This window comes from Oncorhynchus gorbuscha, linkage group LG17 (assembly GCF_021184085.1).
Source record: "Oncorhynchus gorbuscha isolate QuinsamMale2020 ecotype Even-year linkage group LG17, OgorEven_v1.0, whole genome shotgun sequence".
Lineage (NCBI taxonomy): Eukaryota > Metazoa > Chordata > Actinopteri > Salmoniformes > Salmonidae > Oncorhynchus > Oncorhynchus gorbuscha.
Window position 1 is genome coordinate 44,359,352 of NC_060189.1, and position 144,179 is coordinate 44,503,530.

The following is a 144,179-nucleotide window of genomic DNA, read 5'->3' on the forward strand; positions in this document are numbered from 1 at the left end:
TTACAAAGTGAAGTGTAAACGGTGCGTCATAGTTGTCACATAGAGAAGACCGCATTTTTGTGTGCGCATGTTTTCTGTTGTGCGTGTGTCTATGTGTTTGTTTGCTGAGAGTGATTTGTCGTATTTGACATGTGTCTAAAGGGACTCTTCAATTTTAACGAGACCAATGCATTGCTTCTCCCTGCTTCCCCGTATTCCAAGGTGTGCGTAGGCAGTAGACAGAATTAATGCTACAAACACCACTCTTGTGTATTCTGTATTCTGTGTACCTTTTGAGTCAAGCCCTTAGCCCCTATGTCGTCCACCTGATATTCCACCACGGGGAATGAGGACTTCCGGGGTTATGGACTCAACATGTGTGCTGCTATTAGATTAAAACACTTTTTAGATTTCCCAAGACATCATTATGTTCTGTGAGGTACAAGCCAGGATTCCTCTCTCTCTTTCTCTCTCTCTCTCGTTCTCTCGTTCCTCCTGTCTCTCTCGTTCTCTCCCTCCCTCTCTCTCTCTCTCTCTCTCTCTCTCGTTCTCTGATTCCTCCTGTCTCTATATTAAGAATTGTACCAAACAGGACATCCATCCAGCGGTGTTTATGATGTTTCAGGTCTGTTTTTAAAGGAGACAATGAGATGTGGCCTTTTTTTCTTTATCTCATACCATCTACCACCCCTACCCTCCCTACATCATCCCTACCCCCTGTCAGAAGCAGGAGTATATAAGCAGGCAAACTCTGACTCCCTTTATTGTGGGCTGTACATACCCCTGGGCACACACACTCACACTTGAGAGTACTTAACCTCTCCACCATACACACACACACGCACACAGTAAGAGCGGTTGACCTGTGGTACATTACCTGAGTCTCAGCTGGAGCCCAGGGGACAGGAGACTCAGGTCAGCACTGGAGTAGCTTCCAAACATTCTTCACCACGCTGTATGACAGAAGAGCTAACCAGCCTGAAGTTAGAAAAAAAAGCTGAAGACTTAGGTTCCCGACCACAACGTACTGGCGACAAGGCGCTGCTCATCAACAAAAGTAAGTGCAATGTTTTGGAAAATCTTGGGACATTGCTTGACTTGAATGAATTCACGAAATATGTCAATTTCAGAATTTGTAAAAGCTCAGCAACTTATGATATATATTTTCTTACAGTAAGGTGAGTTCTAGACCTTTCTGAGACTATGCAACATTACCAGTTATTGTTTATGGCCATCTCATGAAAAATGATTACGTTCGGGTATGTTAATTTAGGCGGAAATCTACATTTTGCCCTATCATTCAAGTTAATGTTAGTTATTTTGTGCTTTTATTTTATTTAAAAAAAATGTGTATATTTATAGTATTCTATGATGAATTTAATCTGCTCTCTGGTGTCTTTAGGATTTGCTTACGTTTTAAGACGGAAGGAAAGCAACAAAGAAAAGTCACACAAAAAGAACAGCAGAAGAAATAGAGTAGGCCAAGTAGAAATACTACTGGCAGCAATGTACCACTTATTTCTTAGCATAGAACATCAAATCGAATCGAATTGTATTGGTCACGTACACATGCTCAGCAGATGTTATTGCAAGTGTAGCGAGATGCTTGTGCTTCTAGTTCCGACAGTGTGGCAATATCTAACAAGTGATCTAACAATTCCACAACAACTACCCCACAAATCTATGTAAAGGGATGGAATAAGAATGTGTACATAAAAATATATGGATGGGCAATGATCCGACCGGCATAGACGAAATGCAATAGATGGTATAAAACACAGTACATCTGAGATGAGTAGGTAACTCATGTATTTATTCCCAGTTCGTGTGGATTTCTGAATTGTGTGACGTGAGTGCTGGCTCCTTATGCTGCACCAGTACGTTTAATGAGGGTTCTCTAGAATTCTGAGAGAATTCCATTGTTTTATAAATCAGGGAGAATATCTAGTGTACTGATAGTGTGTGTGTGTTATGTTTTTTTTTCTTTCCCTTGACTGCTAGACAGTTGACATTTTGAGAAGGTACTGAGTATGTAGCTTGTAAAGTAGGAGCTTAAGCTTATTTTCTTTCACTGAATATAAATGTGAAAGAGTTTATTTCAAAGAGTGAGTGACTATGAATGTACTGTTTTGGTAAAATGATAAAACACTAATATGTGCTATTCTGATTGGTGGGTTGTGTTGCCGGTTAGGCCAGTCGTGTGGGTTTAAGGATGGCCGGTGTGGCTCCTCCCCCTGCCTCACGCCCTGCCCTCCTGCTGTTCACCCTTATGGCCATGACCCTGGTGACCTCCAGCTACCCTCAGCCACGCCTCCGACCCATACACAGGTATGACCTGACATACTGGGTATAATGACGAGACGCTTGTGCCTTCTATCCTCTGTCCTCTCCATGTCTCCTTTTCCAAATGTCCAGAGGGAAGCGTGGAGAGGATTTGAGGACAGAACTCGTTTCATTCTGACATTTTGAAAAGGAGGCGAGGTGAGGACCGTGGAAACGGGACCAATTTTGACATTCGCCTGGGCAGCTTTTTCCCCCATCTCCTCAGATGTGTGCCTTCCTTTTCATCTGAATCTATCCTTTTACTGTTGTATTTTGAGACTGAGACACAATGTACGGAGATCAATCTTTCTATGGTAGTGAGCACTCTTATTCTTATATGGTAGTTCTATCCATAGACGTGTTTGCATTGTTCCTAATGAGATCTATTGTTCTATCATCCTGCTCTACTCTTTGCTTCCAGAGGTTCCTCTCCAAGTGATCCAGGAGACTCCAACAAGAGGGAGGAGTGGGAGGTGCTCTACCCTTCCATCTCGCTCCGTGATTGGAGCATGCAGATGATGTCAGCCCCGTTCTTTGGTGAGGCCAAGAGCAAAGCAGAGCTCCTGGGGGAGCAGTGGCTCCCAGTGGTGAGCCAGTGGCAGATGGACGAGGATATGGCCAAGGGCTGGCTGGGCGACTGGGCTCCGCAGGGCTCCAACAATGAGGAGAAGAGGAACATCGTGGTGGCGGATGATGCAGCGTTCAGAGAGAAGAGTAAGATGCTCACAGCTATGGAGAGACAGAAGTGGCTTAACTCCTACATGCAGAAACTGTTGGTCGTCAATTCCCAGTAATAAGATGACTGCTAAGCCTACGTATAAATGACGTAACCTGATTTGATTTTTTTTGTTAATAACGTGCCCTGATTTAAAAAAAAGAATAACGTACTAATTACAATTACTCAGAATGTAAAAGTCAATAAAGATTTTTATCAGACCTTATGTGTGACGTTTGATGAAGAATGAACTCTGAATATGGAGCACAATTTGACACAGGATTTACATGCCTATGTTTATACGATTGTTTTGATCCAGTTGAATGATTGATTGACGTAGTAAATACATTGAGACACTTCCACTAAGATGGCGCTGTTGGGAGGTGCTGTTGTACAGCTGAGGGTCTACCATAGGACTCTTTATACATTGTTAATATTAATGAGTGTGAAATAAAGCAAATAAGTCATCATGTCTTGTGTTAATATGGTTGTTGTTCCTCTATGTTCAAGTGTTCCAGTTTATTTTTGTCAAACAGTCATTTTCTAGTTTTTAGCTTACGCCACAAACCGATGCCCTCTGGTGGAAGGTAGTGTGTACAGCAGAGGTAGGGTAAATTGAAAAACAATTGTCATCTCTGTTTACTTCTTGAATGGATTCAACCTGAGGTGGGTTGCAGGGTGTTTCATTTGAAGGTACTTTCCGATTGAGCTGACATCTGCAGCGTGTATCGTGAACGGGGTCTCCACTCATGCGGGGATATATTGCCCTTTAAAAAGCGCATTGCCCGACAGCGCTCGACAAAGCGCCTCAAATTGAATCTCGGCCTGAATCGAAATGGATTTCACCCCCAAACCTGATAAACAGTATAGTGATGGCATCATTCACACCGGCGGAGAGAAAGAGACAGACTTCAAAGGAGAGGTAGTCAAATCTGCAGGGTGATAAAGGAAGGTGGTGGTGTGTATGTGTACATGTGTACGTGTGTGCGTGTGTGTGTGTGTCTTCGGGGGCACAGACCCTTAGCCAAGACCTTGGACTGCAGATGATGATCAATTCCCCCAACACCCTGAGTTATGATGTGTTTAAAATTGAATATTTGAATAAACTTATGGCTGAGAAAATAAATGGGGCCACAGCTAAATACACCAGCCTGACCCCATTACTTACGGCGAGTGGGCCATTAATTTGATGATGTGACAGACCTGTGATTTATTAGTTAATCTTTTCGCTCTTTTGTCTCTCTCGCTCTCTCTCTCTCTCTGTCTGTCTTTCTCTCTCTCTCTCCCTCTGTCTATCTGTCTGTCTGTGTCTTTCTCTCTGTCTCTCTCTCTCTTTCTCTCTCTCTCTCTATATATATATCTGTCCCGTGGCCGGGCTTTGTCTCTCTCCTTTCTATCTGTGTTATACTTTATGGCTGACTCTCTCTCATCCTCTCTCTCAGCTGGCCTCTTTCTCTTTCTCTCACTCCCCCTGCTTTCTCTCAGCTAGTCTCTCTCTTTCTTCCTCTCTCACTCTCTTTCTCTACCTTTCTCTCTCTCACCCCATAATGTTTATAATCATGTTTTACATGTGCTCCTGACAATAGAGGCAGACGTGTGGCTTAGGTAAGCTATAATGAGAAGAGAGATATCATTCAACGATGATGAGCCATGTATGTCAATGTGTGTACATGTGTATGTGGGTTTGTTTGTACACTATATATTCAAAAGTATGTGGACACCCTTCCAATTTTGTGGATTTGGCTATTTCAGCCACATATGTTGCTGACAGGTGTATAAAATAGAGCGCACCGCCATGCAATCTCCATAAACAAACATTGGCAGTAGAATGGCCTAACTAAAGAGCTCAGTTACTTCAACGTGGCACTGTCATAGCATGCCACCTTTCCAACAAGTCAGTTCGTCAATTTCTGCCCTGCTAGAGCTTCTCAGATCAACTGTAAGTGCTGTTATTGTGAGTGGAAAAGTCTAGGAGCAACAACAGCTCAGCCACGAAGTAGTAGGCCTATGGCCAAGCAGCCACACACAAGCCTAAGATCACAATGTGCAATGCCAAGCATTGGCTGGAGTGGCGTAAAACTCGCCGCCATTGGACTCTGGAGCGTGGAAACGCATTCTCTGGAGTGATGAATCACACTTCACCATCTAGCAGTCCGACGGTCTAATCTGGATTTGGCGGATGCCAGGAGAACACTACCTGCCCCAATGCATAGTGCCAACTGTAAAGTTTGGTGGAGGAGGAAAAATGGTCTTCTGGTCATGTAGTGTATGTGTATCTGAGTGTGTGCATGTGTGTACGTTTATGTGTGTGCAGGGCTTTTACTCTAAAACGTTACACTCGGACCTCCTGTATTGCCTCCTCATTGTCCAGGGGGAAGTGGCCGCAAGTGACCCAGAGACCCGGCCTGTGCTCTGCTCTGATGTGATGGATGAGCAGACACAGGCTCACAGAGACTATTATTTATCACCGGATCCAGCGGCGCTACCTGGCAGACCCACCCAATCAGCAGACGCTAAATTGCTTTCTGCATCCCACTGATGCTGCTTCTCTATCGTTTCTTCTATGTCCTCTCTTGTTGCAGTCATCTGTTCTCTCTCTACTGTATAGCGAGCGCTGGTTGTCCATTTCATACTCCTGGGCCACAGCAGCCAAAGAGTAATTTACTGTACTTAGTATTAAGAGTTGAGAATCTTATTGGGCATGGTACTGTATAACCTGGGTCCTATAGCCTACACATATGATGTAGTGAAAAGTATGGGAGTCAGTGGGTAAATGCATGTGTCTATACTATAGACGTTAATACCACAGGCAGGGGCAGAGTGAGATTAGTGGTCCCCGTAAAATTCAAATTTAGAGCTCGTCAGTCATGCAGACTGGTAATATTGCGTGTTGCTATGTTGTCATCCATCACAGATAGCAGATGCACAGTAATACCCGGGCCAAGCCACTGGAAATATTCTGTTTTCCTTGATCAGAATGACAAGTAAACACTGCGTGCGCTGTATCTCTCGGCTAAACACATATTTGGTATTGTGAGCGTGTTGTTTGTGAGCTCGGCCTTTCATGTTTCATGCAACAGATGATGCATGTTTCCTGTGGAAGAGAGAGCATATGAATAGTATAGGATATCTTTTCTCATGGTAGTCTTTTAGGTATGGTTTATATGATGTGTGTATTACACACAAACAAAACACGCAGCATGCACGCCAACACACACACACACACACCCACCCACACACAGTACACACAAGTATACCGCTGAATAGGCACACAGACTCAGACACATTGAGAAACTATAGGTCCTGTGAACCTTCTTTATTCTTCCCATCGACAGATATTGCTGAGCTCAATGAAGCAGACAGGTCTGTAAATCACCTGTTATTACAGCCTCTGAGTCACAAGGAGTTAATATAGTCAGGGCCCATATTCACAAAGTATCTCAGAGTCGGAGTTCTGAACTAGGATCAGGTTCCGCCTCTTATTAATGATGGTTTATAAGGCAAACCCTTCTCCTAGATCAGCACTCCTCCTCTGAGACGCTTGACACATACAGGCCCTGGTGTCTGACACTAACGTCTTGTGACTCCAAGGCTGTCCTAATATGGACACTGTGCATATGGTCTGGTCTCATACTCATACTCCCCCCACACACACACACACACACACACACACACACACACACACACACACACACACACACACACACACACACACACACACACACACACACACACACACACACACACACACACACACACACACACACACACACACACACACACACACACAAACGCACACACACACTGCCCATCTCCCCAACCATTTTCCTCCCACTCTCACCTTCCCTCCATCTCTCTCTTGCTTCCTCCTCCAACCCCACATACCTTCCCTCCATCTCTCTCTTGCTTCCTCCTCCAACCCCACATACCTTCCCTCCATCTCTCTCTTCCTCCTCCAACCCCACATACCTTCCCTCCATCTCTCTCTTCCTCCTCCAACCCCGCATACCTTCCCTCTGCCTCTTTGTTTCCCCTCTACCCATTCTTGCTCTGCAATTCTCTCGCAGAGGACAGGAATCCTCAAATGAATACCACTTCAATGACAGTGGCTATATATATATATATATATATATATATATATATATATATATAGATATCTTTAAAATGACAACGAGAATTACAGCGGTACACCATCACGTAAAAACATTGCCTTGGAAATACAAAAACTCCAAAGAGTCAAAAAAAGACAGCGTTTACAGCAGACCTTCAAATACTACTTGAATTTAAAAATACACTTTTAGTTTTTTTGCTCTAGTCTCCCTGGAGTGCCAGGCGGGTGTGGTTTTCACTCTTGCTACTATTCCATCCGTTCCATTGTGTCAGGCAAGCTCAATCAAGTCCAGATAAAGTAGTTGACATGGTTTCAAATAGTATTTGAACCCAGGTATGGTTAACAGGTAGACTATGAGCTCATATCTGCTGAGCTGGGTTGGGTTTTTGTCTCTTGTCTATGTGTCCGTCTGTCTGTTAGTCCACCATAGAGAAGTATAGAAACACACATCATAGAATAGAAAAACACATCAGTCTTCATCAGAATGATCTCATCAGTTCATCTGGGAGGCTGGCTGGCAAGGCGCTGGGCCGTTTTCCTGAGCTGGAGTGGTCTCAGTGAAACGTGTCGTTTCTTTCTGCCACTCCGTAGGACCGGAACAGTCTTGGTTGAGGTCATACTGAGCTCTGAGATAGTCCAGTCCAGTCTAGCTGAGCTCTGAGAAGTCTAGTCCAGTCTAGCTGAGCTCTGAGAAGTCTAGTCCAGTCTAGCTGAGCTCTGAGAAGTCTAGTCCAGTCTAGCTGAGCTCAGGGTCAGACACTTACCGCCCTTTTCACACTACTGAGCCAAGCTAAGCCAAGCTGTACTGCGATGGTAGTTGCTGAACCCGTGCTGGTAAGCACAATGTAAAAGGTAAATATCAGAGCCGTCACAACATGGATCCGGTCGACATTATAGTGTGAAAAGCATCTAACTATCCATGGGCGAGGGTCATGTGTCTATGACCTCGGTCGGTGATGGTTCGTCAGAGAGGCTAGTGGTGGCATTGGGCAGGGTCTGGTTGTGCCCGTGGCTATGACCCACAGAGTTCCCTTGATGCAGCTCCAGGGCTATACCTGCCATGCTAGGGTCCTGTGGAGGGAACTCCTTCACCTGCCTCTTATATTCCAGGAACGTACAGGCTTTTGTAGCTATAGCCACCACATTCTTCCCTATAAAGATGGTAGACACCCTACTATCCTGGAACAGCACCATGTTAACCCCGCGGATCAAGATGGTGACTATGTTTATAGTAACTAGACTAAGAACAGGGTACAGCATCATCTTCTGGGGCGAGACGTGCTCCCCCTGGACACTGATCTCAGAGAGGGAGACGCAGGGCAGGGTTAGGAGCAGGATGTAGCAGTAGAAAAACATCAGTCCCTCGGCCCAGATGGGCAGGCCGGTCCGTTGGGGCTCCCACAGGTTGGCCTGGATGTCCAGAACATCCAGCAGGTCCAGGGCCACCCAGAACAGCTTCCCCCGCATGTCCTCCTTTTTCCTGAAGGTCCTCACGTATTCCATGCTGTCCAGAGCCACCAGGACCAAGTATAGCCCCGGGACGCACACGGAGAGGAGTAAGGTTAGAGCCTTCCGGGCCACCGTCTCCAGGCTTTTCCTGTCCGCCTTGTAGTTCTATAAGATATAAGATATACTTTATTGTCACACATTGAAACGTGTATTTTTCAAATATCTCTGTGGAGTATCCCCCCCTGACAAGACTCACATACACCAGGGTTAGCCACAGTGCAGCGTCTCTGGAGCAGCTTAGGGGTTAAATATCCTGCTCAAGGGAGCAATGGAAGGAGATGGTACTGTATATGGGATACTGATGCCAGCAACCCTCTGGTTACCGGCCCGCTCCCCACCAGATTTTCCATAGTCGGTGCTAGGATTCAAACCGGCAACCCTCTGGTTTCTGGCCTACCAGTCTAACGTCTAGGTTACCTACCTGGAAGACGAAGTAGAGCTTGATCTCCAGGACGAAGATGTAGAGGAACCAGAGTATCATGGCGTAGCCGCGTTTGGCGGTCTTCACCTCAGCCCCGACCCACACTGCCACGTAGCGCAGCACGATGAGGAAACAGATGTCTCCCACCAGCACGATGATGCACACTCCGATCTACAAATACATACAATACATTATTTACGCAACGTGCATTCAAAGTTGTAACACAGTTGTTACAGTTAAACAATACATTAAAGGAAATAAAATTGAGAGACAAGGAAAGAGATGTCAAACCACAAAGGATGTACAAAACAGTAAAATCACTCAGTAAAAAACAATGCTTTTTTAAGTGTAATTCAAAGCTACAGTCTGTGATTGGTGCATCTACTGTTGGACTTATTAGTGGGCATTCCCCTGCTCAGACACTGCATGCATCATCCCAACCTAGTCAAACACAAATTTTACTGAAACCCGTGCCATGGTTTGTTAATTTACGTTAGGTTACATTACACTGGCCTACCAATGTAATAGCAGTCTCACAATATAATACGAATTGTAGGACGTATAGTATCCTACGTCTTGAACGTTTTAGTATGATATATTACGTTTGACTGCTTTAGTATGATATATTACGTTTGACTGCTTTAGTATGATATATTACGTTTGACTGCTTTAGTATGATATATTACGTTTGACTGCTTTAGTATGATATATTACGTTTGACTGCTTTAGTATGATATATTACGTTTGACTGCTTTAGTATGATATATTACGTTTGACTGTTTTGGTATGATATATTACGTTTGACTGCTTTGGTATGATATATTACGTTTGACTGCTTTAGTATGATATATTACGTTTGACTGCTTTAGTATGATATATTACGTTTGACTGTTTTGGTATGATATATTACGTTTGACTGCTTTGGTATGATATATTACGTTTGACTGCTTTAGTATGATATATTACGTTTGACTGCTTTAGTATGATATATTACGTTTGACTGCTTTAGTATGATATTATATATTACGTTTGACTGCTTTAGTATGATATATTACATTTGACTGCTTTAGTATGATATATTACGTTTGACTGCTTTAGTATGATATATTACATTTGACTGCTTTAGTATGATATATTACGTTTGACTGCTTTGGTATGATATATTACGTTTGACTGCTTTAGTATGATATATTACGTTTGACTGCTTTAGTATAATATATTACGTTTGACTGCTTTAGTATGATATATTACGTTTGACTGCTTTAGTATGATATATTACGTTTGACTGCTTTAGTATGATATATTACGTTTGACTGCTTTAGTATGATATATTACGTTTGACTGCTTTGGTATGATATATTACGTTTGACTGCTTTAGTATGATATATTACGTTTGACTGCTTTAGTATGATATATTACGTTTGACTGCTTTGGTATGATATGCTACGTTCAACTCCTTTAGAATGATATGCCATGTTCGACTGCTTTAGTATGATATGCTACGTTCGACTGTCACACCCTGATCCATTGGTCTTTGTGCTTGTCTCTACCCCCTACATGTGTTTCTCATCTTCCTCGTCATCCCCTGTGTATTTATACCTGTTTTATCTGTTTGTCTGTTGCCGGCTCGTCTTGTTTTTCAAGTCAACCAGCGTGTTTTTCCGTGCTCTTGCTTTTTCCATATCTCGGTTTTTCTAGTCCTCCCGGTTCTGACCTTTGCCTGCCCTGACACTGAGCCTGCCTGCCTGACCATTCAGCCTGCCCTGACACTGAGCCTGCCTGCCTGACCATTCAGCCTGCCTTGAACTCAAGCCTGCCTGCCACTTTGTACCTTCTGGACTCTGACCTGGTTTATGATATTTTGCCTGTCCACGACCTGTCTCTTGCCTGCCCCTTGTTTATAATACATTTTAGAGACTCAAACCATCTGCCTCCCATGTCTGCATCTGGGCCTCGACCCTGTATCGTTATCGACTGTTTAGTATGATACGCATCCGCTACAAGACCATGGTGCTTGCCTACGGAGCTGTGAGGGGAACGGCACCTCAGTACCTCCAGGCTCTGATCAGGCCCTACACCCAAATAAGGGCACTGCGTTCATCCACCTCTGGCCTGCTCGCCTCCCTACCACTGAGGAAGTACAGTTCCCGCTCAGCCCAGTCAAAACTGTTCGCTGCTCTGGCTCCCCAATGGTGGAACAAACTCCCTCACGACGCCAGGACAGCGGAGTCAATCACCACCTTCCGGAGACACCTGAAACCCCACCTCTTTAAGGAATACCTAGGATAGGATAAAGTAATCCTTCTCACCCCCCTTAAAATATTTAGATGCACTATTGTAAAGTGGCTGTTCCACTGGATGTCATAAGGTGAATGCACCAATTTGTAAGTCGCTCTGGATAAGAGCGTCTGCTAAATGACTTAAATGTAAATGTAAATATGCTACATTCAACTGCTTTAGTATGACATATTACGTTCGACTCTTTTATTTAGTATGATATATTATGTTTGACTGCTTAGTATGATTTATTACGATTGACTGCTTTAGTATGATATGCTATGTTAGGTTATGGGTTAAGGTTAGGGTTAGAGTTAGGCGAAGCGTTAGCTAACATGCAAGTAGTTGCAAAGTAGCTAAAAAGTAGTAAGTAATTGCAAAGTTGCTAATGTTGTCTGTGATGAGATTCAAACATGCAACCTTTGCGTCGCTAGACTTTCGCATTATACATCTACCCAACCACCCCGATCAACCACCCTCCTTTCGTTTTTTGCCTTAAGTAACCTACTGTCATACTAAACGTAACCTATGATCTTAATTTGAGTGTTCAGGATTTACATAAGCAAATGTAATGCAACCCAACGTAAAGTAACATGTCATACTAAATGGAGTGGCACGGATTTAGTAAATATAACATGTTTTGCTCTGAGACCAGGCTGATCAACCAAACATATTATATTTACTAAATCCGTGCCACTCCATTTAGTATGATATGTTACTTTACGTGCTACGTCATCGACTGACAGATTGTTATAACATATGATGTGTTTAGCTTATAAGTAAAATACTGGACCTATCCAGGCGTTGTAAGATCTGGCAAGCGTCAGAAAAGCCTGGGGAGAGGAACGTGCCCAGTAGTTGTGTTCCCCTGCTCAGGCGAAGCGACGCAATAACCAATGGGCTAATTCCTGCCAGTTCACACTGGGTTCATAGCCGAAAGAAGTGTCCCAGCTGTTCCAAAAAATCATGCAGCAATTCTGCTCAAAGAACAACAAAATGGTTGGAGGGAAAGAGGTGCCTAGCGAGGTTGTCCTAATTAATGCCATCTATATGGGAGGTGTGAATTGTAGACAATTATCACGCGCTCAGATAGAAGCCATTAGCCATAGCTATTAGCACAAAGTTGATACATGTGCACTCACGTATATACTTATGTGGGTGAGTCAACTTATTTGATTGACATTATTTCAAATGATTTAATATTACTAATAAAGTCTGCTCCATTTGAAGTAGAAATCGAAAATAAACTTTATTACATGAAACAAAAAATGGAATCATTTTGAGGCTACAGGAAATAGGTTGACTTCTATGTTAAACAACTGCAGTCATGGCTGCTTTGGTTGTCAACAGCCGTGTAGCTATTGTAGTACTTTGACTGTAGAAAAACAGGAATCTCGAAAGTTGTCCCAGGTGAGGCAAGCATGCGAGGGAGGGGCAACTTCGACTGTGCAATAAAGCGTCTGAGCAGGGGCACGGACCCAACAGATTTAAAAAGGATACAAACTAAATGGCCTCTTACCTTCCTGGGCCCCTGGTTCTGCTCTACCAGATAGGCATCCATGAAGGCCATGCTGGTCATGATCACCATGGTGGTCAGGCACACGTGGCGTTTGTCTGGCTGCGGCAACACCATGGTGGGCAATGTAAGTTCTGCTGAACTGAACTTCCTGTTGTAGTCCTACAAAAAAAGTGATGTTCTACTGCATTTGTTGTCCTATTGCATCAGGTTCAATGGACCTGTTGTAGTCCTATTACACTTTTTTTGTAATCCTATTACGCTTGTAGTCCAACTGCACTTGTAGTCCTAATTTACAGTTTTCTTATTGAGTTATTTTAGGGGAAAATGTCAAGTGTACCTGATCAATCCCTATTAGGGTAACAAATAGCCTACATTCCATTTCTTTTTACATTATTGAGAAAATGCACTCCCACTCCTTAGCATGACGCAATGGGTCCCCCATCGATGCGTTTGAGAAAGACAACACTCTTAGGACCAGGAGGGCAATGGAACGAATCCAGGTTAGGAGAATTGCATTGATATATTATGGTCTGTTTAAGCTATACAGACTGGTGCATCCACTCTCTCAGCGCAGTTCCATTGAGTCTAATGTGCTACTGCTGTGATCAAGGACTCACAACACACCTCTGAGGCTCCATAACCCTGGAATCCGCTCAGTAATATTGCAGTTGGGGTTTATTGCTCCATAGGAAAATGACAAAACCATATATCTTCAGTTGCAGACTTTGTAGTGGCCGAATCCTCATGGAAGGACCACGTCATTGGTGTCAACTGATCATGTGAGTCAGCATATTTTAGCAGCATGGACTAGCATAGTACAACAACAACAACAGTACATTTGCTGAGGATAATGTGAGTCCTTGCTTCAATTTTCCAAAGGTATCAGGGAAAGGTCTTCTAAAGTGGTTCTACCAATGAGGAGAGGATGGAGTTCCACCCACTGTTGATGAGACGGACCTCTGAGAGTGATGTGTAGTTCCTGTGATACGCCAGAGGAATTGTTTCTCCTCTCTCAGTCTGCGGAGTCTGGGGAAGAGAGAAGAGAACAAGGGGTTAGCTTAGCACAAACTGTGTTGTAGCCAATTATGTATATAAACCCTGGATTGCTGATGCTATGTATTGGCAGGGCTGGTGCCAGAACTAATCACTTGGATGGGCATTTAATTTTTTTCACAGAACTTGTGAGTTTCAAGTTTGGGGAAGTTTACAATTTATTCTACATTTCTAGCGATCTGTGTGCCAGTTATGATTTTCATTTTTTTTTTTTCGTGGAACAGTTTAATTTCAATAATAACAATGTAGTTTCTCAAAATCATTGTCACGTGGTTAATCATAAAAATGTGAATTAAAATATAAAAATCTCAAAGTTCAAATTCAACAAACGCGAGAGCCTCAGCCTCTGCTATATGGACACATTGACACACCAGGGAAAACTGTACAGGTATTGTATGATGTTTTCCCTGGAAATATGGGTTCCTCAGATCGTGCTATTTTCACGAGGTTTGTTGATTATGGAGGCCGGGAGAGTGTTGGAAAGATTTTTCAAATCCTGTGAGGAACTATTAGCATTCGCAATAGATGTTAAAAAACGGAATTAATTGACTTCCTGTGTGAGGTGAATAAAAAAGTACTGAAAGCTCAGCTCATTTGTGGTCAACGTGGTGAGTTAAAACAGTCAGAAATCAGACATCCCCAAATAGGCACTTTTCTACATTTGTGCGCAGCACGCCATGTACTTCTATGTATGCTCAGGGCCGTGCGCTCCCAGACCCATACTCATCGGTCATATGGAGCACTCCAAACAAAAGACAATTATAATTTTTTTACAAAACTCGTTAAATAATTACAACTTATTTCTCTGCAAACATTGTTTCCACTCCGAAAATGAGAATGTTAAAATGACTGTAATTAATACACGCATTAGCAGAAATGAATGTGACCAAATGACAGGGAATAACGGTGCATCTACTAGGCCTACTGGTGACATATGTAATGAGCAATTGATCAAAAATGAACAATCAAAAGGCAAACAATTCACAAAATGAAAACAATGAGCATGGAGAGCTGAGTGCATGCATTCTGGAGAGAGTCGTGCTATATCCGAGCCACTCCCCTTCTTCTTGTCTCAACATTTTTTATTATATTCAAGACACGTTATCTTCACACATATTTTAGATGCTTTTCACTGACAGCTGCAAGTCAATAATCAGCTAGGCCTATACCTATTGGGAAGCCCGCGTGGCAATAGGCCGAGCTGCTTATTGACCTCCGGCTTCTTGCTTGTGATTTGAAACCATCCACAGCCATTTTTTTTAAAGAAGCTAATGTTCCTCTGTTGCTAAGTCATGATCTCTGGTAAAGTATTTGAATGATTTTATTTAGACATGACTAATTCTATAATTTTGGCAAAACATCAATTTACTTTAGGGGAAGCCAGCATCTGAACAGTGCCCTGTGCAAACACCAACATTCCTTTCCAATTGGCTGCTTGAAACCAGAGACCTGTATATAATGACGAGATGCTCATGTCTCCGGGAGTTGTTGTCCCAAAAGGACGGAAGGCAGGTGACACGCTTAGGTCTGCATATTAAGCCCACAGAAACGCATTGGGCTTATTCTGGACAGATTCTGGTGAGAGTAAGCCCTCTCGCTTTGCCTGTTCCTCTCTGCTGAAACTATCTCACCGGAGAAAGCATCCGAGCGAGCGAAACTGCGCCCCTCTGTCTCAGTGTGTGTAGTCCATGTATCTGATGTTGTCTGGCCAAAAAGAGTATGACATGCCATACTATTTTTGTCCAGACAGCATCAGATACATGGTCTACACATACTGAGACAGAGGGGCGCTGTTTCACTTGCTTGGATGATTTGTCTTTGATTGATGCGTCTTACTGCGGGCCTGCTTCTTGGTCAAATAAATTGTCAACATTTCAAAATTGTATTTGGATGGGGAAGGATGTATGGTAGGACAGGCCGGGGCCACAATGCCGGCCCTGTGTATTGGCCATTGAAGGCTTTGAAGCCACCGGTTGGAGCAGTCCTCCTTAGAAATGAATGGGATTCTACATTATTTCAATGAAATGACAAAATTACATGTATTTACTTTTGTCTGTTTGTTGCTGTAGTGAGGACAGCAACTTTAGTCATCTAAAATAAACATACTTTAAGGAAAATGTTTTTATCTATTATTTTTTTTTCATTGTATAAATGTATTTTTAGCTCACATAATATACTCAAAACATGACGTAATCAAAAAGTATGCATTTTAAGGTGTCTGTAATAGTATAAATGTGGCAAACATGAACATAAATACATTTCTATAGCTTTCAAAATATATATTTTTTAAACTGGTGGGGGAGTGCCAAGATGGAGGTACAGTGGCTTCAACACACCGCTATCAATATTCTGCTGGTTATATAGATCATTGCTTGTGGGCTGCTGTGTCTAAACTCCTGTGATCTCACACGGTTACAGAAGAGGGCATTAGTATGACTTTTATTAATGCCATAAAGATAACCACATATACAGAATGCAGTGGATACACACACACACACACACAGCATATATGTATCCTGTGAAATTTCCATTTAGCTGAATTGCAAATACATTCCTGTGTTAATCCGCTTTAGTGGGTTGACATCTCCCTCTCTCTCTAGTACTGTGATGTGTTGTGAGGGTTTTTGGGCCGAGGTTTTAAATCAGCAGTTTAATTAAAATGGCAGGACACACGGGGGTCAGAGAGAGAGGATGTGGCAGAGCAGTATATAGCGTCTAGCAGGGTAAATCCATTTGAATTCAATCACTTTTTGACAGAATCCCCTTTGATTTATACAAACCTTTCCATACATGTTTGTCCACGGAAGAAGTGGTCAGAATGTGACGTTTTTGACCTGAATGACAACATACGCACAAAGCTGACTTACAGTGCCTTCGAAAAGTATTCAGACCCCTTGACATTCCACATTCTGTTACGTAACAGCCCTATTCACAAATGCATTAAATGGTTTCCCCCCACCCTAATCAATCTACACACAATACCCCATAATAACAAAGCAAAAACAGTTTTTCTTTCAAATTTGGCAAATGTATTAAAAATAAACACCTGAAAAAATCACATTTACCTAAGGATTCAGACCCTTTAACTCCGTACATTGTTGGAGTTTTATTGGGTATGATCTTACAAGCTTGGCACACCTGTATTTGGGGAGTTTCTCCTATTATTCTCTGCAGATCCTATCAAGCTCTGTCAGGTTGGATAGGGAGTGTCGCTGCACAGCTATTTTAAGGTCTGTTCAGAGATGTTGGATTGGGTTCAAGTCCGGGCTCTGGCTGGACCACTCAAGGATATTCAGAGACTTGTCCCAAAGCCACTCCTGTGTTGTCTTGGCTGTGTGCTTCGGGTCATTGTCCCGTTGGAAGTTGAACCTTTGCCCCAGTGTGAAGTCCTGAGTGCTCTGGAGCAGGTTTTCATCAAGGATCTCCCTGTACTTTTCTCTGTTCATCTTTCCCTCAGTCCCTGCCTCTATAAAACATCCCCACAGCATGATGCTGCCACCACCATGCTTCACTGTAGGGATGGTGCCAGGTTTCCTCCAGACGTGACACTTGACATACATGCCAAAGAGTTCAATCTTGGTTTCATCAGACCAGAGAATCTTGTTTTTCATGGTCTGAGAGTCCTTCAGGTTCCTTTTTTGCAAACTCCAAGCGGGCTGTCATGTGCCTTTTACTGAGGAGAGGCTTCCGTCTGGCTCACTATCATGAAGGCCTGATTGGTGGAGTGCTGCAGAGATAGTTGTCCTTCTGGAAGGTTCTCCCGACAGACAAACTCTAGAGCTCTGTCAAAGTGACCATCGGGTTCTTGGTCACCTCTCTCCCGATTGCTCAGTTTGACTGAGCGGACAGCTCTACGAAGAGTCTTGGTGGTGGTTCCAAACTTCTTCAATTTAAGAATGATGGAGGCCACTGTGTTCTTAGGGAACTTTAATTCTGCAGAAATGTTTTAGTACTCTTCCCCAGATCCGTGCCTTGATACAATCCTGTCTTGGAGCTCTACAGACAATTCCTTCGTACTCATGGCTTGGTTTTTGCTCTGAGATGCACTGTCAACTGTAAGACCTTATATAGACAGGTGTGTTTTCCAAATCAAATCCAATCAATTTAATGTACCAAAGGTGTACTCCAATCAAGTTGTAGACACATCTCAAGGATGATCAATGGACACAGGATGCACCTGAGCTCAATTTCAAGTCGCATAGGAAATGAATAAGATGCCCAGAGTAAACTGCCTGCTACTCAGTCCCAGAAGCTAAGATATACATAGTATTAGTATCAAACAAAACAAACATTTATTGTGGAACTGGGATTCTTGGGAGTGCATTCTGATGAAGATTAAGTGAATATTCATAATGCTATTTCTGACTTCTGTTGTCTACACAAAATTGCAGATATCTGTCTCTGAGCGCAGATTATAGCATGGTGTGCTTTTTCCGTAAAGTTGTTTTGAAATCTGACACAACGGTTGCATTGAGGAGAAGTGTATCTACAATTCCGTGCATAAGATTTGTATCTTTTATCAAGGTTTATTATGAGTATTTCTGTAAATTGATGTGGCTCTCTGCAAAATCACCGGATGTTTTGGAACTACTGAACGTAAAGCGCCAATGTAAACTGAGATTTGTTTTATATAAATATGAACTTTATCAAACAAAACATACATGTATTGTGTAACATGAAGTCCTATGAGTGTCATCTGATGAAGATCATCAAAGGTTAGTGATTCATTTATCTCTATTTCTGCTTTTTGTGACTCCTCTCTTTGGCTGGAAAAATGGCTGTGTTTTTCTGTGACTTGGCTCTGACCTAACATAATAGTTTCTGGAGCTTTCGCTGTAAAGCCTTTTTGAAATGTGGCTGGATTAACAAGAGTTTTATCTTTAAAATGATGCCTAATACTTGTATGTCTGAGGAATTTGATTTATGAAATTTCTGATTGAATTTGGCGCCCTGCAATTTCATTGGCTGTAGGCAAGGGGTTAGCAGAACCCCGTTCCCAGATAGGTTAAGAAAGACTTAGTAAAGACTGAAGCTACCGTCTCATCTTGGAGGTATTTGACAACCTTGAGGTTAGCCTAGCATTGTGTGACACACGAGAGAGAATGGCTTGGGGAAGATTAACGAGTTCATGTTCCCATGGGATATTAGTTACTGCTAAAGAATACTGTCTGCATTGATATCTGTGCTTGCTGTGGATCTTGTGAGGAAACCTGCAAGGAACTGCCATACTTCACTGAGGGAGTATCTACGAGTAGTGAGTAACCACAACGGTGGGGTGCTTCGGGTATTTATGTGTGTCATAATTTTTTTTGAGGTCCAACGTGCACAAAGGGTTTAAGTAAGCTTGAAATCATTTGGACAGGGGTTGTGCACGGCTCATTGGGGATTATTATTTTTTATTTATTTTGATGTGGTGCTTTGATGACAAAATGGCGCCAGAAGAAATGGCTTAAATCAGTTCTACCAAATCTCTATCAACATGCTAAATGTGCAACCAAAGGGAAAAAAAATCTAGATCACCTGTACCCCACACACAGAGACGCGTACAAAGCTCTCCCTCGCCCTCCATTTGGTAAATCCGACCACAACTCTATCCTCCTGATTCCTGCTTACAAGCAAAAATGAAAGCAGGAAGCACCAGTGACTCGTCTATAAAAAAGTGGTCAGATGAAGCAGATGCTAAACTACAGGACTCACACTCGTCTGATGTGGCAGGGCTTGCAAACTATTACAGACTACAAAGGGAAGCACAGCCGCGAGCTGCCCGGTGACACGAGCCTACCAGACGAGCTAAATACACTTCTATGCTCGCTTCGAGGCAAGCAACACTGAGGCATGCATGATGAGGGCATCAGCTGTTCCGGACGACTGTGTGATCATGCACTCCGTAGCTGATGTGAGTAAGGCCTTTAAACAGGTCAACATACACAAGGCCACAGGGCCAGACAGATTACCAGGACGTGTGCTCCGGGCATGTGCGGACCAGCTGGCAGGTGTCTTCACTGACATTTTCAACATGTCCCTGATTGAGTCTGTAATACCAACATGTTTCAAGCAGACCACCATAGTCCCTGTGCCCAAGAACACAAAGGTAACCTGCCGAAATAACTATAGACCCGTAGCACTCACGTCCGTAGCCATGAAGTGCTTTGAAAGGCTGGTAATGGCTCACATCAACACCATTATCCCAGAAACCCTAGACCCACTCCAATTTGCATACCGCCCAAACAGATCCACAGATGATGCAATCTCTATTGCACCCCAAACTGCCATTTCCCAAATGGACAAAAGGAACACCTATGTGAGAATGCTATTCATTGACTACAGCTCAGCGTTCAACACCATAGTACCCTCAAAGCTCATCACTAAGCTAAGGAACCTGGGACTAAACACCTTCCTCTGCAACTGGATCCTGGACTTCCTGACGGGCTGCCCCCAGGTGGTACGGGTAGGTAGCAACACATCTGCCACGCTGATCCTTAACACTGGAGCTCCCCAGGGGTGCGTGCTCAGTCCCCTCCTGTACTCCCTGTTCACCCACGACTGCATGGCCAGGCACGACTCCAACACCATCATTAAGCTTGCAGACGACACAACAGTGGTAGGCCTGATCACCGACAATGACGAGACAGCCTATAGGGAGGGGGTCAGAGACCTGGCCGGGTGGTGCCAGAATAACAACCTATCCCTCAACGTAACCAAGACGTTGGTTATGATGATTTTGGACTACAGGAAAAGGAGCACCAAGCACGCCCCCATTCTCATCGACGGGGCTGTAGTGGAGCAGGTTGAGAGCTTCAAATTCCTTGGTGTCCACATCAACAACAAACTAGAATGGTCCAAACACACCAAGACAGTGAAGAGGGTGAGACAAACTATAAAGATTTGAAATGGGTCCTGAGATACCTCAAAAGGTTCAAAAGCTGCAACATCGAGAGCAAACTGACCGGTTGCATCCCTGCCTGGTACAGCAATTGTCGTAAGGCACGACCGCAAGGCACTTCAGAGGGTAGTGCGTACGGCCCAGTATATCACTGGGGCAAAGCTGCCTGCCATCCAGGACCTCTACACCAGGGGGTGTCAGAGGAAGGCCCTAAAAATTGTCAAAGACCCCAGCCACCCCAGTCATAGACTGTTCTCTCTACTACCGCATAGCAAGCGGTACCGGAGTGCCAAGTCTAGGTTTTACCCCCAAGCCATAAGACTCCTGAACAGGTAACCAAAAGGTTACCCAAACTATTTGCATTGTGTGCCCCCCCAACCCCTCTGTTACGCTGCTGCTCTCTGTTTATCATATATGCAAAGTCACTTTAACTATACATTCATGTACATACTATCTCAATTGGCCCGACCAACCAGTGCTCCTGCATATCGGCTAACCGGGTTATCTGCATCGTGTCCATCACCCGCCATCCCCTATTTTTACGCTACTGCTACTCTCTGTTCATCATAGTCACTTTAACCATACCTACATGCACATACTACCTCAATAAGCCTGACTAACCGGTGTCTGTATATAGCCTTGCTACTGTTATTTTCAAATGTCTTTTTACTGTTGTTTTATTTCTTTACTTACATACACACATACCTTTTTTCACACTATTGGTTAGAGCCTGTAAGTAAGCATTTCACTGTAAGGTCTACACCTGTTGTATTCGGCGCACGTGACAAATAAACTTTGATTTGATTGTGATTTGAACCTTGAACCTTATGTATGTTGCCTTAGTGGAGTCATTTACGATTTCAATGTAATTTAATGCATGGGAAAGTATATCCTTATACAAAAAAATCTTTAATCATTCCATCTGAAGTTAATACCCTATTTGTCATCACCCTAGATAGTTTACAATAGATATTGGAGATGTCCTTCTCACCTAACATCCCATGCTGTTGGGATACTCCACATAAGTTAATATCGTGAGAGTCAAATTCGAGCCCGGTGAGAGAGCCCGGTGTTTTCGCCTTGTCTTTATGTGTAATTGTGTTTCAATTGATGAGGAAAATGTTTTATTTAATCCATTTAGATTAAGGCTAAATGTGTAAAGTGTAAAAAGTCAAGGGGTCTGAATACTTTCCAAATGCACGGCATTTTGTATACCCCACCGTACCATGAGGCATCCATGACTTCATCACTGGAAAAGATAAACGGTTGAGTTTGATATCATTTAAAAGCTGACAGTGTTGTCAAACTGTTTTAATAGTTTTTGAAAAAATGATTCTGTCATTTTTAAACCTTAACGTAAATGATCTAAAAAACAAATGAACTCAGATGTTTTTCATATTCACATACGTTTTAGCTTAGACTCTATTTCACATGTTGTGCAAACCATCGGTTGAGGCACAACATGATCTTGAATACAGGGTGGGTGTCATTTAAAGTATAGAAATATAATTCAGAGAATGGACCTATCCTATACTATGGAGGATTGACAGTATAATTTATAACAAATATTCCCATTCAAATCAATATTCTCTGATGTGTGGACCACCAACTATCTTTTTCAAATTGTTATTACAATTTATTCCATGTAATCAAGAGCATGCTGTGTCTCAACCTGAGATTATGTAAATCAGGGTCTAAATAAAATGATGCAAATATTATTTTTTTTAAACGGTGTTTATGCATTTTTAGATAATTGATGTTAAAGGTGCAATATGCAGAAATCCCTCTGCCATTTCCTGGTTGGATAGATTTGATTTCAGTTTATGTGACAAAACAACCAATGTATAGTGTAGAGCATCATTGTACCATCTAAACCGGTATGAAATATCTTTTCAATACCCAGAAATAATGTATTTTCAGCTGTTTGAAGCTGGTATATAAAACTGCAAGTCACTGGAAGCAAAGAAAAAGTTTACATAGAACAGATCTACCACTTCTTAGACTTGCTTTCAGTGAGAACGACAGATGTATAACTCACATTTCTTTGTGAATTTGGTCTGGTCACCCACAATTCACATATTGCAGCTTTATAACTTTTAAAAAGTAATACATTTAAAAGAAAATGTTTTCCCCAAGTGATCAAATAGTTTGTAAGCATCTAAATTACATCAATCTCAACCGTTTATCTTTTCCAGTGATGAAGACATCGATAACTCATGGTATGGAGGGGTATGGAAAAGGCACCATTATCTGTTGATTGTTTTAGAGTTCAGGTTCAGAAAGTGACTTCCTGAACACTCCCACAAAGGGCACATATGTATGTATAGAGGTTTCATTCAAATCAAAAAGGGTGCTGTGAAAACGTTATTGAATTCATCGATTTATCCGGCAACAAATTTTCACACACCCACGTATGCACATGTGCAGTCTCATCTGTAATGAGTCAGCCATGTTATTTGACTTTTAAAAGCATCAGACAGTTTATTGAATTGAATCAAGATACTACTGTATTTTCCCCTTTAAAGGCGTCCATATAAACAGGCCATGCAAATGAAGAACCAACTCGACAGTTTCTCAACGCAAACAGTGTTCTTTAAACTGTCAACGTTAGGGATCATTTGCATTCCACGTCCCGATGCAGACAGTCATATATTTTCAATGAGCACATAACAAACTGACTTCTACCTCCTAAAATGTCTTTAGATGGTAATTGCTGTTCAATGTTTCATCGCTCATGCATTCTTAAAAGACACTGTGGTGTGTGTGAGTGTAGTGGTTGATTTGAATGCCGCAAGAGTAGACCAAACACTTGGGGATTTCAGTCACACACGTGTCAATGGAGCCACTCTGAATAGGTCAGACTGATGTTGTGTGTCTGTTCAAGTGGTTGTGGGGCTCGCGCACGCACACACACACACACACACACACACACACACACACACACACACACACACACACACACACACACACACACACACACACACACACACACACACACACACACACACACACACACACACACACACACACACACACACACACACACACACACACACACAGAGCGGTTGGCTTTGGGTGCTCTCACCAGCTATGTACTTAATGCTGATTGTTAAGGTTCTGACTCGTTACAGGCTGTCATGCAAGAACAGTAGGGATGCTTCTAAGTTCAGGACTTTGTTGATCGACATCATCACCACACACACACTTAATCTAAAAAGGAAATAGAATATACATAATAGTAACACTGGAAATGCAGCAATACAACAGGAACTGTATATAGCCTAGATAGCATAGCATTACAGGAACATTGACCTATTCACACATTACTACAAACAAGATGTAAACACCTCAGCAGAGAGAGAGGCTAATTACTGACCCTCGCTCTGCAAGCAGGTAGAGATCTAATCTGACAGGCCATAAATCAAGTGCGCATATGCACCAGGCCATTTAGAATATTCTACTCATTTTAGCTGGCATATAACACACTCTCTCTCAGCATGATTAAGATGCACCACATACTCATAATGCTAAATACAACCATGCCAATATGACATTAAATGGCAAGACGATATGTATTAGTTAAACAGGTACACAATGCTACCACTGGCGACGAAACAAATATGTTACAAATGTAACAAGATAGGCAACACCAGCAAGGTTTCAGTAGCATGCATTAATCATCATAAACAATCCCCATCAATAAACGCCCCATCTTACGTTGCGGATGCATGCACAAACACTTCCAGGGTAAACGTGGGAAACGTGTCCATAAAGCCATCTTTTTCTTCTTCTATGGTATTATGGCGGTCCACAAACACACATTAAAAGGTGCATGCCGACACCCACTGTATACAGCATGAGATTTAAAAAAAAAATGGATACACCCATATTGTTCCCGAAATAATTAACAAAAGACAAAGAAACAAATACAAAAATCCATGTACTTCCTTAGTCAGATTCAGATGTCAACTCTGAACCCTACAGGCTCTGAGGCCTGAGAAGGAAGAGCAACTTTTTGCTTGCAATGTTTCGGGCCAGGAGTCCCAAGAACCTTTCAGTCGCAGATACAATTATGGACAGCTTCTTGGACTTCTTGTTTGCTTGGGGAGTTACAATTAATCACATGGGCAATAAACGCCACGAAATCCACCTTCTTCTTGATCAGCATAGTCAGTGTCCATCAACTGTTGAATGACCCTCTGAATATCCACAGATACGCAATCCACTGTCGTATCTTCAGCTCCACTCAACCCTGCAACTATTTTGCGTGCCTCTATGTAGGAGACCTGCTGTACCGCCATGACCTTTGCCACTTCAAACTCTACCCTACTTGATAGGCGGCCATACCTTTTTGCCATTGTGGCAAAACAACTGCTTGGATACGAAAGCTCTCATCACACATCTATCATACACTGCCTTCAGAATGTATTCCCACCCCTTGACTTTTCCCTCATTTTGTTGTTACAGCCTGAATTTAAAATGGGTTCAATTGAGATGTTGTGTTACTGATCCACACACAATACGCCCATAAAGTCAAAGTGGAATTATATTTTCAGAAATCTTTACAAATGAAGTGAATAAATGTTCAACCCTTTTGTTATGGCAAAAGCCTAAATAAGTTCAGGAGTCAAAATGTGCTTAACAAGTCACATAATAAGTTGCATCGACTCACTCTGTGTTCAATTATAGTGTTTAACCTGATTTTTAAATGACTACCCCATCTCTGTACCCCACACATTTACTGCATCTGTACAAAAGGGTCCCCTCGGGTTGAGCAGTGAATTTCAAGCACAGATTCATCCACAAAGACCAGGGAGGTTTTCCAATGGTTCGCAAAGAAGGGCACCTATTGGTAGATGGGTCAAAAAGAAAGCAGACATTAAATATCCCTCTGAACATGGTGCAGTTATTAATTATACTTTGGATGGTGTATCAATACACCCAGTCACTACAAAGATACAGGTGCCTTTCCTAACTAACCTAAGTGGCCGGAGAGGAAGGCAACCGCTAAGGGATTTCAACATGATGCCAAGGAGAGTTACAGAGTTGAATGGCTGTGATAGGAGATAGCTGAGGATGGATCACCAAAATTGTAGTTACTCCACAATACTAATATAAATGACAGAGTGAAAAGAAGGATGCTTGTACAGACTTTTTTTCTCTCAAATAATTGCATCCTGTTTGCGACAAGGCACTAAAGTTATACTACAAAAAATGTGGCAAAGAAAGGAGCTTTTTTTTTGTCCTGAATGCAAAGTGTTATGTTTGGGGCAAATCCAACACAACACATCACTGAGTACAGTACCACTCTTCATATTTTCAAGCATGGTATTGGCTGCATTATGTGTATGCTTGTCATCGGCAAGGACTAGGGAGTGTAGGATAAAAAGAAACAGAATACAGCTAAGGACAAGCAAAATCCTAAAAGAAAACTGCTTTCTGAATGGCAAACATACACAATCCACAGTCTCAATTGTCCCAAGGCTTAAACCTCCTTCTTTAACCTGTCTCCTCCCCTTCATCTACACCGATTGAAGTGGATTAAACAAGTGACATCAATAAGGGATCATAGCTTTCACCTGGATTCACCTGGTCAGTCTATGTCATGAAAGAGCAGGTGTTCATTGTCACGCCCTGGTCATTATATTTTGTGTTTTTGGTATATGTTTGGGTAGCCAGGGTGTGACATGGGTTTATATGTTGTGTTTTCGTATTGGGGTTTGTAGTAATTGGGATTGTGTATGATTAGGGGTGTGTCTAGTTAGGCTTGGCTGCCTGAGGCGATTCTCAATTGGAGTCAGCTGCTTATCGTTGTCTCTGATTGGGAACCGTATTTAGGCAGCCTGAGTTCGCGTTGTATTTTGTGGGTGTTTGTACCTGTGTCTGTGTAGTAGTCACCATATAGGCTGTAATTAGTTTCACTCGTTTGTTGTTTTCGTATTATCAGTTATTTCATCTACCGCGACATTCTTCATTAAAGTCATGAATAACCTACACGCTGCATTTCGGTCTGATTCTCTTCATACAACAGACGAATGACGTTACATTCATAATGTTTTCTATACTCAGTGTGTATTAGTGTATAATTTTCGGAAAATGTTAGAATTGTTTGACATGACATAGTATTTTGTGTGATCGTTGACAAAAAAATGACATTTAAATCAATTTTATTCCACTTTGTAACAGAAAGAAATGTGTCAAAAGTCAAGGGGTACGGATACTTTCTAAAGGCACTGTATCCCAGCTTCACATGTGAAGGGATATACTCTTTGTCAAACATCAATAATACGTAAATTGTGTTTAGAATAAATGTAGAGACATTTGTATCTTTGCTAAAAATGCATGTAATGCCTGACAATATTCCAGAAATGTATGACTAAGACATCTAGTCTACAGGGTGGCGAAAGAGGTTTCTAATTAAGGCTTCTTAAATTACTCTTTATGTATTGTTTAATGGCAGTGATGTAATTTAAATTGTGATAGTGAGTAACTTTTTTGATTTGTACTATATTTTGTTACGTTTGCAGCCCTTTTCTAAAATTGATGATTTCCCCCCCTCCCTCCCAATCAAGCTACACACAATACCCCATAATGACAAAGCAAAAGCAGGTTTTTAGAGATTTTCAAATCAAATCAAATCGAATTGGTTACATACACGTGGTTAGCAGAGGTTATTGCGGGTGTAGTAGAATGCTTGTGCTTCTAGCTCCGGCAGTGGCGTAAAAGGAGCATATCATCTCCACCCTACATGATACCCTAGACCCACTCCAATTTTCTTACCGCCCCAATAGGTCCACTGACGATGCAATCGCCATCACACTGCACACTGCCCTATCCCATCTGTACAAGAGGAATACCTACGTAAGAATGCTGTTCATTGACTACAGCTCAGCATTTAATACCATAGTACCCTCCAAACTCGTGATTCCTAGTCTATGCCTATAGGCAGCAGCCTCTAATGTGCTAGTGATGGCTGTTTTAACAGTCTGATGGCCTTGAGATAGAAGCTGTTTTTTCAGTCCCTTGGTCCCATTTTTGATGCACCTGTACTGACCTCGCCTTCTGGATGATAGTTGGGGTGAACAGGTAGTGGCTTGGGTGGTTGATGTCCTTTATGATCTTGTTGGCATTCGTGTGACATCGGGTGCTGTAGGTGTCCTGGAGGGCAGGTAGTTTGCCCCCGGTAATGCGTTGGGCAGACAGCACCATACAGCCGACAGGATGCTTTCTATAGTGTATCTGTAAACATTTGTGAGGGGTTTAGTTGACAAGCCAAATTTCTTTAGCGTCCCGAGGTTGAAGAGGCTCTGTTGTGCCTTCTTCACCACATTATCTGTGTGGGTGGACCATTTCAGTTTGTCAGTGATGTGTACGCCAAGGAACTTGAAGCTTTCTACCTTCTCCACTGCGGTCCCGTCGATGTAGATAGGGGAGTGCACCCTCTGCTGTTTCCTGAAGTCCACAATCATCTCCTTTGTTTTGTTGACGTTGAGTAAGAGGTTGTTCTCCAGGTACCACACTCCCAGAGCACTCACCTCCTCCCTGTAGGCTGTCTCGTCATCGTTGGTAATCAAGCCTACTACTGTTGTGTCGTCTGCAAACTTGATGATTGAGTTGGAGGCATGCTTGGCCATGCAATCATGGGTGAACAGGGAATACAGGAAGGGGCTGAGCACACACCCTTGTGGAGACCCAGTATTGACCCAATTACAAAGAAAAAGCCATATCTCAGACTGGCCAATAAAAATAAAATATTAAGATGGGCAAAAGAACACAGACACTGGACAGAGGAACTCTGCCTAGAAGGCCATCATACCGGAGTCGCCTCTTCACTGTTGACGTTGAGACATTGTATTGTGGGTGCTATTTAATGAAGCTGCCAGTTGAGAACTTGTGAGGCGTCTGTTTCTCAAACTAGACACTCTAATGTACTTGTCTTCTTGATCAGTTGTGCACCGGGGCCTACCACTCCTCTTTCTATTCTGGTTAGCGCCAGTTTGCACTGTTCTGTGAATGGAGTAGTACATAGCGTTGTATGAGATCTTCAGTTTCTTAACAATTTCTTCCATTACCAGGAAGTGTACTCCGAGCATGCGCTGACCAACTGGCAAGTGTCTTCACTGACATTTTCAACCACTCCCTGTCGGAGTCTGTAATACCACCATGTTTCAAGCAGACCACCATAGTCCCTGTGCCCAAGGAATTTAAGGCAACCTGTCTAAATGACTACCGACCCGTTGCACTCACGTCTGTAGCCATGAAAGGCTTTGAAAGGCTGGTCATGGCTCACATCAAAACCATTATCCCAGAAACCCTAGAAACACTCCAATTTGCATTTTATTGCACACCACCGCTAACTAGCTAGCCATTTCACATCAGCTACATCCGCATACTCGTCCATTTTCTGTGACCATTCTGGGACTACTCTTCTGAGTAGCTGTACCACGTCCTCCCTGATGTTTTCATTCATTTTCTCCCTCATTCGTTTGACTCTCAGGTTCCACAGTCTTTTGTACCGGTCCTGCACTCTCGACCTCTCCTTGAGCTCGTTGACTTCTGTACATAAGGTAGACACCTGTTTTTCCAAAGTAGAGACTTTCTGCTTACATTCCTTCACCTCCACTGCATTGAACTCCATTGCCTTGGTATGACTGGCAATCAACACACACTTCTGTGTCATCTGATAACCAAGATCTTCCATCTTTTTTTCTTGTGTATCAAGTCTGTCCAAGAGGGCGGCGATGGCAGCCAACACAGTAGCGGAGGATGACTGGGCTCATTAGGTTTAGTCAATTTCCGAAACGTGGGCTCCTTTAGTCGGTGTCATAGGTGGGGAAATCGCTCACCTCGTCACAGCTCTGTTTATCAATGCCGCTCGCCGTGAAATCCATAGCCATAGCATGCTCATGCTCCACCTGAGATGTGGATCTAGGACTTTCCATGGGCTCTTTCTGAACTTGCTCCATCTCTGTTTCATTTTCATTTTATATTTTCATTTTATTGGGTAAAAAAAAACATTACTGGGTGATTACACATATAGACTCTCTCTCTGTGTGACTCTCTGTGTGACATTAGTCAGCACCTCTACACTAAATCATTTTCTCAGAGTGTGCGCCAGCTCATGCTCCTTCACTAGATCATTTTCTTGGTTTGACATGGTTAGACTGTTGATTTCAACTGTTTAGTGGGGGTAAAAATAAATGACACATGATTTGTGAAGAGCTTTTTCAGACTATGGCAGCCGCTCAGCCCCCCATTTGCCGGAAGTCGTATCCAGAGATCAGAGACCGGAAAGCACTTGCTTTATCTTCTACAGTTTTGCCTGACAAAAACAGAGTAGGCCATGTTGATATTATCCATGAAATAGACTGTTGAGCCATCTACTACGGAGGCAACGTTGCCGGAACAATAATAGGCTACTTAGCCATTTTGGGTGGCTACTGGCTATATGTCTAAAGATAGCTGCGACATCACGCTGCCTTCAATATTATGGGATGAAGATGTAGCATATTCTGGCAAATTAATGACGGTGTTTGTAAGGTAGAAAAAGCCTACCCAGTTGGCAACGTGCATTCTGCATCCAGGCAGCCCTCCAAAGTGATAGCATGCGGTGCAGACAGACCGTGCTTTCCACCTGATCCTGCAACCTCCACTGCATACATGTAGGCTTTATGGTATGCCGTGACTAGAAGCGGCACCTTCGCTTGACAATGGCTTCGCTCCAAAAGATTGTCCGCTTCATGGGAGTGGTGCGTGGGCGTAGGCGTGAACCTATTCAAGTAAGTCAACAAATTGTTGGCTACAAGCAGGCCACTGTGTGTAGGCTAATGAGCTGCTAGCTAGCCAACTTTACTTGATATACTATAGCTTGGTGAAATATCATCAGCTAGCTAACTTCATATTAGCTGATGTAAGTTAAAAACTCACACTCTAACTGCATTTGTAGATAACAACAATGGAAGAGGGTGAAATGATTTGCTGCTCTAGCTGTCAGTAAAGAGAGTAGGTGTACTAATTAGATAGGACAGGTTGTGGGAGGACATTATGAAAAGATTCTCCAGTTCTAGTTTTTAGAGAGGAAAACTATGAAGACAGACGTAGAGATAATAGTCAGTGCTGTGTAATTGTAATATAATGAAACCTGTTTCTTTGTGATGATGTCTGTCCTGAGTTATGGAGAGCTGCGAAAGCTTGTCTGCAGATTAAGAGGTCCCAGTAAATGTCCCAAGAGACTGCTGGCACATCCTTGTATGTCATTGGTTGGATATGTACTTATGTTAGCAAATGTTGTATACAGAAATACAGTTAAAAGTCACACACAATGTACCGGTAGGCTACAAATGTATCACAACTGGATCAGGCCAATCCTGCTCCTAGAGATATGCTGGGTGCGCAGCTGTCTGTTCCAGCACACCTGATTCAACTTAACAAACCTAATGAGTTATTGTATTATTGCTGGGCTGGAATATTGCTCTAGTAATAATAGCCTAATTACCAAGATGTCTTACATCTACAAACGGGTTAGCTTATTTGTGAATTTGGAAATTATAGGTTGATTCCTTCAATGACGATTCATTCAAGTGTTGAAACTTGTTTTAATTGTTCACTTCAAATATTATTCAAGAGGAATTGGTGTCAATGTTCATTAATCACCGATCACAATTTTGCAATGAAAAGGTGTAAAGGGGATCTGTCTCTAATTTGTCTGTTTCAGTGTTGCTTCCTCAAATTAACATGACCTTTTTGTCCAGGTGTGAGCTCTCCAATCAGTTTTATTTGATTGTGTTGGAGTTGCATGAAACAATTTCACGTCAGAAGAATAATGGAGAAAATCATGCTTATGGTTAGCCTCATATACATTATCTATCATTTTAAATTGAGAACATATATCTGCTTCAGATGTACAACGACATTAGGCCAGTAATCCCATCATACAGTAGTCCTATGGCTGCATTGGTGACGCATGCCGTCATGATAAGCTGCAAAAGGGTTTCACATGGCTGATATCCTGAGACAGAGTGAATTTGGAAACTCTGGAGACTCTGTCTCAGGATATCAGCCATGTGAAACCATTTTGCAGCTTATCATGACGGCATGCGTCACCAATGCAGCCATAGGACTACTGTATGATGGGATTACTGGACTCATGGGCATGTGAAATGTACCCCATGTCATTGTACATCTGAAGCATATATATGTTCTCAATTTAAAATGATAGATAATGTATATGAGGATAACCATAAGCCAGATTTTCTCCATCATTTGTCTGACATGAAATTGTTTAATACAAATCCAACACTTGTATTCTAAGTACAGTACTGTACATGAAAATAAGCAGCTGACAATTTATAGGCTAATAAAAAATGCCAAAAAGGAAAACAAATGGGGCTTGTGGAGCGTGTTCATTCTACATGGAGGATTGCAGAGACTGTTAGTGTTGATCGTGGGTGAAGAGAGATTTGCACAATTTAATTTAGTCAACACATTCACAAAAGGTGGCTTTGATCACAGTTTATGAGGTTTAGGTTGATTGATGTTCATAGCTAGCTAGCAGCACAAGCAAACGTTGTTGTGCACCCACCATCAACACCAAAAATCTCTGCAATCCTCATCTATGCCATTGACCTGATTTTGTCTTTGTATTCTAGCAAAGCGACATCATATAGAATTGGAAAACCAGAAGCAGCGATGATTGGTTTCCCTCCAAACCACCTTTGCAGGTGGTTTGAAATGTTTTTTGAAATATCTGATTCCATGTGGATCTTGGTCACTTCAATCTGCCAATTTGAACAAGGCTTTACAGTTCTTTCTCTGTCACATACACTTAATATTCTCCTTTATGTTCCTTATGTAACAGTATTCCTTCTGTCCCTCTCCTCGCCCCAACCTGGGCTTGAACCAGGTGCCCTCTGCACACAATCACCCGGGAAGCATCATTACCTATCGCTCCACAAAAGCCAACTACTTCAAGGTCTCAGAGTGGGTGACGCACCGCTAACTAGCTAGCCATTTCACACTGGTTACACCCACCCCACTTTGACCTCCTCCTTCTCCACAGCAACCCGTGATCCAGATCAATGTAACAGAGATGCTTTCCTCCCTCTCCTTGCCCTGCACCCTGGGCTTGAATCAGGTACCCTCTGAAGCAACTACTTCAAGGCCTCAGAGCGAGTGATGTCACTGAATGAAACGCTACTAGCGCATGCCGCTATCAAGCTAGCCATTTCATACCGGTTACACTTAGTCATCACTTCTTCCTCCTCTCTTCCTCTGCACTCTCCTGTCTTCTTTCCTGTGGTCCATTATAGCTCAGTTAATAGAGCCTGCCGCTTGGATAAAAGTGTCTGCTAAATGGCATCTATTATTTATATATATATATATTATTCTCACTCCCTTGCACTAAACTTCAATCCCACACTTCTCTTTCCTATATTTTTACTCCTCCAAAAGCAACCCCCCCTTGCCCTCCCACAGGGGACCGTTCTTCCGCCCTTCTCACCCCATATTGTTCCAGAAGTCAATGATTGTGTTTGACTAAACACCTGATGAAACAGGGGTCAATAATCCCCTATCCTTCAAGGCTCCTCGCCGAATGGCACACTATTCACTATATAGTGCAATACTTTTGACCAGGGCCCATAGAGATCTGGTCAAAATGTGTGAGCTATGTAGGGAAGAGGATGTCATTTTGGACACAGCCCAGTGTAATAGGCAGCATATAGGGCTCAAGCGGTTGGTTGGTGGGCCAGACAAGTCCCTGGGGATAAAATACAATCAGACAGAGCAAGATATGATCTGTGGGATCAGCAGGAGTCCTCCAATAATCCTATCAGGCTGTTAATTAAGTTTGGCAACAGAAACATGAGCTACTGGTCCCTGTGGAGTCATCATAGCTGACTGGAACTGAGCAGGATAACGGATCACAAACACATTGAAGTTGGAACTGTGACGACCCTCCCACTCTGTCTGTCGTATTCTTTCTTTGTTCTTGTTTCCTTATTAGGATGCCGGTGGGCGGAGTTGGGAGGGTCGTCATCTACATGGGAAACACCTGGGCCCGGTGTGTCCCAGGATAAATACACCACTTCCCCATTCATGGAAGAGACTCTCTCCATGCAGACACCTTTATAGATTTTTGTTGTGCATCTTGGTGGTTCTTGGTTGTTTGCTTTGGCACCTTTCAACACCCTGCATTATCACATTCATGCATGCAAAACACTCACTTACACTACTGATTACACACACCATTGTATATTGTACTTAGTTTACTTTATTTAATATATATCTTGTTACTCCTTATCTCCACGTTGTCTCCCTTTTTGTTATGGGCTTTGAGCCGGTTCATGACAGAACACTACTTTGGATTGGACAGTGCCAGGTTAGAGTAAGGACATATTTCAAGTCTGAAGTAGTGTGACGTCTGAAGTAGTGTGCGACTGAATGAAATGCATGTCTATGAACTCTTTTGGAGCTGAACAGGACACCAACCCATTGAACAACACTATGCTGGATAGGACTGTGTCATCTATTGGACAAAATACAGTGCCTTCAGAAAGTATTCAGACCCCTTGACTTTTTCCACATTTTGTTACGCTACAGCCTTATGTCGAATGTCCTTGAGGGGCCCAGCCAGAGCCTGGACTTAAAACGATCGATCATCTCTGGAGAGACCTGAAAATACCTGTGCAGTAACACTCCCCATTCAACCAGATTGAGCATGATAGGATCTGCAGAGAAGAATGGGAGAAACTCCCCAAAAACAGGTGTCCCAGGTTTGTTGCGTCATACCCAAGAAGACTTGCAGCTGCAATCGCTGCCAAAAGGTGCTTCAGCAAAGTACTAAGTAAAGGGTCTGAATACTTAAATGTGATATTTCAGTTTTTGCTTCGTCATTATGGCGTATTGTGTGTAGATTGATGAGGGAAAAACACAATTTAATCCATTTCAGAATAAGGCTGTATCGTAACAATGTGGAAAAAGGGGACTAAATGCTTTCCCGAATGCACTGCACATAAAATTCTACTTGTATTTAAAAGAAGAAAGTGCATCACCTGTTAGGATATGGGGGAAAAGGTAAACATCAGCTGTTCTTTGCTGTTATTATACACGAGGACATAACATCAATGATTGTGGTGAAGAAAAGGGGCCTTTACGATGATGAATTACGCCATTGAAAAGAAACCCAGCTGTTTGTGTTTCATAGATCAATTTGTGTCTGGCTTATTCGTTATGCTACAGCACTATTCCCAAGTAGAGCGGAAACAGATCAGAAAGAGAGAACAAAATCAACCCATTTTATCCATCTCTTCCTCTTCTATGATTACAACCCATTCATCATGCCATCAAGCCCTCATCTACGGCCTTTTCTTTATTGTAGCTGGTATATAAAAGCTGCCCTAATGACAAACCCTGTCTCTGTAGTGAGGAGAGCTGGGACAGTGTCTGTGTCTGATATGGCGCCCTATTCCATTTTATAGTGCACTACCCTTTGTAGAATACAAAGCGCCGGTCAAAAGTAGTGCACTATTAAGGAAATAGGGTGCCATTTGGGATGCGGCCCTGGCCTTTTGGTTCCAGCCAAAATGATTGCTTGTGGGGCCTGTTCCAGCCAAAATGCACCATATTGAGTCACTTATGAGGATTAATGGACACAGTCTTATCATATGGACAGATAATTAAGATAAGGCCCTGTTGGGCTCTGGCCAAGTCTGTTTGGCTGCTCCACCAGGCAGGCCCGGGGAGGACTTTGTCACTGTAGCCAGAGGCAGGGGATGGAGGGATGGAGGGAGAAGAAATGAGGGAGACCACGCCAAAGACTAGTGCCAGCCAAAGCTGTGAAAAATCAACACCACACACATAGACAGACGATCACACACGCGCGACCGCACGCACACACACAGATGTGTTAGAAAGAGTCAGGTCTTCACTGGTAAGTGGTAACACATTTGGCAAGGTGTTCAGAAGAGTGACACAGCAGCCTTCCTAATGAGTACACCTGTCTCAGTGTGTCCTTCTAGTCCCTTTAGTCATCAGTGTGTACAGCATCAGTTTGAGTGTTAATTCTCCCCTAGTGTTACAGTGAGGCCAAGGCTGCGTCCTAAATGGCACCCTATTCCCTACATAGGGCCCTATGGGACTTGGTAAAGGTAGTGCACTAAAATATAGGTAATAGGGTACCGAATAGGATGCATCCATAGTCACTGAAGCAAATTCATCAATGAAGCCAATTCATCTGTGTCTTCATGACAATACATCTTCCTAACAAGCTGCTTCCCTGCGGCAGAGAAAATAGTTTTCATCCATCACTACAGTCCCTGGTTCGATCCAGGCTGTATCACATCCGGTCGTGATTTGGGAGTCCCATAGGGCGGCGCACAATTGGCCCAGCGTCGTTCAGGTTTGGCCAGGGTAGGCCGCCGTTGTAAATAAGAATTTGTTCTTAATGGACTTGCCCAGTTAAATAAATATTTTTTTTTTAAATGTAAAAATAACAACTTCCACATCTGTCAAGTGTTGGTTGAAACACTTTTCAGGTAATTTAGAAAAATAACAAATTGTCTTACCCACCTATTGTAAATTAAGGGCTCTAAACATTTTAACTTGTTCTTCTAAATGAAGCTGTTTACCCCTGGAATGTAGAGACACGACAAGTACACCACTTAAGTGGCAGGATCCCTGCAGTGCCATGCTGAATAAAGCTTTGAAGGTGTTCTTGTAAATGAAGTGTTTACCCTGTGTGTGTGTGTGTGTGTGTGTGTGTGTGTGTGTGGGTGTGTGTGCCATGTGAATGTGTGGTGTGTGTGTGTGTGTGTGTGTGTGTGTGTGCCAAGCAGTGCTGGGAGATGGAACAGGAAATACAAGAGACACAGGAGATGATAACAGCAAGGCGACAGGAGAGAAGGAGGAAAGGAAATCTTAAATACAGATATGGTAGAGGGATGAGAGAGGGATGAATACACCCCAGATAGGAATGAATAATGATTGAATAGCCTTGTGTTTTCTGCAGGGGCATCAAAAATCTATTGTCCCGAAGGGGGCTCGGGCCCCTGTATCGAAAGGTAAACACTTGAAACAGCTTTTTCTTAGAGCCATAATTATTATCTAAGAATACCTCCCGAGCTGTCTGTATCTTCCTGACTGTTTAATTTAAAAAAAACATTTTTTAAAGTAACTAAATATGCTTCTTTGCATCTATGCTAAAAATTTGGGTAAAAGATTGAAAGGAATGTGAGTCTTATTCAGTACATTTAGTAATTACCTGCTTTTCTACAAGGCAAACCTTCTAAGATAGTTAGGCAGGCTAGCTACTTCAACTTGATTAAAGCTAGCTAAAGCTAACTTCATAACAGTGCTAGGTGGCTAGTAGTATTACAGAGAAACAACAACACCAAAACATGTTTCTTTTCTTCTTTAATAAGGGACAAATCTGAGGGGGCACGTGCCCCTGTGACCCCTATGGGTATAAAGCCTTTGGTGGTCTGTAGGGAGATGATGTGCTTCCTTAACAGATAGTCGGTGTTGAAATCTTAAGCGTGTGAAAATCAAGTATCTCTGTGCACCTCTCTCCATTGTCTGTCATGTTGTTTTTTTCATTATCTTTATCTGATCCTTCCACAACCACTCTCTCTACATTACCCTATCTCTCATTTTCTCAAACAAAACAAATCTGTCTATAATTTTCCTCCTCTCCTCTCCTCTCCTCTCCTCTCCTCTCCTCTCCTCTCCTCTCCTCTCCTCTCCTCTCCTCTCCTCTCCTCTCCTCTCCTCTCCTCTCCTCTCCTCTCCTCTCCTCTCCTCTGCTCTGCTCTGCTCTGCTCTGCTCTGCTCTGCTCTCTATTGCTTTCTAGTTGAGCAGTAGGAGATGGTGAGGTGCTGTGTACTCCTGCCTCCCCACTGTGAGATATCACACATCCAATCTGCCGGTTCTCAGCAGGGGATCAAAGACTCCCTGCAGGCCTACAGGCAGGTGAAGATGCTTAACTCCCCCTCGTCTCTCATCTCAGCCCTGTGGAGCCCTGTGGAGCAGCAGGGTCAAACAAGCCTCCCCGTTAGGACGAAGCTGAAAGAAGGGGGGAGTTAAATGTCTAAAGGCTTTTAACTTGACAACTCTCAGGAGCTCTAGAAGAGCGAAAAAATGATTTAAAACTTTATCCCTTTTCAATTGGCTAGTGTCGACCAACTGAGGGCGAAAAATGCACAGCTCTCACACTTCAACTCTAAAAGAAGTAACTTATCTAGGTTAAAATCATTGCTGGCAGTAGCACTGTCTTTTCGAAGAGTGCAGAGCCGATCCAGACTCAATGCATAGAGACTCGCTGTCAGACATGGCTCGCTCTCCTCAGAAATCAATCTCAAAGACATTAACATGCAAACACCATGGTTTCACTGTAGAGATGTATAATTTAATTTCCCCATTGTAATGCCACTGTCCCTCCAGTGACTCTCTCTCCCTGTCTGGTATAGCGTGGAATCAGACACAATGTGAGGAGGTTAAACTTAGAAACAATCACTCACACAGATACATCTAAGCCCTAAGCTCCTTCTCTCCTTCTCTTTTCATCCCTCTCTCTTACTCTCTCTGTTTGTCTCTCCATCCCTTCTGTCTCTCCTCTCTCTCTGCCATTACCCCACATCTTTCATCGCTCTCTCTCACTCTCTCACGCTCTCTCCCGCTTTCCCACTCCAACCCCCGCTCTCCCACTCCAACCCCCCCAACCCCTCTCATCTCTCATTTTTTTTAGTTTGTCTGTCTCTTTGGCTGGAGATGATAGAGAAACGATTTGGAGTCTGCTCACGTCAGGGCGATTCTTTATCTCAGCGTGACACTGCTGTGCCTGCCTGTCTGTTCCTGGGGCGAGGGGAGCGAGGGATGGGGAAGAGGTGGAGACGGGGGGATATCTCCTGTCCTCTAGTGACAGTGACAGTTATGACACTGACAGACTAGAGAGAGAGAGAAAAGAGAGAGAGAGAGAGGGTGATAAAAAGAGAGAGTAAGAGAGTGATAGAGACACATGCACACTTTGAAAAGTTAGAGAAAGATTGGTTCTTTAAGAGAAAGATTGCTGTGTTGCTGAGCGAGGTGATGAAAAATAAAGAAGATGATGAGAAAAGGGAGTGGAGAGGAAGGTTATGATGGAGAGAGAGAGAGAGAGAGAGAGAGAGAGAGAGAGAGAGAGAGAGAGAGAGAGAGAGAGAGAGAGAGAGAGAGCGAGAGAGCGAGAGAGCGAGAGAGAGAGAAGCCTTTGTGAGCAGAGATGGGAAGTATTTCTGTAAGATTTATTTCAATTACTTCAGAGTATTTTATCATTTGTATTACACTGAAGTACACTCCAATGTACAGTACCACGTTTGGACACACCTACTCATTGAAGAGTTTTTCTTTATCTTTACTATTTTCTACATTGTAGAATAATAGTTAAGACATCAAAACTATGAAAAAACTATGAAATAATCATATAGTAAGCAAAAAAAGTGTTAAAAAATCTGATTCTTCAAAGTAGCCACCCTTTGCCTTGATGACAGCTTTGCACACTCTTGGCATTCTCCCAATGAGCTTCAACTGCTTTAACAAAAGTCTTGAAGGAGTTCCCACATATGCTGAGCACTTGTCGGCTGCTTTTCCACTCTGCGATACAACTCATCCAAAACCCTCTCAATTGGGTTGCGGTCGGGTGATTGTGGAGGCAAGGGTCATCTGATGCAGCACTCCATCACTCCTTCTTGGTCAAATAGTCCTTACACAGACTGGAGGTGTGTGTTGGGTCATTGTCCTGCTGAAAAACAAATGATAGTCCCAATAAGAGCAAACCATATGGGATGGTGTATCGCTGCAGAATGCTGTGGTAGCCATGCTGGATAAGTGTGCCTTGAATTCTAAATAAATCCCTGACAGTGTCACCAGCAAAGCACCTCCACACCATCACACTTCTTTCTCCATGCTTCACGGTGGAAACCACACACGTGGAAGTCATCCGTTCATCTACTCTGCATCTCACAAAGACATGGCGTTTGGAACCAGTAATCTCCAATTTGAACTCCAGACCAAAGGACAGATTTCCACCTGTCTAATGTCCAGTGTTTCTTGGCCAAAGCAAGTCTCATCTTCTTATTGGTGTCCTTTAGTAGGTCTCCTCTGAACAGTTGATGTTGAGATGTGTCTCTTACTTGAACTCTGTGAAACATTTATTTGGGCTGCAATCTGAGATGCAGTGCAATCTGAGCTGCTAATGAATGTATCTTCTAAAGCAGAGGTAACTCTGGGTTTTCCTTTCCTGTGGTGGTCCTCATGAGAGCCAGTTTCATCATAGGGCTTGATGGTTTTTGCGACTTCACTTGAAGAAACTTTAAAGTTCTTGACATTTTCCGGATTAACTGACCTTCATGTCTTAAAGTAATAATGGACTGTAGTTTCTCTTTGCTTATTTGAGCTGTTCTTGCCATAATATGGACTTGGTCTTTTACCAAATAGGCCTATGTTCTGTATACACCCCTACCTTGTCACAACTCAACTGATTGGCTCAAACTCATTGAAAAGGAAAACAATTCCACAAATTAACTTTTAATAAGGCACATCTCTTAATTGAAATGCATTCCAGCTGACTACCTCATGAAGCTGGTTGAGAGAATGCCAAAAATGTGCAAAGCTGTCATCAAGGCAAAGGGTGGCTACTTTGAAGAATCTGAAATATAAAATATTTCTTATTATTTCAGAGTTTTGATGTCTTCATTATTATTTTACAATGTAGAAAATAGCAGAAATAAAGAAAAACCCTTGAATGAGTAGGTGCGTCCAAACTTTTGACTGGTACTGTATTTTTTAAGAACACAAGTTACTTTCATATAGCGGTTCATCCTTTTGTGGCCCCCTACATTGTTATCCGATGTCTGATGGCACTATGTTGTGATAAGAGCGTCTGTGAAATAAACAAAATATAAATGTACATGTTGATCTAATGAGTTCCGCACCGTAACAAGGTCAATAATAATACCCAGTGTGCTTTGCAGTTCATTTTGGTATGTTCACATGTACATTTACATTTTGATCATTTAGCAGACACTCTTATCCAGAGTGCATACAGTCAGTGCATTCAACTAAGGTAGATAAACAACAACATATCACAGTTATAGCAAGTAATACGTTGCTGTAACCTTTACTGAGAAGGTTGTTGTAACAGTTGTTGTATGAAGGAGAGGACAAAAGCGCAGCGTGGTAAGTGTTCATCTTGGTTTTTAATAAGAATAGTGAACACTGAAACAAAAACAATAAAACGACAAACGAACAGTCCTGGGGACCCTAGCCACTGGTCCCGAATGGACGGGAGATTCCGGCAACTCCGGAGTGAAGGGCGATTCCGGTAGCACCGGAGTAACGAACGGCTCTGGCAGGCGGCTCTGGCCGCTCCTGACTGACGGGCGGCTCTGGCCGCTCCTGACTGACGGGCGGCTCTGGCCGCTCCTGACTGACGGGCGGCTCTGGCAGCTCCTGACTGACGGGCGGCTCTGGCAGCTCCTGACTGAATGGGCGGCTCTGGCAGCTCCTGACTGTCGGGCGGCTCTGGCAGCTCCTGACTGACGGGCGGCTCTGGCAGCTCCTGACTGACGGGCGGCTCTGGCAGCTCCTGACTGACGGGCGGCTCAGGCAGCTCAGGACAGACGGGCGGCTCTGGCAGCTCAGGACAGACGGGCGGCTCTGGCAGCTCAGGACAGACGGGCGGCTCTGGCAGCTCAGGACAGACGGGCGGCTCTGGCAGCTCAGCAGACGGGCGGCTCAGCTCAGGACAGACGGGCGGCTCTGGCAGCTCAGGACAGACGGGCGGCTCTGGCAAGCTCAGGACAGACGGGCGGCTCTGGCAGCTCAGGACAGACGGGCGGCTCTGGCAGCTCAGGACAGACGGGCGGCTCTGGCAGATAAGGACAGACGGGCGGCTCTGGCAGCTCAGGACAGACGGGCGGCTCTGGCAGCTCAGGACAGACGAGCGGCTCTGGCTGCGCTGGACAGGAGGGAGACTCTGGCAGCGCTGGACAGGAGAGAGACTCTGGCAGCTCAGGACATACGGGAGGCTCTGGCAGCGCTGAGCAGGCGGGAGCACCTGTAGGGAGGAGACGGAGAGACAGCCTGGTGCAGGGGGCTGCCACTGGAGGGCTGGTGCGTGGAGGAGGCACTGGATAGACCAGACCGTGGAGGCGCACAAGAGGTCTCGAGCACCGAGCCTGCACAACCCTACTGGTGCCATGTACCCCAGCCCGACGAGACGCACTGGAGACCAGATGCGCTGAGCCGGCTTTATGGCACCTGGCTTAATGCCTACTCTAGCCCGGCCAATACGAGGCGCTGCTATGTAACGTACTGGGCTATGCTTGCACACCGGGGACACCGTGCGCCTCACGGCATAACACGGTGCCTGCCCGGTCCACCTCTCTCCACGGTAATCACGGGGAGTTGGCGCACGTCTCCTACCTGACTTCGCCACACTCCCCGAGTGTCTCCCCCCAATACATTTTTGGGGCTGCCTCTTGTCCCAGCCGCGCTGCCGTGCTAGCTCCTCATAATGACACCTCTCGGCTTTCTCTGCCTTGGGGTGGCGATATTCCCCAGCCTGTGCCCAGGGCCCAGAATAGTGAACACTGAAACAAAAACAATAAAACGACAATCAAACAGTCCTGAACGGTGAAATAAAACACAGAACAGAAAATAATCACCCACGAAACACTGGTGGGAAAAGGGTACCTAAGTATGATTCTCAATCAGAGACAACTAACGACACCTGCCTCTGATTGAGAACCATACCAGGCCAAACGCAAAACACAACATAGAAAAACAAACAGACAACCCACCCAACTCACGCCCTGACCATACTAAAACAAAGACATAACAAAAGAACTAAGGTCAGACCATGACAGTTGTTGCTGTTCGGGCCACCGACTTACAAATGTCTTTCATGTGTTTTATGTTTTAAAATACAGTATTTTAATTTTAATATTTGAATTAAATACATTTCAAAATACAAGTATTTTGTAGTTTATTTTGATACCTTGATCTTTATGGTATGTTTTAATGGCATTTTGTTGGTAATTTATGCCCATTTATGCCCATCCCATCCATTCTAAGTGTTCCGCCGGCCTCCAACTTGCCAACTCAGGTGTGTATTTTACCTTCCTTAGAAAATATCCTCCACTACTTCTTACCTCCCACCCACTGGCTGAGTACATACATGGTTACCATGACAACTTTACCTTCACACACCTCAATTCATCCCTGATACATCCTTGAAAAGGTACAGTAATGTCCTTGAGAACATGAGGTAGAATGAACATCCCTATTTTATGCAGTATAGGGAGAGGAATAAAGATTGGGATATAAAGAACTAGAGAGCATTGAGTCCACAAACTAGACTAGATCATAAAGTCCCTAAGCCAGGACAATATCAAACACTGTACATGTTTTTATTGTTAAAAAAGTTTTACAACAAAACCCTCTCTTTAACTTTCTAATCTCTCTTTATCACTCTCTCATTCTCTCTTTCCCCATTCCCCTCTCTCTCCCCATCTCTCTGTCAGTGCTGAATCACTATTCAAGGTCAGTCTCTATATTCTGTTGAAGTATCATGCTGTGTTGTGACATACTAGTGCGCACGCGTGCACACACACACACACACACACACACACACACACACACACACACACACACACACACACACACACACACACACACACACACACACACACACACACACACACACACACACACACACACACACACACACACACACACACACACACACACACACACACACACACACACACACACACACACACACACAGCACTGAACTCCATGCTCTCCCCCAGTCCCTCCATTAAGGAGCAGTCGCGATGAGCCTCTTAGCCATAGATTCTGTGGACCTCAGGTCTGAGGAAAGTTGAGTGTTACGTGTAATACTGTAACATCTGTCACTCAACCTTGGACGTGCCAGACCATTGTCATGTGCACAATGTAACATTAGGGTGCAAAGTAGCAAAACTAAAAACAAGCTTTTTTTATTGGATAAGTACAGATAGAGCCTTCATATTTCAGTATTTTTTTCTTATGTTTAGTTTCTCTTCAACACAACCCATAGCATCAGCCAGATCAGGACAGCCCCAATACAAGTAGCATGTACCATCTCAGCTTTCCTATACCCGAAAAAAGAGGGTTCTTCAAGGGTTCTTTGGGAAGGGTTCTATGTGGAACCATAATGACTCAAATAACTATTTTCGCTCTTCAATGGTTCTTTACAGGTCACAAAAGGGTTCTGTGCTCTTTTAGTAATAATACAAATATAGGGGAGGTGTCTCATTAGAATATTTTAGGGTGTGGTTTGCGTACAGTTCTTTTTGTGCAACCGTAAGGGAGAGTGTCATTCCAGTTTATATAATGTGTTGTGTTATGGAATCAAATATTGTATGTGACTATGGCTGGTAGTAGTGTTTTATTAAAGACTCCCAAAAGGTCTTAATTTAAATGAGTCAGTGGTTCTCAATTCCCTCCTTGGGGACCCCAAGCTTTTTTAGAGGCAGCTCCTTTGTTTCAAGTTGTCAATTAACACAATAATACCTCTGGAATTGTAAAAATATAACATGTCTGACCTTAACAAAAAACTGTATGGTTCTTCAAAAGAATCTACAAAGAACATTTTGGATTGAAAAAAGTTCTTTATAAAAATAAAAAAAATACATTAAGTACCTAAATAAAGTGTTCTATATAGCCTTAAAAAGAGTTGTGACCATAGCGGAACCCATTTCTGGTGCTATGTAGAACCCTTTTTTGGTGTTTCTTTATTAAACCTTAGGAAATGGTTATTTATAGCACCATACAGGTTCCATTTAGAACCTTATGAGCATGGTTCTTTATTGAACCTTCAGGAAAGGGTTATGTATAGCACAAAAAAGGGTTCCGCTATGGTTACAAGCCAAAGATCCCATATCTGATACTATTTAGAAGAAAAAATGTTTGTGCGTACGATACAATGCCATTACTTTGTATATTTTGGGTGTATATTGTGCCACCCTCCTCTTACTCTCTCCCACCACAGGTTTTACAACGTTTATAAATTCCTGGTAGAAACTCTCAGTATTGAGGAAGAGAGCCTATGGAGAACAAAGCCATTCTCCTTGTCAAAACTCCTAATCCGAAAATGGGAGAATTAAATTATTACATTTTTGAGAATGGTCCATGGACACTTAAGGTCAATCATGTCGAGTTTGTTTCATTTGGTAACCTCATTAAGGACAGGAGACAGACATTACTGTTTCTTTGTTTGTATAAACTTCTCAATTATGGGGTTTACATCTAAATGTTGTGAAGCATACACTTCTCAAAAAAATAAAGGGAACACTAAAATAACACATCCTAGATCTGCATGAATGAAATATTCTTATTAAATATTTTTTCTTTACATAGTTGAATGTGCTGACAAAAAAATCACACAAAAACGATCAATGGAAATCAAATTTATCAACCCATGGAGGTCTGGTTTTGGAGTCACACTCAAAATTAAAGTGGAAAAAACACTACAGGCTGATCCAACTTTGATGCAATGTCCTTAAAACAAGTCAAAATTAGGCTCAGTAGTGTGTGTGGCCTCCACGTGCCTGTATGACCACCCTACAACGCCTGGGCATGCTCCGGATGAGGTGGCGGATGGTCTCCTGGGGAACGGGCGGGCCAGTCCATAGCATCAATGCCTTCCTCTTGCAGGAACTGCTGACACACTCCAGCCACATAAGGTCTAGCATTGTCTTGCATTAGGAGGAACCCAGGGCCAACATATATACCAGCATCTGATCTCATCTCGGTACCTAATGGCAGTCAGGCTACACCTGGCGAGCAAATGGAGGGCTGTGCGGCCCCCCCAAAGAAATGCCACCTCACACCATGACTGACCCACCGACAAACCGGTCATGCTGGAGGATGTTGCAGGCAGCAGAATGTTCTCCACGGCGTCTCCAGACTGTCACATATGTCACATGTGCTCAGTGTGAACCTGCTTTCATCTGTGAAGAGCACAGGGCGCCAGTGGCGAATTTGCCAATCTTGGTGTTCTCTGGTAAATGAAAAACGTCCTGCACAGTGTCTCCTGATGTACTGGCCTTTCTCCTGGTAGCGCCTCCATGCTCTGGACACTACGCTGACAGACACAGCAAACCTTCTTGCCACAGCTCGCATTGATGTGCCATCCTGGATGAGCTGCACTACCTGAGCCACTTGTGAGTGAAAGCACAGCCAGCATAGAAAAGTGACCAAAACATCAGCCAGGAAGCATAGGAACTGAGAAGTGGTCTGTGGTCCCCACCTGCAGAACCACTCTTTTATTGGGGGTGTCTTGCTAATTGCCTATAATTTCCACCTGTTGTCTATTCCATTTGCACAACAGCATGTGAAATTTATTGTCAATCAGTGTTGCTTCCTAAGTGTACAGTTTGATTTCACAGAAGTGTGATTGACTTGGAGTTACATTGTGTTGTTTAAGTGTTCCCTTTATTTTTTTGAGCAGTGTATATGATTACATATGAAACTATTTGTGAAAAGATTAAATGTGATGTTAGCCTTCTAAATGCGAGTATGGGTTTTCAAATGAAGATTAACTAGTCACGACCCCGTGAGTACAGACATTTACATCGGCGTCGTGGAACTTCTTCCAGAGAGTATAAAACCTCCTGTGACAAAATGTATTTTTTTGGTGCAAAAGAGACCCACGGTAAGCCGGACGTCTCAAATGGTTAGGAAGATCAGAAAACATGAAGCGGTAGCTACATGTTGAAATGGTTGGCATCTCCACAAGAGTCAAAAACACAGGGACAAGGTCCCCACATTAAAACTGCTAAGAAATCTACTTAATAAAGAACAATTATTCAGACTGCAGCTTGCTTAAATACTGGTAAATAAGTCTGGTATATGCATCCGATGTAAGAACATTTCCGAATTGGACTCTGAAGTACCCATTATAACAACCTACAACTCAGAGGGACTAAGATCTCTGGTGGATACACCAGAGGTTTTCTGTCGACCGACCATCCAGCAGACAGACCGGCGATCGCAGAGGGACAGCCAAAACATACACTCGTAAATATGTACATTTCTTCAATTTCATTTCGAATGAGAGGTTGTTCATGTTCAAAGTATTAGCAATTTCTATGAGTGTAGTTATCCTCTATGATTTTCCCGCACTTGAACTGTCTCCAATCCCTTTCCTTTGTCTACCAAGCCGTCATATCAGTTTCGTCTCCGAGAGACTTTTTATTTGTATCATGTAGTAACTAATTAAGTTAGTAAATAAATAATTAAGCCAATTTGTATATCGCTGATTCATGATTCTATGCCAGGGTTTGTGCAGATATCTGTGGGTTTGCGACATTCAGTAATGAGACTGATCAGTTAAAATTAATTAATAAGCAACTGTTTTGATAAGATATGAAAATATCTGAAGAGTTATATTCGGGAAATTGACACTCTATAAACAACATTTTCCGCGGTGCCCCGACTTCCTAGTTAATTAAAGTTACATGATTAGTTGAATCCCTTAATTCAATTACACATAGAAAATTGATTTGATAATATACAGTCTTCACATTTAATGATAGCCAACGCTACGACAACATTATTGTCCATTTACATGGAAATTCATTCTGTGTCGTCAGCATACAAATACACAAACACAACACAATATATTAAATGCAGTACGGAAAAGTGGAAAGTTAGTACTCAAGTCAAACGTTTATATTTCCACATATTCAAAGTCTCTGCAGCCAATACTGTCCGACCGTGTATTGGTCCTGCATCTCTCCTATGTCCCACTATTAAGCAGCCTGATGGCTGATGGAATAACACTTGCCTTGCTCATATTCTTACTGAACAGTGGGACCCTGTAAGTAAGCAGCTCAAAACATTGGGCAAGATTGTGTGTGGGGTCATCGATGATGCGTTTGACCATGTCCCTTGCCTGTTAATCATAAAGGCCCTGAAGCCCCCTGCACTGTGTATATGTCAATGTTATTCTCAGAGGCTACACGGAACATATCCCAGTCCGCATGATCAAAACAATCTTGAAGCATGGATTCCGATTTGTCAGACCATTGTTGAATAGACCTTAGCACGGGTATTTCCTGTTTGAGTTTCTGCCTATAGGGGCAGCAGGTAGCATAGTGGTTAAGAGTGTTGGACTAGTAACCAAAAGGTTGCAAGATCAAATCCCTGAGTTGATAAGGTAAAAATCCGTCCTTCTACCCCTGGACAAGGCAGTTAACCCACTGTTCCTAGACCATCATTGAAAATAAGAATTTGTTCTTAACTGACTTGCCTAGTTAAATAAAGGACAAATAAAAACATCTAGGAAGGGAGGAGCAAAATGGAGTTGTGATCTGATTTGCCTGAAGGGAGGGTGGGGGAGTAGGGATACTCTTATTAGCTACTGACATCCCACTGTACCAGGCTTGGAAACAGAAAGTCAGCACACTCTCTATATATCACTTGGAAAATGTCTGGGTGTAGTACCTTACCATTGCACGTGCAACCTGCAGGAGAGCACAGAGCCACTGATCAGCATTACATGCAGTGGTCACATATGTAAAAAATAATCCTACTATGTGCCTATTTCATTTACTATCCAAAAAGCAGTCAAACTGTCTAAATAATTCATATTTTGAACCACAACCGCAGTACTATTGAGCGGTTAGCATGTGATGGTGATGCTGTTGTCATGGGAACTAATGTCGACATGGGCCATGTCCCGACACATACAGGGATAAAATATCTCTGTGATTGAGCTGTGTGTGTGTGTGTATGCGCGCGCGTGCCTATGCCCTGCATGCACGTGGAGTTTGTCTCTCGCTGTAGTTCAGCCACAGGAATGTATTGATTGAGTGTTCAGAGAGTGGTCCTGTTAGCCATCATGGCAGCATGTTGCCTCGGAGCATATCTATACACACTGAATCGGAAATCGGTCAACTAGACCCGCCAGCCCTATACAGAATAACAGTTCATTAGTAAACATCCATCGTATACTACTGCTACCTATCACACACCTATTTGGTAACACTATATAATTATGTTCGCTTGTGAGGTGTATAAATACTTAAAATGTTTATAAATGTAACGCCCTGACCGGAGTATTCTTTGTTTTCTTTATATATTTTGGTTAGGTCAGGGTGTGACATGGGTGATGTATGTGTTTTTGTACTGTCTCGGGGTTTTGTAGGTTTCTGGGGTTGTTTACCATCTAGGTGTTTATGTATGTCTAATGGTTGCCTAGATTGGTTCTCAATTAGAGGCAGCTGTTTATCGTTGTCTCTGATTGGGAACCATATTTAGGCAGCCATCTTTTTTGGGTATTTCGTGGGTTATTGTCTTTGTGAAGTTGCCTGTGTTTGGACTCATTGTCATAGCGTCACATTGATTTTTTTTGTTTAAGTGTTCTTTGTGTTTTTCGTCATTCAATAAAATAATGGATTCACACCACGCTGCGCTTTGGTCTACTCCATACGGCGATCGTGACAATAAATGTTTACAAATAATGACATACTTATTTATTAATAGTTTATAAATAGTTTATTCATGATAGTTACTAAAAAGTGTTACCAACTAATTCCTTACTGGCTACCTATGACTAAACTATTTATTTACATGTTGCCAAACTTGGTTAAGTGGGTTAATGATACCAGATTCACACAATAGGGCTGACCCAAACCACATTGTGCTGGCTTGGATATTTTATTTTCCGATTGGCCTTTCCAGCACAGTTCCATCAACTGTAGATGATGCGTAAACAAGGCCAGCACAATACAGCTTGGCCTGGCTTCACTCAGCTTGGCTTAGTATATAAAGGGTTAACGTTTATTCGTGGACTGAGAATGAGACAGTGAAAGAGTAAAATAAGGACACAGTGAGAGGTAGCCTGGCTCAGTGGTTTTCTAATATCTCCTCGGGACCCCCCGACGATTCACAATTTTGTTGTAGCTCTGAATTAGCTCACCTGATTCACTGGCTTGATGATTAAGCTACCTAACAAGTTGAATCAGGTGTGCTAGCTGTAAAATAGTTCAAATAGATTAAATGGCTGGGGGTCAAAAACCCCTGGCCTAGCTGATTGCTATGTGTGCGAAGGATGTCTTTTAATTCAGTGTTTTAAAGTAAAAGTGAAAATCTCACTTTTAAAAGTTAACATTCTGTTAACTCAAATAATGTTGTTGACTCATCCTATACACGTATTTGTGGCAAGAACATAAATTGGAGGGGAAGGAAAAAATACTTTTAAAAACTCAACCAGTCCATTTAAAATATGGTTTCTATTTCCTCAAAGAGCATGACGTCATCCAGCCGAGGAGGATGAGCTGACAAATCAGTGGTCTATTCACATTCATATTTTTATGACCACTATATTCTCCCACAACATTCTGTTTTTGGGCTATGCCCACACAATTCCAAAACAGAAAAGCTGCTTCTTAACATAGTAAATTACAATGTTTTGGAAGGGAAACTATTTCACTCATATTGAAATTATAGGTCGTGAACTCATCAAAAAAAAGAAACGTCCTCTCACTGTCAACTGCGTTTATATTCAGCAAACATGTGTAAATATTTGTATGAACATAACACGATTCAACAACTGAGACATAAACTGAACAAGTTCCACAGACATGTGACTAAAAGAAATGGAATAATGTGTCCGTGAACAAGGGGGGGTCAAAATCAAAAGTAACAGTCAGTATCTGGTGTGGCCACCAGCTGCATTAAGTACTGCAGTGAATCTCCTCCTCATGGACTGCTCCAGATTTGCCAGTTCTTGCTGTGAGATGTTAGCCCACTCTACCACCAAGGCACCTGCAAGTTCCCTGACATTTCTGTGGTGATTGGCCCTAGCCCTCACCCTCCGATCCAACAGGTCCCAGGGATTGAGATCCGGGCTCTTCACTGAACATGGCAGAACACTGACATTCCTGTCTTGCAGGAAATCACGCACAGAACGAGCAGTATGGCTGGTGGCATTATCATGCTAGAGGGTCATGTCAGGATGAGCCTGCAGGAAGTGTATCACATAAGGGAGGAGTATGTCTTCCCTGTAACGCACAGAGTTGAGATTGCCTGCAATGACAACAAACTCAGTCTGATGATGCTGTGACACACCGCCCCAGACCATGACGGACCCTTCACATCCAAATCGATCCTGCTCCAAGGTACAGGCCTTCATGTAATGCTCATTCCTTCGACGATAAATGAGAATCCGACCATCACCCTTGGTGAGACAAAACTGCGACTCGTCAGTGAAGAGCACTTTTTGCCATTCCTGTTTGGTCCAGCGACGGTGGGTTTGTGCCTGTGATATCTGGTGAGGACCTGCCTTACAGAAGGCCTACAAGCCCTCAGTCCAGCCTCTCTCAGCCTATTACGGACAGTCTGAGCACTGATGGAGGGATTGTGCGTTCCTGGTGTAACTCGGGCAGTTGTTGTTATCATCCTGTACCTGTCCTGCAGGTGTGATGTTCGGATGTACCGATCCTGTGCGTGGTCTGCTGTCCGTCCTGTCTCCCTGTAGCGCTGTCTTAGGCGTCTCACAGTACGGACATTGCAATTTATTGCCCTGGCTACATCTGCAGTCCTCATGCCTCTTTGCGGCAATGCCTAAGGCATGTTCACGCAGATGAGCAGGGACCCTGGGCATCTTTCTTTTGGTGTTTTTCAGAGTCAGTAGAAAGGCCACTTTAGTGTCCTAAGTTTTTGATAACTGTGACCTTAATTGCCTACCTTCTGTAAGCTGTTAGTGTCTTAACGACCGTTCCACAGGTGCATGTTCATTAATTGTTTATGGTTCATTGAACAAGCATGGGAAACAGTGTTTAAACCCTTTACAATGAAGATCTGTAAAGTTATTTGGATTTTTACGAATGATCTTTGAAAGACAGGGTCCTGAAAAAGGGACGTTTCTTTTTTTTGCTGAGTTTATTTCATAGAAATCTACAAACGCCTGACAGTTACTTTAAATGTTGCTATACTGGGTTCCATGGGAAAATGAGAGTAAGAAAATTAAACAGTGAAACAGTGAGAGATAATGTTCTAAAACAGTGACTGAAAATAGCTGTGCAGCGAAGCTCCCATCCAACCTGAGCTTGAGAGGCTCTGCAGAGAAAAGTGGGCCAAGCTTGTAGCGTCATACCCAGACTCAAGGCTGTAATCTCTGCCTCAACAAAGCACCGAGTAAAAGGTCTGAATACTTATGTAAATGTGACATCTCAGTTTTCTATTTTAAATACATTTGCAAAAAATGTCTAAAAGCCTGCTTTCGATTTCTCATTATAGGATATCGAGTGTAGATTGATTAGGGGAAAAAAAGCAATTGAATCCATTTTAGAATAAGGCTGTAACATAACAATATGTGGAAAAAGTCAATGGGTCTGAACACTTTCCAAATGCACTGTATCTGTAAAAATTGACAGTTGCAAAGCACGCTGAGTATTATTCTAATGAGCTCTGCCCCGTAACAAGAACAATAATACCCAGTGCGCTTTGCATTTGATTTTGGTATGTTCACTTTCACATATACGTTTACAATTGGATAATTTAGCAGACACTCTTATCCAGAGTGCATACAGTCAGTGCATTCAACTAAGGTAGATAAACAACAACATATCACAGTTATAGCAAGTAATACATTGCTGTAACCTTTACTGAGAAGGTTGTTGCTTTTCGGCCCTTCTAGTTGCAAATGTATTTCTGTATTTTAAAATACAAAATACATGTATTGTGTCATTTATTTTGATACATTGATCATTGATTTAGTAATTGTATATTATTATTATTATTATTATATTTTGATATTTGTGCCCATCCCTGATTGTGAGGTTGTCAGTGAGAGATTCATGGATAAATAAATGACCAGCTAGGAGACAGACAGAGAAGGAGGGAGTATGGATATTGATCATGATTATCAGGTGAGTGGGAGAGAATGGGAGGGTCAGTCCGCCCACTTAGTGAAGGAGAGGAAATCAGTGACATTATAACCTTCTCTGTCTTCATCCAATCTCTGGCTACCATATTGTTCTAAGTGTTCCGCGGGCCTCCAACTTGCCAACTCAGGTGTGTATTTTACCTTCCCTAGAAAATATCCTCCACTATTTCTTACCTCCCACCCACTGGCTGAGTACATACATGGTTACCATGACAACGTTACCTTCACACACTTCAATGCATCCCTGATACATCCTTGAAAGGGTACAGTAATGTCCTTGAGAACATGAGGTAGAATGAACATTCCCATTTATGCAGCACTAAATACATTTGAAGTTTATTTTGATACATTGATCTTCATGGTATTTTGTCATTTTATTTGGTCATTTTTACCCATCGCTGGTTGTTGTGATCTGTGCCGGAACGCCCAGTGTCAGTTTAGTGTCCCCTACCAGGGGGTGGTGATTTTTCAGGATGGCAGGGAACAGGATTTGTACCAACCCAGCGCCCCCATCGCCCAGGGTAACAAAACAACAGAATAATGATGACGAGGTCCATCTGTTTAGCCAATTCCACAGTTTACTGAGCATTATACACATTACCTTTCAGTTTGTGTGCTCATTGCCAGGAAAGCCCCTGGCTCGCTCTTAAAAACCTGCTTATGGTTTAGTGGCAGGTGACAGCAGAATCCAAACCTGAGACTGGATAAAATGTCCTGTACATTAATTGACAGGAATTCATGGCCGTCCAGTGGTTGTTCTGTAGGACACATGATGTGAGTGTATCCTCCTCACAGAGGGAGAGCAGAGATATCATGGCTATTGATATTTTCATATTGAATTTGTCCATCAATATCCCCATATACGATCTGTCCGTCTATGAGAGTGTTATTGCGATAATGGAGTTTCCACTATGAGTAGAACACTGAAGGCAGACAGAGCCACATGGTTGTGTCCAGGCAGGCAGACAAGCAGGCAGACAAGCAGGCAGACAGGCAGGCAGACAAGCAGGCAGACAAGCAGGCAGACAAGCAGGCAGAGATACCCCTCTTGCCCCTCCATTCCCCCCCACCTCAACATGAACGGCCAGTCAAATGCTCCACCTTCCACAACAGCCTTTACAGATGTCTGCACTGACATTGTCACTATAATTATGGGCTATTATTATCTACAAATGGTGTAGAATGAATCAATCAGAATATAAATGAAATATCTGCGTATAAGGGTTGTCCTGCTTTGAGCAAGGCACCTCACCCCTATAGAACCTGTGCTTCCAAACCCTCAGTGTTTGTGTGTGCGTGTGCGTGTGCGTGTGCGCGCGCGTGTCAGTGGCGTGTCAGTGGCGCGTCAGTGGCGCAGCCAGAAATTCGTTGGTGGGTGGGCCTGCAAATGTGTAAGTAAATTAGAAAAAAATATATTATGTATGTATATGTATATATTATAAACAAAAAACAGCTAATTTCCTGCAATTCCTGCAATATATATAAAATATATAATATATGTAAAATATGTATATATTATAAACAAAAAGCAGCTAATTTCCAGTTTTATCTCTCATCTCATGCTATTTTACACATTTTACCATGAGGCTGAGAGAAAATGTTACATTTTTTAAGCTAAAATATAGGTTTGTTGACTATGATAAAGGCACTGGATTATGAGCTGTCTGTCTTGTTTTCTGAACAAATGAAATTTGCAGTGGCACATATAGCCCGAGAAGCACAGTGACATGTGCCTCAATGTGGTCATATAAGGGTTTATTTGAGGGTGTGGATTTCAGGTAGTTCTTTTTGGCAACACATCCCGTGAGAGTGAATGCCATTCCAGTTCATCGGTTCTGTTATATTTCATCAAATCTGACTAACCCAGTGCAGTGCATTGCTTGTGAATTGAATCTGCTTGTGTATGCATGTTTAGGTAAAAATACCAAATAATGTTGTTTTTGGAACACTGAGAGGTAAAAAGCAGTAGTGTTTTTTGTTGTTGTTGCTCAAACTCATTCAGAGGGCCTATGCCCCTGATTTCTGTGTGTCTGGGGAGTTTGAGTTCAAAGTCAAAAGACATGATCCTGTTCTTCATCTTCTAAGCCTCTCCACTCACAGGAATAAGCTCTCATCTTTACATCACCAACATTCCCCTCCTGACATCATCTCAACACCCAGTAGGATCAGTTCGACTGCTACTCTGCTATTTGATTGGATGGATCAGTGGTTGATTAATTGCTGATAATACTTTGCTGTGTTACTGTTGTAACTGATCTCATGAAATGTGCATCTCTGAGGAGTTAGTACACGTAGTCTAACAGGAATGAAATACCACTAATCTAAGCAGCATCTTAATCTAAAAAATGTGTTTTAACTCATTTTCTAATTGATCATGCATATATATTCATTATTTAATAAGAAATCCTTAAAGGTACAATATGCAGAAATTACTCTGGCATTTTCTGGTTAACCTCTAAAAGTCTAAGCCCGAATTTGCTCTTTACTACAATAGCCCATAGAAACACATTGAATAACTCATTCATTAATGGCAAGAAAAAAAGACAGTGAAAGAATATATCATGATGAATAAGGTTTTGAAGTGTCTGTCCTATATCTAGGAGATAAGAAAAAGCTATGTTTAAAAAACAAACATATTTAAGCCCTTACTTTGGTTGGCACAAATCTACCTCCATACTTCCATTTGTTTGTATGGGTTACCTGACACTTGTAAGAGTTGCAGCCCAAACAGTTCGAACACTCCAGACAAAAGTCGGCACATCAGCGTTAGCAACTAAAAGTAATTGGAAAGGTAGATACAAATGATTTGTGACATTGTGGTTGACATTGTGGTTCCAATAAAGAATGTAAACGGGATGTAAACAAGATGCTGTGTTTTTATTTACAGTCGTGATAGACAACTGGAGGCATTTTTAAAAACAGGTTTTCAGACATTTGCTTTTCTCAAGCAGAGAGTTGGCGGAGAGTCAGGCGGCATTGGCGGAGAGTCAGATGGAGAATGACGCGTTGAAGAGGGTGAGGAACGAGGAGTCACAATCCATGCCAGGCACACATGTGAGCTCTGGAACTCCACCTCTGACAGGCAGAGGCAACCTACCTGGCGGGTTCATCAGGCCGTCGGTTCAACCTGACATTTCCCTTCCTCTTCTGACAACAGAACTTGACCAACTGCTTACCAGGTACAGCAAGGGCCATCCAGACCGTTATCCTGTTCTGCTATTCCAAGGATGTGTAACCGAATAGAGATTACAACAAGTGGACACAGAATACCAACTGGGATGGATCCCAAGGCAAATGTGGCTTACCAGTGCACCTCCAGGTGTTTATCATTAATACTGTGTCTCTAAAGCTTCTTTTCATGACTGATGCAAGCCAAAAAAGCATTAAAGACAGAGTTAATGAGAACTTGAGATCACCAAGAAAGTCTGGACATGGCCTGCTCTCCCTTACGTAAGAAATTAGGCTATGTTATCTTGTCAGACTGAACAGTAGCCTAATATACAAATGCGGGCGGCTTCTATCTTCAAAATGCTTTCAATGCTTTATTTCAATGCTTTAAAGTGTGTGTGGGCGACCTCATGCAACCCGCAAAATGTCGGAAAAAGCATATACTACTGTATGTAATGTATTTCTTCATCAGCACCTTTATGCTTTCGTAAAAAAAAAATGATAAAAATACTCTTTCAAAATGCAGATATGTATTTAGTTATGGATCCATAATGAATTACTAGTGGAATAAATAAACTAAGTAGTAAACGTCCCTTTTTCAGGACCCTGTCTTTCAAAGATCATTCGTAAAAATCCAAATAATTTCACATATCTTCATTGTAAAGGGTTTAAACACTGTTTCCCATGCTTGTTCAATGAACCATAAACAATACATGAACATAAACCTGTGGGATGGTCATTAAGATACTAACAGCTTAGACGGTAGGCAATTAAGGTCACAGTTATGAAAACTTAGGACACTAAAGCGGCCTTTCTACTGACTTTGAAAAACACCAAAAGAAAGATGCCTAGGGTCCCTGCTAATCTGCATGAACGTACCTTAGGCATGCTGCAAGGAGGCATGAGGACTGCAGATGTGGCCAGGGCAATAAATTGCAATGTCCGTACTGTGAGACGCCTAAGACAGCGCTACAGGGAGACAGGACGGACAGCTGATCGTCCTAACAGTGGCAGACCACGTGTAACAACACCTGCACAGGATCGGTACATCCGCACATCACACCTTGTCGGACAGGTACAGGATGGCAACAACAACTTCCCGAGTTACACCAGGAACGCACAATCCCTCCATCGGTGCTCAGACTGTCCACAATAGGTTGGACTGAGGGCTTGTAGGCTTGTTGTAAGGCAGGTCCTCACCAGACATCACTGGCAACAACGTCGTCTATGGGCACAAACCCATCGTCGCTGGACCAAACAGGACTGGCAAAAAGTGCTGTTCACTGAAAAATCGCAGTTTTGTCTCACCAAGGGTGATGGTCGGATTTGCGTTTATTGTCGAAGGAATGAGCATTACACAGAGGCCTGTGCACTGGTGCAGGATCGATTTGGAGGTGGATGGTCCGTTATGGTCTGGGGCGGTGTGCCACAGCATCATCGGACTGAGCTTGTTATCATTGCAGGCAATCTCAACGCTGTGCGTTTCAGGGAAGACATCCTCCTCCCTCATGTGGTACACTTCCTACAGGCTCATCCTGACCTGACACTCCAGCATAACAATTCCACCAGCCATACTGCTTGTTCTGTGTGTGATTTCCTGCAAGACAGGAATGTCAATGTTCTGCCATGGCCAGCAAAGAGCCCGGATCTCAATCCCATTAAGCACGTCTGGGACCTGTTGGATCGGAGTGTGAGCTCTAGGGCCATTACCCCCAGAAATGTCAGGGAACTTGCAGGTGCCTTGGTGGAAGATTGGGGTAACATCTCACAGCAAGAACGGGCTAATCAGGTGCAGTCCATGAGGAGGAGATGCACTGCAGTACTTAATGTAATGCAGCTGTTGGCCACGCCAGATACAGACTGTTACTTTTGACCCCCCCTTTGTTCAGGGACACATTATTCAATTTATGTTAGTCACATGTCTGTGGAACTTGTTCAGTTTATGTCTCAGTTGTTGAATCTTGTTATGTTCATACAAATATTTACACATGTTAAGTTTGCTGAAAATAACCGCAGTTGACAGTGAGAGGACGTTTCTTTTTGCTGAGTTTATCACTGGATAACAGAAATATTGGAACAAAGTAGGCTAATGAAGGTAAACAAATTGTTGCGTACTGAAAAATACTCTCAAATACACACGGTCACATTGTACAGCACCATTATGGTTATTAGCTGGGCTATTAGCAGGAGGGTAGGGGGAGAATTCTATCATCAAATGTATTTTTGGCTGTATCACAACCGGCCGTGATTGGTTGCAATTTCAGTTTAATCCACCAGAAAAGACAGAACAAATAATACAACAAATATTGTGGTTTAACTCAAATATACTAATTGATAAAAAAAACATTATCAATTGGAACCTTTAACATGTGGAATGGGGATAAAATATATCTATATTTTTTTGTGTATCACATCTGAACGTGATTGGGAGTCCCATAGGGCAGCGCACAATTGGCCCAGCGTTTCTCTCCCTCTAAAAATATAAATAAATGTTTTGGCCTTTGCAAATATTATTTTGGCCTTTATTCAGATAAAGCATGTCTCTGTCTCTTATGACGCAACTTTTAAAGGAGGAACCACTGTAGACAGATTTATTTATTTAACTAGGCAAGTCAGTTCAGAACAAATTCTTATTTACAATGACGGCCTACTCCGGCCAAACACAGACGACACTGTGCACCACCCTATTGGACTCCCAATCTCGGCCGGATGTGATGCAGCCTAGATTTGAACCAGGTACTGCAGTGACGCCTCTTGCACTGAGATACAGTATCTTAAACCACTGAGCCACTCAGGAGAATGTGATGGATTGAGATGCAGCCCATGCAAAAAAAAAGATATCTGTAACTTAAACTGACATATTTTGATGGGGATTTTTAATGATTTTACTTAGATTGACGCAAGGGTGTGTCTATAGACTATTCAGTTTGTGACTAAGCAACAGTGTAAAGAGTCATTTGACCATCTAAACAGCTGTGAAATATATTTTCAATAACCAGAAATATATTTTTTCAGCTGTTTGAAGCTGGTGTACAAAACTGAAAGTAAAAGACGCAAAAACAAAACATAAAAACGGGAAGCATAGAAATAGTGCAAATAGAACATATCTACCTCTTCTTAGACTTGCTTTCAATGAGAATGACAGATATACAACTGAAATTTCTTTGTGAATTGGGTCGGGTCGCCCAAAAGTTAAATATTGCAGCATTATGTCAGAACTGTAACTAGGCAACTCAGGAACACTCCTTTGCCTTATCTTGGATGGACAGTTACTAATGCCATAGAACACAGAAAGTTTTCTTTAATGGAAGCCTCTTTAATGCAACTTCGATTGAGTGTGGTGTACCCCAGGGCAGCCGGCTTAGACCATTATTGTTTTTTGTGTTTACTATTGACCTTCCACTGACCTTGAATAAAGCCTGTGTGTCCATGTATGCTGATGACTAAACAGTATACACATCATCTGCAACTTTAACATAAATAACTGACACCCTTAACATAGAGCTTAAGTCAGTTGTAGAATGGGTAACTAGTAATATCTCCAAAACAGAGCAGCACATATTGCACTTAGATGTACAGTACCAGTCAAACGTTTGGACACACCGAGTCATTCAAGGTTTTTCTTTATTTGTACTATTTTCTACAATGTAGAATAATAGTGAAGACATCACCACTATGAAATAACATATGGAATCATGTAGTAAACAAAAAATGTTAAACAAATCAAAACAGAATTTAGATTTTAGATTCTTCAAAGTAGCCACCCTTTGCCTTGATGACAGTTTTGCACAGTTGGCATTCTCGCAACCAGCTTCGACTGAAATGTTTTTCCAACAGTCTTTTGGTTGAAACCAAAAATCTCAAATTTGGACTCATAATACCAAAGGACAGATTTCCACCGGTCTAATGTCCATTGCTCGTGTTTCTTGGCCAAAGCAAGTCTCTTCTTCTTATTGGTGTCCTTTAGTAGCGGTTTATTTGCAGCAATTCAAACCATGAAGGCCTGATTCATGCAGTCTCCTCTGTACAGTCATGCTCTCCGCAGCCGATGTGAGCAAGACCTTTAAACAGGTCAACATTCACAAAGCCGCGGAGCCAGATGGATTACGAGGACGTGTACTCAAAGCATGCGCGGACCAACTGGCCCCTTTCGGAAAAGCTGACCACGACTCCATTTTGCTGATCCCTGCCTACAGGCAGAAATTAAAACAAGAGGCTCCCACGCTGAGGTCTGTCCAACACTGGTCAGACCAAGCTGACTCTACACTCCAAGACTGCTTCCATCACGTGGACTGGGACATGTTTCGTATTGCATCAGATGGGAATATTGACGAATACGCTGATTCGGTGTGCGAGTTCATTAGAACGTGCGTCGAAGATGTCGTTCCCATAGCAACGATAAAAACATTCCCTAACCAGAAACCGTGGATTGATGGCAGCATTCACGTGAAACTGAAAGCGCGAACCACTGCTTTTAATCAGGGCAAGGTGTCTGGCAACATGACTGAATACAAACAGTGCAGCTATTCCCTCCGCAAGGCTATTAAACAAGCTAAGCGTCAGTACAGAGACAAAGTGGAATCTCAATTCAATGGCTCAGACACAAGAGGCATGTGGCAGGGTCTACAGTCAATCACGGACTACAAGATGAAATCCAGCCCAGTCACGGACCAGGATGTCTTGCTCCCAGGCAGACTAAATAACTTTTTGCCCGCTTTGAGGACAATACAGTGCCACTGACACGGCCTGCAACGGAAACATGCGGTCTCTCCTTCACTGCAGCCGAGGTGAGTAAGACATTTAAACGTGTTAACCCTCGCAAGGCTGCAGGCCCAGACGGCATCCCCAGCCGCGCCCTCAGAGCATGCGCAGACCAGCTGGCCGGTGTGTTTACGGACATATTCAATCAATCCCTATACCAGTCTGCTGTTCCCACATGCTTCAAGAGGGCCACCATTGTTCCTGTTCCCAAGAAAGCTAAGGTAACTGAGCTAAACGACTACCGCCCGTAGCACTCACTTCCGTCATCATGAAGTGCTTTGAGAGACTAGTCAAGGACCATATCACCTCCACCCTACCTGACACCCTAGACCCACTCCAATTTGCTTACCGCCCAAATAGGTCCACAGACGATGCAATCTCAACCACACTGCACACTGCCCTAACCCACCTGGACAAGAGGAATACCTATGTGAGAATGCTGTTCATCGACTACAGCTCGGCATTCAACACCATAGTACCCTCCAAGCTCGAGACCCCTGGGTCTCGACCCCGCCCTGTGCAACTGGGTACTGGACTTCCTGACGGGCCGCCCCCAGGTGGTGAGGGTAGGCAACAACATCTCCTCCCCGCTGATCCTCAACACGGGGCCCCACAAGGGTGCGTTCTGAGCCCTCTCCTGTACTCCCTGTTCACCCACGACTGCGTGGCCACGCACGCCTCCAACTCAATCATCAAGTTTGCGGACGACACAACAGTGGTAGGCTTGATTACCAACAACGACGAGACGGCCTACAGGGAGGAGGTGAGGGCCCTCGGAGTGTGGTATCAGGAAAATAACCTCACACTCAACGTCAACAAAACTAAGGAGATGATTGTGGACTTCAGGAAACAGCAGAGGGAACACCCCCCTATCCACATCGATGGAACAGTAGTGGAGAGGGTAGCTAGTTTTAAGTTCCTCGGCATACACATCACAGACAAACTGAATTGGTCCACTCACACTGACAGCGTCGTGAAGAAGGAGCAGCAGCGCCTATTCAACCTCAGGAGGCTGAAGAAATTCGGCTTGTCACCAAAAGCACTCACAAACTTCTACAGATGCACAATCGAGAGCATCCTGGCGGGCTGTATCACCGCCTGGTACGGCAACTGCTCCGCCCTCAACCGTAAGGCTCTCCAGAGGGTAGTGAGGACTGCACAACGCATCACCGGGGGCAAACTACCTGCCCTCCAGGACACCTACACCACCCGTTGTTACAGGAAGGCCATAAAGATCATCAAGGACATCAACCACCCGAACCACTGCCTGTTCACCCCGCTATCCTCCAGAAGGCGAGGTCAGTACAGGTGCATCAAAGCTGGGACCGAGAGACTGAAAAACAGCTTCTATCTCAAGGCCATCAGACTGTTAAACAGCCACCACTAACATTGAGTGGCTGCTGCCAACACACTGTCATTGACACTGACCCAACTCCAGCCATTTTAATAATGGGAATTGATGGGAAATGATGTAAATATATCACTAGCCACTTTAAACAATGCTACCTTATATAATGTTACTTACCCTACATTATTCATCTCATATGCATACGTACTGTACTCTACATCATCGACTGCATCCTTATGTAATACATGTATCACTAGCCACTTTAACTATGCCACTTTGTTTACTTTGTCTACACACTCATCTCATATGTATATACTGTACTCGATACCATCTACTGTATGCTGCTCTGTACCATCACTCATTCATATATCCTTATGTACATGTTCCTTATCCCCTTACACTGTGTATAAGACAGTAGTTTTGGAATTGTTAGTTAGATTACTTGTTGGTTATCACTGCATTGTCGGAACTAGAAGCACAAGCATTTCGCTACACTCGCATTTAACATCTGCTAACAATGTGTATGTGACAAATAATATTTTATTTGATTTGAAGTGTCTTCACTGACATTTTCAACCTCTCCCTGGCCGAGTCTGTAATACCTACATGTTTCAAACAGACCACCATAGTCCCTCTGCCCAAGAAAGTGAAGGTAACCTGCCTAAATAATTACCGCCCTGTAGCACTCACATCGGTAGCCATGAAGTGCTTTGAAAGGCTGGTCATGGCTCACATCAACACCATCATGCCAGAAACCCTAGACCCACTCCAATTCACATTCCGCCCAAACAGTTCCACAATTGACGCAATCTCAATCGCACTCCACACTGACCTTTCCCACCTGGACAAAAATAACACCTATGTGTCAGCATTCAACACAATAGTGCCCACAAAACACATCACTAAGCTAAAGGCAATGGGACTAAACACCGGCTTCTGCAATTGGATCCTGGACTTCCTGACGGGCCTCCCCGGGTGGTAAGGGTAGGCAACAACATATCTGCCACGCTGATCCTCAACACTGGGTCCCCTCAGGAGTGCATGCTTACTCCCTTCTGGACCACCCCCTGTTCACCCACGACTGCATGGCCAAGCACAACTTCAACACCATCATTAAGTTTGCTGACGACACAACAGTGGTAGGCCTGATTCCCGACAATGATGAGACAGCCCATAGGGAGGTCAGAGACCTGTACATTTCTTGTTACTTTTTGATTGATTTTATAGTTTTTTTTTACTTCAGTTTCTTTAGTAAATATTTAATTAATTATATTTCTTGAATTGCATGGTTGGTTAAAGGCTTGTTAGTAAGCATTTCACGATAAGGGCTTCCTGTTGTATTCGGCACAAGTGACATATAATATTTTATTTGTTGAGATGTGTCTGTTACTTGAACTCTGTGAATGATTTATTTGGGCTGCAATTTCTGAGGCTGGTAACTCTAATGAACTTGTCCTCTGCAGTAAAGGTAACTCTGGGTCTTCCTTTCCTGTGGTGGTCTTCATGAGTGTCAGTTTCATCATAGGGCTTGATGGTTTTTGCGACTGCACATGAAGAAACTTTCAAAGTTTCCGCATTGACTGACCTTCATGTCTTAAAGTAATGGACTGATGTTTCTTTTTGCTTATTTGAGCTGTTCTAGCCACAACATGGACTTGGTATTTTACCAAATAGATCTATCTTCTGCATACCACCATTACCTTGTCACAATACAACTGATTGACTCAAACACATTAAAGAAGGAAGGAAATTCCACAAGTGAACTTTTAACAAGGCACACATGTTAATTGAAATGCATTCCAGGTGACTACCTCTTGAAGCTAGTTGAGAGAATGCCAAGAAAGTGCAAAGCTGTAATCTAGGACAACGGTGGCTACTTTGAACTCTAAGACAATGATGGTTACCTAAAATGTTTATGTGGTACTGACTCAAAACAAAATGAGAATTTTCTAAAGATATGACAACAATTAGATTTTTTTCCCAGCATGCTCTACTGCAGTTTGATATTCTTGGAATTGTTTTTAATATCTGTGTTTTTGTATATACATTGAGTTATTGATTGATTAAATGTTATGCTATACAAATATATATATTTTTAATCGAAACTAATTCAATCATTTTTGCACCCGTTACGGAAATGTTTTTTCAAGTTTAATGGGCTTAGGTAGTTTCCTAACACTCTTTTAAACTCTGGCAGTCATTATGATTGCAAGTTGTGGGTGAATTCAAATTTAAGCTGTTGGATGGCCTAACACTGGCTAGATTCCAGTAGGAATTACACATCACTTTGCAAGCCAGCATGATGTGATTTACAGTTAGGGTTGCAACATTCTGGGAGAATTCCAGAAATCCTGGTTGGAAGTTTACTGAACATTTTGGGAAGGTTTGTGGAATTTTTCAACCCTACTTGCAGGCCTCCAAGGTATGTGTTCCAGGCCACAGTATGACACACCTTATGATATATGCAATGGTTTAATTATAATGATTAAGAACTCACTTGGTGAAGACTGAAATGAATGAATTCACCAAGCATGTCTCTGTCTCTTAAAAAACACAGTCATGGGTGGTAACACTACAATTCAATTGGAGAGTCAAGGCACACTGGGAAAGTATTGGAGGCATGGCTGAGTGGGGGTGTTCAATTTAAGTATACTTTACAAAAAAAAACAGAATTTCTATTATTCATTTGAAGGTAGTACTGCTCACTTCAGCTATTTAAGTTTCTTCACATGTAATACTGCAATACTGTTTTTTTTGTAAGGGCTCTATATGTTTAAGTGTGTTCTTTATTTTATGAGATGTGCCTTGGGCTGGGGACATTTCTGGCAGGGAGGCTGCACTGTAAAACCGGATCAGTTTTGGATGCTCAAACATTTTGAGGAAAATTATTATCTAAAAATATTTCAGTTAAGAAACTTAAATAGTGAGTAAAGTTTCCACCTATGAATATTCCCCAAAATGTGCAACCCTAGTGGTAACTTTATAATTCAATCCACCTACCGTCATATGAGTAATGATACAAATGCAGTTTTTAGTAAGGTATACTTACATTTAACACCTCCACTAAACCATGCCTCCAATAATTTCAGAGGGTGCCTTTGCTCTTCGATTGAATTATAAAGTTATCACTAGGGTTGCACATTTTAGGGAATATTCAGAGGTGAAAACTTTCCGTGGGAATTAACAGGAATATATGGGAATTAACGGGAATATATGAACATTTATAATAATACCATTTAAATGTAGATGTCTTTTTGCATTAGATATATTTACCATATCATATGGAGACAGAATCATAAACATTTGACGTTATCATCAAGTAGACTGTCATGTTTTGTCTTATATTGTCTTGTCATTTTGCTTTCCCTTCTGTTCGTTTTCCCCCTGCTGGTCTTATTAGGTTCGTTCCCTTTTTTCTCTCTCTCTTCTCTCTATCGTTCCGTTCCCGCTCCCAGCTGTTCCTATTCCCCTAATCAATCATCTAATCTTTTCACACCTGTTCCGTATCTTGCCCTCTGATTAGAGTCCCTATTTCTCCCCTTGTCTTCCGTTTCTGTCCTGTCGGATCCTTGTATATTGTTCGCTGTGCTGTGTCTTGTTTCCCTCAGATGCTGCGTGTGAGCAGGTGTCTGAGTCTGCTACGGTCGGTGCCTTCCCGAGGCAACCTACAGTTTATGGTCGAGTCTCCAGTCTGTCCTCGTCACTACGAGTGGAATTAGTTTTTTATGTTTTGTTTTCTGCTCTGATTTGTCTAGGAGTATTGCCTATTTCCTTTACTGGAATAAAGACTCTGTTTTCGCCAAGTCGCTTTTGGGTCCTCATTCACCTGCATAACATAGACATATTTGCAAATGATTAAATCCTTCCAATAGAAATAAAAACCAATTTAGTTACGAATTGAATTTTAAGTAAATGAGTTGACTCTACACATGGGATGATTTCACTGAACAACAAAAGAAAGGGAATATTGAATGATCCCCAATGATCCATCGCATCTTCCAAAAATGTAAAATATACTTATTTTCCACCATAATATGCAAATAAATTCATAAAAAATCCAACAATGTGATTTTCTGGATTTTTTTCTCTCATTTTGTCTGTCATAGTTGAAGTGTACCGATGATGAAAATTACAGGCCTCTCTCATCTTTTTAAGTGGGAGAACTTGCACAATTTGTGGCTGACTAAATACTTTTTTGCCCCACTGTATTTTGGCACGACTGCCATATTACAAAGCCTTTGCTTGGATGTGTACTTCACCAGACTGCCAAAACCTTGCCCTCATCCAGGCCAAGGTGGCGAGACATGGTAGTGATGACACCATAGTCCTTGTTGATCTCTGCACCAGACAGGATGATCTCGCCAGCATATTTGGGGTCCAACATGTACGCTGCGGCATGTATGGGCTTCAGGCCTTTTGATATATTTCAGAACTGCAGTTTCCTCTCCTTGGAGCAACAGTGAAGCGGGCAGGGAAGAAAAGATTTCTTCTCTTACATCTGCAAGCAGAGTCTGAACATCAGACAGGTTGGTATTGTCTCCCACAATCCGAGCAATGACTACCGCTATAGGTTCCAGGAGTTTCAGGCTGCTTACCTCTCTCTCCCAAAATGCATAATCCAGGAGGATCCTTTTGATGGGGCTGTCCAAATTGTCAGGCTGTGATATGGTCATTTCTTGGAGAGACTCCTTCCCCTTCAGGAGACTGTCAAACATGATGACACCACCACCTCAACGGGTGTTGCTGGGCAGCTTCAAAGTGGTGCTCTTATTCTTCTCACTTTGTTTGATGAGGTAGATTGCTGCTATAACTTGATGATCCTTCACATACCTAACCATTTCCTTGGGTCTCTTGAAGAGTGTATCCATTGTTTTCAGTGCCATGCTGTCCTTGAGGAGCAGATTCAATGCATGAGTAGCACAGCCAATGGGTGTCATGTGAGGGTAGGACTCCTCCACTTTAGACCAAGCAGCCTTCATGTTCGCAGCATTGTCTGTCACCAGTGCAAATACCTTCTTTGGTCCAAGGCCATTGATGACTGCCTTCAGCTCATCTGCAATGTCGAGACTGGTGTGTCTGTTGTCCCTTGTGTCTGTGCTCTTGTAGAATACTGGTTGAGATGTAGTTAATTATTCTTTGCCCACGAACATTCGACCACCCATCAGAGATGATTGCAATACAGTGTGCTTTCTCTATGATTTGCTTGATCTTCACTTGAACTCTGTTTAACTTTGCATCCAGCAAATTAGTAGATAAAGCATGTCTGGTTGGAGGGGTGTATGCTGGGCGAAGAACATTCAGAAATCTCTTCCAATACACATTGCCTGTGAGTATCAGAGGTGAACAAGTTGCATACACAGCTCGAGCAAGATATTCATCAGCATTTCTCTGACTATGTTCCTCCTTTGAGTAAAAAAGACTTCTGATTCCAGGAGGACCATGAGCTGTTGCTATCGATATGGTGTTGGATTCATCATTTTCTCTTTACTTTTCTCAATGGTTTCTTGTTGTGAGCGCTGAGGGAACTTTATGCACTTGGCCAGATGATTCTGCATCTTTGTTGCATTCTTCACATATGATTTGGCACAGTATTTGCAAATGTACACAGCTTTTCCTTTTACATTAGCTACAGTGAAATGTCTCCACACATCAGATGGTACCTGTGGCATTTTCCTGTAAAAAACAACAACTAATACAATTCCATGTACAGATAAATAGTTAAGCAGTTAGATTAAACAACTCCTTTGGAAGATACCCATTTGAAAATGAAACATGTATGTAAACAGGTGAATTAACACTCCTCGGTTAGCAGGCTCAAGCACGCTAAAACCCACATGGTAGCAAAAACTAATGAGCAGAAATGAACAAGTTAGAAATGTTTTAAACACGCTTTGCTGTTAACAAAAAATCATGTATGTCATTTAAAATATATTCACCCCACCTTCTAATCAAAACTTACCAGAAAGCATGTAGTCTATGGCTCAGATAGTGTAGCCTCAATAGCATCTCATTAGTGTGCAAGATCTTGAGAATCAGCGGTACATGTTTGTTTGTTTTTTGGTTTTGACCTTTATTTAACTAGACAAGTCAGTTAAGAACAAACTCTTATTTTCAATTATAGCCTAGGAACAGTGGGTTAACTGCCTGTTCAGGGGCAGAACGACAGATGTGTACCTTGTCAGCTCGGGGGTTTCAGGTTACTAGTCCAACGCTCTAACCACTAGGTTACCCTGCCGCCCCATGTGATGGAAGAGTGCACTGCATGTGATGGAAGAGTGCACTGCATGTGATGGAAGAGTGCACTGGAAGACATCACTGTGTCAACGCAGGGCGTTGCAATTCTATTGAATTGTGGATAGTTAAACCAAAATATGCTACAAGACCTAGAATTGCATTATGTGTATCCCACAAAAGGTTCACTGTTAAAAGCTAACTTTTTTTGATGAATTTAAGCAAAATTCCCCCAAATTCCAGGGCTTAACTTCCCATGGAATTTTTGGGGAAAAATTACAGAAATTTACTGGAAAGTTTCCAACCCCTTGCAACCCTAGTTACCACCCATGACTGTATGTGTTATTGACAGAGACATGGTTGTTGAATTTGTAAATGTTCTGTTTTTTTGGGCCTTCACCAAGTGAGATCCTAAATGAATAGTATTATTATACTTTAACCATTACATATATCATAAGGCCTTACACAGTGACCTAAGATTCATAGTTCAGTAGGTTTGCTAAATTATACCAACTTTCCAGTAACCTTCAAACCAGGGTTGCCAGAAAAACTGCAATTTACACCAGAATTTTGCACCCCAACTGTAAATCACATCATGCTGGCTTGCAAAGTGATGCGTAATATCTATTTGATCTAGCCAGAGTTAGGCTAGCCAACAGCTGAAATTAGTATTCATCTACAAACTGCATTCATAATGACTGCCAGGGTTTAGTACAGTGGAATGATACTACCTAAGCCATTTAAACTGGAACAACCATTTCAGTATTGGGTGCAACAATTCAATGATTGGATTAGTTTAGAAAAAATACATGTATCTGTGGGTAACATAACATTTAATCAATCAATCACTCGATGTTTATTAAAAAAAAAACCATTAAAAACAATTCCAAAAAATCCTATATATATTTTATTTTTTTGAGTTGGTGTGGCTTTAGTTGAGCCAGTGCCACATAAACATTTTAGTAATAATTACTTTTCATTGACTTTGAGTGCAACTTACTAGAAGTAATTGAGCTAAAAACTGCCGTGGGGGTTACAGTGTGTAGGGAGTTGATGAGGGAACACACTGCAGCACTATGTAGGCTACCTCAGCCTCAGCCTCAACCTCAGCCTGAGCTTAGAGCAGGAGTCAAATGACCATAGGCTCCCAGCCAGTGCAGTTAGTGCAAACGAATGGAGATGCCATTCATCCCGTTTAGAACACTGTGGAGCTATCAAACTCTTATCTGGACAACAAGGGGCTATATCAAAGACAACCAAAGCAAGCACGTTTCAGTAAAATACATGGAATGGAATTCAAATTCGAGCAGCACAGCGAGGCTCAGCGCGATATAAGGATGAGGCGGTCAAATGCCAAGTAGATCGTGCGCGCCAGCTGGCTGAAGACATCGCGGGACTTGCGCCGGGTGGGGTGGAAGAGAGGGGAAGAGCCTCATGCTTTCACACACGCTGCCTGGCATTTATAGATTAATGTCCGAAATAAAGTGGGTTCGTGTAAACACTTGTGTGAATGTAGCACTTTCACTTTAGAAAACAGCCATCATAAATTATTGGTTTGGCAACAATACCAACCACCAATTAGACAAAAACGCTGAGGTTATTTCCGTCTTGAAGTGATGTTTTTGTGCTAAGTAACCTCAACTGCAAACCAGTGGATCTGCTATCCCCTTTATGAACTTGTAATAGTTGTTTAGAATCCAACACTGCAGCGCTACGATTCAAATAACAATTATGCCGTCACATTAGCATGTCTGGCAGCTACAAACGCTCAACAGCCTCATGCAGATTTAGCAATTTCGTAATTTAAAATAGGGTTCCATTCACAGCCAACGTTATTCAGTAACACATCTGAGTCAAATAGCCTGTGATGTGCCAGTCTAAACTTGCACCATATCTATTTTCAAACAGTTAAAGAAAGGTTACAATTCTATAAGACTTTGGTTGGGTAAATCAAAGCATCGGTCCTACCTCTGCTAGTCGCTGTCCGTGGAGCTGATCGTTCGGGGCAGGAGACCGCAGCTTGGAGGGTGATTTAGTCCGCGCTAAGGCAAATAGTGAGCTGAGCTGCGGTTATGGTTACACACTACTGAGACTATAAGAACGTGGCAAATTCACAATTCATCCCCAAATCGGTTAGTACCGTGGAGAGAGGCAAAGATGCACCCTAGCTGAGGGGCCGACTTTGCCGGTCCAATTCAAGTTACGCTGGTCTTTTTTCTCTTCCCTCTGATGTGCTCTCTCTCTCTCGCTCTCTCTCTCTCTCTGGTCTAGCTTCCCTTCAACCTCCCAGCGGAGAGCATCATTTATTGTCAATTTGCTTATGCTGAGAGATTTCAGTCAGTTGCTCTCTTTCCCCTCTCCCCTCTCCCTCCCCAGCCTGGACAGTAGTACAACAGCCTCCACATGCTCTCTCTCTTTCTCTCTCTCTCTTTTTCTCTCTCTGTCTTTAGGGATTTTCTAATTTCATAAAACTTGAAAGTGAGACAAAGATGAAGTTGTCAGATGAATGCTTATATTTATTAGTAAAGGGATACATACGCAATTAGACAGCATCACACACGAGTTATGTGTAAATACATTAGTGGTTGACAGCTCATTTCTATCACTCATGACATTCTCATTGGAACTGCAGTGTGTGTGTGTTGTGAGCAGCAACACAGATTAGCATATCTTCGTAAATAATGCATTGGTGGGGCCCATGTATTTTTTCACAGAAATTAATTCTCTTCACTTAGCCAATGGGGATACTTTTTCAAGATTTATGTTGAGAAACACATTAATAATGTAACATATTTATCAGTTTGTGGCACAAGGAGTTGGCTAGCACAACACCCCAGGGACAGGGAGAGGACAGAGTTCTAGCAACACACACACACACACACACACACACACACACACACACACACACACACACACACACACACACACACACACACACACACACACACACACACACACACACACACACACACACACACACACACACACACACACACACACACACACACACACACACACACACACACACACACACACACACACACACACAGAGAGAGAAAGGTCTGCAAGAGACTAACTACAGATACAAACAAGATATGATACATTCCTATTAGTGGATACAGATGAAGTATTTAATATTAATATTGTCAATGCTCATAAACCTACACAATATCAAAGTTGAGAAATGGATTTTAATATCTTAACTTCTGTATTGATCATCACGGCCCAACAGAGCCACTGCAGCATGTAACAGGAACAACATCAACCAGAATGTTCTTAGAAACAGCTACAGTATATTATCAAAGGATGTCATAAGGTGAACGCACCAATTTGTAAGTCGCTCTGGATAAGAGCGTCTGCTAAATTACTTAAATGTAATGTAAATGTAGACGTATAGGCTTAAAGCATCACATCCATCCTAGAACCCAGCCCAAGGAGCCTCAACCACTTGTACAGTGAGATCAAAGGTATTCTACCATCACCTGCACATACTGTAACATTGTGTGAGCGAGTTCCGTGTGTGTGTGTGTGTGTGTGTGTGTGTGTGTGTGTGTGTGTGTGTGTGTGTGTGTGTGTGTGTGTGTGTGTGTGTGTGTGTGTGTGTGTGTGTGTGTGTGTGTGTGTGTGTGTGTGTGTGTGTGTGTGTGTGTGTGTGTGTGTGTGTGTGTGTGTGTGTGTGTGCCCGAGTGTATGTGTTCTCCACTGTACCCTGTATGCAGCATAGTGACCCACAGCAGAGCCACTTATGTCAGACAGCGTTTATAGAGAGGCATGTTTCTGCGCCCTTGTTAAACACTCTCAGCTCAATGCATACGCCAAGCTAATAGCCTGAGCCTTTCATTAAAGTGCCAGCTCTGACTTGTGTTCTGTTGTCTCGGGGCAGGGTGTGCACGCGCGTGTGTGTGTGTGTGTGTGTGTGTGTGTGTGTGTGTGTGTGTGTGTGTGTGTGTGTGTGGTGTGTGTGTGTGGAGGACTTAGTTGGACTGACACACAAATTTAATTACACATCAGTCACATTTCTCATGCTCTGCTGCCGTCTCTCCCACCCCTCCCCCCTCTCTCTCTCTCCCTCTCTCTCTCGCTCTCACACTTCGTTGCAGCAGACACACACACTTAGACATACACATACACACAAACACTCCACGTGCTTAGTTGACCCAAATGCTCCTGCTCATTACCATGGCCTGAGCCATTATTCCTCCTGACTAATTAACTCTGTGTGTGTGTGTGATGGTGTGTGTGTGCGTGCATGCACTTTGGGGAAGAATTGCAGGAAGTGTGTACAATAGTGGGAAATTAGCTCAGGGATTCTTGAAAGTCTGGACAATCCTAGTCTGGCAGTGAATTTGTATTATTATAGTTGAATTGTTTTTTTTTAATTTTGCATTATTTTAGCTTAAAATGTACGTTAGGGGAATTTTATAAGTGCATTTTATGGTGTCTAACGGAGTTGACATAAATCCAGGTAGTTGCATTTTATACAAAAATAAAAAAGGGAAGTTGTTCCTTTATGTGGTGTGATAGTGAACACTTTGGTCTATCAAAATATATATTTAACATTTTGTTAATATTAAGAACAAATATTTGTGGAAAAAAGTTGAGATTGTCCTGTCTTTCAAGAATCCATGAGCTCTAAAACAGTAACATTTTCTCCCAGCCTCATGGCAAAATATGTCAAATACTATACAAATTATACAGCTGCACCATTGAGAGCATCTTGACTGGCTGCATCACTGCTTGGTATTGCATGCTGCTACAGAGGAGGGCCCAGTGCATCACTGGCGTCAAGCTCCATGGCATCCAGGACCTCTATATCAAGCGGTGTGAAAGGAAGGGCCAGAAAATCGTTAGACTCCAGCCACCCAAGCCGTAGACTGTACTATCTGCTTCCACACGGCAAGCAATAGCAGTGCATCAAGTCTGACATCAACAGGCTTCTGAACAGCTTCGATCCCAAGCCATAAGACTGCTAAATAGCTAACACAATGGTTACATGGACTATCTAAGTTGACCTTTGTATTTTTTCATTTTTGAAAACACATTTTTTGTCTTTATGCACACTCACAGGACTCTAAACAACATGCATACTGACACTCCAACACACACATATCATAAACACATTTATACTGACTCTACACACACACACACACACACACACACACACACACACACACACACACACACACACACACACACACACACACACACACACACACACACACACACACACACACACACACACACACACACACACACACACACACACACACACACACACACACACACACACACAAAAACACAATCATCATTTATACGGCTGCTACTCTGTTTATTATATCCTGATGCCTAATCATCTTACCCCTACACATATATACCTCTATCACTCCAGTATCCCTGCACATTGTAAATATGGTATTGGAACTAATCGTGTACATTCGAAAAGTATTCAGACCCCCGGTATTCCCTTTTTCCATATTTTGTTATGTTACAGCGTTATTCTAAAATATATTAAATAAAAACAATCCTCATCAATCTACACACAATAAACCATAATAACAAAGTGAAAACGGGTTTAAAGAAATGTTTGCAAATGTATTAAATGTACGCAGTCTGTTGTCAAAAATGGATGGGGTTAGGATTTGGGCTAAATTAACTGATACTGATGTAATTGTGTTTTCTGAAACCTGGCTCAGCAAGTCTGTTTTTGATAAGGATATTTGTATTAAGTGGTTACAATGTTTATCGCACGGATCGAGTTAAGAAAGGTGGGGTGTGGCTATATATGTCAAAATTAAATTCCCTGTCTGAAGCTATTTGTTAACAGTTGGAATGTCTTGCTTTTAATATTGAGGTTTCAAAGGATCTCTCTATAACTGTGATTGGCTGTTATAGACCCCCCTCTGCTCTCGGTGATGCATTTTCTCATTAACCTTATGTCTAAACTTCTTTACATTGAAATGATCTTGATTGGTGATCTCAACTGGTGTTGGTTAAAGCCGGTGTCTGATGATTTAAAAGTGTTTTGTAATTCTATGAATCTTACCCAGTTGATTAACTCACCCACTTGCCCAAATCTTAAATGCCCAGATAAATCTACCCTGATTGATTTGATATTGACAAATGTTCCACATAAATATTCTGCAGTTGGTGTTTTCTGTAATGATTTAAGTGATCATTGTGCTGTTGTTGCTGTTAGAAATACTAAGGTTTCTAAGACAAACCCACATTTTATTTGTAAGAGAAATTTGAAATGTTTTAATGAGCAGGCTTTCCTTCATGATTTGTTCTATTTTGACTGGAGCAAGATTGAGCTTATCCCTGATGTGGAAACTGCCTGGAAATTCTTTCATTATGTTTTTTTTCCCCAAATAGTAAACAAACATGCCCCATTCTGCAGGTTCAGGGTTAATGCAGGGGCAGTATTGAGTAGCTTGGATGAAAGGTGCGCAGAGGTGCCCAGAGTAAACGGCCTACTGTCAACCGTCTTTAGAAACTCGAATGATGCTTATACTGTAATTGTGGGACCGTATGAGAGCTCTTTGAGTCAGTGGTCTGGCAGAGAGCCAGGTCCTGGTCACGCGCATTTCACATGATAGCGACCTACGTTCCATGGTATTTCTACAGACAATGGAATTCTCCGGTTGGAACATTATTGAAGATTTATGATAACAACATCCTAAAGATTGATTCTATACTTAGTTTGAGAAGTTTCTTTGACCTGAAATATCACTTTTTGAAGATTTCGTCTGACGTTCGGCTGGACCTGCACGAGCATTTGGATTTGTGTACTAAACACACTAACAAAAGTAGCTACTTGGACATAAACAATGGACATTATCGAACAAAACAGACATTTATTGTGGAACTAGAGTTCCTGGGAGTGCATTCTGATGAAGATCATCAAAGGTAAGGGAATATTTATAATGTTATTTCTGATTTCTGTTGACTCCAACATGGCGGATAAATTTTTTTTCTGAGTGCTGTACTCAGATTATTGCATGGTTTGCTTTTTCCGTAAAGTTTTTTTGAAATCTGACACAGCGGTTGCATTAAGGAGAGGTATCTATATTTCCATGTCTAACAATTGTTTTATCGACATTCATAATGAGTATTTCTGTAAAATGATGCAGCTCTCTGCAATACCACCGGATGTTTTTGGAACTAGTGAATGTAACGCACCAATGTATACTGAGATTTTTTTAAATATAAATATGAACTTTATCAAACAAAACATATATGTATTGTGTAACATAAAGTCCTATGAGTGTCATCTGATGAAGATCTTCAAAGGTTAGTGATTAATTTTATCTCTATTTGTGCTTTTGTGAATCCTCTCTTTGGCTGGAAAAATGGCTGAGAGTTGGTGGTGACCTAACATGATCGTTTGTGGTGCTTTCGCTGTAAAGCCTATTTGAAATCGGACTCTGTGGTGGAATTAACAACAAGATTACCTTTAAAATGGTATAAGATACATGTATGTTTGAGGAATTTTAATTATGAAATTTCTGTTGTTTTGAATTTGGCGCCCTGAACTTTCACTGGCTGCTGTCATATCGATCCCGTTAACGGATTGCAGCCCTAAGAAGTTTTAAAGGGCAGGATAATCCATGTTTTTCTTATGAGCTGTCTTGTATTATTTACTACCGTAATCTAGCCTGGGCTAAAGCAAAGAAATCATATTCTGATGCTGATTGGTTTATTTTTAGGCAGTTACGAAACAAGTGTTCTTTTCTTCTCAGGAAGGCCAAGTCTGTTACCACTGATAACCTGAATGACCCTAGAAGGTTTTGGAAGGCTATTAAATGTATGTCTGGAAACAGTAATGTTAATGAATTACAGTCATGTCTATTGAAGGACTTTGTTGCTGTATATGACAACTGAAATGCTGAATTGTTTTAATGAGCACTTTGTATCATCTGGTAGGCTGTTTGAGTCAGTGTCCTCATTCTCTGACAAACTCTGTGTGGATGAACCAGGGAGAGCTGGTCAAACTTTTAGCTTTTTGCCATTCTCAGTGCAGGTGGTACATTAAGCTCTGAAATCCTTAGATCAGAGAAAACCTGCAGGTCCTGATCTTTTGGATGCCTGCTTTTTAAATCTGGCAGCCGATTTCATAGCTGAACCACTTACATCTCTGTTCAATCTAACCCTGGAATGTAATGGAATTCCAAAGATCTGGAAATCAGCATTTGTCCTACCACTTTCAAAGGGGGGAGATCCAACTCTTTTAAATAATTATAGGCTTCAGAAAGTTGCAGTAAAATACGCATCACAGATGCATTTAGATGCATGTCTTTTGATTAAAATGAAGGCCCTTTCGAACAAGTTCAATACATTTTTGTTAATTTTCTACTAAAGTCAATACATTTTTAAATATTGTTTAATTTGGTTTAATATCTTGAATCTGTGATTCTGTACACATTCTCCATAACAAGTTCTTTATAAGGCCCTAGAAATGTGTATGCATAAATCTCCTCCCAGTGGAGACCATGCTAGCAGAGTTTGTAGCTACTAGTTCCTGTCTTTCAGGAGAACCTATTACCATAAACAAACACTTGATTATATGTTATATTCCTGGGAGAAGCCCCAGCCTCCTTTGAGCTCTAACTTACTGACAACTTTCCAGAACAGTATTATGTTAAACCCTAGTTTGTGGACAGAGAAGGGATGTGTCCAATTATAGTTCACCCCTTCTGACCATGTGACCAGTTGCATAAAACTGGATTTACCGTAAGGAATACTTTTCCCTTTCATGAGGGAATTGTTTAAGGGCGTTGCATAGAGCCCCTGAAATGTATTCCATAGGTATGGGCATAATTAATGGTTTTTACAGATGTTTGAAGGCAGGTATGGCAGAAAGAGTCTCTACCATGGGGACAGACATCCTGATTCACTGACTGAACATCTCATTAAAAAGAGATTACGTTTATTTTGGGAGACCGCAAAATACAGCTTCTACATTCAAGACAGGAGAAGATAATTGTTTCAGATGATAATAAAACATGTATTTTAGTTACTTTTTTCTTAACTTGTTTATATACAGTTGAAGTCGGGAAGTGTACATACACCTTAGCCAAATAGATTTAAACTCAGTTTTTCCCCAATTCCTGACATTTAATCAGAGGAAAAATTCCCTGTCTTAGGTCAGTTAGGATCATCACTTTATTTTAAGAATGTGAAATGTCAGAATAATAGTAGAAAGAATGATTTCAGCTTTTATTTCTTTCATCACATTCCCAGTGGGTCAGAAGTTTACATACACTCAATTATTATTTGGTAGCATTGCCTTTCAATTGTTTAACTTGAGTCATACTTGAGTCAAACTTTTCAAGGAGCCTTACACAAGCTTCCCGCAATAATTTGGGTGAATTTTGGCCCATTCCTCCTGACAGAGCTGATGTAACTGAATCAGGTTTCTAGGCCTTCTTGCTCGCACACGCCTTTTCAGTTCTGACCACAAATATTCTTCAGGATTGAGGTCAGGGCTTTGTGGAGGCCACTCCAATACCTTGACTTTGTTGTCCTTAAGCCATTTTGTCACAACTTTGGAAGTATGCTTGGGGTCATTGTCCATTTGGAAGACCCATTTGCGACAAAGTTTTAACTTCCTGACTGATGTCTTGAGATGTTGCTTCAATATATCCACATAATTATCCTGCCTCATGCCATCCATTTTGTGAAGTGTACCAGTCCATCCTGCAGCAAAGCACCCACCATAACATGATGCTGCCACCCCCGTGCTTCACGGTTGGGATGTTGTTCTTCGGATTGCAAGCCACCCCCTTTTTCCTCCAAACATAACAATGGTCATTATGGCCAAACAGTTCTATTTTTGTTTCATCAGACCAAGTACCAAGTATATTTTTCAGACCCAGTATCCTTGTCCCAATGTGCAGTTGCAAACCGTAGTCTGTCTCTTTATGGTGGTTTTGGAGCAGTGGCTTCTTCCTTGCTGAGCGACCTTTCAGGTTATGTCGATGAAAGTTCTGGATCAGATGGAGTTAAGGAAGAGAAAGCAGCGAGATCAGGCGATGGCCATTTCCTCCTTTTAGGGAGTTGAGATCTGTCGGACATTTCCACCTGACCTAATTAAAGCGCCCCTGGCCCAGCTGAGTAAATGGCAATGAATTAAAGGATTATTCCACCAACTCCATGGGCCATTTTTACAGACGAAATAGGACTAATTTTTACTGTGGATACAGATACCTTTGTACCTGTTTCCTCCAGCATCTTCACAAGGTTCTTTGCTGTTATTCTGGGATTGATTTGCACTTTCACACCAAAGTACGTTAATCTCTAGGAGACAGAATGCGTCTGCTTTCTGAGCGGTATGATGGCTGTGTGGTCCCATGGTGTGTATACTTGCGTACTATTGTTTGTACAGATGAATGTGGTACCTTCAGGCATTTGGAAATTGCTCCCAAGGATGAACCAGACTTGTAGAGGTCTACAATTCTTTTCTTAGGTCTTGGCTGATTTATTTTGATTTTCCCATGATGTCAAGCAAAGAGGCACTGAGTTTGAAGGTAGGCCTTGAAATACATCCACAGGTACACCTCCAATTGACTTAAATGATGTCAATTAGCCTATCAGAAGCTTCTAAAGCCATGACATCATTTTCTGGAATTTTCCAAGCTGTTGCAAGGCACAGTCAACTTAGTGTATGCAAACTTTTGACCCACTGGAATTGTGATACAGTGAATTATAAGTGAAATCATCTGTAAACACTTTTTGGTAAAAATGTATTGCGTTAAGCACAAAGTAGATGTCCTAACTGACTTGCCAAAACAATAGTCTGTAACAAGACATTTGTGGAGGGGTTGAAAAACAAGTTTTAATGACTCCAACCTAACTGTATGTAAACTACTGACTTCAACTGTATATACCGTAACAGTCAAAAGTTTGGACACATTTACAAATTTTATTTGAGATGCCGAGTAGGTGAATGGATGATCTCTGCATGTGTGGTTCCCACCATGATGCATGGAGGTGGAGGTGTGATGGTGTGGAGGTGTTTTGCTGTCGACACTGTCAGTGATTTATTTAGAATTCAAGGCACAGAATGCGAGTCAAGCATTTCGCTACACTCGCATTAACATCTGCTAACCATGTGTATGTGACAAATAAAATTTGATTTGATTTGGCTACCATAGCATTATGTAGCGATACGCCATCCCATCTGGTTTGTACTTAGTGGGACTAGTGGGATTTTTTTTCAACAGGTCAATGACCCAAAACAATCCTTGACCACGAAGGACAGTGATGGAGTTGCGCATCAGATGACCTGGTCTCCACAATCACCCGACCTTAACCCAATTGAGATGGTTTGGGATGAGTTGGACCGCAGAGTGAACGGAAAACAGCCAACAAGTCCTCATTATATGTGGGAACTCCTTCAAGACTTTTTGAAAAGCATACCAGGTGAAGCTGGTTGAGAGAATGCCAAGAGTGTGCAAAGCTGTCATCAAGGCAAAGGGTGGCTACTTTGAAGCATCTAAAATATGAAAATATTTTTATTTGTTTAACATAGCTATTGAGTACAGTACGATGTTACAAAGCTATTGAGTACAGTACGATGTTACAAAGCTATTGAGTACAGTACCATGTTACAAAGCTATTGAGTACAGTACCATGTTACAAAGCTATTCAGTCTAACATAATCATACATGAACATAATCATCTCTGAAAAATACATACAGGTAAGCCCTTATCCTGCCAGTTAAATTGGTTGGTTTTGATAGTAAGAGAATCACTGTTATAGTCTAATCTAACCAACTACAAAAGCGTCAAAACAAGTGCCTCCAGGCCTCTGGGATTTGAAGCTGCTTTCTCTCCCACCCAGCTGGTACGGACCCAAGAGACTGACAGGCACCTTAGGAACAGGCACAGAGAGAGCCATGTACTGTTCAATGTTGCAGTGAACTACCGCTGAATGGTATCTGACAGTATGTGTTCATGCGTAGCATGCGTGTGTCTGTGTGTGTCTGTTGGTATACAGAATGTGTCTGAGTACTGAAAACGTGGTATCGTTGACAGAATTGAAAGCACAAGAGCAGTAAACCATTTCACCTCCTCTAGCCCCTCCGCTTGTGCATCATCTTTGCTCTCTGCCGGCTCTCTTTCATGTGCAGAAGTTCTAAACACACCCACAGCAGTTCTAAACACAGAAGTGTGGATCTCTTTACCATATCAAAGACTAAAGCCAAGCTTCCTCTATACCGCCTCATATCCTAGGCTGTCTGAGGGCCAACTACAGCTAATGTGTGTGTGTGTGTGTGTGTGTGTGTGTGTGTGTGTGTGTGTGTGTGTGTGTGTGTGTGTGTGTGTGTGTGTGTGTGTGTGTGTGTGTGTGTGTGTGTGTGTGTGTGTGTGTGTGTGTGTGTGTGTGTGTGTGTGTGTGTGCATTGCTTAAAGAGCTGATTCACACTGTTATTTCTGTTTTTGAAATGTTCTTCTGTGTACTGGCAGAATTTACCATCGAGCTCCAGTGAGGTTTCAGCTTGATTTCAATCAGATTCTGACTTCCCTCCTCACTGTATGATGCCTGTCTTCTTCAGCTAAACTTCAGAAGTCTTTTCTTCATTGTACGTCTCACTGCTGTTCTCATATCATAGCTCCGTCCCAAATGGCACCCTATTCCGACATAGTGCACTACTTTTGACCAGGGCCCATAGAGTTGCGGTTAAAAGTTATGCACTATGTAGGGAATAGGGTGCCATTAGGGACGCAGCCCCGCAGAACATATATCACTTCACTCCTCTTTTCTCTCCTTTCTCCCTCATAGACCCTACTGATGCTGTACTCCACCACTTTCAAAGTAATTGTCTCCCAGTTGACTTTGGTTCTGCTGTAGAGATGTTCACACATAGTTGGTTCTGGCAAGTTTAGTTTAGGTTGCAAGCTTTCACAAGTATGACACAATTTTCATATAGAATAACAAACCCCCAGAAGGTATAACTTTCAATGACTTTATAAGAGAGAACAAGAGAGAGAGGGTCTCAATCCCCTATTCCATCATTATAGTTAGAGGGATAATGTAAAGTTCTCATTTGTCAGTTATAAATCATAATTGTACCCCAGATATTACCTTTCTCCACAGGTACAAGAAAAATGATTCTTTACATTTATATAGTTGTCATGTTTTGTCATTGGTTATCATGTCTTGTCTCTGTGCTTCCCTTCTATTCGTTTCCCTCTGCTGGTCTTATTAGGTTCTTTCCCTCTTTCTATCCCTCTCTTCCCCTCCCTCTCTCCCTCTCTCGCTCGCTCTCCTTATCGTTCCGTTCCTGCTCCCAGCTGTTCCTCATTTACTCTTTTCACACCTGTCCCCTATTTTGCCCTCTGATTAGAGCCACTATTTCTCCCTCTGTTTTCCGCTTCTGTCCTTGTCGGATCCTTGTATGATGTTCGCTGTTCTGTGTCCTTGTCTCGCCCTGTCGTGTTTTATCTTCTTCAGATGCTGCGTATGAGCAGGTGTCTTAGTCTGCTACGGCCGGTGCCTTCCCGAAGCAACCTGCAGTCTATGGTCGAGTCTCCAGTCAGTCCTCGCAACTACGAGTGGATTTCAGTTTTTCCTGTTTTGTTTTCTCCTTGATATATCCAGGATTATTACTTTTGTCATATACTGGAATAAAGACTCTGTTTTCGTTAAGTCGCTTTTGGGTCCTCATTCACCAGCATAACAATAGTACCACCACAATGACACAGTTTGTGGTGTTGTGACTTGCCTTTAAATTAATATGAAGACTGTTATTTATCTAGTTAACTGCCTGTGTTGAATTGTTACTTGATTAAATTAATCATGTGACAGTTAACTCATTAGGATATGGGGCACCATGAGAGAGTTCATTTTAAGAGTTACCCTCTCCTGAATTAAACTAAAAAAAATGTATTTACCTGTCACATCTATAAACAGTCAACTGATTAATCATAACCTATCGTATCGTATCACCGTTCTGAACAGTTGTAACCTCCCTGTATCTGCAAAAACCCATACACAAATTGATTTAAGTATTTATTTACTAGCTAATTAAATGGGAACACGGTATAAACACACACACTGCACCCGTTAGTAAATGGAGATGTAATATGCTGAAAAAGGCAGGGTAGCCTAATAGTTAGAGCGTTGGACTAGTAACCGGAAGGTTGTGAGTTCAAACCCCCGAGCTGACAAGGTACAAATCTGTCGTTCTGCCCCTGAACAGGCAGTTAACCCACTTTTCCTAGGCCATCATTGAAAATAAGAATTTGTTCTTAACTGACTTGCCTGGTTAAATAAAGGTAAAATTAAATTTAATTAAAAACAGGTCCCTAGCAGAATGACAACAACATGGATGCTTGTTAAAGAAGAGATGGAGAGGGAGAGGGACAGAGATACTTAACAACATCGCCACATTCAGAAACTACTCTCACCTACAATAACCATGTACTTTGCACACAAACCACCACCCGCTTTGAGTAAGAACTCATGAAAGTATTTACGTGAAATGCCTGGGTTTGCCGGGGATCTCTCGGTGAACGGAGCAGCCTTGGAAAGAGGGTTGTGCACTTTCACGGCACCCTTGTCCGAAATGGTTCCAACAACTATTATCCTGTTGTCCTTCTTCGGAGTTGTCCGATATCCTGTGACTTGTCTACGTACACACCCTTAACACTGGGGCTCCTCAGGGTTGTGCACATAATCCCCTCCTGTATTCCTTGTTCACCCACGACTGCGTGGTGTCGTGGAAATTTCCTCTATTTACCAAATCATGAGAGCAAACCACACACAAGTCAGAGTTAGTTATCAAAGTCCATCTTTAATTATATGAGCTCTATCACAACCCTGTGTCTCTCAGATCAATTCAGTGTCTATCAATGAATTCTCTGAGAGCCCCTTACACATTGCAGCTGAGATCCTTTAATAGCAAAAAACACACATAGTCAGACAGCATATACATAATAAATTGTTCAGCTTTGTCTCCTTACTCAATCCCAGAACCATAAACCAACACTCCATATCAACAGGCATATATCAAATCCATCCTATCTTGACAAGATCACAGAGACACACTGACTGGCACACAGACATTGTGGAGCCAAGAGATACACGCTTGACCTCTCCCCTCTCTCCGGCCCAAACAACTTAGTCTTGACATAGAACAGATACTGCAACCCCGCCACAGTATTATACAAAAATAACATTCTGATGTGAAGTAACTTACAAACATATGATGAACACTAAAACATCTTACCTATGTTACCAACCAATTCTGATTATTCCCCAATTTTCCCCTCTCAAGGGACATTGTCCCTTCTAAAGAATCAATATTTAAAAATAAATAAAAATTCAAATCCCCTCAATGTCAAATACCTTAGCTTATATGTAAGCTTTCTCCCTTCTGAAACTAAATTTACAACCTTTACTCTACAAGACAAACTTGCACATGTTTAATAACACAGAATAATCAATTTGAGAAAAATAAAAACATAACATATTTATGCTCTTTAAGTTACATGAGAACCAGTGTCTAAACACAGGCATCCTCACAACATATAGGACAGACATCCCTCTAAGTCCTCATGCTCAGAAATATACTTAGGAATAGAGAATAGGTCATTGAAATCATTCATATTCCAAATCATAAGTAACAACCCAACTATTTATCCAACCAATATTTAGAATAGCATTCCTCAGTGATTCAAATTTGTCTAATCACTCAAAGTAAAAACCTCAATTTAACACACATCAATATTAGCAGATTTACTTACATTCAGTATAATTATCAGTATAATTATCCCATAATTCTACTATTAACTTTTTAAATCATGATTATAATACAGATCAGTATCTCAATGCATTCTTAATCTAAATTACTACAATTTACATGGTGTAGACCTCTTCAATCAACCTGTATCAAGTATAAACAATTTAATGGCACAGTTGACCAACCACCCCCCCTCTCAGGCACTGCATCTTCCGGCGTCTCTTTCGTTTTTCTTCAGATAGCTTTACAGTTCAAAGTGGACGGCCCTTGATAATGTCCGAATTTCAATGTCTCATCTTTACCACTCATGTCTTGTCCATTCGTCAGCCAATATACCAGCATCATAAGAAAATGTTAGAACAGATCTTTCTCCATGATCACTCCAAGTGGACTCATCACAGTATGAGAGAAACATGAAAGAAGAGCAGTTGATAGCTTAGATCTGATACTGTACACCAATTTCTGGCTTGGTTCTTTTCTCTCGGTAGAAGTGGTTCGGAAAGCCTCCTTCAATGCCTTTGTCACCCTTCTTCAGCCAGTTAGAGGGGGTTTTGAGGTACACACACCATTCGGTCCAATTATCTCTTCCATGCATTAAGATACCGTCTGATGTCACTTTTCATGATAACCTCGAAAGAACAGATCAGAACAACAGTTTAGTTCAGTTCATTAACTACATGATAAATTATTACTTTTACCAATTATTCTTAATACACATATCTAAACATATTTCACAGGGAATATCAAAACATTCTATTGAAACTATTCTTTCAAATTGGTTTATACTCCCCATCTCACTGTCAACTCCATCGTAGAGCCAAGGATCAAGAAGTTAGACCCATACCTCGGGACTAGAACAAAACAAACACAACAATACAATACACTCAACAATACAATACACTCATTCACATATCACTTAAGTTGTATAACTTAAATTCAAACCCTCAAAAAACGGAATCCTCCCCCATGTTTTACACACATCTCTCCGTATGAGAGTAATATAAAACAAAACTAAAAAAAATGTAAAACAAAATTTCAACTGACCTAATCAAATTAAAATCACTAAACTGAAAAAGAACTCCACAAAGAAAAATGATTTAACCCCTATGACCATAGGAAAATAGACTTAAAGCAGCATACCCTTAGTTAAAAGCAATGCCCTTCACAGTGGTCCAAATTATAAATATGTCTAAGAAACATATTTACCAATTACACAAATTAGTTTTAATCAAATTAGTTTTAATCAAATTTAATCAAGTTTTAATCAAATCAATATATATGTATGATTGTTATGTTCCCCAGTTTATGTGTTGTAGTTTGTGTATTTGCATGTGTTTATTTCAGGAAATGGCTTCCTGAAATCCCTCAAGCAGCTGATTGGTCGACTCCATGGCTAATTGGAGAGCTGACCCCGCCCCCTCGTCAAGACGCAGCTGTCTCCAGTTACACATTCATTCTGAAGCTATATAAAAGCCAGTGTCCTGTTCAGAAAAGAGATTTGCTGGGAGTTCATTGCTGGGAAGTGGTATGTTCTGTGAGTTTGTTACTCAGGTAGAGCTTTTTTGATGTCCTTTGTTTCTTAGTTTTTGTGAAATTGTTTAATATTCTATTTCATTTGTTCCCAGGGGGGAAGGGGAAGGCTCCGAGGGAGTGCTTTAGGCAAGAGCCCCACGGGCATACATATACCCGTAGTATATTCATTGTCTAGGCACAAAAGGTAAGACCTAGGCAGACCACCCCCTGTATTTTGGTTAGGGTACCAGGTGGTGCTAAATTAGGTAAGTATTGGTTAGGCAGGTAAGATAGGAGAGTGGGTTTTGAGATGTACTTTCTTTTCTTTGGTTCCGTCCAGCCCCTTTTCCGCATATTACCGTGTAAAGGAATAAAGTCCTTGTAAACGGTACCACATTCTGTCTGTTGTCATTCTTACTCACGTCTACAGTCCATACCTCTTTCACTTCACGGAGAGTTGAGTTATAGCAGGGTGTTGCGTTCCCTCTTCATAGAGGCGTGCATAACATAATGGGGGCTCATCCGGGATCTTTCCATTAAACCTACTGGACCCTGCTGCACTGAGCTCTCTCTGGTTAGTGATTGAGGTGTGATGGTAGGTTGTGAGTTTGGATGACTTGTTTAGTTCGTGTGTTCAGGAGACTGCATTGTATAAGATGGCTGCATCAGCCATCTCCAAGTTTTTTGAAGCGCCCTCTATTGATTGTTTGGTGAGGTTTCGTAAAGTAGACCTTATAGCTGACCATTATGGATTTGTTTTCCCTGAGAAAGCCCTAAAGGCTGAGCTTTTGGTGCTAGTCAGGGAGGGTTTAGTGAGAACGGATTCTCTCATTGCAAGGAGAGGAGATGGGTAGACCTTCAGATGCCAAGTCGGAGGACAAGGCGGAGGAAGGGGTTCCTCGTACCCCTTTTACATTGCCCCGATTCGATCCTTTATCTTCTGCTTCGGGTCGTTCAGATGGGACTGCTAGGCTGAAGGTGAGGCTGGCTCGGTTAGAAATGGAACAAAAAGATAAAGAGAGACAAATTAATTTTGAACTTGAAATTAGGAAAATAGAAGCTGACAAGGTGAGGATCCGACAACTGGAGCTAGATGCTGGCTCCAGTGCGACTCCACAAGCTGCTCATCATCAAGCCCACTTTGATGTGAGTAAAAACATAGCTTTAGTCCCTCCATTCCGAGAGTCGGAAGTTGATTCTTATTTCTCTGCGTTTGAGCGTGTGGCCGCTGCGCTGCATTGGCAACTGGAGGTTTGGCCGCTCTTGTTACAATGTAAATTGTCTGGGAAAGCCCAGGAAGTAGTAGCTGCTCTCTCCCTGGAAGACAGTTTACACTACAATACAGTTAAAACTACCGTGTTTCGGGCTTATGAGTTGGTGCCTGAAGCTTATAGGCAGCACTTCAGGAACCACAAAAAAACATCTCACCGTACAGTTGTTGAATTTGCAAGGGACAAAGAGTCTCTGTTTAGTCGCTGGTGTTCAGCCAGCAAAGCTAACACCTTTGCTGATATTCGGGAGTTGATGCTGTTGGAGGACTTCAAAAGCAACTTCCCAGATAGAATTGAAGTTCATTTAAATGAACAGAAGGTGGTGACAATGTTTATTTAAGTTAAATCAACTCCTAAAAAAACTTTTAATCAGCAACCTAATAATTTCAACCTGTTGATATAAATTTTGTAAAAACCAATCCTGATTTCTTTTGCCTATAACAAACATATTATTTTTTTCCCACTCATATCCACAAAGCTTTCATCCCCCAAAACATATGAAATTGTTTTGACTATTGCGGTAACAACACTAAAATTCAAATCTATGATACTCCCCCACTGAACATATTAGTTTACTAGTTTGGCCCAATATTTCTTTTCAACATTTATACGCATTGTCTTCTGTCAACAGGCTCTCATACTACTCAATCCAGCAACCACCTTTAATGACCTGACATTGTTCCACATAATGGAAACATACCATAATGTTAGACTACATTAACTTTCCTGCTCAAATTAACTGTTGTTACTTAAACGATCAAACCAAGAATCAATAACCATCAATCTATTCTCCCAATGTCCCACTCACAACTTTCAGATCTCTCTTTCTTCCTCTTCCAGTGGGCAAAAAATATAACCCCTCTCATTTCAACGTTTTTCCTTACCTCTATCGTAAGATTAAAACCCCAACTTTATAACTTCCTCTTCTCTTTGCTCTTCAGACTTATGAAATGTATCTTATTTCTTTAAAAATAACACACGCAGCACCAAAATTATAACATGCGTCAGTCAATCTATAAGAATGAAAAAACATTTTGGTAATCACTTTCTATCGCCATTCTCTCCCCGCTATTATTCAGAATTTCTTTAACTTAGGTAACTGTCTTCTCTATTGATACAGTCATTTAAATACGACCCAATTCTCAATACATTATTCCAGCAGATCATTTAGTGACCAGATATCGTCTTGCATCAGAATTCACTTCGTTATTATTTTAAGTTGAATTAGTCTATCAATTTAACCTAAACAATCTATTGAAAACATTCAATATATCCCTTCTATCAATTTGAACCAGACAAGCTATTAAAACGTTCAGTTTATATCTTACACAAACACTAGCGACCATAACTTTCCAGGCAAAATATACAAATAGATTATTTTACAATCAAAAACTCAGAATTCAGTCAGCGCAATGACTAGGAAACTGATATTGCGCCTTTTAATAAAAGTAGATTATGTTTACTTATGCAACGTATTTCTATTACTTTACTACATCACATTAAATCACGCAATGATAATTAGTTTGATGGAAAAACCTTGGGCTTTGTATGACATTATAAATTACTTCAAGATTCCCCCCTAACTCTCTAACTTTTATTAAGTTTATTCAATAAATCCCACAACTTCTCTCATACTGGGAAGAAAAAATATAACATGTTCAGACCTTAAGGGAAGTTAAATTTCAAATGTTTCACCCAGACGGAGATAATCCAATATGCGTTTTATAGTTGCATCGTTAGGATAAGATAACCAAAAGTGGACACACTCTAATCAGTTTCGAGAGCTCAATTTCCCAGATTTTGTAGATGATTTTAATAGTGCTTAAAAACTTATCCATTTAAGATACCAATTCAAAACCTACGTACGTCTACGAATGGGTAGACACACAGAATGAGGTCCTTCTTCCAATAGGGCTTCACCAAGTGCCGTGTTTCACCTAGAATACACAGTCCCCTGGCCCCTCACCCTGACAGACGTCACCAAATCCCCACTGTGAACAATTCAGTGTCAGGAGGGCTCTTGGTCACTGGCAACCGGACAGTGCAGAGTATCTTTTGAGTCCACAAAACCCCCAGATTACTCTCCTCTGACTCGGCCCTGCTTACTCCGCCAAGGTGCCTTCCTTACAAACAAATTCATGCTCAGAGTATACGTAACAGGCATAATTTAAAAACTCGACTTCAAATCTGTGTGTGGTTCGCTCACCTTTTTCTTTAAAAAAAACTCAGTTTGAGATGTGGTATCCACTCGGCTCGCTTCCTCTTAGATCAAAGGTTGGTCCATCTGACCATAAACCAATCCTCCATATCAACAGGCATATCAAATCCAATCCTCCATATCAACAGGCATATATCAAATCCATCCTATCTTGACAAGATCAGAGACACACTGACTGGCACACAGACATTGTGGAGCCAAGAGATACACGCTTGACCTCTCCCCTCTCTCTGGCCCAGGCAACTTAGTCTTGACATAGAACAGATACTGCAACCCCGCCACAGTATTATACAAAAATAACATTGATGAGAAGTAACTTACAAACATATGATGAACACTAAAACATCTTACCTATGTTACCAACCAATTCTGATTATTCCCCAACAGTGGCCGAACTCGACTCCAACACCATCATTAAGTTTGCTGACAACTCAACAGTGGTAGGGCCTGATCACCGACAACGACGAGACGACCTATAGGGAAGAGGTCAGAGACCTGGCGGTGTGGTGCCAGGACAACAACCTCTCCCTCTCCCTTCTTAACTCTAGTTCTTTTTTAAACTGCATTGTTGGTTAAGGGCTTGCAAGTAAGCGTTCCACGATAAGATACCTGTTTTCGGCGAGTGACAAATACATTTAGATTTGATTTTATACTGTTGCCCACACAAGCCACAGAGCTACAGACTGACTAGCTCTACAGACAGACTGACACTTAGATCTCTCTCACACAGACACACAGGAGAATATCTACTGTAACAGTGATAATAGTATGACATATTTACAGGTATACCTTATTCCATAAACATCTAATGACTGACCCGTTTCACACAGCCGATTGGTGGGTTAGCCACGCAGGCTCAGAGAAATCAAGGAGATTTGATTCTACATGCGATACTAGTTCAACAGGAGCATACAGTACTATATGGCATGTGCTTAGGATGAGGGTGGAGAAGGGGAGAGACGATAGTAGCATACAGTAAAGGTTCAGTGGAGAGCAGTGAATGGCTTCTGCTGAATCAGCTTCTGTGTGTGTCTCACTCCTCCCCCGGAGTAATAATCTGACAAACTCACTCCTGTCATCTCCCTGAGCTCAGATGACCTCACTCGTCACAGCAGTTAACCCTGTGTATTAGGGACACAAATTATATTGAGAGCAGGTGCTTCCACACAGATGTGGTTCCTGAGCTGGTTAAGCAATTAAAACCTACCATCATGCTAGGGTCATGTATAAAAATGCCCAGTTGCCCATTATTTTGTCTACCATGGCTAGAAGAAGAGATCGCTGTGACTTTGAAAGAGGGTTCTCAAAGGAGCACTGGGAGGGGCGGGCGTGCGTCACACCAGATCTCAAACCAATTGAACATTTATGGGAGATTCTGGAACGGCGCCTGAGACGGTTTTCCACCACCATCAACAAAACAACCGATTATGGAATTTCTTATGGAAGAATGATATCGCTTCCCTCCAATAGAGTTTCGGACACTTGTAGAATATATGCCAAAATGCATTGAATCTGTTCTGGTGACTCGTCGTGATCCAACGGCCTGTTAAGACACATTTGTTGGTGTTTCCTTTATTTTGCCAGTTACCTGTACCACTGCAGTAAAGGTGACACACAGGAAGAGAGTGTTAGGGAATGGGAGAGAGTGAATGCTATTTGAGGCTGAAGCAGTTATTGTAGGCACAGAAAATTGGCCTGTGTAACCTAATGTCGATTTTCCAACAGGCCCACAAAAAAAGGTCTTATTAAATACTTGTATTGTGTTAAATCATGTCATTTTAATGATGACATATTTGCTAAGGACCTCTCTTGGCAAAGGCCACATAATAAAATAAAGGCCGCAGCATACAGATCTTTGTCACTAACAAATACGGTCATGGGAGGGAACTTTACAATTCCACAGAAAGTCCAGGCACTGGGAAATGTGAAAATAAGGCTTTATTCTAAACAGAGTGTTAATGTAACACTAACAAGTGTGGTCCTGTATTGAAAATGGGCCACTGTTAAATGTAATACTGTCAGTGCTATTTTAACGCTGGAGAATCTTCTGTGTAGCTAAGTGGGCAGGGGCAACACAGGCACTAATTTGCAACACAAGAAGTTAGGCTGTTATAAGGTATTAAAAGCCCGTGGTCATCTATAAGGCCTTGATTCATTGATTTTTTCTTTGTCTAATATGCCTTCAGAAAGTATTCATATTCCTCGACTTATTCCAATTTGTTTTTGCAGACTAAATTCAAAATGGATAAAATGTTTTTCTCTCATGTATCTACACAAAATTGTAATGGTTCCGGATTGGATGGCTGTCATTTTATGGGCTCTTAACCAACCGTGCTATTTATCTTTTAAAAATGACATTGTTTGTAACATATTTTGTACATAATGTTGCTGCTACTGTCTCTTATGACCGAAAAGAGATTCTGGACATCAGAACAGAGATTACTCACCTTGACCTGGACAAATCATTTTTCTTTAATGAGTCAGACGAGAGGGATTTACTCCAGACACCCGACGAGGCCCTCATCCCCGTCATTCGCAGGAGAAAAAGATGGAGATATCGCAAAAGGAGATCGGGGTGACTTGTAAGGATCCGGCGATGAATGGTAATCTGCCCTTGCAATCGGTACTATTGGCAAATGTACAATCGCTGGATAATAAAGCACGTAAATCCTACAAACAGGACATTAAAAACTGTAATATCTTATGTTTCACATAGTTGTGGCTGAACAACAACATGAATAACATAGAGCTGGAGGGTTACACTGTATCGGCAGGCCTACCAGGCAAGCTAAACTACTTTCCAGGCTCGCTTCGAGGCAAATAACACTGAAACATGCATGAGAGCATCAGCTGTTCCAGATGACTGTGATCACGCTCTCAGTAGCCGATTTTAGACCTTTAAACAGGTCAACATTCACAAGGCCGCAGGGCAGACGGATTACCAGGACATGTACTCAGAGCATGCGCTGACCAACTGGCAAGTGTCTTCATTGACACGTTCAACCTCTCCCTGTCTGAGTCTGTAATACCAGCATGTTTCAAGCAGACCACCATAGTCCCTGTGTCCAAGAACACTAAGGTAACCTGACTAAATGACTACAGATCTGTAGCACACACTTCTGTAGCCATGAAGTGCTTTGAAAGGCTGGTCATGGCTCACATCAACACCATTGTCCCCAAAACCAACTCCAATTTGCATACCGCCCCAACAGATCCACAGATGATGCAATCTCTACTGCACTCCACACTGCCCTTTCCCACCTGGACAAAAGGGACACCTATGTGAGAATGCTATTCTTTGACTAGAGTGCAGCGTTCAACACCATAGTGCAGTCAAATCTCATCACTAGGCTAAGGACCCTGAAACTAAACACTTCCCTCTGCAACTGGATACTGGACTTCCTGACGGGCCGCCCCCAGGTGGTAAGGGTAGGTAACAACACATCCGCCACGATCCTCAACACGGGGGCCCCTCAGGGGGTCCCCTTCTGTACTCCATGTTCACTCAAGACCGCATGGCCAGGCACGACTCCAACACCATCATTAAGTTTGAAGATGACACAACAGTGGTAGGCATGATCACCGACAATGGCTAGACAGCCTATAGGGAGGAGGTCAGAGACCTGGCCGCATGGTGCCAGGACAACAACCTCTGCCTCAACTTGGTCAAGACAAAGGAGATGATTGTGGACTACAGGAAAAACTGAGCACTGAGCACATCGAGGCTGTAGTGGAACAGGCTGAGAGTTTCAAGTTCCTTGGTGTCCACATTACCACCAAACGAACACGGTTCAAGCACACCAAGACAGTTGTGAAGAGGGCACGACAAAACATATTCCCCCTCAGGAGACTGAAAAGATTTGGCATGGGTCCTCAGATCATCAAAAGGTTCTACAGCTGTACCACCGAGAGCATCATTGCCTGGTATGGCAACTGCTCGGCCTCCGCCAGCAAGGCACAACAAAGGGTAGTGCGTACGGCCCAGTACATCACTGGGGTCAAGCTTCCTGCCATCCAGGACCTCTATACCAGGCGGTCAGAGGAAGGCTCAAAAAATGGTCAAAGACTCAAGTCACCCAAGTCATATAATGTTCTATCTGCAACCGCACGGCAAGTAGTACAGGAGCGCCAAGTCTAGGTCCAAGAGGCTTCTGAACAGCTTCTACCCCCCAAGCCATAAGACTCCGGAACATCTAATCAAATGGCTTCCCAGACAATTTGCATTGGCCCTCCTTTCACGCTGCTACTCTCTGTTTATTATCTATGCATAGTCACTTTAATAACTTTAATACCTACGTGTACATATTACCTCAACTAACCTGTGCCCCCGCACATTGACTCTATATATAACCTCGCTATTGTTATTGTGCTGCTGCTCTTGAATTATTTGTTACTTTTATTTCTTATTTTTGTAGGTATTTTTCTTGAAACTGTATTGTTTGTTAAGGGCTTGTAAGTAAGCATTTCACTGTATGGTCTATACCTGTTGTATTCGGCACATGTGACAAATACAATTTGATTTAATTTAAAAACATGTTTTACATGTATTGAAAATGAAATACAGAAATATCTCATTTTACATAAGTATTCACACTCCTGAAGCACCTTTGGCAACTTTGCACACCTGTATTATACTATATTTGCACATTATTCTTCAAAATAATTCTTCATGCTCAGTCAGTTGGTTGTTGATCATTGCTAGACAGCCATTTTCAAGTCTTGCCATGGATTTACAAGCCGATTTAAGTCAAAACTGTAACTAGGCTAGTCAGGAAAATTAAAGTTCATCTTGGTAAGTAACTCCAAATATTTGGCCTTGTGTTTTATGTTATTGTGCTGCTGAAAGGTGAATGTGTCTCCCATTGTATGTTGGAGAGCATACTGAACCAGGATTTTGGCTGGGCTTTGCTCTATTCTATTTATTTTTATCCTAAGAAACTCCCTAGTCCTTGCCGGTGAAAAGAATACCCATAACATGACACATAATGCTACTCAGTGATGTGTTGTGTTGGATTTGACCCAAACATAGCACTTTGTATTCTGGACATTACGTTCATTTCTTTGCCACATTTCTTTCAGTTTTACTTTAGTACCTTATTGCATACAGGATGCATTTAATATTTTTATTCTGTACACGCTTCCTTCTTTTTACTGTAATTTAGGTTAGTATTGTGGAGTATATACAGTGTTTTTGATCCATCCTCAGTTTTCTCCTATCACAGCCATTTAACTCTAACTGTTTTAAAGTCACCATTGGCCTCGTGTTGAAATCCCTGAGCAGTTTCCTTCCTCTCCGGCAACTGAGTTAGGAAGGATGCCTGTATCTTTATAGTGATACACCATCCAACGTGTAATTAATAACTTCACCATGCTCAAATGGATATTAAATTTCTGCTTTTTTATCCATCCAATAGGTCCCCTTCTTTGCGAGGCATTAGAAAACCTCCTTTGTTTTTGTGATTGAATCTGTGTTTGAAATTCATTGCTCTACTGAGGGATCATTTCAGATAATTGTATGTGTTGGGAACAGAGATGAGATAGTGTTTAACATGATTTTTGAAGGACTATTGTTGCAAATTATCTGACTTTTACTTCTGGATTTATTTGGCTTGCCATAACAAAGGATTAGAATACTTATTGATTCAATCCATTTCAGCTTTTCATTTTTTAAAATTAATTTGTAAGAATCTCTAAAAACATCATTCCTCTTTGACATTATTGGGTATTGTGTGACACAAATGATCTATTTAATCCGTTTTTAATTCAGCCTGTAACACAAAAAAATGTGGAAAAAGTCAAGAGGTTTGAATAGTTTCTGAAGGCACTGTATGTGTTTATTTATTCACAACTAGGATGTTGCTGAGCTCAGCACGGCAGAGTGGTGCCCTGGTCTTCTGGTCACTGTGATATGCAACACTGTAAAGTTCAATGTGCTGTCCTTATTCCAAACTTTTGAAGAAACCCATTGCACTTAACATATCGGAGTACAGTTACTAAAAGTGATTTTGTAGTCATTACTCAAACCGACAGTCACTCTGACCATGTAGGGCACATGTACCGAACTCATTCCATGGAGGGCCGAGCATTTGCGGGTTTTCGCTCCTCTCCTGTAATTGATTGCTAAATTAAGGTCACTGATTAGTAAGGAACTCCCTTCACCTGGTTGTGTTGTCAAGGTCTTAATTGAAAGTAAAAAACTAAAACCACCAAACACTAGGCCCTCCATGTAATGAGTTTGACACCGCTGATGTAGGGGGTCCAGATTTGAGTTGTATAAGCTTGAACATTTGAATTAACACCCCCACTAAGCCTCCAATGTAATTTCCCAGAGTGCCTTGCCCTTTCAAGTAAATTGTGACCACCCATGACTGTATTTGTTATTATAATTTTGTGTCAAAATTAACCAGGATTGGATCCACTCATTTCTTCCTTTGGACTTAACATCTCATTTGATCTCCACTGTTTCTCTGTGGTCTTTTTTTCGCTGTAGCTCTGTTGGATTGATTGACTTACTGACTGACTGCCTGACTGACAACTTTTTCAGTCAGTCAGGCTTTTTAAAACTTTTTTTTTGAGACTGGTTTTACGCTACACTTTAAGAATGGACAAATATTGAACTTGTTTACCGAGATGTACTATTTTTAGGCCTGATGAATGGGACTTTTCTTGAGGAACCAGAGATCACTGTGTTGTGACATTATTTTATGTGTGGGATCATTTATTTTGGTAATACATCCAAAGCAAAATAACTATTAGAACTACTAAAAATTATTTCCAATGTTTTAAGGGTTTGTGAAAAGTCTATTTCCATGCTGACTTTTACATGAGTCCTTTGTATTGGTGTAGACTTCCCTCGCAAACAAAATGGAGAAATCAACCTACCTGGCACCCCTAACAAAAACAACCTGAATCAAAACTGTTATACCTTCACCAAGCGAGTTCCTACGCAAACATTATCATTGTATGCTGGAAACACCCAGTTTGCTATTTTTGACTAAAACTTGTTTTGCATGGATTCCGCGACGTTGTTGGCGTTTAATAGCTAGGACCGCATTTTCTTGTCTTGTAATCCACCTTAACAGACAGGCTGAAGCCTGCTTCACAGAGCCACTAAACTGCTAGCAAACAAGCTAATGAAGTTAGTCCCAGATGAGTTTTGCAGTTGAGTCTGGAGAAATGAATGAACGGTTCCAGCGCTGTAGGAACGGTATCTACTACGCTTTGTTTCAGAACAAAACGGATCACTCAGAGTTCCAATGCAGCAGTTGTTTGCTTGCTGAGTTTTATAGGCTTTGAGGTGGCTTCTTTGATCATGCAGGTCGCCAGCCTATGTAAGAAACTGGGGAAAACACGGAGTGGAATATTTATCTTTTCTAAGTTGGTGGCTGAATGGTTTCCGACACTGGTTGGATACATCACCTTGTCGTTTGTCGTTATCTAACTGGCCAGTGTTTCCCTGAGCTCCCCCATCTGAAAGCAGAGTCGCTTTGGCAATCAATGGTGGTCGCATGTCACAAGCCGTGGAAGCCAATGACAGCGGCCTCCCGCAAAGCAGTCTACACTCCCAACGAGAGGCCCGGAGCGGGTACAAACAACAAATAGTTTCACCATCCTGGAGCCTGAGCTTACTGCACCTTTGTCACTGGGGGTGTCTGTATCTGTGGCCGCAGTGTCTACTCCTGAGATTTTGAAGTTGACACCGGCAACCTTCCGTCCCTGCTCTGGATCGAGCGGGGCTTCTCCATCTTTTAATTTAAATTTTTGAACTTTTATTTAACTAGGCAAGTCAGTTAAGAACAAATTATTATTTACAGGGACAGCCTACCAAAAGGAAAAAGGGCTTCCTTCGGGGTTGGTGTTGGAGAATTTCCATGACCTAAGGGGATTTTCCAGAATCTATATTGTTGAGTAGAATCAACATGGGGTTAATCATTAGATATGTAAGCATAACGTAGACTGGATCCATGTGAATGTATAAAACTGGACCAATATAGGGCTAAATGTTAGACATGTAAAAACTGAATGTAAGCAGAATCTATGTGAATGTGCCAAGCTGGAACAACACAGACTTGACCATTCTGGGCTATGTCTGATCTTGTGAAGGCTACTAGACACGCACGTGGGTTAATCATACATAGACAACATAGGCCTGAACTTGAGAAGGCCATTGAGTATGTATTTTAGTTCATCAATACAGGCGCCACAAGTCATGGTATGTATTGGGAAGACATGTTTGTATAAATCATTTACATAGAGAGGAGTGACCATGTTTGTTATGTAAGGGTAAAACTGCAGAGAGCTGAGACTGGAGAGATCAGTTGTTCCAAGGAATTGCTCGGCTTTTGTTACTTTAATAACGTCTATTTGAATTCCGGTAGTTCCGGTATCTGGGGAAATATTTCATTTCATATTTCCACGACATTGGGGGCTAGGATTAAAAATGTAAAATGCATTACAAATATAGGACAAAACACACATCCCGACAAGAGACAACACTATATAAAGAGAGACCTAAGACAACAACATAGCATGGCAGCAACACATGAAAATACAGCATGGCAGCAACACATGAAAATACAGCATGGCAGCAACACATGAAAATACAGCATGGCAGAAACACAACATGACAACAACATGGTAGCAACACAACATGGCAGCAGCGCAAAACATGGTACAAACATTATTGGGCAAAGACAACAGCACGAAGGCCAAGAAGGTAGAAACAACACTACATCACACAACAACCACAACTGTCAGTAAGTGTCCATGATTGAGTCTTTGAATGAAGAGACAGAGATAAAATGGTACAATTTGAGTGTTTTTTTGCGACTCTTTCCACTCCAGGCTAGCTGCAGCAAACAGAAAAGATTAGCGACCCAGGGATATGTGTGCTTTGGGGACCTTTAACTTCTTCGGGCTAGGGGGCAGTATTCGAAGTTTGGATTAATGAGGTGCCCAAAGTAAACTGCCTGTTACTCAGGCCCAGAAGCTAGGATATGCATATTGGTAGTATTGGATAGAAAACACTCTAAAGGTTCCAAAACTGTTAAAATAATATCTGTGAGTATAACAGAACTGAATATGGCAGGCTTCCACTAGATGTCAACAGTCTTTAGAAAGAGTTTCAGGCTTGTTTTTTGAAAAATTAATTTGTAGTTTTTCTAAGTGGCTCCCATTATGGCTGTAGTGTGACGCATCTGCTTGGTTGGAAAATGTATGTAATGCTTTTGTGTGCGGGGCGCTGTCCTCAGATAATTGCTTGGTGTGCTTTCGCCATAAATTCGCCATTTTTGAAATCTGACAAAGCAGCTGGATTAACAAGAAGTTAAGATTTTAAATGATGTATGACACTTGTATTTTCATGAATATTTAATATTACGATTTCTGTCATTTGAATTTGGCGCTCTGCAATTTCACCGGATGTTGGTCAGGTGGAACGGTAGCGTCCCAATGATCAGTAAGAAGTTAACAGAATGTGACTGGCAGAATGGGTGTTGTATGTGGAGGATGAGGACTGCAGTAGGTATCTCAGATAGGGTGTAGTGAGGCCTAAGAGGGTTTTATAAATAAGCATCAACCAGCGGGTCTTGCGATGGGTATACAGAGATGACCAGTTTACAGAGTAGTATAGAGCGCAGTGGTGTGTCCTATGAGGAGAATTGGTGACAAATCTGATGGCCGAATGGTAAAGAACATCTAGCTGCTCGAGAGCCCCCTTGCCTGTCGGAGGTCTGCACCAGGCTCCGGGAGCAACGGGCTCAAGTTATCCTGCCTCTCGCCCATCCAAAAATGGATCTGAACCTTGTGAAGCATAGGAGGAGGTGTATTTCCTCGCCAGCTGTGATTTCCATGGCAAGAAATATGATCATTCCTAGTGCGAAATCAATGTCCTAAGCCAGAGTTAGAGTAAATGACATTACTAATGTACTACGTCAGGACATGGCAATCCATTCTATCATAGTCCATGTGGGTTTTAATGACATTATGAAGGGCAGCTCTAAACAGTTGACACTGGATTTTAAATAACTTTTGTTGACAACTTCGATACCTTTTGGAAACAAAACAGATTTTATAAGGAGGATGGGATCCACCCAAATGTTTTGGGTTCCCTGATCCTTTCACAGCATAATAAGCTGTGTTGAAACAATGATTTATCAATGACCCAAGCCCAGCTCAGTTAATCCCTATCATTGTGATGCTGAGTTGTCATAATGCTTCAACAAATATACATTATACCAGGGGCGTTGGTAGACACAATGTAAGTAACCTCATTTATGTCCCTCTAACGGCCCTGAATGCCTCTGCTGATCCTACAGCTAGTGTATGCAGTAATCATGTGCCTATGAACCAGATTTATACTGTTAGCATTGAGGCGGTGTGCCCTTGTAGGATGTCCATTGTGTGCAGCTCACCCTGCACTAACATAAATAACATAAGCATTTCTACTTCTGCTCAGCCTCCCAGTAAAGCAATGAAAACAAATAAGCATCCAAGAAGAAAAGTACTCAAAATATCCCAGGTTACCATACAGTGCATTCGGAATGTATTCAGACCCCTTGACCTTTTACACATTTTGTTACGTTACAGCCTTATTCTAAAATTGATTCAATTAAATGTTTTCCTCATCAATCTACACACAATACCCCATAATGACAAAATGAAAACAGGTTTTTAGAAATGTTTGCAAATGTACTAATCCAAAGAAACAGAAATAAGTATTCAGACCCTTTGCTGTGAGACTCTAAATTGAGCTCAGGTGTTTTTCCAGTGATCATCCTTGAGATGTTTCTAAAACTTAGAGTCCACCTGTGGTAAATGTAATTGATTGAACATGATTTGGAAAGGCACACACCTGTCTATATAATGTCCCACAGTTGACAGTGCATGTCAGAGCAAAAACAAAGTCATGAGGTTGAAGGGAGTGTCCATAGAGCTCTGAAACAGGATTGCGTCGAGGCACTAATCTGGGGAAGAGTAACAAAAAATGTCTGCAGCATTGAAAGTCCTCAAGAACACAGTGGCCTCCATCATTATTAAATGGAAGACGTTTTGGAACCCCCAAAACTCTTCCTAGAGCTGGTCGCCCAGCCAAACTGAGCAATCAGGGGAGAATACTCAATTTATTCCATACTTATGGAAATGTTATATTTATGGAAATGTTATATTAAAAATGTATAAAAACCTGTTTTTGCTTTGTCATTGTGGTATTGTGTATAGATTGATTAACGTGGCACTGTCATAGGATGCCACCTCTCCAGTTCGTCACATGGAGTGATGAATAACGCTTCACCATCTGGCAGTCAGGACAACGCTACCTGCCACAATGCATAGTGCCAACTGTAAAGTTTGGGAGAAGAGGAATAATGCTCTGCGGCTGTTTTTCATGGTTCGGCCCCTTAGTTCCTGTGAAGGGAAATTGTAAAGCAACAGATAACAATGACATTCTAGATGATTCTGTGTTTTCAACTTTGTGGCAACAGTTTTGGGAAGGCCTTTTCCTGTTTCAGCATGACACCAAGCAAGGTCCATACAGAAATGGTTTGCAAAGACTGGTGGGAAGAACTTGACTTGCCTGCACAGAGCCTTGACATCAACCCCATCGAATTCCTTTGGGATGAATTGGACTATATAAATACTGCTTATGTCGCTTATGTCTGGAGCTGGCCCTGGGTGTGCATGTCTGTGTGTTACATGCAGGCCTGTTTGTGTGTTTGCTTACTTTGTGTAGTTAAGAAAAACGTAATTAAAAGGTACTTCTGATTGGCTGGAGGGGTAAAACCTGTAGAGGTCCTCTGATACATTAATCCCATAGTAACTGCTTGTGGTGCACCTGCGCGACTTGATGCATTTGTAGGAATTACCTTTTGCCTTTTCATCTAGCTGAAGGTAGGAGGGGAGGAGAGAGAGAGTTACTTCGAAATGTCTGGAATTCTGGTAGCTGATGAGAGGGAGAGATGGTGAAAGAGAGAGAGAGAGAGGTGGGAGAGAGAGAGAGAGAGAGAGAGAGAGAGAGGAGAGTTACATAGAAAGGTACGGGTTTGTGTACATGTTGAGAAGCTCACAGATTAATGTACTGAAACAAGCTCCTGCTGAGATGTATCCATGTGTGACACATAGGAAGTTAGACATAGGAGATAGGAAGTTACATTGAAATGCACAGAGCTATTTGCTCCTTCTCCCTTTTAAATCCTGCCCCAGGAAGCTGCTGCCACTCCCGTTAATGGAGTGCTTGTTGTTGGAAACAGTGTCGGCCAACACTTCTTCTTGAGCTTGCTTTTCCCCCAGGCTCCAGTCATCTGCCCAAAGAATATAAGTATATGGTTATTTCTAATGCTGTTTCTATACTCCTACTATTTCTATCAGCCAGGTCACCCGTGATATAAGTCAGTATTCGACGTCCATTCATGTCTGAGGATGTCGAGAGTGATATGGAAACCGGCCACTAGGGGCAACAGTGCGCAACATTACCTTCAAGTAGGTTTCAGTTTTGCTCGGGAGTTGTGAACAGGAAGCATCTACCTCTGCCTCTGATTCCAAAGGTTGCAATTTCAAATCCAGCAATTAAAAAGTAGTTTCAGATTTTTGTTTTAAGCCTATCCAAAACCTTAACCCTTACCTTAACCATTTTGAATGAATGGCTAACCATAATGTCTCGGAGTTAATGCCTAAACTTAACCTTAAACACTTCAACATTTGACGTTTGAGAAACATGGATGAACATCTAATTCTGAGACTGTGAGAGCAATTTGGATACTTGATAGCGGAATGAAAAGCACAGTATGAGAATGAAGGATGAAAACGTGCTTATAAGTTATGAGCTCTGAAAATATGACATGAAATGCTTCCAAAAGGCAGGGGGGTTGGTCGACTTGTAATGAGCTATTGAAGCTGTATGCTTGAGATGATGTTGTTAGTGAAGCTCTCTGATCTGTGTGTGTGTGTGTGTGTGTGTGTGTGTGTGTGTGTGTGGCTTCCTATGACCTATTTCAGCTGCATGTTGAGATGTTGTTAGTGGTACAGTAGCACTCCGATCAGTGCACTTCAAGTCAATAACAGTAATCTACCCCTGACCACATATACTTCACTGTGAGAGCCGAGCCCATTAGTGGTTAGTAATTAGTGAGAGTGAAGTCTAAGCTTTCGGCCATTTAAACAGCTGATCCCCAATTACAGCCAGTCTGCCAGTAAGCACATACAGTGGCTGGTCTGGTCACAGTCCTAAAAGTCATAAAGAAAGAGCTCAGAGAGGGATGGAAGGAAGGAATGGAAGGAAGAAGGAAAGAAGGAAGGAAGGAAGGAAGGAAGGAAGGGCGAGAAAGAGAGAGCGAGTGAAAGAGTGAGAGTGATGCTCAATTGATACCCAATTACAGTCAGTCTACTGTATATCAAGTCTGCAAGTAAGCACATACAGCGGTGCTCTCTTCTAACTGCCAGAGGCAGAGTGCAGAATAACTGATGAATTTACAAACGCTCAACACCGGTTGAATGTGGCCGGTGTCAGTAAACGTAGGCAAATATTTTAAATTAAATTGTTGCCAGCAGCACAGTTACAGTCACCAACGCTCTGGACAACATGAACACTTTTTAACCAGCTCTGCTAGGGTTAGTAAAATGGTCAGAGTGAGGTGTTCTCTCAATTGTGTCTGGAAGTAGCTAGCAAGTTAGCCAGTTAGATTGGGTGCTTGACTGCTGGATCAACCAAACTCCTTGGGCCAGAGCGTCCACTGTGGCTCTGAATACTCCGAGAGCGAAACGCTCTGAATTTAATTTACGAATGGACACAATTGGACAGAATGCCCAAAGCTCTCTGGCATTCCAGATTGAATTTACGAACACACCATGAAGTTTAGCTAGTAATTTGTTATGCTACCAAGCTAGCAAGAGGATGCATAGCAACATCAACTTCCGGGACACAGGCCGCTAGTACACTCAACTGAAAGGATACCGTTTGTTTACAGTATACTATAATGAACTAATAGTATGCAGTTTGTAGTATATACTCATTAAGTATGTTGTATACAGTATGTTAGTATGGGTATACGAACACAGCTCTGATCTTCATAGCAGACTTCAAAATGGCCTTGATAAATTTCAACTAGAATTTATATATAAATGCTTGGACTATTTTGGGGAATCTATTTTACAATGGGTTAAAGTTATGTATAGCAACCCCAGATGTAAAGTAGTAAATGTAATTACTTCTCAAGAAGTATTTCACTGTCCATAGGAGTTAACTTAAACATGGAGGCAATGGACATCCTTGTTTATTAGCTATGACCATCGAAATGTTGTCTCTTAAGATCAGATTGAACAATAACTTCGCAAGGGTTTAGAAATCCACGGACTAAAAACAAAAGTGTCAATGTACGCCAATGGCTTAAGTTTTCTGAAGTCTGCAATCTGGATCACTGCAATGTCTTATCGAGGATCTAGATAAATTCTCTAGTCGCTCTGGACTAAAACCTAATTATGATAAGTGTATCATATTACATATTGGATCGTTAAGAGACACAACTTTCACATTATCTTGTATTTTACCTATACAATGTTCTGATGGTGAAGTAGACATACTTGGTATTCATATCCATTAAGATATAAATAACTTATCATTTCAATTGAAAATTTGTCAAATAGACCTGTCTATTTATAGAAAAATCACCGATGAACTCTTTAATCATTTCACAGTTTATGTATTTACTTATGGAGCTGCCTATTCCAGATGATCCGTCGTTCAGATTAAATGGGCAAAATATATTTAAAATGTATGCTTGTTTATATAATGAATACAAGTTTAGGGTGCTGAAATGATTAAATATTACAATTTCAATGTCAGCTTCCTGAAAAGACAGAACAAACTAATATTACAACAAATATTATGGTTCAACTCAAATATACTAATTGATAAAAAAAAGGTTATTTTTATTAATAATATTATGGAAAGGAATGGTGGAGTTATGTCGCATATGCAGCTATTGCAAATATATGGGAATCTTTGTTCAATACAAAGTTACAACCAAATGATTTGCAGCATTTCTGAAGAAATGGTGAAGGCAAGTGGAAGGGGGAGAAGGTCGGGAACTTGTTTGTCTGCCCTGTTTTAAGATCACATTTTTTTTCGTAAATTAAAAAAATACCACTTCCATTTGAGGACAAAAGTGCTGACAGCTGTGGCACACAGGTTACAAAAATGCTGGGAGGACATCTTCAGTGTTCCATCCCCATGGCACATGGTTTATGAACTGATATGCAAAACACCGATTGATTCAACAATTCAAGTTTTTCAATTTTAAATTTATTTAAACCAGAGCTGCTCTTCTCCCGGGAAAGGCCGGCCAGCTCCAATACCTCTCCATCACGGTTGACAATTCCACAGTGTTCCCCTCCCAGAGTGCAAAGAATTTGGAGTGAGCCTGGACAATGCCGTGTCATTCTCTGCAAACATCAAAGCAGTGACTCGCTCCTGCAGGTTCATGCGCTACAACATCCGTAGAGTACTACCTTTCATCACACAGGAAGCGGCAAAAATTCTAATCCAGGTGCTTGTCCTCTCCCGTTTAGACTTCTGCAACTCTATGTTGGCTGGGCTCACTGCTTGTGCCACAAGACATCGTCTGTCCTCGGTTGCTATACTCACTACAGAGTTCCAAACTGCCTCTAGAAGAAACATCAGCACAATAAATGTTAGTCGGGAGCTTCATGAAATGGGTTTCCATGGCCGAGCAGCCGTACACAAACCTAGTATCACCATTCGCAATGCCAAGCATCGGCTGGAGTGGTGTAAAGCTCGCCGCCATTGGACTCTGGAGTAGTGGAAACACGTTCCCTGGAGGGATGAATCACGCTTCACCTTCTGGAAGTCTGACTGACCAATCTGGGTTTGACAGATGCCAGGAGAATGCTACCTGCCTCAATGCATAATGCCAACTGTAAAGTTTGGTGGATGAGGAATAATGGTCTGGGGCTGTTTTTCATGGTTTGGGCTAGGCCCCTTAGTTCCAGTGAATGGAAATCTTAATTATACCGCATACAAGGACATTCTAGACGGTTCTGTGCTTCCAACTTTGTGGCAACAGTTTGGGGAAGGCCTTTTCCTGTTTCAGCATAACAACGCCCCCGTGCACAAAGCGATACAGAAATGGTTTGTCAAGATCGGTGTGGAAGAGCCCTGACCTCAACCCCATCAAACACCTTTGGGATGAATTGGAACGCAGATTGCGAGCGAGGCCTATTCGTTAACATCAGTGCCCTACCTCACTAATGCTCTTTGTGAGTCCACGCAGTAATGTTCCATCAACTAGTGGAAAGCCTTCCTAGAAGATTGGAGGCTGTTATAGTAGCAAAGTGGGGACAAACTCCATAATAATGCCCATAATTTTGGAATGAGATGTTCGACGAGTAGGTTTCCACATACTTTTGTTCATGTAGTGTATCTTGAGATGAATGCACTAATAGCTTGGATAAGACCATCTGCTAAATGACTAAAAGGTATATGTACAGGACATGTCGGAGCACTGAAATCAAATGTTTTAAAAAAAGAGAGAGAGGGCGGGGGAGAAGTGGAGGAAAAACACAAGAGGCAGGAAGAATACAGTTTTGCTGAACAAGGCTGTCTCCTTTTAAACAGCATATAGTTTTGTTACTTTGAACGGAATAAGAAATAAGGTCAAACGTGAATGTAGGTTACTGTGAAAATGTTTTTCGGGTAGGAACAAATCTGTAGGCTATTTTGTCATGTATTTTAGCAGTTCGCAACAACTCACAAATGTTCTTATTGTTCTGTATCTGAAACAGATTGGGTTATTTGCATCATGCCTGAGGGTGAGATACAGAGCCACCTGTTTTAACTTGGGTTGTGTTCTGTAGGGAGAAAATGTTATGAAACGTAGTGACAGAAAAGGCAATATTTTTGGGCCAGTTGGCCGGCTTCCAATTCTCAAAGCACTACAACAACAATGTTGGCAGTCATTTGTTGGGAGCCAGTGACAGTTTAACTCTCCCTGACTCAGCTGTCTCTCAGCATTCATCCTCCCCAAGCCCCCTGACTTAATCTCACACAAACACACAAAACGCACACACACATTGTCATCCATCCTCCCCAGCCCACTGGCTAAGGACTTAATATGGTTCACACAGATCCGAACAGTCCTGAAGAGGGCACGACAGTGTCTCATCCCCCTCAGGAGGCTGAAAAGATTTGTCATGGGCCCTCGGATCATCAAAAAGTTCTACAGCTGCACCCTTGAGAGCATCTTGACTGGCTGCATCACCTCTTGGTATGACAAACGCACCGATCGTAAAGTGGTACAGGGGGTGATGCAGACAGCTCAGTACATCATTGGCGCTGAGCTCCCTGCCATCCAGAACCATTATATCATCTGCTGTCAGAGGAAGGCCCAAAATATTGCCAGACTCCAGCCACCCAAGCCATAGACTGTTCACTCTGCTACCATCCAGCAAACGGTACTGGAGCATCAGCTCTTGACAAACAGACTCCGAGACAGCGGAGTCATTGCACAGTTTCTCTAGAGATAAATCACATCAAGCCAGAACTGAGCGATAAACTGTAGTAGGGAGTTGTAGTTTCTAGAAGGCCAAAATTAACTACTTAACTACAATTTCTCATAATCCATTGCAGGCCTACTTGTCCGGTCTGTGTAGGGCAGACAGGAGAGGGAGAGAAGAGACAGAATGCAATCGAGAGGGATAGAGAGCAGTTGCTTCGAGGTATCTATACCTGAAAATACATTAGCAAGTGATTGATAGTTGTTATTCAGCAGTCATAAAAGTATACATTACTTACTTAGAAAAACGACAAAAAAATGTAATTTTGTTGTACAGCATAGGCAGCAGCTCTATACAGATAAGATGATGATTTGGAATGAAATAATAAAGCCACCAAATAAAACAAATGTAATATACACAACAACTGAAATATTTTATTATTTTTTAAATTTTACTAGGCAAGTCGGTTAAGAACAAATTCTTATTTTCAATGACGGCCTAGGAACAGTGGGTTAACTGCCTGTTCAGTGGCAGAACAACAGATTTGTACCTTGTCAGCTCGGGGATTTGAACTTGCAACCTTTCAGTTACTAGTCCAACACTCTAACCGCTAGGCTACCCTTACTTTAAAGAAAGTAATGTGAATAAATGATGGCTAATAATTGATAGGCAGTAATGGCCAGTCACTACTGTCATGTGATTTTTATTAATTGTTTTATTCTGTGTTGTTACAGCGTTCAACCCACATAATGCAGAGTGCATTTAATATTTTAAAAAATGATCTAAACCCAAAATCGAAAGCAGTGATTTCTTTTTTTATCAAACCGATACCGAACCAACCTCAAAAAGCACTAATCGCTCAACACTAATACACAGATACACACTAAGTACACAATCACTCACACACACTGCACATACTTTTACACTTATCATGCTGCTGCTACTCTGTTCTTTATTTTACTTTTATTATTATCTATCCTGACGCCTAGTCACTTTACCCTGCTAGTGCCTTCATGTATATATCTACCTCAAATACTTCGTACACCTGCACATTGACCTAGTACTGGTAATCCCTGTATATAACTTCATTCTTCTCTATTTTATTTTATTCCTCTTGTGTTCCAATTCTATATATTTTTTAAACTCTGTGTTGTTGGGAAGGGCTCCTAAGCATTTTATTGTAAAGTCGACACCAATTGTATTCGGCGCACTTGACAAATAAAATGTGATTTTGATTTGACCTCACCTGACAGGAAGTTTAAAAAAAAGCTCTGTCAGCAGGGAGCGTACAGGGTCATGTTCAGTAGGGCACACAGTAGCAAAATGGTTTGAAACATTGAGTGGTGTGAATGTTGGTCTGGTCTGTATTAGTCTACACCTGTCTTGTCCTAGTTTGATGGGGACCCACATCTGTAAGTGCCATGGTTACTTGAGTGACTCAGGTGCCTGACAGCTTCCTGTCTCTGGCCCAGAGGATTAATGAGGAATGCTGGGTAATCAATGTAATGAGCCTTGAGTGTCTGGCTTGCCTCGGCACTGGGAGGTGTGTGTGTGTGTGTGTGTGTGTGTGTGTGTGTGTGTGTGTGTGTGTGTGTGTGTGTGTGTGTGTGTGTGTGTGTGTGTGTGTGTGTGTGTAGGGCTGGCCCAGTGTCTCTATGTATCTCAATTGGTCATTCAGCAGCTATAATACCCAGGCCAAACCTAGTTGTGATTTCATGCAGCAAATTGGAATTGTCAACAGACAAACAAACAAATAAACAAATGAACTGACTATACAACGACCTCGCCACAAGCGTCAGACATCAACCCCAGGCTCAGTCCCCTCCTGGCTCCATCTGGATATATAGCTGCCTGAACTGGCACGCACGCATGCACACTGTCTACACTAAGGGCTCACCTGAGGGTTACCACGATGTATGGCTATGATCACATGTCATTACCAGGAGAGTACATCAGCCCTGCATGCATATTCCCCACAAAGTGATGGAACTAATGACAGGGTTTAAGTCTTCATTTAGCTATTCTTTCAGGCGCTTCGATGGTCATGGATCACTCATTGAAAACAGAACAGAGTTTGAAGTCTTGGCTACAGAGGGAAAAGGGGGCTTCAGAATGTCCTAATAAGCTGGATTCAACAACAGCCAAATGCACCAGCCAAATACACAGTTCTAAAGTCGATGAAGTTCCACTTTTATTCAAAATCAACAGGACTAAAATGAGTAATTTGTCTTTTGTAATGAAAAATAGCTTTCTGTCTGGCTTAAAATAGAGAGAACTACTTGAATCAGTGACCCCTACTCTCCCCTCTCTGCTCCAAACCCGTCTGGCGTTTTGAGTGGAGGGCAGAAGTGAAATAGCTTTTCTTTTGGCAGAATAAGGTCCGGTAACAACACAAGGATTTCATTAACCTTCTGGTTAACCTCGTGGCTTTTCTTATTTTCTCTGGTTCTGGTATGCTAGGGCAACATTCTGCAATGCTTTGACCACAGAGATCTCTACACAGCCAAATTTGATAGGTAAACTGAGCACTGTGGGTGTTCAATTTTACACTAAGTGTTGATATGAGAACCACCAGAAAGTGTTGAATTTACCCTTTTTAAAGTGTTGCCCTTTTAACACTGAAACTTTCCAACACCGGTGGCATTAAAATGTTACAGTAATTTAGTGTTAAAGTTACACTGTTATGGTGTTCACTAATACCTTGTATTTAACATTTTAGAATTCAATTTTACCCAAGGTCAGTGTTAAATGTACACTGTTACAAACCTGGGGTAGCAATAGTTTATATGTGCTTTTTTTGCAAAGTAATACTTTTTTGTGGGTACAAATAGTTACTTTGGAGGTGACTACAACTATTTGAATACAGATATGAGAAAGCAACAACTTTTTCATGTATATATTTGAATACAGATTTGAGAAAGCAACTACTTGATTTTTAAAATATTTGAATACAGATCTTAGGAAGTGACTACTCTTCAGAAACTATTGATTTTCTGCCATCAGCTAATGGCAGGGCTGTATCTGGAACTGCATGCTGCAGATATAAATATAATGAATACAGCACACACAATGTCCTATAATATATCAATCAAGCTGACAGTAGTTCATATTTGATCTACACAACACATTTCTATCTGTAAATTTAGATTGTCCTTAATGTGCCCCATGTGTATATAAGTCAATCCAATCAACCAATAATATTGTGTACAGATAAGTATAACCAAGTTGTGATACTTCAGACAGGTTGGTTGTTTAGCAATACAACTGATGTGTGTGTGCATAACTATGTGGCAAAACAGACGGGTTGGCTTAGATTGTTGATAATATGTAAGCTATATTTCGTCTCCGATGTTTATTGAAAAAATAACTTTGCCCTTGTTGTCTCTCAAATACATCGTTAAGGTTGTTGGTTAGCTAGCTAGTGATTTTTTTTCTCCATATTTTCATTGACATGAAATCAAATCAAAACAACTCTAAACAAGACATGATATCAAGAACAAGATGAAACGAGACATTTATGATTTCCCACATGGCAGTTTCTTGTCATTCTTGCTAGCAATCTGGCCATCCAGAATCACAACAACACGCTGACTTCTGCCCCATGGAAGCACGCATGTCGTTTTAGTGATGTTGTCAGCTAATCAGTCTATACTGCACAGCAAATTCCCCAGTGTTAAAAAAACAAACAAATGAACACACTGCTTAGTGTAAAGCCCTATTCAAATATTTCCATGAGTGCTTTGCTTTTTGAGTAAATTGTAGGTTTACCACCCATTATTGTATTTGTTAAGGACAGCGACATGGAAGTTGCATTCATCCATTTTCAGTCCTATGAACACCACAAAGTGAGATCCTAAGTGAATATGTTAAAATTAAAATAAACACTGTACATATTTCATAAGGCCATATTGTGAGGGCCTGGTTTTACCCTAACGCAGGGGCCTCAAACTCACACACATCACTTTGAATCAAAACCATGCACCTAATTATCATATTTCCCAGCATGCTCTATTACAGGTTTATCTTTAGAATTGTTTCTGTGTCTGTGCATGTACGTTGATTTATTGGTTAATTAGTTAATTTAATAATTAATTACTCAAATATAAATTACAAACCGTTTCCAAATTAATCCAATATGTTACTTGGATTTATTGCATCCGTTACTTAAATCGTTGTTCTCGTTTACATGGTTTACGTAGTCTCATTGTTTATATTTCCAAACCAAGTGAAATGGAAGAAAGTACTTGTCCAGAGTGAGCTATTGATATGGGGATGGTAGTTGGAAGAGTGCACTTGTTTGAGAATGGAAAAGTGTTTGGTAGCTTTTGATAAAGAATAACATCAAGGCAAAGCAGCTGCTTTATAAGTGGGATGTGCTGTTCATGCTGATTGTGCGGAGATTGTGACAGCCAGCTAAATGGCATCCCTTGAGAAAGCAAGAACAAGACGTTTTTCAGGAGAAGTGCAGTATTATCATAAGGAGACTTATACTTTGAGTACGGAGGAGGAATAGAGGGAAACAGAGAGGCAGGGGAGGTCTAAGAGCGAGAGGGAAGAAGACAGTGAGCTTGAGTCGGTTTGTTTTAAAGAAGAATGGTAGAAAGTGTAAGCAGAGTGAGCTGAAGACAGGAGGAGGAATGGAAGTTAATGAGATCAAAGTATCAGAGGTGGTAGGTGTGGTAAAGATCTCAGAGGAGAGGTTTGCACCAAGCGTCAGGTTAAAGATGAGTGTGTGACAGTAGAAAAAGCGGACCCTTGCATTTTGCCTGATACATTTGTGGTTTCGGGGTGAAAAAAAAGAGTTGGCTACTGTGGAATCGGTGAGGATAACCAGAAGTGGTCTTGTGATAATTGGTGTGTTTCTGCTGGTCAGAGGGAGAAGGCACTCAGCATTAAACAAATGGAGGCAAGAAATATGAATGGTTTTGCTCTCAAGAAAAGGGCACCATTGAAAAGAGTGATTACTGGGGTAGCAGTAAATGTAAAAGTTGACCAACTGAAGGAGAAGATTCCCAGTGTTTGTGATGCTCATTGTTTGGTGTGACTGAAACAGGGTGGCGAGAGGGGTGAAACAGAAGGGTCATTGTGTGTTCTTTTGAGTTTTGATGTTGAGTCTTTGCCCGACAAAGTGATGTCAAGATATAGTGGCAAGAAAAAGTATATGAACCCTTTCAAATAACCTGGATTTCTGCATAGATTTGTCATAAAATATGATCTGATCTTTATCTAAGTCACAACAATAGACAAACACAGTCTGCTTAAACTAATAACACACAAACAATTATACATTTTCATGTCTTTATTGACCAGACTGTGTAAATACACACAGTGCAGGGTGGGGAAAGTATGTGAACCCTTGGATTTAATAACTGGTTGACCCACCTTTTTGCAGCAATAACCTCAACCAAACATGTTCTGTAGTTGCAGATCAGACCTGCACAACGGTCAGGAGGAATTTTGAACCATAACCTTTTTACAAAACAGTATTAGTTCAGCAATTATTCTTGGGATGTCTGGTGTGAAATGCTCTTTTGAGGTCATGCCACAGCATCTCAATCGAGTTGAGGTCAGGACTCTGACTGGGCCACTCCAGAAGGTGTATTTTCTTCTGTTGAAGCCATTCTGTTGTTGATTTACTTCTATGTTTTTTTGTCATTATCCTTTTGCATCACCCAACTTCTGTTGAGCTTCAATTGGTGGACAGATAGCCTTACATTCTCCTGCAAAATGTCTTGATAAACTTGGAAATGCATTATTCCGTCGATGATAGTAATCTTTCCAGGCCCTGTGGCAGCAAAGCAGCCCCAAACAATGATGCTCCATCCACCATACTTTACAGTGGAGATGAGGTTTTGATGTTGGTGTTCTGTGGCTTTTTTTCTCCACACATAGTGTTGTGTGTTCCTTCCTAACAACTCAACTGTAGTTTCATTTGTGAACAGAATATTTTGCCTGTAGTGCTGTGGAACATCCAGGTGCTCTTTTGCGAACCTCCAAATGCAGCAATGTTTTTTTTGGACAGCAATGGCTTCTTCCGTGGTGTCCTCCCATGAACACCATTCTTGTTTAGTGTTTTACGTATCGTAGACTCATCAACAGAGATGTAAGCTTGTCCCAGAGATTGATGTAATTCTTTAGCTGACATTTTAGGGTTCTTCTTAACCTCATTGAGCATTCTGCACTATGCTCTTGCAGTCATCTTTGCCGGATGGCCACTCCTAGGGAGAGTAGCAACAGTGCTCAACTTTCTCCTTTTATAGATAATTTGTCTAACCGTGGACTGATGAACATCAAGGCTTTTAGAGATAATTTTGTAACCATTTCCTGCTTTATGCAAGTCAACAATTCTTAATCTTAGATCTTTTGAGATTTTTTTTTCTTCAAGGCATGATTCACATCAGGCAATGCTTCTTGTGACTAGCGAACTCAAATTGTGTGAGTGTTTTTTACAGGGCAGGGCAGCTCTAACCAACATCTCCAATCTCGTCTCATTGATGGGACTCAAGGTTAGCTGACTCCAATTAGCATTTGGAGAAGTCATTAGCCTATTATAGCAATGGTTATCAATTGTACTGCAGGAATAAACGTAAGTCGCAGAAAATGGAGGTTGTGGTGGCAGCTGCAGAGAGGTAATTGGGCTTCCGAGACTTGACATCAGAAGATTTACAGTGTGTGTTAAGTGGTGATGTGCCATCCTTTCAGGTTGTTGGCATGAGGTAGGACTAAATAGATTTAAAACAGTGGAGTAGGGTAGTGTTATATTTTGTATATTTTTGAGAGTGTAGTGTTAGATGGTAGGGTATTTGTTTATTTATTTTTTCAAGCGAAGTATAAGGGTATAAGTATAAGTTGTACTCTAGACTAGTAGGTGGCAGCAATGCAACATATATTGGATGCCAATCTCAGTTAAACCTCATTGAAAAAGAAATCTTTCCAACCCTGGCAGGCATTCTGAATAAAGGTTGCGGGTGATAAAACATTCCAAACGTTGGCTGGCTGGATTCCATTAAATAAAGGTTGCGGGTGATAAAACATTCCAAACGTTGGCTGGCTGGATTCCATTAAATAAAGGTTGCGGGTGATAAAACATTCCAAACGTTGGCTGGCTGGATTCCATTAAATAAAGGTTGCGGGTGATAAAACATTCCAAACGTTGGCTGGCTGGATTCCATTAAATAAAGGTTGCGGGTGATAAAACATTCTTAAAGTTGGCTGGTTGGATTCCATTAAATAAAGGTTGCGGGTGATAAAACATTCCTAAAGTTGGCTGGTTGGATTCCATTAAATAAAGGTTGCTGGTGATAAAACATTCCAAACGTTGGCTGGCTGGATTCCATTAAATAAAGGTTGCAGGCCTGATGTGGTCTGTAAAACCATGAGTTTCTGGCCATTGCATTACACTAGGTAATAAAGGTTTAGATTTGTTCCTAAAGTGGTACAAACACTTGTCACTGTGGTGGTAAAAAGTAAGGGCATCCTTTGTACCTTTAGTCATGAGAGCATAATTGGGCTGTAAGTAGGGTCTTAAAATTCCAGTGAATTTCACAAATTTCCCCAAAATAACGTTTGAAGGATTTCAGATTTCCTGCTTCTGTTTCCAGGAAACTTCCAAACAGGATTTTTGGAAAACCTTGGAATTTTGCAAAAGTTACCAGTTTTGCAACCCTACTTGCAAGTCACATTATGCTGGCTTGCAAATTGATATACCCTTCCTATTTGAATACAGACAGAGTTAAGATAAACTCTAGTCTATATTTGTAGTCCCCTGCAACCTGCATTCAAAAAGAATGTTAGGGTTAAGGACATTGTAAGGTGACTTCCTAAGGCATTTAAAATGTTTAAAAAAAAACATTTCCGTAACAGGTGCAAAAAATGAACTAACTGATTGGAATAGTTAAGAAAAAAATATCTTATCTTTGTGTAGCATAAGATAAAGAAATCAATCAATGTACATGCACAAACATACAGTTGAAGTCGGAAGGTTACATACACTTAGGTCATTAAAAGTCGTTTTTCAACCACTCCACAAATTTCTTGTTAACAAACTATAGTTTTGGCAAGTCAGTTAGGACATCTACTTTGTGCATGACACAAGTAATTTTTCCAACAATTGTTTACAGACAGATTATTTCACTTATAATTCACTGTATCACAATTCCAGTGGGTCAGAAGTTTACATACACTAAGTTGACTGGAACAGCTTGGAAAAGTCCAGAAAATTATGCCATGGCTTTAGAAGCTTCTGATAGGCTAATTGACATAATTTGAGTCAATTGGAGGTGTACCTGTGTTTGTCAAGGTCTACCTTCAAACTCAGTGCCTCTTTGCTTGACATCATGGGAAAATCAAAATAAATCAGCCAAGACCTCAGAAAAAAATTGTAGACCACCACAAGTCTGGTTTATTCTTGGGAGCAATTTCCAAATGCCTGAAGGTACCAAGTTCATCTGTACAAACAATAGTACACAAGTGTAAATACCATGGGACCACGCAGCTGTCATACTGCTCAGGAAGGAGACGTGTTCTGTCTCTTAGAGATTAACGTACTTGATGCAAAAAGTGCAAATCAATCCCAGAACAACAGCAAAGGACCTTGTGAAGATGCTGGAGGAAACAGGTACAAAAGTATCTATATACATAGTATAACGAGTCCTATATTGACATAACCTGAACCTATATTGACATAACCTCAGCAAGGAAGAAGCCACTGCTCCAAAACTGCCATGAAAAAGCCACGGCTACGGTTTGCAACTACACATAGAGTCAAAGATTTTGCTTTTTGGAGAAAAGTCCTCTGGTCTGATGAAACAAAAATAGAACTGTTTGGCCGTAATGACCATTGCTATGTTTGGAGGAAAAAGGGGGAGGCTTGCAAGCCGAAGAAAACCATCCCAACCGTGAAGCACGTGGGTGGCAGCATGGTGTTGTAGGGGTGCTTTGCTGCAGGAGGGACTGGTGCACTTCACAAAATAGTTGGCATCTTAAGGAAAATTATGTGGAGATATTGAAGCAACATCAAGACATCAGTCAGGAAGTTAAAGCTTGGTCGCAAATGGGTCTTCCAAATGGGCAATGACCCCAAGCATACTTCCAAAGTTGTGGCAAAATGGCTTAACAGCAACAAAGTCAAGGTATTGGAGTGGCCATCACAAGCCCTGACCTCAATCCCATAGAAAATGTGTGGTCAGAACTGAAAAAGCGTGTGCGAGCAAGGAGGCCTACAAACATGACTCAGTTACACCAGCTCTGGCAGGAGGAATGGGCCAAAATTCACCCAACTTATTGTGGGAAGCTTGTGGAAGGATACCTGAAACGTTTGACCTAAGTTCAACAATGTAAAAGGCAATGCTACCAAATACTAATTGGGTGTATGTAAACCTCTGACCTCCTGGGAATGTGATAAAAGAAATAAAAGCTGAAATAAATCATTCTCTATACTCTTATTCTGACATTTAACATTCTTAAAATAAAGTGGTGCTCCTAACTGACCCAAAACAGGGAATCTTTCCTCTGATTAAATGCCAGGAATTGTGAAGAACTGAGTTTAAATGTATTTGACTAAGGTGTATGTAAACGTCTGACTTCAACTGTAGATATTGAAACATACTATTTCAAAAATCAACTCCAATAGAGCATGCTGGGAAATATGATAATGATGTGTGTGGTTTGGTTCAACACTGGTCATTAACACCAACACTGGGGTTATTTTATACCAATGAGAGTTAATTTAACACTAACAGGGCTCCTGTGATGCTGTCTGTGGTGCTACTCAGCAAAGTAGCTGTCCTCTCTCTGTCTCTCTCTGTCTCTCTCTCTCTCTCTGAGGTGACATAAACACGGTCTAACTGGTGGTTGTGGCTCTATCGGGGCCTTACTGTATGGAGGGACATGCTAGGTAGCTGACTCCCATCCGTCTGCAGCAGAGAGCCCAGGCAACAGAGGGAAGAGGCAGAGGAGAGGGAGGAGGAGAAGTTTGAAGGAGAGGGATGTTAGCGGCCAGATGGGCTTCTCTGCGTGCAGGCATTCATTATTTAGTCAACCTGTCAGCTCCCGTTGGGGAATAGGTGGGTTGCCCGGCGCGTATACACAAACACAGCGCCATTTATGGAAACAAACAGCCCAAGAGCCTTTATCCGGGGAGCGGGGTGTGTGTGTATGTGTGTTATCGAGAGTGAGCAGCTGGGAGGTGGGGAGGCTTTTATTCAGATGACTTCAATGAATACCATCTCAAGACAAATAAACAAGCAAACTGCTTTGGGAGTAGGTGGGGGAGACGAAACATGGATCTCCGTGTCACTGTCAGAATGAACATACAGAAAGGAGTGTCAATGCCCCAACATGCAAAATGGACAGGATTGTAATTTTTTTTGTCAACTACTGATTTTTCAGACAAACCAATTTCCCCTCTGAGGAAATCTTTTTTTTTTCCTATTTAGCATGCACCCCTCTCTCTCTCACTGTCACGCCCTGACCTTAGTATTCTTTGTTTTCTTTATTATTTTGGTTAGGTCAGGGTATGACATGGGTGATATGTGTGTTTTTGTCTCTTTCTAGGGTGTTTGTACTGTCAAGTTTTTTTTTGTAGATTTATGGGGTTGTTTTCATCTAGGTGTTTATGTTGGTCTATGGTTGCCTAGATTGGTTCTCAATTAGAGGCAGGTGTTTATCATTGTCTCTGATTGGGAACCATATTTAGGCAGCCATCCTCTTTGGGTATTTTGTGGGTTATTGTCTATGTTATACATTGTTTATATAGCGGTCATGTTCGTCTTAATCATTCTTTTGTTTAAGTGTTTTTCTTGTTCTTCATTTCAATCAAGAAGAATGTATTCACACCATGCTGCGCTTTGGTCCCCTCCATACGACGATCGTGACACTCACAACTCCTCATGAGGAAAGACTCTTTGGTTACTTTCACAAAGTACAGTCTGATCTTAATTTGATCACCCTGTTGCTGGAGAACTTTCAGGACATTTTAACCTTGTAGTGTATTTGAGGTTTAGAAAGCTCCTGAAGTTTTTAATTTCCACTTTGAAATGTCAGACTTCATTTTCCTTTACGGAAATAATCCACATAATAATTCACATTTCCCGTTTTTTGCAGGATTATTTCCCTACTGTAGCAAACTGGCTCAAATTAAGCTCCAACATCTGTATGTTTGCATCCCATAGGTCTCCATATTCCCTGTATAGAGCACTACTCTTGATGAGGGTCCTGGTTAAAAGTGTGCACTATACGGAGTAGGGTTGCCATTTGGGATGAACACTATATCATCCTCCTTCTCTAACCTTGACATTCTCTGCCCATATTAACTTCCAGCAAACTTCCTGACAAGCATGTGATTGGCTGTTACTAAGTATCCATAATCCCCACCCAGTGTTGCAGTTCAATAACACTCAGTATTGGAATAGCTATTGTCAATCAAATGAAGTATAATTCTCAATTAATTTGTGTGCCTTCTTCCACTGAGAGAGCCTGCTAGATTAAAGCATCGAGGGCAGCTTGGCTTGTTAATAAGCTTTCAGGCCGATGAATCCTAATATCTTTTGACAGGAAAAACATCTGTGTAATTTAAAAAGAGCCTTGTGAAGGTCCTGTCCCTCGCTGTGCAAGTTGCCATGGCGACATTGTTTTTCAGCATGTGGCCAATCAGCGGCTGTCATCTGGTATTCCGGCTACACATCAGGACAAATGTAAACACAAGAGCAGATGCAGGCATCGGAGCAAGCATACACGCCTATACACCTAAAAGCACACACACACACACAGACACACACACACACACACACACACATAGCCCAATTGTGCTATTTGAATGATTGATCTACACAAAATATTCCATAATGTGAAGGTGAAAATAAAATTCTACACATGTACAAATTAATAAAAAATAAAATAACTAGGATATACACAGCAATGTCTCCTGTGTTAAATCAACACTGACAGTGTTAAATGTAACATTGGTCCAGTGTCTACACGGGTCCACGCTTTTCAGTATTAAAGTAACACACAGCTTAGAGCACAGCCGTATTTGCATATTTCCCAGAGTGCCTTGCTTTCAAGTGACGTGTAGAGTTACCACTCAAGAGTGTATTTGTGACATAGACATAATTGTTACATTTCTCCATTTTTATTTCCGTGACATTCACCAAGAGAAATCATTTGTTAATAATATCATTAAACCTATAGTATTGAATAAGGCCTTATGGAGTTCATTTAAAACCTGAATCCACATTAGAAATGTTACACTGACAAATCAACACTTGGTGACACTGGCCAATTTGCTGTTTAGTCGTTGTGTAAGTATTCACCACCCTTGTTTAGGCAAGACTAAAGTAGTTCAGGAGTAAAAACTTTGCTTAACAAATCACATAACTTAAAAGGACTCCCTCTGTGTGAAATAATAGGTGTTGACATGGTTTTTGAATGACTACCACTGCATCTGTCCCCCCCTCCATACAACATCTGAAAGGTCCCTCAGTCAAGTATTGAATTTAAACCGCAGATTCATAGACAAACACCAGGGAGCTTTTCAAAAAGCCTCATAAAGAAGGGCAGTGATTGGTAGATGGGTAACGATGTAAAAAAAAATCTGACATTAAATATAATTTTAAGCATGGTCAAGTTAATAATTATGCTGTGGATGATGTATTAAACCACCCAGACACATCAAAGATGCAGTTGACCTTCCGAACAGAGCTGCAGGACAGGAAGGAAACTGCTCAGGGATGTCAAGATGAGTCCATTGGAGGATCGATTGACAACATTGTAGTGACTCCACGATAAAAAACGAATATGACAGAGTGAAAGGAAGAATATAAATGTACAGAATAAAAATATTCCGAAACATTTGTCCTGTAAAAAAAACACAGCAAAGGAATAAACTTTTTGTCCTAAATGCAAAGGCTTATGTTGGGGCAAATAAACACAACACATCACTGAGTAACTTTCTCCTTATTCTCAAGTAAGGTAGTGGCTGCATCATGGTAAGAATATGTTTGATATCGGCAAAGACTGGGGAGTTTATCAGGATAAAAAGAAATGGAGCTAAGAACAGGCAAAATCCTAGAGGAAAACCTGCTCTAATCTGCTTTACACCAGACACTGGGAGAGGAATTCACCTTTCAGCAGGACAATAACCTACAGCACAAGACCAAGTTGGACCCATAGCAATATAACATTTTAGTCATGCATGTGTGACATTAAGCACACATAAGATGTCATTCTCAAGGTCTCATAAATGCTCTATTTAAGGTGTTATGTGCTGTAACAATGCAATGAATGTAATAAAAGCCTATTATGAATACATTAAGTGTTAAGGACACCCTATGCGGCTTTAATGTAACACTTCTATTGTGTTTACAGATGCTTAATGACGATACACTGAATGTAGATCGTTTCCCTATATTTTGTGAAGGTTAGTCTCACTGAGATCGAGTCTCTTTTGAAAGAGAGACCTGTTCAACATGATAGCATTTGCACGAAAAGGTAGCCTACATTGAGGAAAATGTAGTCGTTTCTTAAAACCGTTCTAGAATCAATTATGTGATCTTCTTTCGGAATAGCTAAAAGTGTGTGGTCTAATAAGAGCTGGCAAGTTAATTGATTCTGGCCACTTTAATGCAGAGGCATTTTAACATCACCATCCTCGAGTGCCTGTCAAATTTGCCCTTCTGTGAAGTGTTTTCAAATTCCATGTTTTTCCAAAGCCCTTGGCTTCTAACCCAATCACTAGATTTCACTTCTTTCTTTCATCCCTTTTAAATATTTATTCAACATTCCTGCGATAATTTTATTCAAATTAACTCTACACGTCTGATGCAATTCAAAATTCTCATTACATATGGTGACAGGAATAATCTAGTTAAATGTACTTTAGATATTAACTAAAGGAAAATGGAACGGTTTCTTTAAAATTAATGGTTTATTTGGGAAGAGAGGGGTGTAAACACAGTGAGCACATCTACCTGTTCTCTGTCTGAGTCCTTCTCTAACATAATAGCAAAGACACTTACACACAGGCCTGTCAGTCAATCATAGCTTTTACATTACTGCATGTCAAATATAACCAATTGCCTTCGCGTTGTTAGACCCTATGTTCCCCTATGGGTTGGGTTTTCATTGAGTTGCATGCATATTGTTCGGGCATTCAGGCAGTTGCGACATGTTCACATATCTGCGGACATTTATCATTGTTACAGTTGTAAATATGTATTTATTATTATTTGTATTATTGTTCCATTTACTTCTCTTGACATGCATTTTAGGAGCTCAGAGCTCAAGAATTTCAGGGTACCCTGCAATTACATCTGCGACCCTGTGCATGGTCTGGTACTCAGGTCTCTGTTGACTAATAAACTAAAGTAGATGCCAAGCCAGAGTTGTGTAGTTACAGACACACACATGCACACACACGCACAAAAACACACTCGCGCACGCACAAGCGCACGGACCTAGCACACACGCGCGCACACACTGTTGTGTGATAAATGATCTGTGTTGTTGTGATATGAGGTGGTTTGCTGGTATCACTGAGTCATACAGTATATAGCTGCTCCCTCAGTCTCTCACTCTTCCTCTCTCTTTCTCTCCCTCTCTAGTGCTCTCCCTCTCCCTCTCTAGTGCTCTCCCTCTCCCTCTCCCTCTCCCTCTCTCTCTCTCCTCTCTCTCTCTCTCTCTCTCTCTCTCTCTCTCTCTCTCTCTCTCTCTCTCTCTCTCTCTCATGCTCTCACTCTTTCTCTCTCTCTACCTACCTCTCTCATGTTCTCTCTCTCCACCTCTACCTCTCATGCTCTCACTCTTTCTCCATCTCTCTCTACAATGGGAGATAGATGTATAGAAAGGCATTAACAATTAAACTGGGCAGCTCCCTGTGGTTCTGTGTGTCTCTGAGGGTCAACTCTATTCAAACTGCTTTTACAGAGCTACAATGTCTGTGTCTCAAATGGCATCCTTTTCCCTGTACAGTGCAATACTTTTCACCAGTATATATTAAGAGTAGAAATAATTAAGTCACCACTAAGGTTGTTGCAGTGACTGTATTACTGCCACACCGGCAGTCATGAGTCATGCCCGCAGTAAAATTCCACGTGACCGTTGAGTCACGGTAATCTCCTCTTATGCACTCAGGACACATGTTGGTAGTACCCAACTCGCTAACGATAATCAGGTCACTGATGGTCTGGTACTCAGGTCTCTGTTGTCCCTCTAACCACTCTGACAATCAATGCAAATGCATTTGAAAATCACATCAAACACTTATCATCAAAACAGTATGTGCTTTTAAAACTGATACATTTGAAGAAAGAAGTTCAACAACAGGTTGAAACTGAGTGTAAAACGTGGTCATTATGGATATGGTTTCAAAGCCTAACACAACGAAATGGACAACGCTTTCTAAGGCAATGATTAATAATTCAAAACAACCATATGCATATTAGAGCTTTATGCGTATGCATAGGCTTATGAGCCCAAGCCCGAAAAAAAAACCTGAATAAAAAAGTAGGACTGTGCTGTTATACAATACATATGCTGCAGTATATTATGCATGGCAGAAAAACATCAAACAAAACTGGCTTATTAATAATAATATATAATAATAATAATAATAATAATAATAATATATGCCATAATAATAATATATGCCATTTAGCAGACGCTTTTATCCAAAGCGACTTACAGTCATGTGTGCATTCATTCTACGTATGGGTGGCCCCGGGGATCGAACCCACTACCCTGGCATTACAAGCGCCATGCTCTACCAACTGAGCTACAGAAGTGGTCCTATTATTAAGATGTCTTTGGTGCATAATGAAAGAAATTTGAGTAATCACCTTTGAGTGTGGACTGTATATTGTTATGCATACTGGATGGACTGTGTTACCTTATGCTACGCTCCCAAATTTCTATCCACAAGTCTGGGAGAGAATGTATAGCCCTAGGCGATGCTGGAAGGTTCATGGATTGTGCAGGGCGGCTTACAGTTAGCTTACAATTCTCGTGAATTTGTATATGATTTTGAGTAGCCTAGTAGTAGGGATTTTTTGTATATTTTCATAATTGATAGGCTGACACATTACCTTCAGCAACAGAATATCTCACCACCACGTGTTTCCATCTCCTCCTCTCTCTCTCTCCTTTAATTCCTTTCTCAAACGTGCAGAGAGGGTGTCATGTTATTACCGCTGTTCCCGTTTGAGCATGCTCCTCAAACAGTGGCTGACGTGTGGAGTGAAATACATGGAAGTGTTCTTATTTATTTCTCAGCTGCTCATAATAAGCACGGGTTCCCCTAGAAAACATTGAAAAACGGACCAGCGGGAAATCGCAAGGCCTCCATTTGCTATTGGAGTGCATATCACTGTAAACTCCAAGGCATTTTTTAAATATCTCAAATACTCCTAATAAAGTCAATGAAAAGTAAAGAAAACGTCAAATGTTTATGTGGTACTTGACTCAATACTAAATGGGAAGTCACACCAACTCATTGAAAAAAAAAGGATGATGACAAATGAACTTCCCTCTGCTCTACTGCAGGTTGTTAAACAAAAAAGGTTTTAATATCTGTGTTTCTGCATAAACATTGAGTGATTTGTTGATTAAATGTCATGCCACACAAAGATAAATACAAAAATTCTAAACGAATCGAATCGTTCATTTTTTTGCACCTGTTACTGGTTGTTAGAGTTTTTAGTGGCTGAGGTAATCTCCTTCCACTGTTCTTAACCCTGGCAGTCATTATGAATGCAGGTAGCTGGTGAACACAAATTTCAACTGTTGGCTAGCCAAACTCTGGCTTAGATTCCAATCGGAATTACACATCACTTTGCAAGCCAGCATGATGTGATTTACAGTTAGGGTTGCAAAATCATGATGAAAATCATAGGTTTTCCAAAAACCCTGTTTGAAAGATTATTGAAAATTGTGGGAAAGTTGGTGGAATTTTGCAAACCTACTTACAGGCCTTCTTCAAACCACGGTTTTAGGTTAATCCGTTTCCTGACAATGTTTCACCAGTCAGAACTTATCCGGTTGTACAGTGTACGGATAACGTGTACGTTTCCCCAGATCATGCTCATTTGAAAATGGGCCATTCAAAATCTAAACTAATTTCACATATTAGTAAGGACAAGAATAAATTGAGAATAGTCTGATGTGCGGTCTGCTAGCTGTCTAGAGCATATTGGACTGTTAGCTGTATAGATCCAATGGTCAATTTCTTGGGCCACTATACCTATTTTGCCAATTTGGACTTGGACCCCTCTGCTACTCGGAAACCCTACTAATCCATCACAACTGGTCTATCGACGTCACCGCACGCGGAGGCTAAAACAGACGTCCCGCTAAGGCCCTTCTGCTGGCTTGCTACCCCCGGCCTGCTAGCTGTCTGAATCACCGTGTCTCCAGCCAGCCCAATCACTCACTGGACCCCTATTGATCACCCATGCCTCTCCCTAATATCAATATGCCTTGTCCATTACTGTCCTGGTTAGTGATTGTTGTTTTATTTCACGGTAGAGCCCTGCCCAATATGCCTTAACCTACCATATGCGGTGACATCACCTGGTTTAAACGTCTCTAGAGACAAAAGCTCTCTGATCATTACTCAATGCCTAGGTTTACCTCCAATGAACTCACATCCTACCATACCTCTGTCTGTACATTATCCCTTGAATCTATTCTATCGCGCCAGGAAATCTGCTCCTTTTACTCTCTGCTTCGAAAGCACTAGACGACCAGTCCTAATAACCTTTAGCCGTACCCTTATCCTACTCCTCCTCTGTTCCTCTGATGATGTAGAGGTTAACTGTTTATGGCTGCAGGGGCAGTATTGAGTAGCTTGGATGAAAAGGTGCCCATTTTAAATGGCCAGCTCCTCAGTCATAGTTGTTAATATTAGTATTGGATAGAAACCACTCTGAAGTTTCTAAAACTGTTTGAATTATGTCTGTGAGTATAACAGAACTCATATAGCAGGCAAAAACCTAAGAAATTCAACTTCCTGTTTTTTTCTGAGGTGGCAGATTTTCAACCAAGCTCTCATTGAAATTACAGTGAGATATGGATGAGTTTTCACTTCCTACACCTTCCACTAGATGTCAACAGTCAATAGAACTTTGTCTGATGACTCTAATGTGAAGGGGGGTTGAATGACACAGGAAATGGTCACCGCTACCACGAGTTGACCATGTGTCACCAAGCGCCTTCACAGGGGAAGGACTTGCGTTCCACCGGTCATCTGAAGTCATTCTAAATTTCCGGTTGGAACATTATTCAAGATATATGTAAACATTCTAAAGATTGATTCAGTACATCGATTGACATGTTTCTACTGACTGTTACGGAACTTTTGGAGATTTCGTCACGTTATAGTTATAGCTTTGGAATTGTTTACCAAACGTGCTAACCAAAGAAGCTAATTGGACATAAATAACGGACATTTTTGAACAAATCAAGCATTTATTGTGGACCTGGGATTCCGAGGACGGCATTCTGATGAATTTCATCAAAGGTAAGGAAACATTTATCATGTATTTTCTGGTTTCTGTTGACTCCAACATGGCGGCTAATTTGGCTTCTGTTCTGAGCGCCGTCTCAGATTATTGCATGTGTTGCGTTTTCCGTAAACGTCTTTTGAAATTGGACACATCGCATGCATTAAGGAGAGGTATATCTATAATTCCATGTGTATAATTTATATTATCATCTACATTTATGATGAGTATTTCTGTTGAAACGATGTGGCTATGCAAAATCACTTGATGTTTTTGGAACTAGTGAATCTAATAAACCAATGTAAGGTCAGATTCTTTGTATATAAATATGAACTTTATCAAACAAAACATGCATGTATTGTGTAACATGAAGTCCTATGAGTGTCATCTGATGAAGATAATTCAAGGTTAGTGATTAATTTTATCTTTAGTTCTGGATTTTGTGAATGCTATATTTCGCTGGAAAATGTCTGTGCTTATTGTGGTTTGGTGGAGACCTAACATAAATGTTTGTAGTACTTTCGCTGAAAAGCCTATTTGAAATCGGACACTTTGGTGGGATTAACAACAAGATTACCTATAAAATGATATGACACATGTATGTTTTAGGAATTGTAACTATAAGACTATAAGGCGCCCTCTATTTTCACTGGTAGTTGTCATATCGATCCCGGTATTGGGATTGCAGCCATAACAAATTAATCCAGGCCCTGCAGTGCCTAGCTCCACTCCTACTCCCCAGGTGTTGTAATTTGTTGACTTCTGTAAACTTAAAAGCCTTGGTTTCATGCATGTTATAATTAGAAGCCTCCTCCCTAAGTTTGTTTTATTCACTGCTTTAGCACACTCTGACAACCCGGATGTCCTGGTTTAGGAAGACCACCAAAAATCCGGAAATTTCCATCCCTAACTATAACATTTTCCAACAAGATAGAACTGCCAAAGGAGGCGGTGTTGCAATTTACTGCAGAGATAGCCTGCAGAGTTCTGTGATACTATCCAGGTCTGTACCCAAACAATTCAAACTTCTACTTTTAAAAATCCACCTTTCCAGAAACAAGTCTCTCACCATTGCCGCTTGCTGTAGACCACCCTCTGCCCCCAGCTGTGCCCTGGACACCATATGTCAATTGATTGCCCCCCATCTATCTTTAGAGCTTGTGCTGCTAGGTGACCTAAACTGTGACATGCTTAACACCCCAGCCATCCTACAATCTAAGCTTGATGCCCTGAATCTCACACATAGTATCAATGAACCCAACAGGTACAACCCCAAATCTGTAAACACGGGCACCCTCATAGATATCATCCTAACCAACTTGCCCTCCAAATACACCTCTGCTACTCTGCTCAACCAAGATCTCAGTGATCACTGCCTCATTGCCTGCATACGCTATGGGTCTGCGGTCAAACAACCACCCCCCATCACTGTCAAAACCTCCCTAAAACAGCAGCCTTTCTAATCAACCTGGCCCGGGTATACTGGAAGGATATTGACCTCATCCCGTCAGCAGAGGATGCCTGGTTATTCTTTAAAAGTGCCTTCTTCACCATCTTAAATAAACATGGCCCATTCAAAACATTTAGAACCAGGAACAGATATAGCCCTTGGTTTTCTCCAGACCTGACTGCCCTTGACCAGCACAAAAAGATCCTGTGGCGTTCTGCATTAGCATCAAATAGCTCCCGTAGTATGAAACTTTTCAGGGAAGTTAGGAACAAATATACACAGGCAGTTAGGAAAGCTAAGGCTAGCAGAAATGTGCATCCTGTAGCAGAAACTCAAAAATTATGTGACACTGTAAAGTCCATGGAGAATAAGAGCACCTCCTCCTCTACACCGATCAACAGCCCTCCACCCCCCACAGCAACTCGTCCATGCCTCCCCGATTTCTCCTTCACCGAAATCCAGATAGCTGATGTTCTGAAAGAGCTGCAAAATCTGGACCCATACAAATCAGCCAGGCTAGACAATATGGACCCTCTCTTTCTAAAATGATCTGCCGAAATTGTTGCAACCCCCCAAAATTGTTGCAACCCCTATTACTAGCCTGTTCAACCTCTTTCATATTGAATGCAAGAGCCGCCACCGCCACCGCGGATAGATGCCCCCCAAGACCCTCCCCTACGGGTTTAGGTTTTGCGGTCGAAGTCCGCACCTTTGGGGGGCGTACTGTCACGCCCTGACCTAAGTTCCTTTGTTATGTCTCTATTTTGGTTTGGTCGGGGCGTGAGTTGGGGTGGGCATTCTATGTTGTTTTTCTATTTTTCCTGTTTTGTGTAGTGTCACCTTTCAGGACTGTCTCGATTTTCGTTGTTTCACTTTGTTATTTTGTATTTCGTGTTCAGTTATATTAAACTAACATGGACACTTACCACGCTGCGTTTTGGTCCGATCTTTCCTGTTCCTCAGATGAAGAAGATCGATGCTTAGCTTGGTTATGTTAATTAATTGTCAGTTACCATGAGAACAGCAATCTTTTTTATGGCAATGACCTGCGGACAAACTTTAAGACCGCCACAGCCCTGGTCATCACTTCTCAGAGACCACCGCTTATAACCCAAGTAATTTCATGGGAAGATTGTGACACTGCTTGTTGTAGCCTTATCCTGCAGTCAAATGACCAAATCGCCCTTTAGTGGCCTCATGGATGGAATGTTATTAATCTTTTTCATAATTTCTAAATGAATCAACATAAAACACATGTTTTTATGTCAAACGGTTTTGTTATGTTTGACCCACCATCTCGATTTGGTCTTATGTAGCAAAATTTGAAATGGTGTTTTTTTTTACAATGGATAAAAGTAGAGTCTCAGAGTGCCTTTTAACGGGGTATGGCAGCAGGTTCCAGGCGCACCGGTTTGAGTGTATCATGAATACACAGTTCATACTGATATGATATGGTTGTCACCCCATGCACCCAGCAATACCAGAGCCATACAGATATGGCTCAATGCTAAACATGTTCAAGTCCAAGTAAAATAATGTGAAAGTGTCACAGTGAAAACATTAGAACAATCATCAAATCAAATCAAAACAAATGTATTTATATAGCCCTTCTTACATCAGCTGATATCTCAAAGTGCAGTACAGAAACCCAGCCTAAAACGCCAAACAGCAAGCAATGCAGGTGTTGAAGCAAGGTGGCTAGGAAAAACTCTAGAAAGGCCAAAACCTAGGAAGAAACCTAGAGCAGGATCAGGCTATGAGGGGTGGCCAGTCCTCTTTTGGCTGTGCCGGGTGGAGATTATAACAGAACATGGCCAAGATGTTAAAATGTTCATAAATTACCAGCATGGTCAAATAATTATAATCACAGTAGTTGTCGAGGGTGCAACAAGTCAGCACCTCAGGAGTAAATGTTAATTGGATTTTCATAGCCGATCATTAAGAGTATCTCTACTGCTCCTGCTGTCTCTAGAGAGTTGAAAACAGCCGGTCTGGGACAGGTAGCACGTCCTGTGAAGACGTTGTGAATTCCATGGGACAAAACTAGGTCCAGAGTATGACTGTGACAGTGAGTAGGTCCAGAGACATGTTGGACAAAACCCACTGAGTCGATGATGGCTCCGAAAGCCTTTTGGAGTGGGTCTGTGGACTTTTCCATGTGAATATTAAAAATCACCAAAAATTTGAATATTATCTGCTATGACTACAAGGTCCAATTGGAATTCAGGGAATTCAGTAAGGGACGCTGTATATGGCCCAGGAGGCCTGTAAAAAGTAGCTATAAAAAGTGATTGAGTAGGCTGCATAGATTTCATTACTAGAAGATCAAAAGACGAAAACGCCATTTTTTTTGTTGTAAATCGAATTTTGCTATCGTAGATATATATATATGCCATTTAGTAAATGTTAGCAACACCTCCGCGGGATGCACGGGGGGATATGGTCACTTGTGTAACCAGGAGGTGAGGCCTCATTTAACACTGTAAATTCATCAGGCTTAAGCCATGTTTCAGTCAGGTCAATCACATCAAGATTATGATCAATGATTAGTTCATTGACTATAACTGCCTTTGAAGTGAGAGATCTAACATTAAGTAGCCCTATTTGGAGATGTGAGGTATCATGATCTCTTTCAATAATGACAGGAATGGAGGTGGTCTTTATTCTAGTGAGATTGCTAAGGCGAACACCGCCATGTTCAGTTTTGCCCAACCTAGGTCGAGGCACAGACATGTTCTCAATGGGGATAGCTGAGCTGACTCCACTGACTGTGCTAACAGCCTGCTGCCTGGCCTGCGCCCTATTTCATTGTGGAGCTAGAGGAGTTAGAGCCCTGTCTATGTTGATAGATAAGATGAGAGCACCCCTCCAGCTAGGATGGAGTCCGTCACTCCTCAGCAGGCCAGGCTTGGTCCTGTTTGTGGCTGAGTCCCAGAAAGAGGGCCAATTATCTAGAAATTCTATCTTTTGGGAGGGGCAAAACAGTTTTCAACCAGCGATTGAGTTGTGAAACTCTGCTGTAGAGCTCATCACTCCCCCTAACTGGGAGGGGGCCAGAGACAATTACTTGATGCCGACACATAGTGTCGGATAACAATATCTCTATACTCTCTACACTCGCCAGTTTGAGCTTTGGCCAGCACCATCTTCAGACTAGCCTTAACGTCGGTAGCAATGTATGATCGCTGGATGATTTGTTTAAAGTCTAATACTGCGGGTAATGGAGTCGCCAATGACTAGGGTTTTCAATTTGTCAGAGCTAATAGTGGGAGGCTTCGGCGTCTCAGACGCCGTAACGGGAGGAGTAGAGACCAGAGAAGGCTCGGCCTCAGACTCGCTGCTTAATGGGAAAAACCGGTTGAAAGATTCTGTCAGGTGAATGAGAGACACCGGTTGAGCATTCCTACAGCATTTCCCTCCAGAAGCCACGAGAAATTTGTCTGTCTGCGGGGACCATGCGATAGGATTTGTACTAACGTTACTATCTGTACTTACTGGTGGCACAGACGCTGTTTCATCCTTTCTCACACTGAAATTACCCTTGCCTAACGATTGCGTCTGAAGCTGGGCTTGCAGCACAACTATCCTCGCCATAAGGCGATCGTTCTCCTGTATATTATGAGTACAACGACTGCAATTAGAAGGCATCATGTTAATGTTACTACTTAGCTTCGGCTGTTGGAGGTCCTGACGAACCATGTCCAGATAAAGCGTCCGGAGTGAAAAAAGTTGAATGAAAAAAAAGTTGAGTGAGGGAAAAACTTAAAATATAAAGGTAACTAAAAAGTAAAATAATAAGAAGCAGTGCGGCTTGGTTGGGTTGTGTATCGGAGGATGCATGACTTTCAACCTTCGGGAGTTGTAGCGATGAGACAAGATAGTAGCTACTAAAAAAACAATTGGATACCATGAAAATGGGGTAAAATTCAAACAAACAAAAAAATCATATTAGTGTCATGGATTCACTGCAATACTAGTGTTGAATATTACTTTTGAATGACTGCATAAATCTCTGTACCCCAAGGTCCCTCAGTTGAGCAGTGAATTTTTAACACAGATTCAACCAAACACCAGGGAGGTTTTCCATTGTTTTCCAAGGGCACCTATTGGTAGGTGTGTACAAATCAAAAGCATACATTGAATATTCCTTTGAGCATGGTGAAGTTATCAATTAGACGCTGGATAATGTATCAATACACCCAGCCATTACAAAGATACAGGCGTCCTTCCTAACTCAGTTGCCGGAAAAGAAGGGAGCCGCTCAGGGTCTTCACCATGAGGCCAATGGTGACTTTCAAACAGTTACAGAGTTTAAGGGCTGTGATAGAAGAAAACTGAGGATGGATCAACAACATTGTAGTTACTCCACAATACTAACCAATACCAACCTAAATGAAATAGTTAAAAGAAGAAGAAGCTTGTACGGAATAAAAATATTCAAAAAATGCATCCTGTTTGCAATAAGGCACTAAAGTAAAACTGCAAGAAATATGGCAAAGAAATTAACTTCATGTCCTGAATACAAAGTGTTATGTTTGGGGCAAATCCAACACAGCACATCACTGAGTACCACTATTCATATTTTCAAGCATGGTGGTGACTGTATCATTTTATGGGCTTGCTTGCCAGTGGCAAGGACTTTTTTGGGGATAAAAGGAAACTGAATAGAGCTAAGCACAGGCAAAAGCCTAGTGGAAAACCTGGTTCAGTCTGCTTTCCAAGACAAATGAATCTTTCAGCAGGACAACAACCCAAGGCCAAATATACACTAGAATGGCTTACCAAGACGACATTGAATGTTCCTGAGTAGGGCTGTGTCGTTCAAGAAATTTAGTCAGCCGGTGATTGTCAAGCATCTGTCTCACGGTACTGTAATATAGCCTACACTGGTCAGGCCTTGTCTGGAATACGGTGTAGTGATGTTAGTTGGATGCAGTAAAAAGCAGCAGGCCCAACTAGACAGGGTGCAGAAGAGGGCCTTGAGGATCATCTCCAGAGGTGGATCAGTCCATCCACAGCTCCACTCACTGCAGAGTAGGTGAGAGCAGGCTGCATTGTATCTGTTAAAGGACATGCACACTCTTGACCATCCACTGAATGACCTGCTCCGTCCAAAAAGAGGTAACTGCTCCACCAGGCTCCTGAGAAATAGCCACCAACTGTTCTATATAACTGCCCGTGCATCACTCTACCCACTGCTATTGGACTGTACAATAACTATAGCTCTTAAATGGTTCTCCCCCCCAATTTTTTTTTTTTAAATCACATTTTAATATTTAAATTTCCATCATGAAAAGTGTCCTGTAATGTTTTCAATTGGTCAATATTCTATTTATGTCACGCATTGTGTTATGTTGTAACGGCTTTCTTCCTTGGAAGGAGAGGACCAAAATGCAGCGTGGTTAAAGTTCATGGTTCTTTTATAAGAGAAACTAAACATGAACAGAATACAAAATAATAAACGTGGCAAAACCGAAACAGTCCTAACTGGTACAGAGGACCGGAAACAACCACCCACAAAACCCAACACAAAACAGGCTACCAAAATATGGTTCCCAATCAGAGACAATGACTAACACCTGCCTCTGATTGAGAACCATATCAGGCCAAACATAGAAATAGACAAACTAGACACACAACATAGAATGCCCACCCAGCTCACGTCCTGACCAACACTAAAACAAGAAAAACAAACAAGAACTATGGTCAGAACGTGACATATGTATTTGAAATGAGTGTTTTGCAGTTATTAGTCATGTAAATTCTGCATTTCTTCAGTTTCATCTGTGAGCAAGAATAAACAAACTCAAACTAAATCCATTATTTATTTTAAACAGGTCTAAAGAAGCATGATATGAAGAAAATGTAGTCTGTTTCAGAAGAACAGAATAGCATACTCTGAGTTGTCCTTATGTTAGCTCCTGATCTGGCTATGTCAAATTCCTGTGGGCTACACTAGTTCCATGGCATTATTTATATTATTTTATAGTATAAAGAATTAATTTGAACAAAGCTGAATAAAAAAGAAAGGATATTTTTTCCAACCGATTTGAGCAAGTGCCCATTCTATTCCGTGTTGAGCGGTTAACAAATAAATAGGTGTTCCTATATGCTTAATTTAGATTTATTAATGTAACTTTAGTTGTTCTACAAACATTGGGCTATATGTTTTGATTTTTAATACATTGTAAGGCTGCATGATGTAACTCTTATGATGATTTGACAAAAGCTTCTTGAAAGGCATGAGCTCTGCTTTGTTTTTTTTTGCGCAGGCTGTACACACTGTACACACATCAGTATCTCATTCACAATTTGACAAGCACTTGCTAATGTCTTGAATTTTGCAGTGGCATCCCCTTTGTGTGGCCGTAATGCACCCCCCAAAATCCATGCCTTTTGCGGACAGTGACTGTTGTGCCCTTTGCCCAGGCTGCTGCGTTGTGCCCTTCTCCCTGAGTTCTGCGCACTCCAAAGCACCTCTCACTCAAATGGCTCTCCATCACGTGATCGGGTCTTTCTCACAGGCTACAAGTGAAGACAGACACATTGGGGAAACAATTCCAATTCTAATATTGAAGATATTGGAAGAACTGTCCACATTTACTTTTCGTCAGCCAACAAGATGAGTAGGCCTAAAGAACAGCAAAAGCACTAGACTATGTCAATCTACTATCCCCCATAGTACAAATGTCGACCTATTCTATTCTGTGCGAGAAATACATTTTCCAAATGTAGTCTGGGACAGTTGTGGGGTGGAATAGATCTCAAATTAATACAACCACTAGCATCAAAAAACATTTTTTATGCAATGTGGCTGACGTAACAGGTCAGAACATTTAGCTTTAAATTCTGATAAACTATTAGGCTATTTCTTCACATTTAAGCACCGCAATTTGCACGTGGCATTAGGCTATAAGTGTGAATGTGCCATTAGCAGAAGAAAACATAATCAAAAGTGAACGCAAATGAAATTATGCATGCAATACTTTTATTATAAAGGTGCATTTTTATGGTGAAAATTATCTTCCCCAAACTTGAAACTCATGCACTGTGTGTGCCAGTTAGTTTGTTATGTATGCCAGTTAGGCTCTACACCAGTTGAAAAGCGGATTAATGTGCTTAATTTTAAGAAGTTATTTGGCCACTTTAGTTGTGATACAAACCTTATCAAAACATATAGGCCTATGGGCTAGGCTACATTAGGTGTGCGACTATGATTGCAAAGTAGTCACAAAAAAAGGCTTTTTTCTTATGCTGTTATAATATATAATTCACAAGTGATAGGCTAATATTGTCACCCATCAGACTATCTAATCTTGTCTTTACATATACTAAATAATATATGTGTGAAATTTGTTTTGATTTAGATGCACATGTCTCAAAACAGGTACATGTCATCTATGCTCATAAATAGCGAGTGGTTCATTTTCATGCCAGCCAGGTAGGCTAAACTCCTGTAACAAAGACAAGCAATGTGCTTAATTTTAGGAAAGTTGAGAAATAAATATAGTAGGCCTAGCCTATAGAAAGCTGATGGGATCCTCCTCTTTTTAGTAGAGGCCACCACTCTGATTTTGACATGAGTAAATTGAGCTCATGGTCTCTCATGAAGTGTTTGATTAGCTTTTCAATACATTTGCATTGATGTCAGAGTGATTAGAGGGACAATAGAGTGCTGAGTAGCAGGTAGTTAGCAAGCTTGGTAGGCTACTAATGATCATCAGCAGCATAAGAGCTTGGAAAAGCCTAATTACCATGACTAAACAGTCACATGGAATTTGACCGCCTTTATGACTCGTGACCGCAGCAATACAGTCACTGCAACAGCCCTATTTCTGAGTGGCCTAGGTACAGTTTTGACTTAAATTGCTATGAAAATCCATGACAACACTTTATGACTGTTTAGCAATAATCAACAACCAACTTCTTAGAGACTTATCCACAAAGACTGTAATTGCTGCCAAAGGTGATTCTAACATGTATTAAATCAGGGGTGTTAATACTTATGAAAATGCTATATTTCTGTATTTAATTTTCAATAAAATTAAAAAAATGTCTAGAAACATATTTTCATTTTATCATTATGGGGTATTGTGTACTGTGTAGATGGGTGACACATTTTTTAATTCAGCCTATAACATAACAAAATGTGGAATAAGTCAAAGTGTGTGAATACTTTCTGGCTCGGCTTGTACAGTACTTCACAGTTAAAGAGAACATTGGTTGTGATGGAAACATTTGACCTTGTCAAGTGCCGAGCAGTATTGGAATGTTGGTTCATGCCACAGTGAGTGAGTTAGGAGGTTAACTGTGTCTGCGTCCCAAATGGCACCCAATTCCCTACACGGTGTACTACTTTAAACCAAAGCCCTATGGACTCTAATAGGCTGCTATTTGAGACATAGGCTGGGCATTGCAGTAAAAGTGTGAGTGATGGTGTTAATCGGGTGAGATGCAGCTAGGGGGTTGTAGCTGGCATTGGCAATACATCTGAGAAGTGTATTTTTTTCTGCTAAACTTTGCCGGAGGTAGTGTAGAAGTTTGAGGTTTTGAGGTTTGCCATCCTAAGCAAAAAGTGTGGATTACGGTAGAGTACATTCATTGGTAATGTTTCAGGGTGAAACCAAGCATCATCTCTGCCTGGAGTCACACTGATGTCTTCTGAAACTGACAATGACTTTGCTCTAAGTCACTCTAAGTCACTCAATCAGTTGGGCTCCGACATCCTCCAGCATTTAGCATTCAATACATGTAGATGTGTATAGCAATATAATGTTACCACGACAAGTTTGGGGGAGGTGCTCAGATTACTTTTTTTTGCCTGCTACAGACGGCTATATCAGTCCGCTAATACAGGACTAGTAAAGGCCCATATTTTCTATAAATTCAGATTTTTCAGGGGCTGCTGCACCACCCCTACTTCCCGCGGCTATGGTTCTATGTTTGATACAGTTCCCTGATGCATTTTCCCTGTTTGTTTCGCTGAAAATGTTTACTGTGAGCAAGCTGCCCCCACTCCTTCATAGCCACATACAGTACCCCCAAACCTCTAGCATGCTACCAGAAACAACACATCTATTTACAGTATATACATCATTTCATGCTAGAGCCCCAGCTGAGCTAAGCAAAAATATATAATTTTTGCCAGATAATGAGTTTCGTTAGTGTAAGACAGAGAGAGAGAGAGAGAGAGAGAGAGAGAGAGAGAGAGAGAGAGAGAGAGAGAGAGAGAGAGAGAGAGAGAGAGAGAGAATGCGAGAGAGAAAAATAGAGAGGTGGAGAGCAAGAGCTAAGAGAGAGTTAAAGAGAGAGAGCACAACTTATTTGTTTTCATCTAGCGATGTTGCCTCATTCATTGCTGCCTCTTATGTGTGTGTGTGTGTGTGTGTGTGTGTGTGTGTGTGTGTGTGTGTGTGTGTGTGTGTGTGTGTGTGTGTGTGTGTGTGTGTGTGTGTGTGTGTGTGTGTGTGTGTGTGTGTGTGTGTGTGCGCGTGCCCTGGAATGTTTGACTATGACATTACCACAGTGTGACGGTGAATGTACCATAATGTGTGTATTTTCCAGGCAACCCCCTGCAGTGACCTCACAGTTTGCTATCTGTTGTGAGTGTGACTTAACCTCGCTGTAAGAGCTCTGTTAGAGACCGTGTAGTCAGAGTTCCAAAACAGGAAAAACAAACGTCAATGAGACTGTTATCCTTTGAAGTGGTATAGATTGTTGGGAGGCCTGGAGATGGTGATAGTGCTTCATGGGGCATGTAGCAGTGCCCAGCGGAAAGGGGGACACTGCCAAGCCAACTTATTCAAGCCAAACCATTTAGGAGTGGTGGAGACATGCACAGGCACACACACACACATACTCGCACGCACGCACACACACATGCACACATTATTTACAGTGCCTTCACCTGGATTCACCTGTTCAGTCTATGTCATGGAAAGAGCAGGTGTCCTTAAAGTTTTGTACACTCATTGTATATTTGGCCATGTGTTTTAGGTTATTGTCCCGCTGAAAGTTCAATTTGTCTTCCAGTGTCTGTTGGAAAGCAGACTGAACCATGTTTTCCTCTAGGATTTTGCCTGCTCTTATCCATGTTATAACTCCCTAGTCGTTTCCAATGACAAGCATACCCATAACATGATGCAGCCACCACCAAACATAATGCTTTGTATTCAGGACAAAAGTTAATTTCTTTGGCAATTTCTTTTGCAGTATTACTTTGGTGCTTTATTTGAAATAGGATGCATATTTTGGGAAAATTGTATTCTGTACAGGCTTCCTTCTTTTCACGCTGTCATTTAGGATAGTATTGTGGAGTAACTACAATCTTGTTGATCCATCCTCCGTTCTCCTTTCACAGACATTCAACTCTGTGACTGTTATTAAATCACCATTGACCTCATGCTGAAATCCCTTAGCGGTTTCCTTCCTCTCCATCAACTGAGTTAGGAAGGATGCCTTTATCTTTGTCGTGACTGAGTTTATTGATACACCATCCAAAGTGTAATTAGTAATTTCACAATGCTCAAATAGATATTAAATGTCTGCTTTTTTACCCATCTACCAATAGGTTTGCTTTGCGAGCCATTGAAATACCTCCCTGGTCTTGTACGTAGTTGAATCTGTGCTTGAAATTCACTGCTCCAGTGAGGGATGTGTGGGGTACAGAGATGGGGTAGTCATGTTAAACATCATTATTGCCCTCAGAGTGAGTCTATGCAGCTTATTGTGTGAGTTGTTAAGGACATCTTTATTCCTGCACTTATTTAGTCTTGCATAACAAAGAGGTTGACTACTTATTGACATTTCAGCTTTTCATTTTTATTAATTTGAAAACATTTCTAAAAACGTAATTTCACTTTGACATTATGTGGCATTGTGTGTAGATCAGTGACAAAAAATCAAATCCATATTAAATTCAGGCTGTAACACAATTCTTGGGGAAAAAGTCAAGGGGTGTGAATACATTGAAGGCACTGTACTGTATACACTAGAGATGCATGGTATTAGGTTAGAGAATGTACTGGTATCATTTGAATTACTACCCATGTACACTACCAGTCAAAAGTTTTAGAATATCTACTCATTCAAGGGTTTTTCTTCATTTTTACTATTTTCTACATTGTAGAATAATAGTGAAGACATCAAAACTATGAAATAACATATATGGAATCATGTAGTAACAAAAATGTATTTCATATTTGACATTATTCAAATAGCCCCCCTTTGCCGTTATGACAGCTTTGCACACTCTTAGCATTCTCTCAACCAGCTTCATGAGGTAGTCACCTGGAATGCATTTCAATTAACAGGTGTGCCTTCTTAAAAGTTAATTTGTGGAATATCTTTCCATCTTAATGCATTTGAGCCAATCAGTTGTGTTGTGACAAGGTAGGGGGGTATACAGAAGATAGCCCTATTTGGTAAAAAACCAAGTCCATATTATGGCAAGAACAGCTCAAATAAGCAAAGAGAAACGGCAGTCCATCATTACTTAAAGACATGAAGGTCCTGTCAATACAGAACATTTCAAGAACTTTGAAAGTTTCTTCAAGTGCAGTCGCAAGAACCATCAAGAGCTATGTTGAAACTGTCTCTCATGAGGACTGCCACATGAATGGAAGACCCAGAGATACCTTTGCTGCAGAGGATGCATTCATTACAGTTACCTGCCTCAGAAATTGCAGCCCAAATAAATGCTTCACAGAGTTCAAGTAACAGACACATCTCAACATCAACTGTTCAGAGGAGACTGTGTGAATCAGGCCTTCATGGTCGATTTTGCTGCAAAGAAACCACTACCGAAAGACACCAATAATAAGAAGAGACTTGCTTGGGCCAAGAAACACGAGCAATGTGTTGGAAATGAGTTATTTGGTCTGGATATTTTTTGTTTCAACCGCCGTGTCTTTGTGAGATGCAGTGGGGGTAAACGGATGATCTCCACATGTGTACTTCCCACCATAAAGCATGAAGGCGGAGGTGTTATGGTGTTGTGGTTCTTTGCTGGTGACACTGTCTGTAATTTATTTAGAATTCAAGGCACACTTAACCAGCATGGCTACCATAGCATTCTGCAGGGATACGCCATCCCATCTGGTTTGAGTTTAGTGGGACTATCATTTGTTTTTCAACTGGACAATGACCCAAACAGACATACAGGCTGTATAAGGGCTATTTTACCTAGTAGGAGTGTGATGGAGTGCTGCATCAGATGACCTGGCCTCCCCAGTTCCCTGACCTCAACCAAATGAGATGGTTTGGGATGAGTCAGACTGCAGAGTGAAGGAAAAGCAGCTAACAAGTGCTCAGCATATGTGGGAACTCCTTCAGGACTGTTGGAAAAGCATTCAAGGTGAAACTGGTTTAGAGAATGCCAAGAGTGTGCAAAGCTGCCATCATGGCAAAGGGTGGTTATTTGAATAATCTCAAATATAATATATATTTTGATTTGTTTAATACTTTTTTGGTTACTACATTATTCCATATGTGTTATTTCACAGTTTTGATGTCTTCACTATTATACTACAATGTAGAAAATAGTAAAAATAGAGAAAAACCATTGAATGAGAAAACATTTTGTTTTTCTAAAACTTTTGACTGGTCGTGTATATGGTTGGTAAAAACTTAACAGATCCCTCTTTTCTCTCATTAGACCACTTATGAACACACACACGCACAAATGCACAACATGTACACATTCCCACACAAACACGCTATCACATCCACCCGTGGCCTAAATATCTGCCCTGGGCTATACTATTCTCTCCACTCTCTCAATATGTGCCCTTGGGGAATGCTCAATGGATTGATTCCAGTCATGGACACACTTTATTGACATATTGAAATCACTGGATGGTCTGACAGAATTGATTTATGCTCTCTTCACATCACAGGTCATGCATTAATGTCATCAGTTTGTGTTTGGAAAGTTAAGTCACATAAGCTCTGAACTGTGGTAGTTTTTGGGGCTTTTTATTGTGGATAATTTAAGTTAAAGATCAGTGCATGATTGGAACAAAAGGACCTGAAACAGAATTTTATATGGTTTTATATGGTTTATATTTAAGAGATCTCCTGATGTTTTAGCTCTTTTACCGTAATTCTCTTAAAGGTAATGTTTCACTTTTAAAAAAATTAGTAGTGCATGAAATGTATGATGCTGATATGTCACATTTTTTTCCATCCAACATTGTCAATTGGAGATTTAATTGATTTCTGGGCTGCACGCGCACCATCAACATATTAAAAATAACTTTGTTCAGGCTTGACGTAGATTTAGGTGAATACTTTTGTAATGCTAGGTCATGGACTGTCTGGCTGCACCAGGTCAGAGTGTGAGAGTTGGTTTCTTTGAACAATGAAGCACAGGTCTAAAGCCATATCGTTTTGAACCTTCTTGGCTAAAGAAATGTCTTGTTCATCAGAGAAGTATGGTAAATTACAGAGTGATTGTCTTTTATAACTGCCTCGTGCGTTAGCTAGCTAGCTGCATTTTACACTTAGCTAGTTAGCTAGCTAGATAATGAACCAACAGCAATTATCATAAACCATTACTATCTACAGTAGCTAAATATCTGTCAGCTGCAAAGTAAGCAGGATCGTGGCATGTCAGTAACAATGCAAGTTGGCTAGCTAGCTCATGCTAGCTAAATTACGCTAGCTAGCTCTCTAGCTAATATCTACGATGTAACTCGGAGGCGAGGCCTACTTTCTGAATTAAGCAATAGAGTTAATACTTCTAGAATGAATAGGGTTGTCATTTAGTTAATAGCTAGCTACCTAGGCGAATCACCCTATTTGAAGCAGTTTTGCTGCAAAATTAGCCTGGCGTCAATTAAAGGCTGCATCTGGCTGTAGAATCTGGGATCTACATCTGTTTATATTAGTTACTGTGCTGTTACTAAGCAGTAATTTTTTATTTTATTTCACCTTTATTTAACCAGGTAGGCTGGTTGAGAACAAGTTCTCATTTGCAACTGCGACCTGGCCAAGATAAAAGCATAGCAGTGTGAACAGACAACACAGAGTTACACATGGAATAAACAATTAACAAGTCAATAACACAGTAGAAAAAAAATGGGCAGTCTATATACAATGTGTGCAAAAGGCATGAGGAGGTAGGCGAATAATACAGTTTTGCAGATTAACACTGGAGTGATAAATGATCAGGTCATGTACAGGTAGAGATATTGGTGTGCAAAAGAGCAGAAAAATAAATAAATAAAAACAGTATAAAAAACAGTATGGGAATGAGGTAGGTGAAAATGGGTGGGCTATTTTCCTATAGACTATGTACAGCTGCAGCGATCGGTTAGCTGCTCGGATAGCTGATGTTTGAAGTTGGTGAGGGAGATAAAAGTCTCCAACTTCAGCGGGCAGCAGAGTACTGGAACGAAAGGCGGCCAAATGATGTGTTGGCTTTAGGGATGACGGCAGTGTTACGTTACTACACCTAATAGGAAATGCACATGCGCACTGGGGTGCCGCGAACTGTAGAGCATGAGGGGTTTTGACTAAACGAAAATTAACTGTACTCCTGTCTCCTGCCTGGTCATTTCTCCACAACACAAATATTACACTGGCTAAGCTAGCAGCTAGCAAAAGTTAAATAAGGAGCATGTTGTCGTTGATGTTGTGATGGAATAAGTCGAGGTAGCAATTGTTAGTGAAATGACACGTTGACTTAATCTAAAAAACAGCTGAGCTATAAATTCACATAGATGCCATGTCATTTGTCGTAACCACTAACCAGGTTTCCATCCAACCGTTTCCTGCAGATTAATTACCCGACGCATGAAAAAGGCATGAAAACAGGATATGCAGGTACAATTTTATAAATGCCGACAGACAAATTTGTTTGTTCGACATGGTGGGATCCTTTTGTGTCTGTAAAATGTATTATGTAAGAAATGGCAGTGGGAAGTCTTTTATGAGCAAATATTGATACAATAACCATCATATATATCCAAGTAAACTTGGAGTCACGCAATGATATGTTGTGTGGTCCTTCCACTACGACTCAGGAAACTATATAGTTTATTAGGCTGCAGATTAAATTAATTATGATGAACTTCACAGAGTGTTGAAAGTACACGCGATGAGCTTGATGCTCCTTTCCAATAAATATTGAGGGTTTTATTCCGGTGACATGATGATTGATACTTGGATGCCATAATAATGTCTGTAGCCTATCCGCACAGCCTACCTGCACTTTATCTGCCAACTGTTGGCTAGACTACAAGTGTCAAAACCAGAGTGGGCACGTTTTCTTTATAAAGGAACAGTTTTTGTGACAAAACCATCAGTTGAAAATGAGATGGAAACCCATTTAACTTTTATATTTCATTTGGCCCATGATAATTTAACCGCAAAAGTTATTTTAATGTGTACTATGTCATAATGCACAGCCTTTTATTCCCTGTACATGGGTTTGATGGAAACACATTTCTGGTGTGAAAAATGTTTATTTGCAGGTTTCATACTATACGCATGAAAATCATCTGCAGATTGGATGGAAACCAAGCTAATATCACAAAATGGCATGCAGATCTTTTTATCAGCTCTGTTGGGTTTTCACTAGTTACCACACCCACAAAGTAAAAATTGGCCAAAACGTAAAAATGAATGAAAACAAACTTGAGCTTTTTGGTCTTATTTTAAGATTAGGTATAAAGTTATCCGTGTCGTTAGGTTTCGGCTGAGGTATAAAATCAGATTTTAAGAAGAGAAATGGAATAGGCGGGATCACCAACAACGATGAGACAGCTGATAGGGAGGAGGTCAGAGACCTGGTTGTGTGGTGCCAGGATAACAACCTCTCCCTCAACGTGATCAAGACAAAGGAGATGATTGTGGACAACAAGAAAACGAGGACCCCGAGCACGCCCCCATTCTCATCGACGGGGCTGTAGTGAAGCAGGTTGAGAGCTTCAAATTCCTTGATGTCCAAAACACCAACAAACTATCATGGTCCAAACACTGACTGGTATGGCAACTACTCGACTGAAAGGCACTACAGAGGGTAGTACATCACTGGGGCCAAGGTTCCTACCATCCAGGACCTCTATGCCAGGCTGTGTCAGAGGAAGGCCCTAAACATTGTCAAAGACTCCAGCCACCCTAGTCATAGACTGTTCTCTCTGCTACCGCACGGCAAGCGGTACCGGAGTACCACGTCTAGTTCCAAAAGGCTTCTTAACAGCTTCTACCTCCAAGCCATAAGACTCCTGAACTATATGCCCCCTAATTTACGCTGCTGATACTCTCTGGATATTATCTATGCATAGTCACTTTAACTCTACCTACATGTACATCAATCAATCAAATGTATTTATAAAGTCCTTTATAGGAAAAACTCCCTTAGAAAGTCCGGAACCTAGGAAGAAACCTATAGAGGAACCAGGCTCTGAGGGGTGGCCATTCCTCTTCTGGTTGTGCCGGGTGGAGATTATAACAGTACGTGGCCAAGATGTTAAAACATTCATAGATGACCAGCAGGGTCAAATAATAATAATCACCATGGTTGTAGAGGGTGCAACAGGTCAGCACCTCAGGAGTAAATGTCAGTTGACATTTCATAACCGATCATTCAGAGTTAGAGACAGCAGGTGTGTTAGTGAGAGTGAGTCAAAAACAGCAGATCCAGGACAAGGTAGCACGTCCAGTGAACAAGTCAGTGTTCCATAGCCACAGGCAGAACAGTTGAAACTGGAGCAGCAACACGACCAGATGGACTCGGGACAGCAAGGAGTCATCAGGCCAGGTAGTCCTGAGGCATGGCCCTAGGGCTCAGGTCCGCCGAGAGAAGAGAAAGAGAGAGAGGGAATTAGAGTGAGCATACTTAAATTCTCACAGCACACCAGATAAGACAGGAGAAATACTCAAGATATAACAGACTAACTCTAGCCCCCCGACACATAAACTACTGCAGCATAAATACTGGAGGTTGAGACAGGAGGGGTCGTGAGACATTGTGGAGGGGTTGGGAGACACTGTGGCCCAGTCCGACTACACCCCCAGACAGGGCCACAGGTTACTCAATTACCTCAATTAACCTGTGCCCCTACACATTGACTCTGTACCAGTACCCCCTGTATATAGCCTCACTACTGTTATTTCACTGCTGCTCTTTAACTATTTGTTATTTTATTTTTTACTTATCTGTTTTTTACTTAACACTTATTTTTCTTAAAACTGCATTGTTGGTTAATTATTGTTACCTGTTTTGCATGTTTTGTCATTAATACATGTCACATATCAGTTTGCATACAATACAAAATATATAGGTAGAGCAAAAAGGAAATGCAAGCCCCTTGCTGCCATAAACATACATTAGAAATGCCAATCAAAGAAGGCTTTAGGTCATTGGCCACAGATAAAATGACATCAAATGACGTTATATCTACCATAGCTTTGATTGGACTGATCATGTCAACATCATACTTTCAAAAATCTTAGCTAGCAAGATAGCAGTCATCATCATGAATCAAGTTGATAATCTACTGGCAAATATTTAAATCCTTGTCTAGAGAAGATAAATTATGAAGATTAATTATAGATAAAACTTATCGGTGGTCATTGGCCATTGGACATAAACATTACACAACAAGTTGGAAATCTCAAATTCAACAAATTATGGTTTGGAAGGAATCAGTGGCTAACTTGCATGCGTTGTAAAGCAATTACTAGCCTGCTATTCAGTGGAGTGGGTGT

The 144,179-nt window shown here is 41.5% G+C and overlaps 2 protein-coding genes across 2 annotated transcripts; one reads left to right on the forward strand and one right to left on the reverse strand.

Moving 5' to 3' along the window:
• The first annotated feature begins 761 nt into the window (after window positions 1–761).
• On the forward strand, window positions 762–3,237 carry LOC124001104 (tuberoinfundibular peptide of 39 residues-like). The gene is made up of 3 exons (XM_046307656.1): window positions 762–1,036; window positions 2,171–2,307; window positions 2,723–3,237. The coding sequence occupies exons 2-3, from the start codon at window positions 2,192–2,194 to the stop codon at window positions 3,093–3,095; spliced, it is 489 nt and encodes a 162-aa protein (XP_046163612.1). The 5' UTR covers window positions 762–1,036; window positions 2,171–2,191; the 3' UTR covers window positions 3,096–3,237.
• A 3,966-nt stretch (window positions 3,238–7,203) lies between these two features.
• LOC124002125 (transmembrane protein 121-like) lies at window positions 7,204–70,573 on the reverse strand. The gene is made up of 4 exons (XM_046309415.1): window positions 70,240–70,573; window positions 12,854–13,879; window positions 9,058–9,228; window positions 7,204–8,741 (listed from the first exon to the last, which is right to left on the reverse strand). The coding sequence occupies exons 2-4, from the start codon at window positions 12,965–12,967 to the stop codon at window positions 8,058–8,060; spliced, it is 969 nt and encodes a 322-aa protein (XP_046165371.1). The 5' UTR covers window positions 12,968–13,879; window positions 70,240–70,573; the 3' UTR covers window positions 7,204–8,057.
• Window positions 70,574–144,179: the final 73,606 nt, after the last annotated feature.

What these genes read in the sequence shown, in the direction of transcription:
- LOC124001104 (XM_046307656.1), top strand. Translation starts at nt 2,192, where the DNA reads ATGGCCGGTGTGGCTCCTCCCCCTGCCTCACGCCCTGCCCTCCTGCTG. An exon ending in CGCCTCCGACCCATACACAG is followed by an intron (nt 2,308 to 2,722) that starts GTATGACCTGAC and finishes CTTTGCTTCCAG; the next exon opens with AGGTTCCTCTCCAAGTGATC.
- LOC124002125 (XM_046309415.1), bottom strand. Translation starts at nt 12,967, where the DNA reads ATGGTGTTGCCGCAGCCAGACAAACGCCACGTGTGCCTGACCACCATG. An exon ending in AGAACCAGGGGCCCAGGAAG is followed by an intron (nt 9,229 to 12,853) that starts GTAAGAGGCCAT and finishes ATGTATTTGTAG; the next exon opens with ATCGGAGTGTGCATCATCGT. An exon ending in AGCTCTACTTCGTCTTCCAG is followed by an intron (nt 8,742 to 9,057) that starts GTAGGTAACCTA and finishes TATATCTTATAG; the next exon opens with AACTACAAGGCGGACAGGAA.